The sequence below is a fragment of the Notamacropus eugenii genome, chromosome 6, assembly GCF_028372415.1.
Source record: "Notamacropus eugenii isolate mMacEug1 chromosome 6, mMacEug1.pri_v2, whole genome shotgun sequence".
Taxonomy (NCBI): Eukaryota; Metazoa; Chordata; class Mammalia; order Diprotodontia; family Macropodidae; genus Notamacropus; species Notamacropus eugenii.
Window position 1 is genome coordinate 105,463,539 of NC_092877.1, and position 144,179 is coordinate 105,607,717.

Consider the following 144,179-nt stretch of genomic DNA (forward strand, 5'->3'; position numbering starts at 1 on the left):
ACACTAAGCCCTGGGAATGCAAAACACAAAAATTTGTCTGCCTTTGAGGAGCCTACTTTCTACTGGTAGAAAACATTATGAATACATATAAGTCCATACAAAATGCATACAAAAGTAAATATAATATATTGGAGGGAATTGTTTAAGTACTTCCACAAGGGTGATCACAAAAGGCCCCATGTAAGAGGTGGCCCTGGAGCTGTACTTTGAAGGAAGCTAACTAGGTATGTCAGGACGCAGAACGGACGAGAGGAGAGTTATGAGGGGCAGAGGGGACAAAGTCACAGGCCTCTGTAAAGGGACAGCAATTTGGACTGGAATATGGGGCAAATAATTTGAAATCTGGATGGAAACAGATTTTGAAGGGCTTTAAATGCCAAGCAGAAGACTACAATTTATTCTACTGGCAATGGGAAGCTACTAAAGGCGTGGTGGCGAAATGGTCACATTTGTACTTTAGAGATATCAATTTGGAATCTCTGTGAAACATACATTGAAAACTAGAGAGACTGGGTGCAAGGAGACCCCACTGGGAGGCTATTCAAATCATCCAGGTTAGAAGTGATGAGGTCCTGAACTTTGAGAAGGGTTGTCTCAGTGGTGAGCTGTGGAACATAGGAGAGATATCATGGAATCAGTCCTTCAAGAACAGGGAAAATTTTCACTCTATCTTCAGACAACATCAAGAAGAAAAGTGGAGGGAGAGAAATGCCAGAAGATAATTCAAAGCTAATGTTAAGAATGCTACATATGAAAATTCTGAATTTCCCTACTGGTAGGGGAGTGGCTGGATAAATAATGGTGTATGTGTCAAGGAATATTATTGCACTATAAGATGGCAAAAGATGGATTCTAAGAAACTTGAAAAAAGTCTCATATGAACTGATGAAGAGCTCAGGGAACAGAACCAGGAGAACCCATGACAAAAATACAGTGGCATAAAACAAAACAACTTTGAAAGCCTTAAAGATTCTATTCAATGCAATAAACCAATCCGTATTCCAGAAGACTGAATAAGGAGCATTCTCAATTCTGTAGAATCAGACATACGTATTCAGACAAGATCACAGTGTGAATTTGTTTTGTTTGGCAAGACTTATCTCTTGTAAGAGATGGGTATGATTTAGGGTAGGAGAGTGAATGAGTAGTGAGAGAGATATAACAAAGGAAAAAAAGGAGTGTCAATGAAACATTTTTAAACTCACAAAAGAGAACAGAAAGAAGATCAGGGGGCGACAAAGACAAGTAAAGAACTGATGGTACAATCATGTTCCTTTTAATCTAATTTAAAATACAAGCTGCACATAAATTCATGATTTCATACAATCTTGTTTTGTTCTTCTTTATGTGAAAATGTTATTTTTTTGGAAGTTGATAATAGCAAAAAAATCCTGGAAAGAATACTGAATTTGGAGTCAAAAGAAAACTGGCACTTGCTACCTGTGTGACCATGGATGTTGGTCAGCTAATCTTTTGAGTCTCAGTCTCCTCATCTCTAAAATGGGGATAAAACCATATGTGTGACATATGTGATGGACTTTACCTATTTTAAAACACTATATAAATGTCAGTAAATATACGTAACTCACACACAACACTTTAAAGTTTACAAAGTCCTTTACATATATGAGGCAGTGGTATCCCTAAAATCTTAGTGCAGTTTAAAAATTTTTAGCTACGCTAATACTTCTGGGACACACTACACTATCCTAGTCAAGCCTTAGAATGACTGTAAAATACAGAGGTAGTATTATTATAAAAATATTATATTAAATATAGTTTTATTTATTCAAATCGATAATATTATGTAATATTATTAATTAGTACAATGGTCATATAATATTAATTAATAATTATAATAACACTGCTCCAGGGAGTATTATTCTCATTTTGCTGATGAGGAAACAGAGGCTCCGAAAGATTAAATGACTTACCAATAGCCAGCTACCTGTGAATAACAGGTGGGATGTGAAACCAGGTCTTTCTGACTCCATGTCTAGAACTCAGTCCCCTGTTTCACACTCCCTCTCTACTTCATGAAAAAGTTTGGATAATAACAAAATCATAAAAAAGACCAACAGTTATATACGAAAATACAGACAAAAATGTAACAATAAAGAATGCATCAGATAATAAATATAAAAAGGCTAAAAATAAAGAATTCATAGAACAAATAAAAAAAATCTCCAAAATCTAACCAAAGAGATAAAAGATTAGTGTTTGAAAAACCAGAGAAAAGTAAAAACTGATTTAAAACAGACTTAATAAAGTTAGAAATACTGATTAGCAATTTGGTGAAGAACAAATTTAGAGATATAACTCATACTTCACATTGCATGAAATTGCAACTAGATTATAGACCTAAACATTCAAAAATCTATCAGAAATGAAAGGAAAATGAAATATTTATGGCAACTATGGAGGAGAGATAAAATTTTATCTGCTAAATAAAGTTAATTATTGGGAATAAGCTAGACATATTCAGTTACATTTAAATTAAGTATTTTACGCAGAAAATAATATAATAAAAAGAAAAAACAAAATTTTTGAAGCAAATATAATATAAATATTTAATAACTGAAATTATAAGGAATTGATAGACGTGTTCATGGGCAAAATCCAATCCCTAATGGGTGAAGGATATTAAAAATTTACAAAAGAAGAAATGTGAATTATAAATACTAACTCAAAATACCAAATCTCACCAAGTTAAGAAATTCAGATTCAAACAACTTTGAGGTATCACCTCAACATGTAAAATGACAAAACACAGTGCAGATAGGACTGTGAGAAGGTATACTCTTACATTTCTGATGTCATTGCAAAGTTTGAAAATCTTTTTTGAACAATATCTAGAAGTATATTTTAAAAAGTAACAAATAGCCATGTCCTCCGACCCAACAATTATTGGAAATACATAGAGATAATATTATTGAAGAAGAATAACGTTTATGTTTAAAGATATTTTGATCAGCATGATTTGTAATAACTATAATAAAAATAACAATAGCTTTTATATAGGGCTTAAAGTTTGCAAAGTTTTTTAACTTATTATCTTGTTTGATCCTCACAGCAAACCCTGGGAGGCAAGTACTGTTATTATCTTCATATTATAGATGAGGACACCAAGGCAGACAGAGGCAAAATGACTTGTCCAGGGTCATACCAGCTCATAAATGTCTGAAGCAGGATTTGAACTCAGGTGTTCTTAACTCCAAGTGCCACCTAGCTGTTCCATCATTTATTATTGCGTACTTGTGCCCACAAGTCTTATATGATAGCAGAATAATAAGGTTGTGGCTACAGTAATGGAGATGAGGGACCATAAGGATGTGTCCTCTGCAAATCTGTGAAACAAATGGAATTTGTTGTCAGAATGCTCTACTTCCTTTTTCAGTACCTCTCCAATTAGCAGGGACCCATTGCCTTTATGCCTTCCTTTTTAAAGGCAATTAGGTGGCTCAGAAGATAGTGTTGGACCTGGAGATAGAAAGACCTAAGTTCCAATCTGCCCTCAGATACTTCCTAGCTGTGTGACACTGGGCAAGTCACTTAAACTATCTGACTCAGTTTCTTCAGCTGTAAAATGATGATGATAGTACCGATCTCCCAGAGCTGTTGTAAGGAAAAAAGGAGATATTTGTGAAGTGCTTTGTAAAACTTAAAGTGCTACATAAATGCCACATATTATTATTTCTCCAGTCAGGTAGAAAAAGAATCCAAACAAATGATTCACACTACAGTCAAAGATCTAATATAATAGGCTATATATTATATCAATATGATTAATATATTAATTTAATATATTCAGGTGAAGTGGCACTTTAAAAGAGAAAGGAGAACCAGTACTTAATAAACAGTGATAAATTGTTTTTTTTTAAAGGCAAAGAGTTGCTAATGGTGGAATTTTAAGTTTTAATTAAGAAAAAAAGAAACCACTCCATGAAAATTCATCTTGTCACAATAGAGATAAAACAAAAATTTTTACTTAGAACTAGAGAGTAAATGAATTGAAAGTTTTATTAGGTGGTTCTTTGGAATATTGATTCAGTAAGGAGGATGAGGGTGCATTTTAGTAGTAGTCCTTCAGTTACACTTTATGCTCCGCCAATAACACTCACGTTATTGCGTAAAGCACTTACACTATGCTTTCCACAACCTACACTGTCTGGTTGGCCTCCTTCCTGACCTTTTCCAGCACATAACCCATAAGATGATAATGGATGGAGGAGAGAAGGCAGTCTTTCTTAACATTTAGTTTACGTTTTTCTTTGCCTAGGAACTGAGTAGTAAGGAGCTGAAACCCCCACATAAGTAATATTTCAAGAAAACTCCCTTGATGAGTTCAATTCACTAGGGTCCTAACGAACTACATTTTAGGGTACTGAAAGTATGGGCACATGTTACTGTTGAACCACCATCAGGATCTTGGAAAGATAGTGGAGAACCAGAGCTGCTGAAGGAAAGACTGAAGAAAGCTGCTGAAGAAAAAGACCTTTTTCTGACTTCAGAAAAAGGAAGGGAATAATTTTGTTTTGTTTTAAATAGGACATGTAAGCTTAAATTCCCTACTAGAAAAGTTCAAAACTGGGTCATAGATTTAGAGCTAGAAAGAATCTAAGGTTATCTAGTATAACATCCTCATTTTACAGATGAAGCTGAGTCCAAAAGAAGTTAGGTCATTCATGTGAAGTCACAGAAGTAGTAAATGACAGAGATGGAATTCAGACCCAGGTCCTCTGATTCTAATTCCAATGCACCATCTTGTATCTCAATATTATATCCAATCACTGTCCAACCAGTTGTGAAATCTTGTCTATTCTATCTTCATAATATTCTTCATATCCATCTCCTCTCAGCTCATGGAGCCATCACCCTACTTAGGCTTTCATCAGTTATCACATGAACTATCTAAAAAGGCTTCTAAATCGTCTCTCTTCAGGTTGTGTCCCTTTTTCAATCAATCCAGTCTTCACGTTGCTGCCGAAGTGGTATTTCTGAAGTGCAAGTCTGAGCATGTCATTACCCTGCTTAATAAATTCCAGTGACTTCTTAGTACCTCTAGGATCAAATCTAAACTTGTAATTGGCATATAAAACACTTTGACAACCTGGTTCCAACCTGCTCTTCCTGCCTTACTGCTCTACCTCATGCCTTCTACAATTCTGTCAAGTTGACATTCTTGTTGTCCTTCTTTGCATATAACACTGTCTTCTCTCTCAGGTTCACCCCTGAGTCTTGGGATGTTTCCACATCCTCCCCATCAGCCTTCTCACCCTGGAGATGTCTCTGCACCTGAACCCTCTCCCTGATTATTAAGTTTATGGCCAGAACCACCCTTCAGGATGTGTCTAGGTCATCCATGACTTACTTGCAAGTGAATATGATTTAAGTGAGGGAGGGCTATGCAAAGTCACCAGCCTCACTTTCTGATGACTGGAGATGGCCCTGGATACAGTAGAAAACATTGGCCTTTTTAAGCTAAGATCTTTCTCAGGCCTCAGTTTCACTGAGGCAATGCCCACTCAGTGATTAAGGGTAGGTAAGAAATAGAGCAAAGAATGGCCTGTTCTACCTAATCAAAAAAAAAAAAATCAATCTGGGAGGAGAATACCCTTGGATTTACTAGTCAAAATAGAAACAGTTGCTATTTACATTCACTCTGAGCCATCCAGGCCCAAACAATGACCAGGTAGGAGTTGGGTGGGGTCTAAAGCATGGTCCTTAAGAAATCTAACCCATAAACCACAAGATAGCTTCAAGGTATAAATTTAAGGTTTCAGCAATTAAAATTTACATTACCCTTTATGGACAGAGGGAGAGGTGAGGTGAGGTAAGGAGAGGAGGAGGGAAGAGAGGAGGAGAGGATAAGAGGAAAGAGGAGAAATTAAAAGGAAGATGGAAAGAAGGAGCTGAGTTCTACAACTGGAACTGGCCAGTTGGGTCCCCACTGGGGCAGCTCTTACTACTCACAGGTTGTTGTTTGTCCTTCATCTCAAAGAGGACCATGACATCTGGAAGGTGGGTAGGGTTTTAAGAATGCAGAAACTTAGGGAAGGATGAAACGTAACAAACCCACCGTTCTGGTGATGAGGGCCAAGGCAATCACTGTTACAATTGATTTATCAAATGGGGTAATGAATGTGAAGTGCTTTGCAAACCTTTGGTTTAAATAGAGACAAATGTGCCTACTAAGAAAGTGCATTAGGGATACTTCTACATCTCTCCCAACAGAATGTACGCTTCTTGGGGAAAAGGTCTGTGTCATTTTTGTCATTGTGTCCCCAACACAAGCATTAATAAATGTTTGTTGATTGATTGGTTGATGGATATTCTTATTATAGCTGTCCCCCTTATTTTCCATATCTCTCAATGTGTTAAGATCAAGTACATACAGACTAAGGCCATTCTTAAGTACTTCTGTCTGCTCATTATAGCAATATTTTGATGTGAATTAATCAACAAGCTATATGTCAGGCATTGTGCTGAGAGCTGGAGAAACAAACACGAAAACAAAATAAACCCTATACTCAAGGTGTTTATATGCTCATAAAGAAGACAATAGATGTACATAAAGGTATACACCAAGTACATGCACAATACACACATGGTAACCTTGAGGGGAGAGGCATCAGCAGTTGGGGGACTAGGAAAAGACTTCCTGAAGAGGTGATTGAGATAAAAGGCCAAGCATTCAAAGAATCATAAATTCACAGAGAGAGCATTCTAGTCATGAAGGACAGCCAGCCAATGCTTCTCTAGTAATGTTCTTTATCTGGGTCACTGGAGTAGTCAGGTTTGTGTATTGGAAAAATATCACTGTGGCATCTATGTGGTGATTAGGGCCTGAACCAGGGAGGTGGCTATATAAGGGACAGATAGAACAGAGGGTGTTAAGGTAGAATTGACAGTTATTGACAAGTGATTGAATATGTATGGTGAGGGAGAGTAAGGTGCCCTTGGTTCAGAAGACAAAAGTATTCTGAATAATAACATTGAATCTGATACATTTTTAAGCAGACCAATAAACTTTATTTTATACAAAATCATATAAAACCTCAGTAATCTCCCAAATGAGTCTCCCACACTGTACATTCCCACACTGTAAAAATAGCTAGGTAAAATAACCAAAAAAATGTGGTTATGATTGGTTAAAAGAAAGTTAAATTATGCCTTTTGAAATTAGTATCAATGTTGCCCAAAGTTTGTAATATTAAAAATTAGAAGAGAATCAGATTGAATTCTTTTTATAGATACAGCAATTATTTTTTTAAGGACTACCTGGAAATCAATTCCATTAGAAGTCCATTTCAAAGGATTCTTGGGGAATAATTTTACTTACATTTCAGTGTATCTCACAATCCAACATTTTTATTTATTCCTTACACAATTTTGAATTCAGTTCTTGGTACATGATTTTAGGATTCCTGTTTGAATTATTTTCTCTGACCTAGAAATTTTGGTGCTTGGCAAGCACATTTCTTAGGTGCACTAAAACTAGGTTTACTCTTCAATGACATTCTATGAATTTTTATAGCTTGACATTTTACTCTCTGGGTCTTATATTTAGATAATTTTGATTTTTTGATACATAAATATTCAAGGTGTTTAATTTTACCAGTTTTTATCATGGTGATTCACACATGCTTGATGCTTAATAAATGTTTAATGGATTGACTGTTCATGCTTTTCTGGGATGTCAAAGACACTTAGGTTCTCTCCTTGAACCTTAATTTCCATGTCATTTGTTTTTTTTATTATAGAATTCTCAAGCATTTTTCTGATACTGCAATGTTCTGAAAATTATCAATATTAAAATTTTATATTACTTACTATTTTAGGTTTTTTTCAAGGTTTTCCAGTTTTTTAATCTTCTTAAAAGAGATATGGAAGTTATCGTTGAAAAATGAAAATAAGTTAAATTTTTAAAAAAAGAAAAAAAGAATGAAAATTTCTGGGGGGTGGAGTCAAGATGTTTGAGTGAGAAGAAACATTTTTGTCCAGCTCTCCCAACATCTCTCCTCCACAATAACAGAAAATGTACCAGACCAAATTCTGACTGGGAAAGTCAAGATAAAGTCACTCAAAAGTGAGTCATCTTTCCAAGCCAGAGCACCACATGAAGACAAAAGAAGAAGTCTGTAGACACTGAAGTGGGCTGGTCAGGAATTTAGCATGGTGGCAGCAGTAGCAGTGGTGGGACCAGGAACATTCCAGTGCCCAGGGACAGAAAGGGAACCAAGATAAAGAACCAGATTATGAAGCACTATGACAGAAAGAGATCCTACAGAACCCGAAACTAGTGTTGGTGGGGGCAGAAGCAGGTATCATCTGGCAGCTCTGTCACCCACTGCATAATTGAAGGTCACAGATTCAGGGAGGAGTGGTAGCTTAGTACTGAGCTTAAACAAATTCCAGAATCTTAGCTATGTGACTCAGAGCTCAGGAACAGTGATGTCTCAGTATTGACCTTTAGCCCAGAACATCAACTTGCAATGGAAAAACCAGGGCAGGAGACCAACATCAAAGTGGAGTTAGCAGTTCAGTCACTCTGAATTGTAGAATCTCCCAGTGGCTAACAGTGACTGAGTCCAGAAATGGTTTACTGCAATTAAAATATACACAAGGCAACAGAACCAAACTTGGGGCAGGATTCAGACCAGGAGGGCAGTGAACAGATTTCTCCCTCCATCATATCATTTTATAAGCACTGAAAACTTGAAAGCCCCCGGACTGATCTATGAAAGCAGCAGCTCACGTCAGATGTTCCCCATAGAAGTGAGTAGAATCCCACACTAACATAAATTCTAAAATCAAGAAGCAGAGTAGAATAAGCAAAAAAAAAAAAAAATTAAAAACCAACAAAAAATCAACCACTACTATAGTGATAGGAAAGCTTAAGACACAAACACAGAAGACAATGACTTGAAAACATCTACAAGCAATGCCTCAAAGGGAAAAGAAAAGGAGTCTAGTTAGAGAACACCCAGGAGTGGTTCTGTTATGTCTGAAGATTTTAAGAGAAGAATGGAGAGGGAAAGCGAAATATGCTGAGCTGGGGGTGGGGCAGAGAGAGCATATGGAAAGGAAAGGAAGTTTAGGGGAAATTATCTCACATAATCAGGGTGAGCAAGGAAACATTTCTACAAATGAGAAGTGGGAAGGAGGGAGGGAGTTGCTGGCATTTTAAACCTCACCCTCACCTGAACTGCTCAAAGAAGTGAAGAATAAACATACACATATCTGGGTACAAAAATTCATTTTGCTGAACAGGGAAATAGGAAGGAAAGGGGAGAAAGGACAAGGAAAAATTAGAGGACAGATTAAGGGAGGGATTAATCCTAAGTAAAACTCTAAGGATGTACAAAGATATTTACAGCTAATTTAGAGGAGGAAAAGAATGACAATCTGAGGAGGTGTCCTTAAAATGGGGAATGGTGGAACAAGTTATGGTATGTACAAATGTGTTGTAATATGATTGTGCTGTAAGAAATGATTAAGGGAATGGTTTCAGAGAAATCTGGAAAGATTTATATGAACTGATGCAGTGAACAGAAACAGAACAATTCACACAATGACAGCAATATGGTAAAGGCAAACAATTCTGAAAGAATTAGTGACTTTGATCAGCATAATGACCAGCCACAATTCTAAAGACCTAATGATGAGACAGGCTACCTGCCTCCTGACAGAAGCAAAGGACTCAGAGTGCAGAGACATTTTTTTAAGACATGGCCAATGCATAATTTTTTTTACTTGACTACACATGTTTATAATTAGGTTTTTCTTTTATTCTCAGTTGGAGGAGGATTAGACAGATAAAAACCTGATTTTTGCCAATTAAAAAAATATATAACCTTAAAAAGTAAAATGAGGAGTTAGTTGGGGGGGACAAGTGTGTACCTGGTTAAATTTAGTTCAAAGATTGTCAGTAGATATGTGGTTCAAAATATAGCTTTTTTTTAAGAACAGAAGACTAAATGGGCTGCATTCATGTGATGATTTCATCAAAAATCATCTCCTGCAGACACTAGCATGTGGCAATCCCTAAACATTTTACTCTAGCTTGTCACCATCATCAGCACTCATACTATATGGCCAATCTGCTGCCATTTTCACATTTCTTGATGCTGGCCTTTCACTTTTTGTAAATAACAGTAGTAAGTATATGTATATGGACACATAGGAAAAATGCATCTAACTAAAATTTCTTGTGAACACTAAGTCACAAGAGAGCATAGCACAAACACATAAAAATTAATGTTGGATTGCTTTAAAAAAAAATAGAACAATGTTCAAATGGGGTGGGGAAAGCAGGTAGTTCCAGAATTTATATATAAAAACAAAAAGTCATGAATTAAACTTATTTTTAAAAAATGATGTGGCTGAACAATGGAACTATTTACCTGGACGAAGTAGGGAAATAAATTGCTATTTACAGCATTCCTTGAAGAACCATACCAAATTCTTGGAAAGGCAGTATACTGTAGCACAAACAGTGCTGGGCTCTGTGTCAGGAGTGCCCTGGCTTTGAACCTATATTCTGAATTTTTAAATTGGAGAAGTAGTTTCTTCCTCTCAGTAGAAGTAAAGACTATAGCTGTGAATTGTAGTATACAAGGTCAGATGGGCTCAACTCTAAGAGTTGCTGTTGTAGTGGCTGAATGGGGTTAGGGGAAGGTTTAAATTAGTGTGAAAACAAAAAATAGTGTGATGACAACTCACAAGGTTGTTTCTAGAAGTGACTAATTTTGTGAAGTGCAAATCTCAAAGTGTTGTACAAATGTGAAGAGAATGGACAGAAAAGGAAAAAGAGTCCTTATCTTTTCACAAATCTTCCAGAAAATATTATCCAATCATGAGAGATTTCCTCTAGGTTTTAAACATTTTGTAGATAGCAAAGTACTTGAATTGTATCTATTTTTTTTTAAACTCCCACTACATTAATGCTTTACCACCTTTTCGGATATTTCCTTGATAGTATCTTTTACTCTGCATCTTGTGCATTGTCACTAGTACTACACACTACAATCTAAATACATATATCATACATGTTTCCGCTACCATTACACAGAATTTTAAATCTTTGAAGATTATGGTATTCCTTGGCTCACAGCCATCTCTCAACATCAGGAGAATATTTTATATTTAAAAATAGGCATGTAGATAAAGGAGTAGCTTGGAATTTTTTAAAGTGCTGCATAATTTTCCAAAGGTAATCCAACCCCACTTTTCTATTTGATTCTGGGCCCAAATAGTCAATGAGACATTGTCTATTTATAAATACAAAAATAAAAATAGTCATCATGACTGAATTCTCTATTGATGATGTAAAAAGAAAAACATATTTTTTTTGTATTTTTTTTATTATTAAATTTATTTATTTAACTTTTAACATTCATTTTCACAAAATTTTGGGTTACAAGTTTTCTCCCCTTTTATCCCCTCCCCCCCAAACACCAAGCATTCTAATTGCCCCTATGATCAATCTGCTCTCTCTTCTATCATCCCTCTCTGCCCTTGTCTCCATCTTCTCTTTTGTCCTGTAGGGGCAGATAGCTTTCTATACCCCTTTACCTGTTTTTCTTATTTCCTAGTGGCAAGAACATTACTCGACAGTTGATCCTAACACTTTGAGTTCCAACTTCTCTTCCTCCCTCCCTCCCCACCCCTTCCCTTTGGAAGGCAAGCAATTCAATATAGGCCATATCTGTGTAGTTTTGCAAATGACTTCCATAATAGTTGTGTTGTATAGGACTAACTATATTTCCCTCCATCCTATCCTGTCCCCCATTACTTCTATTCTCTTTTGATCCTATCCCTCCCCATGAGTGTCGACCTCGAATTGCACTCTCCTCCTCATGCCCTCCCTTCTATCATCCCCCCCACCCTGCTTGTCCCCTTATCCCCCACTTTCCTGTATTGTGAGATAGGTTTTCCTACCAAAATGAGTGTGCACTTTATTCTTTTCTTTAGTGGAATGTGATGAGAGTAGACTTCATGTTTTTCTCTCACCTCCCCTCTTTATCCCTCCACTAATGAGTCTTTTGATTGCCTCTTTTATGAGAGATAATTTGCCCCATTCAATTTCTCCCTTTCTCTTCCCAATATATTTCTCTCTCACTGCTTGATTTCATTTTGTTTTAAAGATATGATCCCATCCTATTCAATTCACTCTGTGCACTCTGTCTCTATGTATGTGAGCGTGTGTGCATGTGTAATCCCACCCAGTACCCAGATACTGAAATGTTTCAAGAGTTACAAATATTGTCTTTCCATGTAGGAATGTAAACAGTTCAGCTTTAGTAAGTCCCTTATGACTTCACTTTGCTGTTCACCTTTTCATGGTTCTCTTCATTCTTGTGTTTGAAAGTCAAATTTTCTTTTCAGCTCTGGTCTTTTCATCAAGAATACTTGAAAATCCTCTATTTCATTGAAAGACCATTTTTTCCCCTGAAGTATTATAGTCAGTTTTGCTGGGTAGGTGATTCTTGGTTTTAGTCCTAGTTCCTTTGACTTCTGGAATATCCTATTCCATTCCCTTCGATCCCTTAATGTAGAGGCTGCTAGATCTTGTGTTATCCTGATTGTATTTCCACAATACTTGAATTGTTTCTTTCTAGCTGCCTGCAGTATTTTCTCCTTGACCTGGGAACTCTGGAATTTGGCCACAATGTTCCTAGGAGTTTCTCTTTTTGGATCTCTTTCATGCGGTGTTCTGTGGATTCCTTGAATATTTATTTTGCCCTCTGGTTCTAGAATCTCAGGGCAGTTTTCCTTGATAATTTCATGAAAGATGATGTCTAGGCTCTTCTTTTGATCATGGCTTTCAGGTAGTCCCATAATTTTTAAATTGTCTCTCCTGGATCTATTTTCCAGGTCTGTTGTTTTTCCAATGAGATATTTCACATTATCTTCCATTTTTCCATGCTTCTCTCTTTGTTCTGTGATTTCTTGGTTTTGCATAAAGTCATTAGCCTCCATCTGTGCCATTCTAATTTTGAAAGAACTATTTTCTTCAGTGAGCTTTTGAATCTCCTTTTCCATTTGGCTAATTCTGCTTTTGAAAGCATTCTTCTCCTCATTGGCTTTTTGAACCTCTTTTGCCAATTGAGTTAGGCTAGTTTTCAAGGTGTTAATTTCTTCAACATTTTTTTGGGTCTCCCTTAGCAGGGAGCTGATCTGCTGTTCATGCTTTGACTTCATGTCTCTCATTTCTCTTCCCAGCTTTTCCTCCACCTCTCTAACTTGATTTTCAAAATTCTTTTTGAGCTCTTCCATGGCCTGAGCCCATTGGGTGGGCTGGGACACAGAAGCCTTGATTTCTGTGTCTTTGCCTGATGGTAAGCATTGTTCTTCCTCATCAGAAAGGAAGGGAGGAAATGCCTGTTCGCCAAGAAAGTAACCTTCTATAGTCTTATTTCTTTTCCCTTTTCTGGGCATTTTCCCAGCCAGTGACTTGACCTCTGAATATTTACCTCACACCCACCTCACCTCCTGATCCTCCCAGCCCGTGTTTGTGGTCTGAGATTCAAATGCTGCTTCCAGCCTCAGGGCTTTTGGCGGGGGCAGGGCTGCTATTCAGTATGAGATTATGTTCTGGTGCTGAGGTCGGGGCAGGGCCACCTCTCAGGCTCAGTTCCCTCAGGGGGTTTATGCACAGACCTTCCGCAATGGATTCAGGCTCCCGCCCGCTTGGGGAGCCCCTGTCTGCAGCTGCCTCTCAGCTTCTACCTCCCGGGGGGGGCCTGAATTATGGGGGCACCCCACTCCCCTCTCGACCCGCCAAAGAGACTCTCTCACCCACCCCTGTCACCTGTGGGTGGAGGGACTTGTGCGGCCGCTGGAGATCCCATCCCTGAAGCCTGCTCGGATCTGTTTCTCTCGGTGCCGCAGCCGTGGCCGCAGCAGGTCTGGGCTGGGCTTTGTGTCTGCAGCGCGACGGACCTTTTGCGAGAGGTTTGCAGATCCCTCTGTGGGTGGAGGGACCCGCGTGGCCGCTGGAGATCCTGTCTGTGAAGCCTGCTCGGATCTTTTCCTCTCGGTGCCGCGGCCGCGGCAGGGCTGCACTCAGCTCCCAGTCCCGGCGCCCAGTCTGCAGCGTGAAGGACCCCCCCGCGAGAGGTTTGCAGGTCTCTCTGGAACAGAAATCTCCCTCGCACCAATGTTCCGTGGCCTCTGGGTGCGGAATTCGCCGTGAGTTACTTCCCTGTAGCCATTCTATGGGTTGTGGGTTCAGAGCTATGTGTATGTGCGTCTTTCTGCTCCGCCATCTTGGCTCCGCCCCCAGAAAAACATATTTTTAAAAAAAGATTGTATTTTCTTCTTTCAATAAGCTAAATTTTAAAGAGTATGGGGATAGAATGCCTTATGTACATCTAGAGCCTTGATATAATGAAACTTCTATAAAAAAAGCAAAAAAACAAGAGAAATTACACTGTAACAAAACAATGTGCTCTTAAGAGTTCCTAAGGAAATTGTGATTATATAAAAAAAAAATTAAAAGTTATTGCTAACAGAAGAAATTCAATCATTCTCCAATCATACATGTTCTTTAGGAGGCAAATATCTTCAACTTAATGGACAAAGATGTAAAACAGAGATAAACAAAAAGCCAACTTTTAAAGTCAATTTTCTGGATTAAAATTTATCTTGAGTAGTTTTCTCATTTATAATGAAAGATTTTTTGTTGTTGTTCAACCATTTTAAAACTAAGAATTAAAACTGGGACAAGCAAAAATGCCTGTTTCAAGTGGTGAACCTTGAAATTCCTACTATGAGTAGGAAATAAAAGATTTTGAATTTGTCTTTTGTACTGAGAAGTGATGTCTAAGATAATTCCGTGTCAACAGATTAGTGCTTGTTGAAATAGTAAATGTCCTCCCACTTGTATAGCATTAGATACTTTATTTCTGTAGGATTGGGTGTAAATCTTGAGTAAATGTGTTTAGCACAGTCTTAAGTCAAAATCTGTAAGCCTTAAGCTACCTTCTATTGAAAAGAAGGTAAAAGAATTTACTTATCAAAACAAACACAGAAATAAGGTCCAGGTCCTCGATTCTACATGTTATTTTAAGACGGAGGAATTGGTCCCCTTGGCCCTCTCAAATGCATTCTTGACTTACAAAAGCAGTTCATTAGAGGAATTTGTATTGCTGCTTATACTAGTGGCATCATTTCTACTTTTGCACAATCCCTTCTGTTACAAGATATTACATAAAAGCTCCTGATCAAAAGGTTTGCCTGTCATTAACACAGTTTCTAGAAGTAATATGTTAAGCATGGATGTAAACTAACTTCCTGTTTTCCAAGAGCCTAATGGTGTCTTTGAAGCATTAATTCACATTACATGGGAATGCATTACTTTACTTTCAAACAGTATTTTACTCAATTGTGGCATGAAGCCCAAATGCCATTAGTTGTGATGCCAATGACTAGGAACTGGGGGGTTTGCCTGCCATTTCAGAGGCACCAGCTTGCCAATCACCTTCAACAGACAGCCCAAGCCCAATAAGAAGCCCACTTCTCCTAGAATACACAACACTTGGCCCTCATTTCCATTCATTACAACAGTCACTATTACCCTAATCTTTTATTTTATCATGGCTACAACCTATAGAAAACAACACACTCCAAAATTCAGTGTGCGCCTTCATAGTGCTTTCTAATTGGTGCTTGGAAAAGAGAATATATGTGAAATTAGTGACATAATGGAGTAAATAGTCACATGACCTCATTTATCCTAATCTCTCCAAATAATCCTCAGAGTCAAGGACTTCAACTATGCACTGCCACTCAGATTATCACAATTACCCATTTCTGTTCTGGAGGGCCCCAAAATGAGAATGACAAATCAATGGAGAATAAGCTTCCTGTATGACTGAGCAATGAATTTCAAGGCACATCTCATTATTAAAAAAAATTTAATCATGTTTTATATAAGACAGTATTAGGTAACATTTACATATGTAGATTATTCAGAGATAATGAAGATCAGTTCTGCAGGATTTCTTGTTACTAATTTGTCAGCACTTGAAAATTTAAAGAAATCTAATGCAAAAAGATGAAAGCAATGAAGCCAATACTTGCAGAATTTATCTCACATTACAAAAGTATTCTGAAAAATACAAACTGACACCATTAAAAAATCAAAGTTTATATTTGTGAATCTTCATATTTTAAAATGCTAATGAAATGGAATTTTTCTTCAGGTCAAAACTCATGAGCATTTATCTTTAGACTGCATCTGATCAAAGGAGTCTTTAAAAACTTGCACTATCATAGCTTTCTTTTCCTCACCATTTCCTAATCCTCCCTCTACCAATTCTCTTAACTATTTCCACAAAAGACATAAAAGACATAAAGTTCAACCAAAGATTATGCATTTTGACATCACAAATGACAGCAAAGCAAAAAAAAATTTTATGTTAGAAACCTCAGCACATCCCATGCATTTTTAGTATAAAAATGAGCTCTTAGGGCTATTCAGCATGTACAGAATGTGTTTAATCTAATGTGAAGTTAGCTACTAAGCAGTCTAGCCAGCCCCAAGAATGTTTAACTCAAGGTCTGGTAGGCTGCCAGCCATTCTAAATGTTTTCACATTGGTTTAATAAGCACTCCCAGGAAAGCTGAGGGCATGGGTGCGCAGTAATTAAAAGACTGTCATAAGAATTTGAACTGGATGAGTTGGGGGGGTGGGGGTGTATGTGTTGAAATTTCATCTCTCAAGGTTTTTTGTCCTACAGAATTTTATTTTAAATACACTAAGCATATGAAGTTTCCCATTATTAAGCCAATTTGCCTGTTTTTAATATAATGAAAATTTTGCCAAAAAGAAGGCATAGGACCTTTCCTCAACACCTGAGCTTTATTTGAGAAATCAGATCTAGCTTCCAGTCTTTGTTCTACTACAAATGAGCTGTATGAGATTGTGCTAGTAAGTCATCCTCTCTGGACTGCAATACTTTTATTTGTAAAAATTGGGGGACTAAACTAAATCTCTTTCAATTGATTTTTTTCTTAACAAATAATTCTTTTTTAGAACTAATGTTGACAATGGAGAGGTACCCTGTACTGACAAAAGAAAAATGGGATTTTCCCCCCTTAGTTCTTTCCTGTTACAGTAAAATTATTCAAATGACTCAGTAATGTGGATGTTTCTTTCAGTAACACAGACTACAAAATCATCAGTGCCCACCATCCACATCTGTCCATAAGTTCACCACGGAGGGGTCTACTCCTCCTCTGGAGGCCTTTCTTCTGACAGCACATGGATGGCAGTAGAGCACATGAACTGTCCAACAGTTATCTCTTACTCTCACCATGCAATTACAATAATTAATAGCAATGTTGGTTATTAATGATGCACTATTGATGTGTTGATGATAGCTACACATTAAAAAAAACTTTCCAAAGTACTTTCACAAAGACAATCCTTATTCTAAAACAATAAATGGAAGAATACATGATGGACATAGATCAGCTTCTAATTCTGTCACTGGTTCTAAGAAAAAACGGTATTAAGATGCTGGAGATTTAGAACTGACATTCCAGTTGAACTCAAACTTGGGTGATTCAGGAAAATTCTTCTATGTTTTTGGGCTTTCTGGGCATGAAAGAACTTGCCCACTCATTTTTTCCTTAACAAGAAGTAAATACCAACCCAAATCAACAAGTATTTATTAAGAGGCTAAGTGCCAAACACTAGGCTAAGTGCTGGGAATTCAAAGACAAGAAGTTTAAAAAACAAGCAAAAACCCTTGCCTTCAAAGGCTGTGCAACCTAACAGATGGAGAAAACATGTATATGTATACAGAAAGATAAAAAAAATAAAACAAAAAAAACCAGACGAGATAATGAGAGGGGAAATGCTCTAGCAGTTGGGTTTGGGAAAGCTTCGCAGAGAACGGTAGTTCTCAAACACTTTTGGTTCATGGCATAGTTTTATTCTTTACCCTGAGGAATTGAGATACAACATGGGTAAGGAGGGAGACTCCCAAGTACTCATCAACCAAAACCTGAGGCACCCTTGGAGTTTTACTTGTGTATAAGGTGACCCTCCAGCTGATCTTGATGGAAGCTAGGGATTCTAAAAACCAGGTCAGGACAGAGCACATTCTAGGTATGAAAGGTATCCAGTGCAAAGGTATAGGTGGGAGACAAAATGTCACATTTGAAGAACTCTAAGAAAGACAGTTTAGCTGGATAGTAGTATGGCCAGAGGAATAACATATAAAGCTAAGTATTTAGAAAGTGACTAGGATGTGATGGACATTAAATGCCAGAGTTGTTTATTAGGCAATGTGCTCACATATTTCAAATGTTTACATAATCTTAATTCCTTACTTCATTTGTCAATTTGTTGTGCAGCTACTCTGTATAATATGTATAATGGCAATGAGCTAAGTGGACACATGATTCCTTCTTATTCTGAAAAAGGCTGAAGCTTGATAATCTTCCTTCAGAGACCACATATTCACATAAATAAAAAGAGATGGGCAAAGTAGTTACTTTATTCTGAAACACCTCTTCATGATGTGATGCTTTATTCACAGATATTCCATGGGTTCTCTCTATCAATATTACTCATCATCCAGACAAAAGTCCAATGCTTGCATCTGTCATTTCAGCATAACTACAACTGTGGGTTGGTGGAAAAATACACTGCTTTAAAGACACTCTTTTCTTAGTTGATGGTAATTTCTCTAGTGTTATCAGATACACATCTGTCAAAACCTAAAAAGAAAACAGATTAGAGATCAAATTTTTTCATTTCATACTCTATTCTCCTTAATATACAAGCACAGCAAACACCATTTGAACCATGGTCTCACATTACCTTAATAAACAGTAAGCTTTAAGTTCCAGTCCCACTCAAGTGAATTCCAACTTGGAAGAAATGTTCATATATTTTTTTCCTCACTAACTTAATGCCTAGGAATATTATGGGAAAATGGGGTAAACATAGGTAAAAGAGTAAAGTTTTAAAATAAAAATTTCCATAATTTTTAATTTCACTCTTCAATGAAGCTGAAATTCATTCACTGAAAGTGTTTCTGAAAACAGAACCATGTTTGTCAAGCAATAACAAAACTGGTCATGAGCTTAGGAGAATACACCAAGACCTTTACTGTCTAAAGAGCTGGATTCTCACCACTGGAAATACAACACTTGATTGACTACAATCTCTGTATTTTCTTGTTGCTTTTACAATTTCTAAAACTTTAGATGCAAAACCTTAGTTTAAAAAAATCTTTTGAAAAGATACTGTTGATAGAAGAAACCAAGATCTTCCTTTCCCCTATCACGCTTTCCATAAATTACATTACTTTACATTACTTCCCAATGACATCAGAATGCCTCTGCAGAATATATTTCTTGTTCAGCTTAACATTACACTTATGGTTTAAATTTGCAATTATTTTGCTGAATCAATTTTCTACCTAATTTTCACTTTTCAAGTTTTTATCATACAACTTGACACATATGCAGCTGTATTTTTTTTGTAAAAAGTTGACTTTCCATATTGTATTTAATTCTGAATTTCCTTTAAACTTTGTTTTTTTAGCAACTATTTTCCTCAAAGAATGTGTCAAGTCTATGCAACTTTAAAAAAAAGCAACACCCCCTAAATCTTAGTGACATCAGGGCATAACATAATAGAGTATGTGAGGTCATGTCCCCCTGGGATGTGGTCAAGTCATCCTTGAATGGAAGCTCCTGAAGGAGTAAGAACATGAAGTACTCAGCTCTTCTAACCCTACGTAAGCTCTTCAGCACAGCCCTTAGTAACAGCAAGCAAGTCACCTGATAAGTTATACAAATTCCTTCTTAGGCTCTGGGCCCACTAACAATATTGATCTAAATATTCTGAGGCCGTCAGAAAAAAGTGCTGCTAGCTAAAATCGTGTACACTTCCAGTTGTCCTGCCCACAAAGGAGACCAGGAATCTAAAGCCCTATGGCCTGTCCTGATCCATCATCCTTGAGGTTCCCCTTAAAATAGCTGGAGATCACCTGGTATCCAAAATGTGATCTTAGCCATGCTCTGGGTGAAGTAAGCCAAAGAGCTTGGTAAGTGGTAACAACCATTTCTTCTTGCTTCAGGAGTTTCTCGCTTTGTAATGGCCTATGTTAGTCAATGAGGTAATCTATGGAGTGCCAAGCAAGGCTACAGAAAGTGGGTGGTCTTTCAAGTGGGAGGTGCTCGCTCTCCCTCTGCCTCTGGCTTGAGCCAGTTCCTGCAGCTGGACCGAAGGCAGCCACAGACTGCACTCGGCACATTTCTTCATTTCTCACTTGAGTGCCCTTCTTTAGTTCCCTTTCAACTGCCCACTTTATATCGGCTTCATTACACCACCGCTCCATTTGTGATGTAAATTGGGAAACTCGGGGAAGTTTTTCTTTTGGCCTTGTCTAAGGAAGAATACCAAGAGGTATTCAAAACGTATTAACACAAATCAATGGCACCAATAAAAGCAAAATCTCCTTAGCAACATAATCTTGATTGCAAAAGGAGAACTGAGAGCATTTAGCAGAACAGTGGCCCACATGGAATACGCATTTGTCTGGAAGAATCCTGTACAAAGCCTAAAAGAGAGATTTTGAAAAAATCCAAAATTAACTCACAGGGAACAGTTACTCTTTTTTTCAAAAGTACACAATTGGCTACATTAAATCTTTCGTGTGCTTTTCTGCTCAGCAACATTGTATCATACCACTTTGCAAACTGAAATTATAAGACCCTGCATGCTTCACAGGAGCTTCTAGGAGGGTTGGGTTTTTTTTTTGTTTTGTTTTTGTTTAAGATTTCTTTAGTAAAGAGTAATCAAGTTTCAAGAAATATGCACCTCACATACAATATATAAAACGTTAGAAGGTTGCTTGGGCTATATCACCTAATAGGTACCAAAATCACTAGATATATTTTAGGGCTAGATCTAAGGATGTTAGCTATTCAACATTGACAATAGTGATACTGATAATAGTGATCCTGATACAAACACAAAAAAGTCACAGTAATCTAGGAATTATATGTATTTCCTCCACTAAGTAAGAGTATTTGAATGACTTGTCCAAATGGCTGTATCACTTCATAACTGAGGTAGAATTCAAGTAATGCTATTAACAGCAAACATTCAAAAGAAAAGCATTTCTACCAACTATGTAAAAGATTAATTCTGAGTGAAATGATTCATAATTATTTTATTAGTTGTAATACATACAATTAAGCTCTCCTTTTTAAAAGTTTGAAGTTTTTCAATCCCAGAGTAGTTAAGGATAACAAAAAAAATCCTATCTGAATTCTCTCTTTGTGTGTACACACACACACACACACACGCTTATTTACATATCTAAAAATGCTAAAAATTTATTTCTGCCTTCTAAATTCAATGTTACACTTTAAATACAAGAACTGAAAAACTAGGACAACAATTTACCTTTTAAAATGGTAGACACTGTAAAAAGGTTTCTGGAGAAAAAGATTACAGTAATGAAATCAGGTTTTATATCTAAATCTTTTCCCAATCATGAGAAATTTATTAAAGACAAGTGTATTTTTCTTTAAAGGACAAATAAAAAAATCTAAGCTTTAATCCAAACACCTAAGTATGTACTAATAAAGCTAACTTATTGGTCTGGAAAATTTATTCCTGGTCATTGTATAAAGAAAAGACAAATATACATTTATACATTATGAAACGCTCTTTATTTAATCCAGTTAAATAAACTGCTAGTTTGGTCAATTTCCTTTAAGTAATTGCTCCCTTAGTCCCAAGCTTCCTCCCTCATCTCCACTCAAACTGATTTAAAAGGATTTTATGCAATACTATGGATCTATAGAGACAAATTGGCAATGAATCCACCAGTCCACATTTTAGATTTGTGTTGAATAATAATCTTAGTTGCACAAATCATCTAAAAAAAATCACCTTGTGTTTAAATTAAGGTGTGTTAATTTGTTTACTAGAAAAATTCAGCAAGCGAAAACTTAATATAATGAATATTTTGACTATTTTTTTAATCAGGACAATTATTTTCCTGTACACGTGAGTCAATTAAAATATAGACTTATCCTTAAACATATCTTTCCACAGCCACATTACCAAGCTAAGTCCTTATCTACCTCTTCATCATCCCTAGATCCAACATTGCCAAAGCATTATACAACTTAAGAGGAAAATGTTTTTATTTTATATGATTCCTAATTTCTTAATAATGAAAGAAAAGCAAAAATATCTGTCATGGAAATGAACAGAATATCAACTACTAAATTTAAAACATTTGCTCAAAATTTTATTTATTTTGAATACAAAATATTACTTGACTTACCTGATTTTATATTCTTTGATGGCCACATGGAATAGAGATCTAGCATTTCATTTTTTAATTTCTCATGGATCATCAGTAGTTTCTGAACAATGAAGTACTGTGTTTGCCAACTACCCCCAAAGTTTTATTTGTATATATGTGCAAATTCCTGAAACCCATTGCCTAGTCATCACTGTAGAGCTAACTTAAGTTCAAATTTAACAAGACAAATGAAAACATGCTTTATTTGACACACTAACCATAAACATCTCAAAGAGTAACTTAGTAGACAAAATCCCTATTTTAGATTGAATTTTTAAAATTTCTCTTGTGATACATATAAGATTATATTAATCTGTCTACAGCCATTGACCATGGCATAGCCTTCAACTTTTGTGAGTTAGAACCCATATATAAGAATGTAATTATTTCCCCTGTCTGGCAATTATCATGAGTGCCTTGTTTCCACTGTCACTATTGCCAAATTTTACAATGCTTAATTCTGAAAGAATTTAATGTCATTTACTTCACGCAAGGTCAAAAAAAGGAGAAACTTTAAAGGAAATTTAATGCCTACAGTTAACAAAAAACCAACAACCCCAAACTGTAAAAAGTTCATGAAGATGCCATAGGATAGCTGAGATTGCCTGATTAAATGGGATGTTACTAAGGAATAGGAAAGTCTTAATTCTGAAGCATAAATTTCCATGAAAAAGTATAAAAACGTCTCACACCTTCATGTCAAACTTTGTATCTGGACAAACATGTTTGAAACAATAAAGCTATGGTAAAAAATTGAATGGGGGCAGCAATATTTTAAAAAAAAAATTTTGGGGAAAAGGCAGTTTTTCAATAAATTGAAATTCAACAAATGGCAACAGAGAAAAGCATTTCGGTAGACTGCACCAGTGTCTATTGAAAACTAATCTGAATTTTTTGTTTCTAGGCAAGAGATGTATCTTATTTTCTATAAGCATAGCCTCTTGTCCCCTACTTAATCATTCAGTATTTGCCTAAGAAATACTGTACTCAAAAAAACAATAACAATAACTCACACTTAGTGTTTTAGGGAAAAATAAATTTCCTCACAGCAATCCTCTGAGGTAAATAGTGCAAGATAAGGAAAGTGGAGTTTGAGAGATTAAGTGATTTGCTAGTAGTTAGAACACTAATAAGTGTTAGAGCAAGGACTCAAACACGTTCTATTTTCTTTAAAAAAGAGAAGAAAGCTATCTACTCTAAATTTCAAAGCAATTTATTTTTAAGTAGATGTAACATGACACAAAGGAATCTTGTATCATAAGTCAAAGAATGTTAAGGATAAGAGACCTTGGAGAGATCAGAAGGCCCAACCCCTTCATTTTATTGAAGAAACTGAGACCCTGAGCTTAAATGACTTGCTTACACACTTCTAAGTTCAATTTTCTATTCAGCTATGCTTATGCAGGGCGACTACATCTGTGTATGTAAAGGACTTTTCTTCAAGTATTATACATAATGATTTCCTATAACAGAATAATATTCCAGCCACATACAGCAAGTATACGCAATTCTGAAAATGCAGATGTAAACTTAAAACCTTTAACTACTAGAGAATCCACTGAGGTCCGTGCTGACAAGGCAAAAATGTCAACTACTACTACTCAAACATTACTCTTAGACATCAATTAGGTTAGATTCATGTAGAATTTTAACAAATAGCTATAAAATACTGCTTCATACAATACTATGAGGTAGATAGTCAAATCCAGTTGTGCAGATGAAGAAACTAGCTGAGACCAAGTAACCTGGTCTCACAGAAAATTAGCAGAAGAAACATGTCAACTCCTGAATTCCAGTGTGTGGTTAGCCTAAATAATTTTGAGGTGATTTTCTATTCTGTAGAATCTATCTACTCTTCTATGATCAAGAAATTTTGAAACTTCTGACTGATAATTTTCTAACCTAAACCACATAACACCTTTCTATGTTCCAGAAAGAGGATATAATAGTAACTCTTAATACTTCCAGAGAGAGGGTTGAACCACCTCACATTTCACTGCAGGATGCATGTCTGAAAAATATGCAGCTTCATAGGCATTAAGTATATGGGAAGTTGGGAAACAGAAACAATAATAAAGAATTTGTAATCTCAAATAATCTTCATAAATATATCAAGACTCAAAACATAAAAATTAAAACCTTTAACAAAATACTGAGTTGCTAGCAGATGGGAGAAAAGCACCTAAAAGGAAGTGGTTCTGATGTGTGATAGGGGGAAAAATGATCTATTCTAGAACTTTAGCTAGGACCTGTCCTGGATTCAGCCTCTCCTCCTAAAGTCTCCTGAGACAGCACCTGTGCCTCTTATCATGAAACAGGGCAAAAGACTGGAGCACCACAGTTCTAGTTTGTCCATTTTCTTTTCTTTTGTTCCCCATGGAAGGACTTTTTTTTTATGTTTTCTTGATAAGAACAAATGTATTGTTCAAGAAAACAGCTTCTAGGGGGAATATAAAATAATTAAAAGGTTGCAGAACAGCTTGGGGGTCAGAGGGTGGCAGTAATCTTAGAAAGGAAGAGAACACTAGGTTCTATTTATGTACAAAATAATGACTGAGTACATGCTTTGAACAGGGTGCTAGGCATGAGGGCTTAGAAAGCTAATCTTAGAGCTACAGTTGGTGGCAACAGAGATGAGGCCAGAGTGATATCCTCTCATTAATACAAATAAATAAGCAAGTCATTTGGGCTAATAAGCTTCTCTTCTAAAACTGCAAATATCCCCAGAAAAAGCTGAACTTATCAGTGATTCTCTCTATACCCCCTGCAATAATCAGACTGTTTAATATGCAGTTAAGAAGCAGGAAACTGTGAGTTTTGCTTTAAGAAAACAGGAAAGGAAGAAGAGATAATTTGTGTACTTCAAGGAAAGGAAAGGCAGGCTTAAAGGAGGTAGGTTGTCTCATACTAAAGAGTATGGGAGGTCTAGATATCCAGTGATAGAGAAGGAAAGGCTGCCAGGAGAGAAAAAGGGTACAGAAATGAAGGTGGGAGGGGCACCAAAAACAAACTTTGCAATTCTGCCTTAAGGTCATCAAGATATAATGGGATTGACCAGTTATATTTACAGAAACAATCTGAAAAACTCTACAAATTACACTATTAACAAAACCTTTAGTATCATCTAGGACTTCCTGAACTACAGTTTTTCAGTTATATGGTTAGCTAATGAAAAAAAGGAAGCCTCTGGTTATTACGTACTGGCTTTGAGGGTATCACTATTTTACAATATAAACTTAAGTTTTGTCTAAAAGAATAATAGCAGTCAGTACTAGATTTCCTAAAGTACCAACACATTAATGCAATGACCATTTTCTACATAGGCAAAGTAACTTAAGAGTATAATTTGGGGGTTAGGAAGAGGAACTGACATTTGTCTTATAAGTTAATCATATCACCTCAGACTGGCTTTGGTTTTTACTAATAAGTGAATCATAACTTGCATAGCTGAGTTTGACATAATTTTACCAACACAACAGCCAAGTCATTGGAATAACAAACCATACTGTAACATGGTTCTATTCCACATTTAAACACCACCAAATGTGTCTTTCTATACAAGAATGGTGAATTATTTCCAAAACCACAAATGATATGCAAATGATTCACTAAGCTTATGTAAAAATCTACACATTCATTGAGGTTTTTACAAATACCTCACATTGTCAGCATAAAAATAATAATATGGCTCAAAACTGATGGGGGCTATAGAATAATCGTCATTTTAAGTATTTCCTTCAGAGCGACCTATACCTAAAGGCATCTTTGACATTTGCAATTTCCAGGAACATGGCCACTCAAATTGATAGTCTGCAAAAAAAGAGTAACCCAGTTACACTGGGGGACACTAATGAAAACCAAAGCACGAAAACCTAACTGCTCAAGGCATAATTGGCTCATGGTAGTGCCGGCATATTAAGCATTCATGGTTCTTTTCCAGATACACATTGAAAGTCTAAGAGTGCACATTCCCAGAGAATCTCTTTAAGCAAATGACACACTTCTCCATTTAATTAAAAAAAGAATTAGAAAGGACACTATACTCAACATTACCAAGTAAGTTTCCTACTCTCTTGACATTAAAAATGTCGATTCTATTAAAAATATATTTTTAAAATACCTACATCTTTCTGAGGCCTGATTAAAAGAAAGATTAAAGGTAGAAAGAAAAATATGTATCTTTCCATAACCTGGTTCAGCTCTTTTTAACTAAGAAAGCCAGGGAGACACATCTATACATGCAAGATAAAGCACCACATTTAGAGATAAGAGCATTCTATTGCATCATCTAACTATAAAACCAGCCTACCTTTCCTCTGGTTTTACATCCTGAAGCAAGATAAAATATTCTCTACACATTCTTTTACACTAAACCCAATAAGGAATATTACAGTGTTGTTTTGAATAGCATAACATTTTAATTGCACTATTCAAAGGGCAGCAGAACATACCCTAGATACAAGCTAAGTGAGGTGAAACATATGATTGGACTCTGCAACTTGAGCTCTTCAGAAGAAAGGGAATCATTCTTTTAAAATTGTCACTATTATTTTGGGCACCAAAGGTAAACAATTCTCAGGAAAAAAAATGATAAGCTATTCAGTTCCTGATGTCAAATATAAGATGATATCCAACCATTTCAGAGAATACAGTACTATGGAGAAATACACTGAACACTTAAAAAATACAGATGTATAAATTAACGAAACTGGTATTTAAAAGATTTAATACAAGGAGGAGGGTATTTTGTAGTGGTACCAATTCTTAATACAAAGTATTAATCAGAGTATATATTTTTCAAAATTATTCACATTATTGCTCGATACCACAGCTGTATGGAACAAGTTCTTAACATACATTAAAATTTGTATAATTCCAGGCTTATAAAAAGAACAAAAACTTACATATATACCATTGAAAATTAAAAAAATTTAAATGCATGAAGGTATGTACAACCAAAAGAAAAAAATGATATAATGAATATAACTGGACTGACTTGAGAAAAGGTCACATCCCCATGAAAAAAAAGAATTCTTAAAACAATTGTGCAGAAAATTAAGTTGCTCTAATGGATCAAAATTTTTAAAAGAACCACCCCATACACAAAAAACTGTTATCTTCTCCATACCTTAAGTTCTCACTATTGTCTTACATACCCTATTTTGAATATCCTTTGGAGATTAGGTAATGGCATGTATTTGTCTTCATTACTGAATTTTTCAAGACTTTTAAACATTATCCAATCTAGAACTGCAAAAAGGATGTCATGGAAAATGTGTTCCTTAGACAAATACTTAATAAAAATTAATATTTCTGCACCTTGGTATTGATGATTTGGTAAACAATAAAAAGTAACCCAAGTAAGGCCATCATTAAAGATATAACCTTGAATAAAGATATATGTAGGTTGTGATGCTACTATGTTTTCTGTGATCCTGAGCTCTAGTAACCATTAGATGCATGCATACCTTTAATCAATTCTCCTATTCTAGACAAATAATTCAATGTTTGTTTTAACAACATTGAAGGTAGAATATTTTCAGAACTATTTGATATGATTTATCCATGAATGAACACAGATATTCCTACTCAGAATAGGGGTAAGGATTGGGAGCTGGACTTGGGGAATGGGGATTTAAGTCCCAAAAAGACTAACACGGAAAATTCACTATTTCAAAAGGGATAGCTTGATTAAATTAAGAAGTAAAGAATACAAAATAAAGTATGTCCACTGGGAATGATACACAAAGAATCAGAGAAAGTACATTTATGTTAAAGGAATTTACAATGAAGGGATCATGAAACTTGGGTTAAAAAATAAAAAAAGCCTGGTCACTTTTAGGCTATGTTCAAATGTATTTTTTTGATAATACAAAAAAGTAATCTTTGAAAATCAGAATACATTAACAGAAAAAGCACAATAACTTAATTGTTTAACATCTGTATGAAATAACTGTTGCAAAGTCTGACAAAAATGCACACTTAGAACATGCGGTTATTTAAAAAAAACCACCACAAGATTCTGTAGAACCAATGCTATGTCACCACCAGGAGAGCACCAAGCAAGGCACCATTGGAAAGACAACATACTTGGAGAAGTCTCTATAAATAAAGCAAATGCTAATCTGGTCGAAAAATCGGTGTCTTTGGTAAAAATTCTATGAGGATGACCTGTTAAAAAAAAAAAAAGACAAAGTTAAGTAAATCTGAAAGTAACAAAATGTTAGCACTTTTCTATCATTTGAAAAGAATGCTAAGAATACAATCATAAACACTCCTATCACCACTACTTGGTGTTCAAAGTCTTTCCATGGGAAATTCTAATGATTTAGAAATACTACCATAAAAAAATTATCCTTATTAATTTTCTATCCCTATCAAGCAAAATTATCCTTATTAATTTTCTCTCTATCTATACCAAGTAGGGCTTATCTCAGTTTTGCAATTTATAAACTGTAGGGACAAAGAGGCAAGTGGCTAAACTAAGGTATAAGGGAATGGCCCAGTAAGGTATTCTTTTCTGATGCTAATTCCACTTCTGGTCAAGTATCCCTACTAGGTTCCTAAATAACGTACCCGCTACTTTCACTCAGTATTTTTGATCAAGACATGAATAATTAATTCCCTTTTTCCCTAATTTCAATCAAGACCTAAGGCTAGAATTTAGAAAATGTTGGCTAGTAGTGGGAAGACAGTAAACTAAAGCACAGAAACAAGTATTCAGAGTGCAGATTTCTAATCCCCAATGCCTCACCAAAGATCAGCATGGCTGGCACAAACTATAAAACATCAAGTCCTAGTTCCTTTGACTTCACGTAAATCCTATTTAAAGTTGATAATCTGATTCTCAAACTTCAAGCCAGGTCTACTGCAATTCTTCAATTCTATCCAAAGTCAGTTTCCCGATTCTGTATTCAGTGAACAGATCCTGTAAGCCTTGGGCTAAGCTGCACTTCCACTCTGTAACTACATTGGTCCTTTCAGGTTTTGTCTTCTTGCTACTCAGTGGAATGAGCAAAGAGTTTCTCTATCTCTTCACCCAATACTCCCTTCCTGCTTTCAGTTACCTTGCACAGAATTTACACGTACCTCCTTTGTCTCTCTACTGTAGGTTTTGTATGACTCCAAATCTTTGAAAGTTGTATCCCTACTCCAATCCATTTCTTCTAACTTATTTGATGTGATTGCAGCACATTCATTAGACGGTTAGTTGCTAAGGCTGGTTCTATCTTTTGGTCAAAGTATGTTTTTCTATCTATTTATTACTTAGCTGGCTATCCAAAAGTTTGCTTTTATTATCAATTATGTAATCTTAACGGAAGACACCATCTTACTGAAGAGCCCATTTACATCACTCAGATCCCTCAGATGGCCAAATTCAAATTCTATGCATTTCCGGAGGAAGCTAGGTGGCACAGTGGACAGAATGCTAGGCCTAGAATCAGGAAGCCCTGAGTTCAAATCTTGACTAAGCAAATTATTTAACCAGTTTGCCTCAGTCTCCACAACTGTAAAACGGAGATAATAACAGTACTTCTTTTGCAGGGTTGTTTATGAGGACCAAATGAAAGATTTGTCAAACACATTTAGCACAGTACCTGGCACATAGTAGACATTACAGAAATGCTTATTCTCTTCCTCCTTCCTTTTTCCTGTTCAAAATCTACTGCTTCTCTTTTAGAGCTCCTCACTAAATACCTGTATCCCATATGAAAGGTATCTCCATGTTCTCAATTAATTTTTAGGACATAAATAGTTGCTAGGTGCTGTGTTCAATAAATTATTAATTCTTTCCTGCCTCATATTAACAGCTCCACAATGCTTTTTCACTTGCTCTTTAATGAATGACCACTTAAGAGGCCTGAGGAAAGAGCCTAAACAAATTACTGTTTTACCATAGCAAAAAGACTTTACATAAATTTAAACCAAGTAAAGGCTATTCCTTCACACAGAGTAATTCATAAAATAAATGACAAAGCCAAGACCAGAATCCAGAACTCCTAACTTTTAAATAGAGCATACTGGATCCAACAAACTAAGACGTTTGCTATGAACTTTTTGTTTTCACCTTTGAACAATTATGATCCTAAGACAGTCAGAAGAAGAAAGAGTTGAGGAAACAGTAATGCAGAAAAAGAACTAGCAAGCCCCAGATGATAAAGATGGAATATAATTTAAGGGCTTGTGAATAGAAAGCACAAGGCTCACAAATAATTCCTAAGATTTAAATCTATGTAAATTTAGAATTCTTCACATTTTATCTCAGAATTTTAATAATAGTGATTCAAATAATATAATATTACCTCCTTCTCAAAGAGAAACAATATAGTAGAAAGACAGACCAAAAGTCTCTAGGGGATCCAGGTGCAGACCTACCACTTACTAGATGTATTACCATAGGCACTCAAACACATATGAAAGGAGACCATGAGAAAAAAAGAGGGTGCTGTTTCTTTAAGATGATCTTTTAGTTATAAAAATTAAAGTTCAACATCTCTATTCTCAAATATTAGAGATACTACATTTACTATGTGTTTTTCCAGATGGAAAATTCTATGGCATGTGTACAGCTCCTAGTAGACTGAATTCCACAAGGGTATCATGCCTTACATCAGGCAATTAAATTAAGCAATTCATCAAGGATCTGTGATTTCCTTAGTCAACAAAAATTTCAAACCAACTATAATGTAGTAGGTAAGTCTTAGAGAGCTGCATGAAGCTCAGAGAAGCAAATCAGGTTGCCCATGGTCACAGAGCTAATAAATATCAGAGGTACAATTTGAAACCAGCTCATCTTGACTCTGCAAGTCTAGCACTAAGGCTATTTCATTATATTGTCTCTAATTTGACAAATATATCAGGGCATTGCACCAGGTGCTGGGTTGACAAGCAAAAACAGAACTATTTAGTCTTTACTTAACAAACACTTGTAGAGTTAAATGGCAAAGCAGAATGCTAAAACATAAACTGTTTAGATCCAATGTTTGCTGTACCATACACATTACTACATTTAGGATTATGTACTAGTATCAAACATAAAGCCAGTTCTGGTCTTATTCTTAGGCATTACTAATTTTTTGAGAAAACATTTTATAACTATGGTTTCATTCCTTTATATTTATACCATGCAGTTATTATGCTCCAAAGATCTGTTATCTCACCTATGTATTTTCTTTTTCTACTAGCAAAGATTGTAAGGCCTTTATGAATGAGGAGATGGCTTAATGAATTGCTATGATCCCATCCCCTCCACTCAATTAAGCAGTATCTGGTACCAAACCTCAAACGATGAGCTTCTCCTGAAGTAAATGGGGCTATTCTCACACAACAGACATATAGAGGCAATATTCAAAATATTTCAAAATAGCACGAGCACCATGACAAATCATTCTTTACTGGCAAATTTTTGAAAACTCAGACTCATATTTATGCCACAATGGTACCAGAGTTGCAATTAAACTCCACTGATAAAGCACTGCCATTTCAAGATGGAATATAAGGCTAAATTAGGTTTTCCCTAGCATGCCTCTAATATGTAAAATATGACTAAAGTCCTTTCTTCTAACTGAAAGTATTGTTCAAAATTACCAAAAATTTGTCCTTAAGAGGAATACTTAGCAAAAAGCATCTATTAACTAAAGAGAAAGCAATATCTTCTTAATAGAGCACTTCATAGAAAAACATAACAGAATATCTGAGATTATACCCTTCCCTTCCAACTTCTTAAAAATATACATAAAGACCTGTCAGTGAAAAAAGCAAAAATTACTTAAATTTTTAAGTTTAATCTTCTCATACATAATTGACATGTTACAAAGTAAAAGCCAATTTTACTAGTTAACCTCAAATATCAGAAGTGATTGTTAAAGAAAACTAATTAAACTAATTAAAAAAATTTTGATAATAAACTGAGAATGTTTTCTAAGACTACTGCAAAAAAAAGATAACTATATGGTTTAACAAAATGATGTCATAAAAAGAAGCACTGTCAATGATAAATATATTCATTAAATAGGTGAATTTCATACATATAAACCCTGAAAAGATTAAACAGTATTGGCTTAGACTTCTGTTTTCTCCAAAGCAAATTCAAGAATGAAAAGAAAATCAAAGCTCGAATTTTCAGGGTAGTGAGTGAAGTCTCTGGTTTGTCAATATATTAAATATTTCTATATCCCCAAAGCAACACTCTCTAACCTACATTCAAACTGTCCTCCTGACAAAAAAAAAATTAAAAATTACCTAGAGAAAGTATTGTATGGTTTAAAAAACATATCTATATAAGACCAGCGTTTTCACAGGTCAAGCTCAAAACAACTTATTCAGATGTGCTTTTTTTATGGTTATAGAGAAGTATCATGTGTCTTTCTCATCATCATAAATTAACATGTTTGATATAATAGATAATGATACGAAAAATCTACATTATTCGGTTCACTGAATAGAGCTATTCTGTGAAAAAAAGAAGCATTTTAAAAAAGGTCTTTTATGTTTCAGGCTAGAAATAGGACTTGATAGTATGAAAATGGAAGAAAGGGGAAACGCTAACAGAGAAAAGACGATTTTAGGATAATTTCCAACTATTTAAACACTGCTTTAATCAATCTTTTTATAAGCTATCTATGATGGCTGCATTGTTTCAAAGAATAGACAAAATATCATGTAATAAAAGACCATAGATATGTTAGAAGTACTATGCCAGGTACTTCATGAAGGTTAGTCTTTATTTTCAGTAATTAACCCTTTAATGGACCTTTCACTTCTATCCATAAACCTACATATAAAGCACCCCAAATTTCCTTCTTGTCCATAGATTTTTTCAGAAGGACCAAAAAAATTCAAACAAATCAAGTCATCAACGGGCAAGTTAAATTCCATACTAAATTATTCTAAAAACTTATATAGTTGCTAGATTATATACTATTTAAAGAATAAACACAGGAGACCAATCTTTTGCTTACTTTTAAGATGAACTTTAAAAGTAATGTTCTAGGAACTCAGTGAAAGATACTTTGAAGACTGCTGAGGTATGGGCAGTTAAAATCTATAAAGGCTAAAGGTTTCTTAAGCTCCAGCAGCTTGGCTGAAAGGTCTTCTTCCATACTTAGAGACTTGATTAGCATTATATAAAAAAGCCATATCTGACTTGCTGCGTAACCAAAGTTGTGGTTATTCTTTATACAGCATCTAAAATTTCACACTCCATCAACACACGCTCAGGCTATTTTATTTTGGCAATTAATTTATTATTTTTCAGAACACAGTGAAGCCTTGTTTTCAAGTCATTCATAACTTTATAAATCAGTCTTGCACATGAAACCATGCATCTGTGAACCGTAGAAAATCCTTGCACTCAGGAGATTAAGCTCCTGACACCTTTGCTGATTAATAATCATGAAAAGAATAAGATCAGAAGCAAAATAAATGATCATTTAATAGAGAAACTCACAAAACAGCCCTTTAACTTACATATTCCATCATGTTATTCGTTTCACATTTCCTTTTGCTCAGTCTCCAGTGCAAGCACAACTAGACAAGAACGAGAGTAAAGGAAGAAAAATGAGCTCTATTTTATTGCAGCACAGAGAGTAACCCATTTGTCCACCTTTCATATTTTTAGTTCAACAAAAGCATCTGTTTCCATACTGTGCAATTCAGACCCCAACAGTACGAAGCTGCTCCCTGCGGCACTCACCTTGTGGTATAACCTATTGTTTTCCCATTCTAATAACTTCTCAATCGATCTTCGTGTCTGGAAGACAAATGAGAAAAAACTTTACTCTTGACTGGTTTTAGAAAAACTTTCTTTTGCAGCTGCTTTTTGTGTGAAAAGGGGAGAGGTATAGGACAGTGACTAAGTACAGGGTGGTCTATAACACTATCAAAACTGCCCCTTGTGATAAACAGTAACAAAAAGAACCCTCTCTATTAAAAAGCTAGGCTTTTTATTTTAGCAAGAAATGTCGTGTTTTTTTACTACTTCAAACTTAATGGCATCTGAATATAAAATATAACACAAGAATGATTAACATTAACAATGTTATCTACCAAATAATATTTTAATATATCGCTTTCAACGTCAATTTTAAATATGTAAATGACAAAATAATAATATATTAATATTTAATAGTCCTGTTTAATTATCAGTTTAAAACTAGCCATTAGTGAAAATTAGTAATAATGTCATAAAAATCAGTAACTATATCACATACTTAAATTGAATTTTGTCTAGTAAAGGTTTAAACTTGACTTAGACAAGATAACCTGCCAAGATTTTGTTTTTAAAGGGGAGGGGAGAGAGATCTGTTGGTAAGGTAACTTCTTTTGAAAATTCTATTTTTATTTTCATACCCAAAGTTCAAACTCAGGACTCAAAATATATTCTTTGGAAACTCTTCATTCAGTTTCATAAAAACAGTTTAGACATTTACTTGACATTTATGCAACAGATACCGTGTAGCCCTAAGTGTGACCTGCTTAGGAGTATGAATAAAAGAGAGGATAATTCATGATGCCAGGTGTTAAGATGAGCCTGACACAGCTGCAGGTGCAAAAGGACAGAGAACTGCAGCAAGAATCAACTGCAACTTAAGTGCAGCTGCAGCTTTTTTACAAGGCAAGAGGAAAAAAGCATCTTGCAGTTAATACTCCAAAACAACTGAGATGCTATAAAAATATTCATAAATATAAAGATGTCAAGCAAAGGCGATTTATAAAGTAAAAATTGTTAGTCAAAGTGTTTTTAATTTCTAACATTTTACAATCCACAGTTAATATTTACTTAAAGTACCTAATGCCAATCTGGATGCCATACCAAACTTTTCATTTTAAATGTGTTTAAGACTGCACTATAGTCACATGAATGCCAATTATAATTCATCATTATCTATGAATTGCCACTATTGGCATAAGTTCCCTTAAATTATGCCATAAGAGCAGAAACTCAAGTAACTTTCTAGGTAGCAGTGTGTCAATGACTAATTTATTGCATTACTTTTTTTTTTTTTAACATAGTCTTTTGGGCAAGAATTTTAAAAAAAACAGTGCCCTGTTAACAATGATCAGCAGACCTCACTTGTTTCTTTGTAAAGATAGCCTTTTAGAGACTGCTCTCCTTTTAAATGAAAATAGGGCAGCAGTTATGGTCACACTTTTTGTTAATTTAGTTGCCAGTCAGCTCCAAATCAAAAGAAAATAAGGCTGCAGAGTGTAATTAACATTCAGTTCAGTCGTTTTGTCCCTTGTCTAGCCCCCAAGCTTTGTTAAAATTGCCATCTGAATGCTGAAGGCTGTAGGGAAATCGATTTGATTCTAATCGCACCATGAAAAGAACATGATCTAACTGCTTTCAGCCCTCCGTAAATCTGTACTAGGTCTTTAGCACAATGCAACTTCCAATTTAAAAAGCACTGAATGTCTCGTCAATGACTTTGTGAAGAAAAAAGAACAAGGAGCAGACATAAAAATTCCAATAGTTGTTTAAGCATTAAAGTTCATTTGCATCACAGCGAACCTGAAAAGGGCTGACCTCTCAAACCGCCTCTCAGGTCTATGAAGTTGTAGCCTTGACAAGCTCACATTGACAGAGCTCATTGACTCTGAAAGGCTACTCTATCAATGGTGAAAAATGGCAATAGGTTCTACTCTGAGCAGGCATCTGCCTGCCCACCCGCTGCTAAACCAATGGCAAAACTGATTCAAAACCTGAATCTACCTTGTAATCTTCCTTTCTAGGACCTTTTAATAATAGATTAAGATTACTATACAATTTGAGATTTTAATTTTACTGGTGGTTTGAAAAAAGAGAGGGGAGACGAGATGAATGAAAAGAAAATCAGGCTCTCCAAAGCTGCCCTTTTATACCAAATTTTTAAGAATAAGGCTCTAAAGCACTAAAACAAATTAATATGCTATGAATATTGAGTATTAAATGAAAAAATACAGCATTCACTATACATGTATTCACATAAATCTTATGTTTGCCTCATAATAGGCCTTTAATTAGTCTTATGAATCCATAAGGATTTCTGATACTTTTAGCATTTACTGTAAATGTAAAATTTCCCTATAGTTCATAATGATTATATAACACAATCTGCAAACTTCAACTAATTTACATAGGAATTATCTCTACTTATTTTGTTCCTAAATAAAACTTCAATAATACATTTACTACTGTGAATATACTTTGGAAGGCTTAAGCCTTCTAAATCATACATTCTGCTGGTCTTTGCCAAAAATCTGAATAAAAATTTGAAAGCAACACATTTCTGCAAACTTCACAGTCTGGAGTAAAAACTATGAAATAAGACAGCAGCATCCAAACCTCTACAGCAAGACTTTTCCCTACTTGACAGGTGAAAAAAAAGCACTTGCACGTGCAGCTTAATTAATCACTGCACTTGACATCTCAGTGATTTACAGTGAGGAGCAGGTGAGGACGTATGAAACCAGAAAAGAATCCTTGATTTGAGTGGAGCATTTCTAGCACACTGATGACAAGCATATAGATACTAGTAGTATTTAAAAAAAAAAAACAAAACCAATCCTGTGAGATAAATTATTTGTTAGTTACAACAAAAGCTCAAATTAAAAGAAAAAAGGCTTTAGAACATTTATTAATACTCTAAAATTATTTTGGTTCACAAAATCAAAATACAGTTTTAAGAACAAATACAATGCCAATTTAGCAGACACTGGAAAAATATACCATTCTATCACACCCACGACAGCTGTATTTAATTAGATGCCTTTAATCACTGTAAGAAAGCAGATTATAATTGCATTCAAGAAAAAATTATGTGTTTATGTCCATGGGTTTGTCATATACTTAATCTAATAAAATGTATTGCAATACTGCCAAACTCTGAGGCTTTTGTATCACCAAATAAATGTAGTTATAGAAATTTTTCCTTGGTTTTTGTTTACAATTCATCCCTTTTCCCTTACCCCCCCCCCCCAAAGAACTTAAACCAAAAGAAAATACATCTGAAAAAATTTGTTTAGAGTCTGTCAATGACAATGAAACCTTAACCACTAGTGAAACATTGGTCTTTTGTGTTCTAGTCCAGTGGATTTCTAAAAATGTCATTTTAATTTTTTTTAAAAGAAGTGAATTTAGTGCTTAAGAAAAGCACCAGATTGATAGTCCTGGGAACTAAAATCCTCTATTTAACTGAAAGAACAGCGGAAAAGGCAGTGCAAGCTTCAGTGTAAGCTTCCCCACCGTGCTCCACCAGTCTAGTGCCTTAATCCTTTTCTGTGCTCACACCCGAGGGGTGAGAGGACAGGTTAGCAATTTTTAGCATTGAATCTCTAGCCATTCTGCTTAGATGACCAAGAAGAGAGTTAATTTTATCATGGGTTCTTGCCCTTTACAAAATGGACCAAGACCACCAACTCACTACATAAAGCCCAAATAACCTTCCAATGGTAGTAACATTATGCTTGAAAACATAGCATGAACTGATATTCTTAGAAGCAGAAGCTTTGCTACCTGAATAGCCTACCTCAAGCACATAAAGACCTATTTTACTTTTTTAATACACTTTTTGTTCACTCTACCTCCTTCCTAATCTTTTTTTTTACTAATCAGTAAACTAAATTACTCAATAATAAGGATTAAGACAGAGGCAACCAGTATGTATAACTAAAATCCACAAGATAAAATGATCTTTAGCCAGCATCTGAATCTATTAAAGCTAACACTACTAACAAATCTAGATTATAGGGTGGGAATTTTAGCTTCTTAATTTTCTTCATTTTAACTTCTTTCTCACTTTTTAGTATGTTGAGGAACAGAAACCAGAAGATGAGATACTTGGGGAAGGCCACATAGTCCATAAATCAGGTAATCAGATCATAAATAACCAGGAATTAAAACTATAAATGGAATTCCTTTCATATATTTTAATAAATGTCCTTATTTCTGATTTTTCCCAGAGTAGATTATTTCCTAGGAATAAACTTATATGACATTATTCTGACTGGTATTATATACTGATAAACAAATAGTAAAAATAATCTTGCCAGTTTTTAACCCAAACTGCCATAATATACTTTAGTTAATGGCTTACTAATAATATTGCCCTATCAAACTTCCTTAACATTGACTTACCTAATATTGTCTTCTCAGAGGATCAACTGATGACCTTAACCAGGGTATGCTTACAAACCATGTCTTTTAGAAAGGACTTGCCCAGGGTCACCAAAGTAATAAGCATCTGAAGTCTTATTTGAACTCAGGTCCCAAAATCTCCCTGCCAACCAAGTAAGTAGGGTTTCTGCAGAAACTGCTCTGGGTTTCATCTTGGGGGAAGAGTTTGTTTTTCTGTGTTTCTAGCTAGCTAATACACAAATATTAAGCAAGGTCTGGTTTTGGGGGTTTTTTGGTTGTTATTGTAAATGAAGTTTCTTTTTTATTGCTAATAAATGAGAATGTAATGGCTTTATGAATTAATTTTGTATCTTACAACCCTCCTGAACTTGTCTCATTCACACATCTTGCTAATTGCACCTTATTTTTTTTACAAGTGCCTTTTCTTAACTTTTAAATTTAATCTCAAATACACTGAAAATATGCATCAAGATTCCTTAACCATTTATTCTCATATTTTTAATTCTGATATTAGTGATACATCTTTTATGAATTTAACTGTCAAATTGTTTGAAATATAAAAATTGAGAACTGCAACCTCTCATTTGTTCTCAATTAATCTATTACTTTCGTCAAAATAAAACTGTAAGGTAAATATTACATATCACTATTCCCATTTTGTAGATGTAATAATGGGATGCAGAGAATTAATTTATTTTCCCAGGACCACACACTTAATAACTATAAAAACTGAAAGCTGAACCCAGTCTTTTATCACCATGTCATGCTGCCTCTCAATGTGAAATAAAAAATTTTCTACTTTTAAAAAAACATTAATTACCATACTTCCCCTAAAGTTTAATGGGGAAAAAAAAGCATCTACTGAAATTTTATCAGACTTAGAAGTTTTGCCTTTAGGGTAGCAAGCTCCTTTCCCCCTCTCCTTTTTTGAATTCTCATCTGATTTTTCTGACTTTTTTCCCTCTTCTTCCTCTTAAAAAAACAAAACTATTTATTATGAGATGATTCTCTGGGAGGGGGAGAGGGAGCTGTCAGAAGGGGAGGTACTTGGAGTGGCAATAGCCAATGTAAAAGGGGGAAGCAGCAAGCAAAGAAGATATTTAGAGACCAGGAGGCTTGGGTTCCAATCCAACCTGATACTTGCCAGCTGTGTAACCTTGTAAAAGTCACATAACCCCCTTCAGCCTCATATTCACTCATCCCCACATCTGATCAGCTACATAATCTATCAGTTCCACCATAACATTTTTAGTGTCTATTTCCTTCTCTACTTATATGCTGGGCCCTTATCACCTAAGGTTTCTGACTGTAGTGTCCAATTCATCTTCCATACAGCTTCCAATCTGATATTCCTAAAATACAGGTCTGGTCATAACACTTTCCCCATTCCTAAAGAATCCAACATAAACTTCTCTGGCGTTTAAGATCCTTCACAATCAAGCTTCAGCCTTCCTTTCCAGACTGATTACATATTTCTCCCCTCTCACAAATTCTATACCTAAGGCAAACAGCCCTACTTGCTGCTCCTCATACCTGACGTTGTCTCCCACTTCTGAGCCTTTGTACAGGCTGTCCCCCACACCTGGAATGATGGTTCTTTTTATATTAACCTCTTGAAATCCCTAGAACTCAGTTCAAAGAACACTTCCTTCAAAAGGTCTTCCTCATTTTGTAATTCCCAGGCCTTCTTCCCCCTACCCTTCAGTGTTTTGTTTTGGCTTTTTGTCTGTAACCTATTTTTATCCATCTTTGAAAATGTCATATCCCTCCAGTAGAATATAAGTTCCTTCAGGGGAGAGACTATCTCCAGATTTTGTATCCCCAGAGCCTAGTATAATGAATGACGCAGGCCAGGTAATTTATAAGTACTCACTGATATTGAATCCTTTACTGGATCTTGTGAGGTTTAAATGAGATAAAGAGTGTAAAGCATTTTGTAGTCAATGCAAAGGGCTAAAAGACAACCTGTGGAAAGGAAGGAATGAAGAAATAAAGAAAGGAGGGAGGCAATCTCTAGGCAAACTGTGATGTGGACATCATGGAGTACTGTTATGCCACAAGAAATTATGAATGAGAAAATTATAGGAGCATGGGAGAGACTCACCTGGACAAAGTAAAATATTTCCCTCATCTTAAGACAGGTAAACCACAAAAGTTTAACGTTACATATGCTACCAGACGTCATTTTGCCCATCAATTTAATTTAACTTTTTCTTTGTTACCAGGTAGGGTTCAATTGCAGAGGGTAGGTGGGTAAAGAAGGTAATTTTGTGGGAAATGGCTATGCTGTTGTATCAAGAACCATACTGTATCCAAAAAATGGAAAAAGGAGAATATATAGCAACTGAACAAGAAACAATGAGGAATCCTAACTTTTGAAAAAAAGTAACAAGTGAGTTTTACTGAAGGGAAGTGAAATAATGCATTTATGGAAAAATAATTCAAACATATTTACAAAATCAGAGATTACTCTCTGAAGAATATTCTTATAAGATGTATAGCTTTGCCTAGAAACAAAAGAGATCTTATTGTTGCAAAAAAATTGGCACTTTCATACGTGGAATACTACCTTCGATTTTGGTCATATCCCAAAAAGGACATTCAAGAGCTAAAGATGGTCCACCCAGAAGAAAAAAAAAAAGGAACTGAATTGGTCAGGGGAATGCCATAAAAGAAATTAAATTAGAACTCAAAAAAAAAAAGATAAAAGGCTGAGAGAAGGGATATGATCAAATCCTACAGACTCATAAAGGGGGTAAGATAACCATGTATTTTATATACTATTCCAAAAAACTGAAATTAATGGCAATTTAAAGATAAAAGGAAAAACTATTTCAAGTAAATGGCAAACAAAAGACTCAAGAAATGATGCAGGCTAAAAATATAAATAAAAACAATAAGGGTTAGGGGTAATAGTAAAATTCCCATATGACAATGGCAACCTATAGAAGAGAACCAAAAAGCAAAGGTGGAGTGGAGTGAACAATGGCCTCTCAGTAAAGCTCAAGTAGATGCTCTATGATCTATGCACTTTAAAGGAGAATGTAAAGTACCCTAACTCAGAACCTTCTTGCTTTATTTTAAAATACTTCTGATATGCATATTTATCTTGTTTCTCAGCCCACAGATTATCAGAAATTAGATGTAAATTAGACAGAAGAGAGGGCGCTACAGGCTGGCATACTAAAGTAGCAACAAATGATAGCTGATACCAAGGAAAGAAATGTAAAATTATAAAACAAGAAACAAAAACACAAAGAGTATAGCAACACTCTTAGGACCATTCAGTCTAGTGATACATAGTTCTATATTCTTCAATCACCTCTGAAGGAGAAGTATATAATACCTGGCATTCATAATAATTACTTCGAGTCAATAAAAAATATTTACATTCTGCTCAGTATATGGCATTTAAAGAATATGTCAAATAAATATTTTTATAATGACTACCATCAAAAGTGTAAACTAAGCCAATATAATAAACTAATAAAACAAAGTTGCTATGTAAAATTTTTGTACCCAAATTGACCTTTTTGATCAGCAAAAATCTGACCTCTTTCTCACTTCTGCCCCCCTCCCCCATGGAGAACAAATGAAAAATAAAACTTGTTACAAACATGCATAGTCAAAGCAAAACAAATTTAGCACTGGCCATGACAAAAAAATAAAAAACAAAAACTCCCAACACCAAAACTGTGTGTATACATATGTAATATGCATGAACACATCTATGTATGTATTTACACATATTTACATGTGTTTCTCATTCTGCATTCAGAAGGTGAATAACATGTTTCGTCACAGGTCCATGGAATTGTGGCTGGTCCTTGAGCTATTCAAACTTTTTAAGCCTTTCAAAATTGTTTATATTTACAATATTGTTGTCACCGTATATAATCTATTCTGCTGGTTCTCCTTACTTCACTTGGTATCAGTTCATACAAGTCCTTCCAAATTTCTCTGAAACCATCCCTTTCATCATTTCTTATAGCACAACAGTACTCCATCATATTCCTATACCGTAATTTGTTCCCCCATTCACCAACTGACCTTGTTTCCAACTCTTTCCCACCTCAAAAGAGCTGTAGTTTTGTACATCCTTAGAGGCTGTTTTGCTAAAAACTAATCCTTTTCTTAATCTACCTCCTCTCAAATTCCCCCTTCTTCCTTCTTTCCTTTATTTGCCTGACACACATGTCTGTACCAGCTGTGTCATTTCTGTACCTGTGTGTATCCTTTCTTCCTTTGATCAACTGAGTGAAGCTTGAAGTGTCAGCTGCTTCCCAATCCCTTCCTCCTTGACTTTATACCTTGATTTTACACGCAAATTTTTAAAATATAATTTTCTCTAACCATTCTTCTTTTTCTCTTCCTCCTCCCAGTGTATTTATTCCTCTTCCCTTCCCTTTTCATTTTTCTCTTAAGATCATCAAGATGTAATAGAACCGCCACTCCCAGGAGTTCTAACTAGAATCCCTCTATGACTACCGATAGAGATAGCTTCAGAGGGGACAAATGGGTCATCTTCCCATGTACCTTTTCAATCCCTTAGCATTTATTCATTTGTCTTTCTCTTAACTCTGATTTGAGCTTCAAAGTTTCTGTACAGATCTGGTCTTTTCATCAGAAATGCTTGGAAATCCTCTTACTTTATTAAAGGTCTATTTTCCCCCTGTATGATTAAATTCTGGATTCCTGGGTAACTTATGGGTTATAGCTATATCCTTTGCGTTCTGAAATGTCATATTCTAAGCTCTCTGCTTCTTAATAGTGTGGTAGCTGCTAAATCATGTAATTATACAGACTAGCTCCTTAGTGTCTGAATTCTTCCTTTCTGAGTGCTTGTAGAATTCTCTTTTGCCCTGGAGGCTCTGATTTTAAGCAACAATATTTCTGGGAGTTTTCATTTTGGAGTATCTTTCAAGAGGTAACCAGTGGATATTTTCTATTTCCATTTTGTTCTCCGGTTCTAAGAGATCTAGGCAGCTTTTTTCATTTTTTAACACTTATACTTTTATTTTCAGTTCCAAATTCTCTCCCTTACTTGTCTCTCTCCTTCCACTGAGAAGGCAAACAATGTGATACCCATTATACATGCAAAGTCACATAAAACATATTTCCATATTAGTGGTGCTACAAAAATAAATAAAAACGAGAAAAATAAATATCTGCACTCAAGAATTCATCAATTCTTTCCTATACATGGATAGCATTTTTCATCATATTGCTGTTATTCAATCACTATGGTCACATCTACTCTTTTATGACCCCATTTGGGGTTTTCTTGGCAGAGATACTGGAAAGGTTAACCATATCCTTCTAAGTCTTTCACAGCTGATTATCATTACAATATTACTGTTACTGTGTACAATTCTATTTTTACTCTGCATCCATTCACATACATCTTGTCAGATTTTTCTGAAACGATCCCCTTGATCATTTCTTATGGCACAATAGTATTCCATCACAATCACATATACCACAACTTGTTCAGCAATCCACCAACTGATAAGCATCTCTGGGCACTCTTCTTTAAAGACTTCTTGAAATAAATGTCTAGCCTCCTTTTTTTTACTTTCAGTTATGGTTTTCAAGTAGCCCAATGATTCTTAAATTTTTTTCTCCTCCATCTGTTTTCCAGGTCAATATATTTTCCCATGAGATGCCTCACATTTATTTCCTTCCTTTTTGTGTAAATCTTTTGATTTGTTTTAATATTTCTTTATCTCATAGAGTTACTGGCTTCTATTTGGTCCATTCTAATTTTCAGAGGGTCTGATGCTTTGGCAAGTTTTTGTCCCCCTTGTGCAAGGATGTTAATCCCTTTTCCAATTTTTCCTCATTCCTTTTCCAATTCTTTCCTCTAGTGATCTCATTTCTACATACATATATACTTATGTGTGCATGTGTATTTTTTTTAAAGTCTTCTGTCATCTCGTCCAGGAATTTTAGGTGCACTTGTGCCCAAGCTATGTTTTTGAGGATTTGCTGTTAGATGTTTTGGAGTCATTCTCTTCTGGGTTTCTGTCTTCAATGTCCATGTCACAATTACTTTTTACGATGAAATTCTTTTTTTTGTTTGCTCATTCTTCCAGCTTACTTCTTAACTTTGAACTTGATCTTGGGGCCAAGATTTGCATGCTTATGGAGGAAATGTCTAGGCTGGTCTGACTGCTGCTTTCTTGACTGTTATGTCATTCCAGGATCTCAAGGACAAGTTGGGCTGGGGACCTGTAAGCTTTCAGTGCTCCCAATGTAGTCTAGAATCCTGGTAAAGACTCATCATTGGCTCCCAGATCTTAACAATTCAAATTCCTGACCTGGACTTAGGTCTGAGCAATAGTAGATTGTTTCTTGAACTCAGCTCCTATTAGGAGTTAGGAAGCTATACTCCCATTGGTCTGAGATTCCCACCCTGGTTACTCCTCCATAGAATTCAGATAGGATTAGAAGCTGTAATTCAGATGCTGCTCTGCCTCTGGGGTCTGAACCACACAGCTGCTGCTTGTTTCTGAACTTACTACTTGCTCAGTACACAGTCTAGGGCTCATGACTGCTCGTCACTCTGGACAGCTACACAGGTCCCTGGGTTTGTTATCTAGAATTGAATAGTGACAAAGCCACCAGTAGGCACTTATTCCTGTACCCTGCAGGAGGTCACAGTGCTCTGTTATGGGTCTGGGATATTGTCATGTTCTTGAACACAGTCCCTGTGACACATTTCTGACTGGATCCCAACTCTAGTCTCTGCAAACCATTCTGTCTCCCTATGACAACTTGGGTCAGACAAATGACTCATTGTGATTTTTCCTTTGTTTCCCAGATGAAGATTTGCTCTGGTGAATTGTATGTATGTATGTATGTATGTATGTATGTGTGTATGTATGTATGTGTGTGTGTGTGTGTGTGTGTGTGTGTGTGTGTGTAAGGGAAGAAAGCTCACTACTTCTTCCTATTATTCCACTATATTGGCTCTACCCTGCTTCATATAAATTAATAAATAACAGATTCAAAATAGAAAACTAGGTATGATTTGTGGATCCATTACTAACTTTTTGATCTCTATATAATGCACATTTTCATCACTTTTGTTTCCAAAGGCCTATGCTCCATAAGGCTATTTATGATCCCACTTAACTAGGTCACCAACTGACTTGTACTTACCTCAAGGACAAAGACTATGTATCATCTTATTCTTGACATGATAATTTGTTTAAATAAATGTTTGTTTACCATGATAATACTTATATCCACAACCAATCAGATATGACAAGGAGCAATTTAGCTAGTTAAGCCAGTGACTTCCATTCCCACAAGCATTCTCCGACTTTCCCACAGAGTCTAAGATTTCTACTACCAAGGCTAGGCAAATTTCAGATGTGAGGCTTTTGAGGATTTCAGAGGTAGTTTTGGTCTTTTTCCTCTAATTAAAGAAACAAAGGATACTAACTCACTATAAAGTCTAGAATCATATTTATTGTTCAGTGTATCTTTAATTTTTTAAAGTCACTTTTCAAAGCACCAGCAAACAAGTATTTCACATATGTGATGAATAAAATGGCTTCTGAAATAGTAAAGACATTATAAAAGAATCAAGAAATTTCAATGTTCTTAAGGGAAGTAAAACCTTTATTTTATGTATCAATCCAAGAGAGCAATGGCAAAAAATTAATACTATGCTGGAACACTTTCCACATCAAGTATTTATAAAAGTTTAAAAAAATAAAACTAAAAAGTGACCAACCTGGACAAAGAAATTAAAAATAATGCTTCACTGATCAAAGAAATAATAGGATTCAGAGATGAAAAATACCTGAGAGATTACTTAATCCAACTTTAGGGTTCTCTTTCCCTACCTTTTGTTTCTACCAAGACAAGAAATTATACCACAGTACTGCTTTCAAATTTACAAAGTAACACATCATAAATTATTCCTACAAAATCTGAAGCCTTAATGTAGGGAATTTTCATACATCCAGATCTAACCCAGGTTGTGTCACTAACAAGCCGTGTCACCTTGGGGGAGTCACAACCTCTCTGTGCCTTCGTTTCCTCATCTATCCAGCTCTAAAATTCCCTAAGTTCATATGATAAATAATAGCACCTATTGTACAAGTGTGATACTGTATTCTAACTTTCTCAAGCACTGTACATATGACAGAAGTAACCTAAATTATAAGATTTCTACTCTAGATCCAGGATATACTAGAGACAGAAGTATTCCTACAGTCTGAGAAAAGTTGGGGGAACTCAATAGAAAGGAGAATCTGGACTTGGAAAGGGGCTATGAAGTTCTTCAAAGTTCATAAATTTCTGAAAAAAAATAATCTTGTCTTCTCCTATGCCAAAAGCTTTTAAACTTTCCTATTTATATTATAAGACAATGGACAAATTAGAATCCCTTTTGCCAAGCTTCCTATTCTAAGAAAATTAAAATAAAAATCAACTCATTGGGGAGGACTTGAGTTCAAATTCAGCCTCAGATACTTGACACTACCTATGTGACCTTGAGTAAGTCACTTAACCTCGACTGCCTCACCTCCCCCCTCCAAAAAAAAAATCCACTCATATTTAAGCATCCATGACCTCATATACATGGATACTCCCCCTCTGATGGTTCATATTATGAACATGTGAAGACTTTAAGTTCCTTGAAAGAAGAGACTTATCTTTTGCCTTTCTTTGTATCCCCAGAACTTAGCATAATGGATGACACGTAAGAGACACTTACTAAATGCTAGATGACTGACATTATGCTTTGTCTCTTGTGATTCTTGTACATAGCCACTTATCTCCCAAAGAGAAAGCATGCAGCATGCTGGAGGCTTCCTCAGGGTTTCAGCTTCTCCTGGGTAATAATGAATCACTTAGTCTATCACTCATCTGTCATCTCTCTTGCACCATGTGAATAGCCAACCTACTTTTCCAATGTCATATTTCCTTTATAGATTTTATACCATTTCTCACAGTTATCACTGATACTATGCTACAGCCAATTTATACCCACTGTGTATCTCTCCATCTCCCTTTGAGTCACTGCAAGTTTTGATTCTTAAGAGACTGTGGTGTTCCAAGATTCACAACTATCTAGCATCATCAGAACAACACTGGGATTAAAAAGATGAATATTCATGGGCAGGGATAGCCTGAAATCATTGAAAGAGCTGTACAACTTTCCAAATATACTCTAGTTCAATCTCTTCCATTTTCAATTCAGGGACAAATTTACTATCCATCTGCTGATTGTCCAAGATCCACTTATTGATGGACTATTTCACTGCACTACCCATCCAAATCCACGTCACAGCAGAGGCAGAGGCAACAGGCATCTTTCATCTACTTGTATGGATGTCACTGAGGAAGTCATATGGTATTCTGAGGTTTTATGTCTGAAGCTCAGAATTATACAAAAACCAGGACTATTTGGAATAGCTCACGATCTCTAGTGATATACTGCCTTCCATGACAGCATCAAATACCTTAGTAGAGACTTCTAGAGTACTGTATTCAGTTTTTGGCGCTACATGTAAGTAAAAATGTTAATAACCTTAAGAGTGCCCCGAAAAAGGCAACAAGAATGGTGAAGAACCTTGATATCATGTTATATGAGTACTGGCTGGAAGAGTAAGAGTGTTTGGCCTAGAGCAGAAAAGAATTAGGAAGAGTATTATATCTGTTCAAAAGTTTTCAAATACTCTTCAAATATCTGAAGGGCTGTCATACAGATGAGGAAATATATTTGTTCTATTTGGCTTCCAAAGACAAAACTAGGAGTTATTGAGTATAAATTACAAAGAGGTAAATTTATGTTTGATATCAAGAAAACCTCATATCAATTAATGCCATTCAAAATGGAACAGGAAGGAAGAAGGCAGTGGGTTCCCCAAACTGAAGAGTTTCATGTAAAGATTAGATGACTATTTCTGGGGCATAACATAGATGAAGTATCCTTTTTACAGGCACCAGCTGCATTAAATGGCCTCTGAAGTTTCTTCTGTATTTGAAATTCTATCATTCTGCAATTCTGTATCTCCTATTTTGTGCTATGCTTGACACTGGTAATCTGAAGATCTTTAAGCAAAATGATCTCTGCAGTTATAATTATGTAAGATCTTTTAAATAAATTTATTGTAAAATCAATAACCATTAACAAAAATTAAATACATAAGGAATAAAATTTTATATAAATTTCTTAGCATTTAATAAGATATAACCAGATTAGCTAAACAAGAAAAAAAGTAGTTTTGTTTCATACCCCTTTTCAGATATGTCTCAAATACTGCTACCTTTGGCCTTCATTTTCTTCCTTTAGAAATAAGCAGTTGTCAATATTTATGTAGGTCTAATTCTGTTGAATTAACTTTGCATGATTTTGTATAAGTATTATGCTTACTCCAGCAGCACATACATTTAAAACAGGAACAATAAAGAGAAAATTAACATATTCTCTATGAAAAATGACACACTGTGTATGTCTTTCCATATTTCTTTTACATATATCACTTTTGTGGCATCATAGAATACCAAATTTATTCACCCGTTCACTAACTGATGGATCTGTATTCGCTTCTAATATTTTGCTAACATGGTTATAGCAGCTATTAAAATTTTTGTGGGGACAGATTGCCTTTTTCCTTTTAATGATATTTTTAGGATGAAGTTTAAGCAATGAAATCATTGGTACCCAAATGATATACTCGGTTTTGTGCTTCATGTATTATCATACTTCTGTACCAGCTTGTGGTTCCAACAATGTATTCAAATGTCTGTTTTCCTATCGCTCTGACAACACTGAATTTTATCATTTTTTAAAACCATTTTCCCCATTCTAGTGGGCCTAAGACAACATTTTGATTTGCATTTTTTGTTTGTTAGAAAATATAGAATTTTTTTCACATAGATATTAATAGTTTATAGTTAAATACTGTTCATGTCCTTTGACCACTTCCCCAAAAGGGAGCATCTGTGATTAGCCTTATGTCAGATCCCTATGTAATTAAAGTTCTGGATATCAGTCCTTGATCTGATATATTCACAGCAAATATTTTCTTCCAATTTGTCTCCTCTTATAACTTTAGCAATAATGCTTTTATTTTCGTATAATTAAATTTTATCTAAAATAATTTCTACTTCCTTGATGAATATGTTCCTCCTATCCAACTGAGAAAATAAACAAGTCTTTCTTCCTTTTTAAAATATAAGATTATTGATACAGTCATTTTAGTGCGCTGAACAGTGAAGTATACAGCTCAAGACATTTATTCTTCTTTGCCACATAGCTATCCAATTTTCTGAGAAGTGTTTAATGAATACTGATTATATTCTCTAGTGTTTCCAAGTGTAAGGTTAGAATCTTGAATGATCTCAATAAATTCATGAAAGATACCTTACTGAAGAGATCTCAGTGTTCCTTTGCTCTACTCAATTTTTCTTTTAAATCAACAAAACAATATACACAACACTATTTCAGTCAATCATATGACTGTGAAGACATGGTTTGTAGTAGAGAAATATCTTTAGAAGCCTTCACATTTTATTCTCATATTTTCATTAAGAACATCCTTGGTACATATGTGGATAATTTTCATGAAGATTTTGGATTTAAGTGGACTGTATTCTACAGATACACATGCTGCCTTGACTTTGGAGGCTTTCATCAGGTTCTCTGTAGAATCTATGTTCTTAATTCTCTGCAATAAATGCTGGCACATGTATTGGAATTATCTTCATGGTGTGCTAATTATGTTCATCATAAGTACTGAAAAATAAAATGATCAAGTATCCCAAGAAATTATATGTCAGATCTAGAGGTACATGATGAAACCAACTACACAAAATCTTTTATTTGTTTCTCTAAGAACTTTTGAGGCATTCTTCTAATATTATTTATCATGAGAATGTAGATACTAATATGGTTTAGTTTTTCTAGTAGTGTATCAAAATCATTAGTCAATGGACCAAGATCTTACATTTAGAATAGAAAGAGTTAAGCGTTTACAGAACATTTTAAAACTGTTTCTTAGCAACCTTTTCAGTCATTCCGCTAGCATCAATCACTGAGGAAGCAGAATCAGCTGCAATGAAGGCTATTATGTATTTTTTTTTGTGCCATGTATTGACATGGTCAAAGAATTCATCATCTAACACCTGATATACTAGTGATTATCTTTCTCTGTATTTCTGGTCAGAAAATAGGTACAAAAACAATTCATGATGAAATAAAATACATGGACCAAATAAGCTTTCATTCTATTTCACTGTAATAGAAGTCCATGTATACATATCTTACATGACTACCAAGAGCAACTTGTATGTATTTAGTCTGTGATAAAGAGCTAAATATGTATTTCCATTATGCAGTTTTAAACTACTAGGATTGTAATTATTTAACTTTGCTTTTATTCATTATTCCTAAAACCACTCTTCACTCAATGACTACCAGTTATTGAAGCATAAGAAACTGAACAAGACATGCTTTCCTGTTTGCAAATACATAAATATATAATCCAACTTACTCTTTTACTGAGACAAATAACTGGCCACATACTGCAACCTAACGTACAGCAGCAACAAAGGCAACCACAAAGTAGCCAACGGACATTAACTGGAAGGTTCTTCTTAAGACAACTGTTAACTCTGTTGATGCTGGCTTTAAATTCTTCAGGCGCTACCTAAAGAAATTTTTAAAAAATTACTAAATCATTAAAGTATAAAATATTTCGTACAATCATTAAAATTCAAATAACAAAAGTTTTTTTGGTAAGAAAACCTTTAGTTGAAAGGCTGAAAATATTATTAAATAATTCCAACACTTACTTTTCCAGTTAATGATGAAGGGAATTCTGATTCAAATTTGTTGCTCAGTCCAAATCTATGAAAATAAAAAAATAAGAATAAAGTCATTGCATGATACTATTGTGCCAAAAAGATAATAAATTGCTCTCCACTTAATACTGCTTTACATTTTGCAAAATGACATATATGTATGTAAAAAAAATTAATTTATCCTCACAATAATATTATGATGTAACCATTACAGATATTATTTTTCCCATTTAACAAATGAGGAAACTGGGGCTGAAAAAGGTTAAATGATTTGCCCATGGTCACAGAGCTAGTTAAAAAAACACACGCACACGCACACGCGCACACACACACAGATTAACAATGAAAGCTTAAATATGATACAGAAACATTTCATTAAATACTACTCAAAGTATAACAAGTCATTATGTCAGCAGTTGCAATAATAACTATTATAAAACAAAAACTGGCTATATCAAGAATTCTTAACCTTTTCATGTCATGGACCCCCTTGGGCAGTCTGGTGAAGCCTATGGACACCTTTTCAGAATGTTTTAAGTACATAAAATACACAGAATTACAAATGAAACCAATTTTATTGAAATGTAATTATCAAAATATTTTTAAAAAACAAATTCATAGACCCACTGAAGAAATATATTTATGGACCCATTTGGGGTCCACAGACCTAAGGTTAAGAATCCCTGGGCTAGATTGTTCATTGGATGGGAATACATTAAAGAATACTTCTTCATTCGCATATGCTTTACCTTAAAAAAATGACTTCAAACATTTTATATGATTGCTGAGCAACCTCTTCAAAAGAAAAAGTAAAAATAAAGGAGAACTAGGAAATTAGAAGACAGAAGGAGAGAGGTCAGGAAAATGAGTAAGGGAAAACACAAAGAGGTGGAGAAGAAATACCAAAAACTGCCTCAGAAGCCAAGAAGTAAAAGAGGTAGCTGGATACCTCTTCTGAAGTTTTATCAGAAACAGGATGTTTAGGTATTAAAATACTGACGGGATTTTATCATTCTGAAAATGAGGTTCCAAATACCAAGGGATAAATCATTTGGCTTCATCTATTCTTGAGTTCCTACCAGCCAAAGAGACTATGGCTTTACCAAAGGATCCTTTATCAACAAGGATATGTTATTATTTTCTGCTATTGAACTGCCATCATATAAGATGGTACAGAGGGAAAATTGAAGAAAGGAAATACATCTGTTATGAAATCAAATATTATATAATTATAATAAGGAAAAAGTTTGTCCCTGGAGAATAGTAAATGCATTTGCTCCTGTCTCTGGAGGGCTAAGGGTATAGAACATTACATATACTGTCAGACTCTGTTGATGTGTTTGTTGATTTTTTTTTTTAAATGCTTTGTTAGAAGGTTGGAGGGATATATTTGGAAATGAAAGTAATATAAAAACAAAAGAGGTCGATAAAATCCTTTATCATTTGACATCTGGGAACATCTCTTTAAATGTTTACTAAACATTACTAAAAAGTAAAACAAAACATCATCTCAATCAAAATTGGTAATTGAAATAATTTTCAAAGTATGGCAAATGTCCCAAAGAGATTAAATTTAACCTAATATCCATACTTAATACTTAATTTTGTGTTCCCTGAAGCTCTTTAGTAATGGGCTTCTGCATTCTAAGTGAACATATATTGACAACAGATAATAAAAACCATTATATGAGTCTGTTAGTGACTGGAAAAATCAAAATAAGAGGTGTTATGTAGCTTTAAAAAAAAGCAAATTATGCAAGCTTGCATCTTCCTTTTAAAACATTTAAAAGCAATTTTACAAATTCATGTAATAGACTTAAAAAAAATCTCCCAGGGAACATAGCATTTACCTGGCTAACTGCTTAAAAGCTTAACTTCAGTTACATAACAGATTTCTGAAATAGGTATGATGTCTCCCGCACAATGCACAAAGATGACATGCAGAGAAGAACCCTATAGTAAGCAACTTTGAGGAGAAAAAAATAATAAAACATTGTAAAAGACATTTAGAATTTATATAGCTCCAGTACTCTATAACGAACAGGGCACTGGCTTGAGAATCCCAAGACCTGGATTTGAATCCTAACTTGCCCATTAACTCATCTGTAACCTTGGGTAAACAATTCATCTCTAGCTTTACAAGTGCTCTGTAACAATTCCTTACTAATCAATTTTTCAACATGGTAGGTCACTATCAGTATCCAGTTTGACAGAAAACAAAATGGTCAGATACAGGGCCAGCTGGGATCAGCAGTGGAATAGAAAGGTACTTCCTTAGGGGGATTGATAAGCTCCTTGAAGGCAAGGTCTATGACTTACACTTCCTTATAATCTATATAATATCCATCATAGTGCCTGGGATAAAATAGCACTTAAATCAGTCTTTACTTTTAAATTTCAAAAATAAAATCCCCTCATAACAAAGTAGTCTAGGGCCTGAAATTCTCATTCTATTCCCAGAATGCCATAATTGAAATATGCCTTAGACTACCCCTCTAGGAAGACAATACAGAATAATCACATTAAATTAGCTGACACCTTGGAAGTTCAAAGATGTCCTAAGAATATTAGCTATATGACAAATTACAACTGAGGGGGATCACAAAAGTACAAGGAAGAGCAGGGGTGGGGAAATCTGGCAATGAGGTTCTGGCAGGAGGAGAAGGGAAAGCACTAACATAAGGCAGGAATGTTGAAAGTAAGCTTTACTTACTTCACTATTTTGCCTATCGCTGACCCTGGTCATAGAAAATCTGTGACAGTGGTGAAAGAAAAAGTCAATAATGGAGATGTATGTATTATAGGCCATGTATCAAATCTGGGTGTTCCCTCCAAAGGCAAAGTCCTGAACAAGAAGAAAGCAAACTAAATTGAGAAGGATTCATTGAACAAAATAATTAACATTTAATTAGTCATAACAAGAATACGCTTTCACTTTATATAATAGTTTTTTCCTAAAAAATATATTTACAATGAATTTTCACAAGTTTAATTAATATTAAAGGTTTATATTAACAGTTTCAATATATAGAGAGGTTATTCCTACCAAGCGTGAGGGTGGGATATACAGTATGGCTCAGTATACTAACAAAATACTAATAAAATTAATTGCTGCTCATTTCCAGCAGCAAATAATATTCTTTCCTAGGTCTGCTTACAAATAAAAACAAAGCTTCCAGTCCAAGTTTTCACCTTTTCCTGGGTTTAAAGTTAAGAATGACTTTAGTCAATCTGAGAACTTAATTACAGACTATAACAGTAGTAGAAGTACAAATACATGTATGGTGTATATACATGGTACATGTATAAACATACATAAAGAGAGTGTGAATACTGGACTAGAATCAGGAAATCATACACTGGCTCTAACACTTAGTGGCCAGTGATCTCAGACAAGTCATTTAATCTCACTAGGTCTCAACATTCCCATCTAAAAGCTGAGAGAACTACCTTAATTTTTAATCTATGTATATACATACATTCACTTGTCATGAAAAGCATCTATCCCATCTAACAAAGTAATTAGACTGTAATCATCATATAACCTAGGAGGATTCAAAACAGAGTTTCTATAAGTATTGCTGTGGATTTGTCTAGAGATAGCAAATTACTAATAAGACCAAGGTCACAGGCTTGAACCCCACACAGACCTGTCAAACAAGAAACATTTATCAAGCATCTGTTATGTCACAGGCACTAGGCACACACACACAGAAAAACCAAACAGTCCCTGTCCAAAGGAGCTCACATTCTTTCAAAGGAGATAATATATTCTCATGTAAATGCAAAATAATTGGGGGATGGTAGGGAGGGGCAGAGATGGGGGTGGGACTAAAGGAGGGGTGGATCCAGTAAGGAAGTATGTGGTAACCTTGAGTTTTGAAGAGAACTACAGACAATAAAAAGCAGAGAGAAGAAAGAAGTGCATCCCAGGCATGGAGTACAGCCTCTATAACAATACAGAGAACTAAGATGGAATGTCATTGAGGAGTAAGACTGGACCACAGAGTCCATGAAGGGGAATAATAAGCCTACAAAGGAAAGATGGAAATACTGTAAAAGGGCTTTAAATGCCAAACAGGGGAGCTTGTATTTTACGCTAGAGACAGTCAACAGAGAGCTACTGGAGCTTTTCAAGCAGGGATGCATCATGGTCATGTATGTCCTTTAGGAATATCACTTTGGAATGTATGTTCTATCCAGAGCAAGGTTTCATCCTTTATTTAACCCTGACCTGTTTTGAAAAATATACCAGGCAAGAATAAGTACATATAGCTTGGAGTAGGTGTTCATACTACTGAAAAAGAAGTCAAAGCACTTCAAATTGCTGGTGGTCATCGGTGACATTTTTATATAGAAAGAAAAATATTTAATTTCTTATTCTACAAGGATGAGGATTTAGAAATTACTTTGTGCCCACAGATATTATGAAAACATTCTAAAGGAAAGCAGAAAGCTGGGAAACAATCTTCACAGCAAGTATCTCTAATAAAGGCCTTATCTCTCAAATATATTCAGAAGTGAGTCAAACTTAAAAGAATACAAGTCATTCCCTAACAGACAAATGATCAAAGGATAAGAACAGGCAGTTTTCAGATGAAGAAATCAAAGCTACCTGTAGGCATATGAAGAGGTGCTCTAAATAACTTTTAATTAGGGAAATGCAAATTAAAACAACTCTGAGATAACACCTCACATTTATTAGATTGGCTAATATGACAAAAAAAGGAAAATGATCAATATTAGAGAAAATGTGAGAAAATTGGGATACTGAAGCACTGTTGGTGGAGTTATGAAATGATCCAGCCACTCTGGATAGCAATTTGGAACTATCCCCAAAGTGCAATATACCCTGTTATCCAGCAATACCACTACTAGGTCTATATCCCAAAGAGATCCTAATAAAGGGAAAAGGACCTATATGTGCAAAAAATATTTATAGCAGCCCTTTTCACTGAAAACTGAGGGGATGCCCATCAACTTGGGAATGGCTGAAGAAGTTGTGGTATATGAATGTAATAGAATACCACTGTGCAATAAGAAATGACAAACAGGAAGATTTCAGAAGAACCTGGAAAAACTTGTACAAACTGTTATAAAGTGAAATGAGCAGAACTAGAAAAACACCATACACAGTATCAGTGTGTTATGTGATGTGTTATGTGATGATCAACTATGAATGACTCCGCTCTTCTCAGCAACACAATGATTCAAGACAAGTACAAAGGACGCATGAATGTATATGTATAGCCTATATCAGATTGCAAGCTCTGTTGGGGGTGAGGATGGAAGTGAAGAAAAGAAAATTTAGAACCCAAAATCTTATGGAAGTGAATGTTAAAAAGTAAAATTAAGTAATTAATTAATTAGAGGAAAATTTGAAAAACTAAAAAACCAAAGGACTCATGAAGGAAAATGCTATTCACATTCAGATTATAAAATGAAGGACTCTGAGGCAGATCAAAGCATATTTTTTTACTTTATTCTTTCTCATGGTTTTTTCTTTTTGATCTGTTTCTTCTTCACAACTATGACGAATATGGAAATGTTTTTAATATGATAGCATATATATAAACTATCAAACTGCCTACCATTTTCAGAAGAAGAGAGAGGAGGGAAGGAGAAAAACTTGGAACTCAAAATCTTGTAAAACTGAATGCTAAAAATTTTCTTGACATGAAACTAGGGAAAAAATAAAATACTATTAAACTTAAAAATATATATTCTAAAGTATGCTAAAATTATTTAGTAAAAATCTAGCTATACTACTGAAATATGATTAAAAGTGACTTTAATTCTTTTGGGAGGGGGAGGCTCCAGACAAATCTTAAGGAGTTGCCCGAGGCACTGGGAGGTTATGTGACTTGCCCAAGTTAACACTGCTAGTATGTATCAGAGGCAAAACTTGAACCCAGGTTTTCCTGACTCCAAAGCTGACCCTGTATCTCCTGAACCACACTGCCTCTCTAGGATGCTGTACTAGGCAAAAAGTTAAAGTGATCTTTTACTAAGCTCCTTGGGTGGCAAATCTTTTTTAAAAATTCATATTCAAAATTTAACACTGAATATAAATACAAAATACTGAATTTGATTAGTGACTCTTTAAAATAATCTCACAAAATACATATAACATTGTCAAAGTCGCTCTAAGTGCCCAATGGAATTCTTTGTTTCTTTTTTCTCATTTACTTTTCCATCACTTTCTTACAGTTCTGTTTTTGCTTTACTACATTTCATGTCTTTCCAGATTTCTATTCTTCATACTTTTCAGTCTTAATTGAATTAAGGTATTCTGTTACATTAATATACCACAATTCATTTAATCATTTCCATTTTGTTGAACAATTAGGCTGTTTGAAGTTTTCTGTAATTATATACAATAATGTTATAAAAATTTTTTCAAATGGATAGTTCTTTTTTTAAAAATATTTTTAAGGTATATGCCCAACAAAAAAATTACTGGGCTAATGGATATGTTTTTCTAGCTCTGACTCTGGACTGCCCATTGCTCTCCAAAAAGGCTTTACAGAGAGGTCTGCAATTCTACCAGTCATGAACAAATACACCTGTTTCTCTACAATCCTAACAATATAGAATTTCCTTGATTTTTAATTGTTATTGCCAATTTGATGAGTATGAGATAGTACCTAAAAGTTGTTTAAATGTGCATCTCTTGATTATTTTTTCACATTATTATTAACAATGTATTTCTTCCTCTGAAAATTACCTTATATAATTTGACCTTTAATCATTTGTGAACTGCAAGTTGCTGCTGTGACTTAAAATTTCTAATATATTTCATGTGACATTTTGATCTGTCACATTTGCCACCAATTTTTTCCCCAAACTATTTAGAATCTTATTTTTATATTCCCATCAACTAGCACAATGCCTTGCACATAGAAAATGTTTAATCAGTTTTTCAAATAGATGCTTTTGACAGGTTTAGAAAACAGACTATTACAATTTATAAACTACTTAAAAAAGAAATCTCTCTCCATACCCTCAGAAGCTCGCATGGGTTTAACTAAAATCTCTATGAAGATGATTCCCAGATCTATAGATCCAGCTCTCCAATCTCTACCCCAAGTTTAAGTCCTGAATCACCAATTAATTGCCTTTGATTGACACTGGCCTCTTTGCTGCACTGAATAAGACACTCCCATCTTTCAGCTCCAGGAATTTTCTCTGCTTATTCCCCTAAGCCTGCAACACTCTCCCTCCTTATTTCTACCTTACCACCCTGCCTTCCTTTAAAGTCCCAACTAAAATTCCATCTTCTACAGAAAATTTTTTCCAAATTCCTTTTAATTCTAGTGTGTTCCCTCTGTTAATCAAGTCCCATTTATCCTGTTTATAGCTTGTGCATATTTGTTGTCTCCCCCATTATGAGCTCCTTGAGGGCTTAAGGACTGTCTTTTGTTGCTTGTGTCCCCAGCACTTAGTACAGTGCCTAGCCCTAGCACATAGTATGCCCTTAATAAACGTTTACTAATTTGCCTGTTAAGATATTTCAAACTGGATGTCCCTAGGGACATTTTCAACTCAACATGCCCTATATAGAACTCATTTTCTTTCCCCTAAACCTTTTGCTCTTCCAAGCTACTCTATTTATGTCAAAGGCATCAACATCCTTCCAGTGTCTCTGGTTCAAAATCTTGGTATCATCCTCCACTCATCAAATCTACATATATAATCAGCTGTTAAAATCTTTCCATTTTTACTTTCATGTATCTCTTATATCTAACACTTTCTCTCTACTCACACAGCTACCCAAGTTCCCTCCTGGCTTAAGAGTGATTATCAATAGTAACTGTTGCTGTTTCCCTCCCAGCCTGATGTAGTTATTTTTCTTTGCCTCATTAAAGGGGTCATGCCCAACTACTCCTTAAACAGGCCTATTCACTGAATAGGCATTGCCTCACCCTAAGTGAGTACCTGCAAAGAACTTGGCCTAAAGGGGCCAAGGTCTTCTGTTGCATCCTGGGCCACCTCCAGTCATCCTGATGAATATCTGGTCACTGGATCCAGATGGCTCTGGAGGAGAAGTGAGGCTGGTGACCTGCACAGCCCTCCCTCATTCAAAACAAAGTCAAGTGCAAGTCATGTCGTTATTTTTCTGATGGCATGGTCTTCTTTGGCAACAAGGGATGAACACAACCACCACCACCACCACCACAACAGCCTATACTATACAAGGCTACTAGTATAATCTACCTTGAACCCAAATCTGACCATAAAATTCCCCCACTCATTCAATTCTGGTGGCTTCCAATTACTTCAAGGATCAACTCCTATGTTTATGTTAAAATTGTTTTCTTAAATATATTTAAGATACATATTTAAATAATCTTCTGAAAGTACTTATGTTTTGCACTGTCTTTAAGGGTAAAAACTCATGAGAAACAGTTTGTTCAATGAGACTGAAAAGATAGGCTGAGGCCAGGTTGTATAGGGCTTTTATAAACTACTCAACAACAGGAGGGAGGGGAAAGACATAAAATAAAGAACATTCACAGTAACAAGAAATAAAAGCTAATTTGGCATAGAGCAAGGAAATGATCCCCCAAAAGAAACAAGAATTTAAAAAGCACACCACACAGGCAGAGTGTCCTAAATACTTCCAAAGTCCCTTGAGGGCATCACTATATTATAGTATAATATTATTTATAATCATGGTCATAGATCTAGAGCTGCTAGGTGGCAGAACATCTTACTCATGAGGAAATTCAGGCTACCATGCTGCCCAAGGTATCAAAAAGCAGGGAATCTGAACCTATGATTTCAAATGTACTGCCATTTTGTAACGTGCATGTTGCCTCCTGATGATTGGAAATCTTCAAGACAAGGTTAAATATAACATGTTCAGCATATTCTTTACGATAACAGGAAAACTGTATACTGTTATTTACAAAGAATCCCATAAAAATAGTTGACAAAATTTTTGTCACGTCTGCAAAATAATCATGTTTGGACTAGAATATCTCTTAGATCTCTTTCAGATTTAAAATTTTACAACTATTATAAACTTCTAAGTTCAATTTATCTGGAAAACTAACCTACATGGAACATCTATTCCCAATGATGTCAAGTTAATGAGGCATTAATGTACTAGGCTACAACAACATAAGAACTGGATAAAAAGAGCTGCCAAAAATTTTATAAATAAATTATGAGAAAAATGATGACAAAGTCAACTCAGAAAACATTTTACATTAGGAAAACATTAGGAAGATTGGTATTTCACAAAAGAAGCAAACGCTATCTATATCTGTTACATTTACACTTATACTTCACTAAAAATTAAGTTTCTCAGATTTTACAAAAAAACCACCTATTTCATCTCATATTCAAAGCCTATGTACTTGACTTGCTAGAAATATGAATTACAGTCTTATTAGCCTAGAATTCCAGAAAAAAAAAACCTAAAATTAAACAGCCTATTTTAAAACAATATACTCTATTAGTTACTTATTAATTACAAGTATAATTTACTTTTTAATTTTTAATTATTTCATTTCACATAGCTATTCACATGGAATTTTTAAAGCCTTGTCAACTTCACTTCTCTTATCGGGCATAAATCCAATAATACTGCAATATTTGAATTACAAATACCATAAGGCATTAAAAAATTCAAATACAGTAAAGCCTTTCTTCACAAGTTCCCATTTACATAAAACCTACTCACACATTCAAATTTTGAAGCCCTAACGATAATAGTCTACTGAGAAAGGCCTAAGATCATTATATTTTAATGTTATTTGGCCTAAGAAAAACTATATGAAAAACAAAATTCAAATTTGTCTGCTTTCAATTACATTTTATTATTAAAATATACAATGGTTTAATCTTCTAATGTGATTTTATATTGCAAAATTCTTAGGCTTTAATGTAGGTAGAAAAGATGAAAGTAGCATCTCCAGCCCCTGGCTTTGCAAGACCACACTATATTTCCAATTTCCAAAGGTATATAAAATACAATTTATCAGAAGTCTTGAAACAAAACTAAACTTAATTAACTTCTTAAAGCTAAATATGCAATTCTGGGAGGGAAGGGAGGAAAAACTAAATACGAATATTATGAATGAAACCAAACAAATAAGGAATAACTCGTTAGGGAGAACAGGTTTCAACTCTCAAGGACAAGACATTCCATCAGAGTTATCTTTGAATATGGGACCTTTCAGGGGAATGTCAAAAACTTCTGTAAAGTCATAGGTATTCTGGTCAGTTTCTTGTACCTCTGTGCAGCAAAAGTCATGTCCACTGGACCCAAAGTAGCTACCAAAATTTTCAAGTCAAAATTGTTATTTCTACACTTGTCACTGTACACGGAGGGTCCTTCAAATTCAATTATGAAAATTCCTTTTGGAGAATGAAGGATTATTGATGAAGATTTGGAGTGATTTTTAAAAATAATCATACTTAATCAAGCAGGGAAAAAAGAAAGCAGATAGATATAAAGAGGGTATTTGAGCACAAAACTCAGCAAAAATGGTGTTCAGATACGTAACTGGGGTTAGATTAGGAGCCAAAGACCATGTGAGCCTTCAATTTGATTCTGATTTTGAAGGATGGATAAAAAGATACAGACTGAGTAAGAGGAAGACCAAAGAGCAAATTGAGCACAGCCCTTACCACAATCTACCAAAAAAGCACTAGATTTGGAGAAGGCCAGGGTTCAAATTCCAACTACACCACTTACTATGTGAACCTGAGAAAGTCATTTGACTTCCCTGGGCCTCAAGTTCTTGTCCATTTCTCAAACTACAATCCTCTGATTGAAGAATCTGCTTGAGGGTATGAACCAATCTTTGTATCTTCTCCTGAACACCTGTCACAGTGTACTGCATGTACCAGGTCCTTAACAAAAAGTCTGCTTACATCTATTTTGATGAGAATAAAGTTTCATTATACAAAACTCAAGTAACCAGTGACTTCAGAGGACTGAAAGTGAAGTATGACTATGACCACTGCTACAGAATAAAGCTTAAACTTTCAAGTATAATCAATATATCGATTTGCTTTGCTTGATTATAATTATTTATTACAAGGGAGGGTCCCACAGGGAGAGGGTAAGGAAGGGCTAGTCATGCAAAAAGAAATCGTCAATGAGACTTTTAAAAAAGAAAGAAAAAGTACATTAATCCGTCCTCCCAACAACCTTCCAAAGTAAATAATTATCTTTTATAGAACAATAATGCTAGAATAAATCTGGAAAACTTTCTGGTCAATCTCCACAAATCTAAAGACTATCCTCAGACCCCAGAAAAGAAATGTATGTCTTTTAGGTAACTGGAGTGACACAGGCACGAGATCACTCTGCATGCATTTTAAAATGACATTTTTGCTATCCCCTCTGTGCTTTTCCTCAGAACACATTTTCAATGACTGTTCTACTCTGGAGCTGTCCACTTTATTGATCCAACTGAGATACATTTCTGATGTCAAAAGAAAATATATTAATCAGAAAATTGTCAAGTACACTGATGAGGAAAGAACAAAAAGTGAATCTGATTGGCTGTCAGTCATAAAGAGGTTTTATTAAAACCACAGTATATTTTGTTTACCTAACACTAGATATTTTATAATATGATTTCCCACACACCAGCTTAACCTTCAAACCAACCTGGACCTTTTGTAACAAAAAGGGAAAATGAGAATATTGCTTATAATGTCAAATGTAGTCACCATGTTTGGTTTTGTTTTATTAGCATTCTTTTTTATAAGGGAAGACACATGGCAGGATGGAAATCATAATACAGAATGAAATGGATTACTTTTAAAAAATAAAAAGGCAACCTACTGCCCATTTTCACCATTATTCAATAATGTCTGTAAGTTCTAAACATGATTTACAAATAAAAATAAAATGGCCCTATATTTACTTTAAATTAGACATGGAACAGGCATGGTATAGTGGGGAAAGAAAGTATTAAGATTTACACTAATAATTAAAGAAATGCAAATTAAAACAACTCTAACTTTATATTGAATACCTATCAGACTGGCAAAACTGACATAAAAAAAGCAAAGAACAAATGCTGGAGGGGCTATGGGAAAACAGATATGACAATATGCACTATTGATAGAGCTATGAACTGGTACAGTCATTCTGAAAAGTAGTTTGAACTATGCTCCAAAAGTAACTAAACTGCACATACCCTTTAATCCAGCAATACCCCTACTAAGTCTATACTCCAAAGAGATAAAGAGCAAAAAGACGCAAGGATACAAAAATACTTATAATAGCTTTTTTTATAGTGACAAAGAATGGGAAACTGAGAAGGGTATCCATCAAATGGAGACGGTCTAAAGAAGCTATGGTATATAAATGTGATAGAATATTATTGTGCAGTACTCAGCAGTGTGTGGCTCATAGTAGGTACTCAATAAATGTTTATAGTATTGTATTGTATTGAAAGAAATGATAAAGGGGATGATTTCAAGAGAAACCTGGGAAGATTTGTAGGAACTGATGCAGAATGAAATAAGAAGAACCAGAATAACAATTTACATACAAACAATATTTTAAAACAAACAAAACTTAAGAACTCTTGATCAACGTAATTCCAGGCCTCATGATGAAACATACTACCCATATCCTAACAGAAGTGATGGATTTAGAGTACATATTAAGCCATATGCATGTGTATCTGGATATCGCCAATGGGGGAATTTGTTTTGCTCAAGTACAAATATTTGTTACAAGAGTTTTATTTTTCTTTTTGGAGGTGGGAGGTGGAGTGGGAGAGAGAAGACAGATTCTGGAAGAAAGTTTTATGCAATTAGTTTCTTTTTAAAAAAGAAAGAAAAGTATTGGATTTTGAGTCAGAAGACCTAGAGTTCAAATTGTAATACCTGTATGAAAAATCACTTAACCTCTTTGATATTCAATTTACTGATCTGCAAAATAGAGCTAAATTACATGATACCTATGGTCCCTTTTACCTTTTAATGATTTATGAATAAGATAACTCTAATGCAATGAAATTAGAGTAAACATATTTAATAAAATACTGCTAAAAATATCCATGAAGTACATTATAGATCTTCATATCTCATTACTCATCCATGTAAAAAAATAGTTGGTCAATGGCAATGGTCTACATAGCCACTTAGTAAAAACAGTAAGTTTTTTCATTCTATCGCAAGTCTTATTTCTATCTGAAGTTAAGAAAATTAAATGTCATCAGTCATAACACTGGGAGAAGGCCCTCTCTAAGTGCGTTTCTCCTACCTTTAGACAGAAGTAACATCTCTGTTAAGTCTCTATCATATTAAAATTTCCATCTAGAGAACACATTCTCTGTGTATTCATCCAATCTTTAGCCAACTCATGAAATACTGAGCAAATACCTATTACATATATGGTTCTTTTCTTGGTCCCAGCGACAAAGACAATCCAGAGATTTTGACAAGTTTACAAGACACTGAGTAATACAACAAATATAGATAAATAAACACAAAATAATTTGAGGAGGAAGACAGTACTAACATATAAGGGGCAAAAGGAATCAGGAAGACCTTTTCAATGGAGGTGACACAAACCTGAGTCTTGAGGGAACTAAATACTTCAAAAACTCAATTTAAGTTGTCAACTATCTTCTAGACATAACAAGCTAACACTTGGCTATGATAATGTTAGTCAGTTATTTTACACTTGGAAATAGTAATTCTACTTCTTAAGTACTATTCTCTTTAATCAAGTTTCCTCAAAGCAGAAAAAAAGATAACCCAAAGGAGAACCACCAAAAGAATTCTGGCGGATCCAATGGACATACATTTCCAATCTGGAACTACTTTGCTACTTTTTGGTAAAATAAACTTCCTCTTTTGAACAAATGCTCTGTCCCTCCCTTGCTGGCCCCTTCCAAGTAGTTAATATCTAATCAATATTTATCACCTATTTTGTCCTGCACTGTGTTCTCAACCTAACAGTTCCCCCAACATATCTTCCTTTTCTTTCAAACAAATTAGCCTCTTCCCTCTCAGTAACAAGAGAAACTATTCTACTACCAGTAAGTCTCAAGGAAATTCTTAATGCAGGAGAAACAGAGTAGACTCTAGGTACAAAAAAGTTGGGGAGCCATTATTCTGATCAATTATATCTACCTACTTCACAAGACTATTGTGAGAAATGATATAAAGTGAAAAAAATCACATGTAAGCTACATGACAGTCTGGGAAAAGCTAAAAGATCTGAAGTTCATAACCTTTTAAAAAAAATTACTAGGGTAATTTTAGTTGTCAAGAAGTTGCAATATTAAAGATATGCTGTGATGTGATAGTATTCATTACATATATAATTTGCTATGTTTATTACTTTGGCTGGTGTGCTAGGTAGTTTATTAACAATTAATTGTAGAAAAACATATATTGTAATAGTGCTCCAGGCATGGGGTGTGACAGTTCCCATCCAAGCCCTATACTCTGTAAACTAATAGGTGCCAAAGAAGCCAGAGTATTACATAAGCACATCCAAACAACTAGATAGCCTGCTGATTTATTGAGAAATACTGATTTTTCCTATTAATGACATATCCGAAATCTATTTGGCTAAAAGTAAAAGTCAGCACCCCGTTCACTAGATTACAAAAACTAATAAAAATTGTTTAAAAGTACATTAATCACTAACAGGCACTCATGTAAAAAGCAACTTACAGAGCTAATAAAGATGGCACCTGAATTTCTGATCTGAGAGGACAAGTACTTATATTCATTAACTAAGGGCCTACTGTATGCACTGCGCTTCGTAACGAAACGAATAAAAATACTGTTGCCAGCTGTACGTAACTGTACTTTTCAGAGAAACATTACGAAACTTCCTGCTTCCGGACAGCTCATTATTTGGTTCAAGTATCCACATTCCTTGATTAGTCACAACCTAGAAGACAGGCTTTTTTTTCCCTTAGTGTAGCCTAACGCCTAGATAGACGTTCAACGTTGTTGGCTGGGATTTCATTAAACCTTACAAAGTGAGATTCAAGTATCTCTCAAGAGGAATGGATGGGAGGAGGGAGCCACAGGTACGTATTCTGGAGAATGACAGCAATTTTAACGGTGCTGCATTCCACGTTCGGGTTGATTTTCTTAATTATTTGGAGGCACTCGTGATCTTGTCAGATTTTTAAGCAGCATGCTAATAAAAATCCCGAGCAAGGATTTTAGGATCTGGGGAGGTTTTTCCGAAGAGGAACCTTAGCATACTTCAAGGAACCTAGGCACACCCCTGCGGCCTCGGCTTCCATGAGGGTCTTTACGTCCATTTGCACCCGGCCTGAGCCCCGGGTCAGCGGCACACAAGGAAGACAAGCCAAGGTTAAGGGGAAGAGAGGCCCAGGGGGAGGAAGCGGGGGCAGAGAGGGCCGCTGGCCTCCACACTGGGGTGGAGGGAGCAGGGAGGGGTACGTCAGGAGAAGCCCTCCAAGAGACCGCGGGGCCTGCGGAAAGGGAGAGGAAGGAGAGGGGAGGGAAGGGAGAGACAGACTGAGAGACAGAGACAGAGACCACACGTCCCTGCTCTTCCTGGTCGCCGGCCCAGGCCACAAGGCCCCGGATGGGCGTCGCGGGGAGGGGGCCCCGCCGCTGCCCGCCACCTCCCCGTCCTCTCCCGCACCCTCCTCCGGGCCTTACACGGTGACGTGACCGGAGCCGCGAACCACTACGGGGTCGGGCGAGTACTTCAGCAGCTGCTCCTCCAGGGCCCGCTCCTCGTCCTCCTCCTCCTCGTAGATCTCGTCGAAATCCGCCATGCTGAGGCCTCGCAGGCCCTCCCCCCTCCCCGCCCCGGCCCGAGAGGGGCTGGAGGCCCGGGGCTGGGGCGAGAGAACGGCGGAAGGGTGAGAGGAAAAGTCGCAGCCGCCGGCGCTCGGGGAGGGCCGCTCAGCTCGTTCCGCTCCGTCCCCGGTTCTCCTGGGGGACTACAGGAGGGCAGACGGAGCCCCGGCCGTCACAGCCGCCGCCATTACCGTCGAGCCGTAAAAACACACAATGTCAACATCCGCTCCGCGGCCCACACCTCCACCGGCGCCGCAGCCGCAGCAACTAAGGCAACCACAGCAACAGCGGAGCCACCCGCAGCGGGAGCCGCGGCCTAAGGCATCGCGAGATTTGGCGGACTGGCCGACCCGGGGGACGAGCGAGCGGGGCCGCGTGCGCGTGCGCGTGCGCGCACGCGCGCGCGCGCCGCTCCTCCCGTTCTCGCTCTCCACGTCATCCTTCCCTTTCCTCGGGCGGGCGGCCGGCTCGTTCCTTCTCTCGGGATTCCACCCTCTCTCCTGCTTCCAAGAAGCCCGAACGACTCCTTGGACTCTGCCCTCCTGAGGGGAAGGAGGAGGAAGCGAGCAAAAGGGTGCACCTTGACTTTAGACGTTGGAGGGCGGGGCGGGGAGCCCCCTGGGTCCCCCAAAGCCAGGAGCGAGCAGAAGAACCCGGGGCTGCGTGCGCATCCCGGGGCTCGGATTGCGGGGCTCGTTCCTGATCCTGACGCCGACCGCTGACGTCTCGGACCAAGAGACCTCGTCTACACCGCCGGCTCTCCCATTGGGACAGTCCTGGAAGGTGCCTCCTTGGCAGACGCGGAGGTTCCCCTGGAGGCCCGAGCAGCCTCGCCACGTGCGAGGAGGCGAAGGGCCCCGCAGAGTTTCCCCGCCTCACTTATCCCCACCCATCTGCTGGAGCATCCTCACGTTTGAAGGGTCCACCCCACTCTCCCTTGCCCAGTAGCTCCGCCAAGGAAAAGTGCAAGGTCTAAGTGCAGTTTTAAACTTCCAGAGCTTAACACCGTGTATGAACTCTCCTGACCCATCACTGGTAAAGGTCCAAAAAAAAAAAAATTAACTTTTCAGGAGAAGAGAGTGCAGGACCCGAATCAGGAAGACCTAGTGTCACAAACTGCTTCAGATAATTTACTAGCTGTGTGACTAGCTAGGCAAGCCACTTAACCTGAATGGACCTCAGTTTCTTCAGATGCAAAAAGAAGATGTTGGATTCACTGACTTCCAAGTTCCCCTCTAGTTCTCAATTTATTTTTTTATTTTTTTTTTCAGTTCTCAATTTATGATCCAATAATTCCTTTTTCCCCAAAGCTTCTCTTTCTGACTTCCCTGTTTCTATCCTGTGGCACCACCTTTGATTAATTCTTAGCCATGCTACAAACTCAACTGCCTTTGATTGCTTCCTCTTTTTCCCCTTCTACATTCAATCAGTTGCCAAGTCTTGTGAATTATATATCCATTATATGTATGAAACCATTTATTATGTACCTACTATGTGCCAGGAGATACAAAAAGGAGGCAAAAGATAGTCTATAATGGGGGAGACAACCTGCAAACAACTGTATGGAGAGCAAGTTATATACAGAATCAAGAGGAGATAATAGAAGGAAGGCACTGGGATTAAGAAGTGTTGGCAAAACCTTATAGAGGGTGAGATTTTAGTTGGGACTTCAAAGAAACCAGGGAGGTCAATAGTCAGAATGGAGAAGGGAAAGCATTCCAAGCACTGGGAACAGTCAGAGAAAATGCTCAGATTTGAGAGATGGAGTGTTTTGTTTTTCCAACAGCCAAGAGGTTAGTGTCACTGAATCAGAGTGTATGACAGGGAGCAAAGTGTAAGAAGACTAGAAAGCTAGGGGAAGGCTAGGTTTTAAAGACTTTGAAGGCCTAACGGAGTACTTTGTATTTAATCCAGGAGACAATAGGAAGCCACTGAAGTTTGTTGAGTAGGGGGTGAATATAATGGAACTTTGTGCTTTAGGAAAATCACTTTAGAAGCTGAATAGTGGATGGACTGGAAATGGGAAGAGACTTAGGGTGGACAGAACCACTAAAAAGATATTGGCAGTAATCTAGGTGTGAGTTGATGAGGGTCTGAACTAGATTGGTGGCAGTGTCAAAGAAGAGAGCGTATTTGAGAGATGTTGCAAAGGAGACATAAACAAGCCTTGGCAATAGTTTGGATATTCGGGGTGAGATAGTGAGGGATGAAGGAGGACTCCTAGGTTGTGAGCCTGAGGGACTGGGAGGACGGTGTTGCCTTCTACAGCAATAGGAGAAGGTAGAGAAGAGAGATATGGGGGGTGGGGAATAAGAAGTTCCATTTTGAGTTTAAGATGTCTATTGGACATCCAGTTTGAGATGTCTGAAAGGCAGTTGGAGGTTCAAGACTAGAGGTTAGCAGGGTATTGGCATAGGATTGGTAGATTTGAGAATCATCAGCACAGAGATGATAATGAAATCCATGGGAGCTGATGAGATCACCAGGTGAATGAAATGGCATTAAAGGGAGAAGAGCAGAGAGCCCTGGACAGAACCCTGAGGGACACCTAAGGTTAGAGGGTGTGATCTAGAAGATCAGCAAAGGAGAAGGAGTAATCAGATAGATAGGAGAAGAAGCAGGAGAGAGAAGGGTGTCCCAAAAACCTAGAGAGAACAGATTTGAAGAGAGAGATTGGCAGTATTAAAGGCTACGGAGAGGTCAAGGAGAATGAAGAGTAAGAAAAGGACATTGGATTTAGCGATTAAGAGACTTGGCAACTTCTGAGAGAGCAGTTTTGGTGGAACAACTTGGCAGGAAGTCAGATTGTAAGAGTTTGAGGACCTCTTTTAGATGACCTTTTTGAGGAGTTCAGCTACAAAGAGCAGAAAAGATATGTAGGATGATAGCAGGGAGGGAAGGCTGCATTGAGGGTTTTTTCAAGAAAGAGAAGACATAGGTATATTTGTAAGCAGTAGGAAATGAGCCAATAGAGAGGGAGAGATTGAAAGTAAGTTTTCTTAAGCAGTTTCTCTCATCTCCAGTCTTTTCCAACTCTCTGACAGTCATGATCCTCAGAGCTAAAAGGAACCTCAAAGCATTATCTAGTTCAACCCATACCTGAAGAGATGTCTTCTTCAGCATTCCCAACAAATGGTCACATTCATCTCTGCTCAAATACCTCCAGTGATGGAGTACTCCCTAATTTCCAAGGGAGCTAATTATACTTTGAGATGTTGGGAAGTTTTCCCTTATCAAACCTGTCTCTTTACAACTTCTACCCACTGGTTCTATTTATAACCTCTAGAGTCTTTCAAAATCATTCATCCCTTTGCTGCCAAGTTAATCTTCCTTATACACATATCTCACAATATTCCTTTGCTCAAAACCCTTCAATTGAAGCTAAGGAATGTGCTTTGGAAATCTTGTGTAAGTGTGTGTAATTATTTCCCAATAAAGTCCAAACTTCTTATCTTTAAATTCAGGGATATAACCTGGTGCCTCCTTACCTTCCCAGCTTTATGCTGAGCTATTTTCCACATGTACTCTACATATGAGCTCATATGTAAATCAAATGCTTCCTCCTCCATGAGGCTTTTCCTGATTCTCCTGCTCCTCCACATGGTCACAATGATCTTTTCTATCTTAGACCTCAAATGATACATTTGTACCTTTCTAACTGGTTCATCCAGTTCAACAAACATTTATTTAATGTCCATTCATTCAACCAATATTTATTGCGTACTTACTGTGTAACAGAATACTGTGCTTGCTAAGCTATGTGAGAGATAGAAAGTTTAGTTAAGACACTGTCCCTGTTCCTATAGAGTTCATAACCTGTGAGACAGATCAGGAACAAACACAGATAACTGTAATATACAATGTTATATCATTAGTACATTAGAGAGTTGTGAAACAACGTGTTTTGTGGCGTCCTAGGAGAATTGATGTACCAACACAGATGAAGGAAAATTTGAGGGAAGAAGCACTTGAGTTGGGCTTTAAAGGAGGAATAGAAATTCAACAGACCTAGAGGAGAGGGGAATGACATTCCAGGCATAGGAAAAGCCTGAATAAAGGGGCTGAAGCTGAACACCATGCAGATTTGAGGGGGATGTGCGTTGTCCAGTCTGAAATGAATATAGAGTTCACTGAGGGAGTACTATGAGAAGACTGGAAATATTGGGTGAGGTCAGACAGGCAAAGGAGTGGAAATTCTAATGAATATGGCTATTGAATGGATGCTGATAAATGCCTGAATTAAGGAGGTGGCAATGGAAAGAGAAAGGAGGGGATGGATATGGAATATATGAAGGTAGGAGAGAGGACTCAGTAACATCCTGAATATCTTAGGTGAAGAGAAAGGAAACGTCAAAGATAACTCCATGGTACTCAGAACAGAGTACTGTGCCCAGTCCTGGTACATAAAAATGAAAAAGAAACTCTAATCTGCAATATAATTATTTAAACATGTGTTGCATTTCCTTCATCCAAATAGACTGTAAGCTGTTTGAAGAAGGGATCTTAACTAGTTTAGCCTTGTTACTTCTCTCTATCAAAGCAGGACAGTGCTTTGCAGTTAATAAATTGTTCAGTTGAATTGGATTTAGATAATCCAATCCTTTTATTGTGACTGTAACATGGTAGGCAATCCCGGTTTTAATACTGTAGGGAGTTAGTACAGGACCCCAGCCATTAAGAATAAGAAGTGTTCTATAAGTCACTTATCCTTCCTTCTCCCTGGAATGTAAAATGCCATCCCATTCCTTTTCCCCTTGTAGGGCAAGGAGCTAGCAGTTACCCAGGGGAGATGGTGAGGAGAAAGACAAGAAGTACCTAGTATGTTCTCATGCTAAAGAATTACTTTTCTTGTAGAAATAATATTATAAACAATATTACATTGCAAATCTATCAAATTATGCCAGGACAACCACAAATATTGTGTTTAACCCATTATGTTGAACTATAAGAAGAACTTACCATTTCAGCTATATTATGGATAAATGAAAATTTAAATGGGCAGAGCTAAAAACCTGACTACCATTTGTAGGTCTCTATCTTCAAGGAATTTATAATCAAGTGGGATGGGGATATTACATTCTACAATAACTAGAATACAGGTAACAAAATGAGTTCTCCAGGAGAACCAGTCCCTAATTCATACCCCTCTACCAAGGAATGACTTCCAACATTACTACCAAGTGCCTGGTTCGGAGAGGCATTACCTTCTTTGACTTCATATATTCTAGCTTTCAATCCACATTTATAGCCTACAAAATTAGAATTGTAGAATATCAAATTTCATCTGATTTCTCTCAACAAATCTCTGGCTAAATAGAGAGGTAGTAGCAGAAACAAAGATGTTGGAAATGCCATTATCATAATTATCATCATCATCATCATAGCTAGCATTTGGTTATGTAAGGTTTGTGAAGTGTTTTACAATTATCTCATTTTATGTAAGTCATCTGAAACCATCATGTTTCTCTTTTAAAAAAATCATATCTCACTTTGCAGCAAAATTTGCAAGCAGTAAGTACTGAGTAGTTTCACTATGGAATTCCCTTGTAGTCTTTTCACCCCCTCCAAGCATCTAGTGCCTCTTAAGAGCATCTCAGTGGCTGTGTCTATCTGTGAGTTTGTGGCAGATGTGTCTGCAACCCTGGACTACAAGACTGAGGAAGCACATCCTGTGGAAGCATTCTTTGTGTTCTGCATGGATAAAGATTCTGCTGTTTATAGCTTCCAGGCTCTGGTGGATGTGAAGAGTATAGTTGCAGAAATACAAGAGAATCAGCAGGCCCAGGAGAATTATAAGAATGCCATCTCCCAAGGTCAGCAAGCCTTCCTTCTGGAGCAGGATAGCAGCTCTGGTGACATCTTCAGCTACAATCTAGGAAATCTGCCCCCTGACCAGAAGACTGTTGTCACTCTGAGCTATGTTTAGGAACTGTCCCTGGAGGCAGATGTGGCTGTTCAATTTGTCCTGTCAACCATATTGAATCTACACTATCTCCTGACAGAGTCAGCTGAGGCTGACGTCACCTTTCAAATCCCTTGGGTTCCTGACAAGGAGCTGTCCTACATATTTAGTGTCAGTGCCAATATCTACTCTCCCAATGGCATTAAAAAGATCCAGTCCAACTGTCCTCTGAGTCCTCTGCAGTACTTGGAAGATGACAAGATGGTTACCCAGGTTTCCTTGGCTTAAGGGCATCAGTTTGATCGAGATGTTGAGATTTTGGTTTACTGCAGGAAAGTGAACACACCCAGTGACTCTGTGGAACTGACCCAGGCTGATGCCAAACCAAGTTCCCAGATGGGAGATCCAGCTGTGATGGTGAATTTCTACCCTAGCATCCCCGAGTCTTGAGAAGAATGCACTGGTAAATATATCTTCCTCATGGACTGCTCAGGGAGTATGTCCTCTGAAATGAATGGCAAAGAAGGTGCCCAGTTGCGCATAGATAGTACCAAGGAAACTGATTCTACTGCTGAAGAGTTTGCCCCTTGGCTGTTTTTGGATTTGGATCATCCTTTGAGTCATTCTTTCCAGAGAGTGTGGAGTATACACAGCAGTCCTTGGAGAAAGCTAAGCAGAGAGTAAAAGCTCTAGAAGCTAACCTGGGAGGGACTGAAATCTTAGAGCCACTGAAGGACATTTATAGTAAGTCCTGCAGACCAGATCACCCTTGGCAGCTCTTTGTCTTCACAGATGGAGAAGTTTGTGATACATGAATGAACTTTGCTGAAGTTCAATGCCATAACTAGAATCATAGGTGTTTCTTTTTTGGAATTGGAGAAGGGGCTTCCACCAGCCTTATTAAAGACATTGATTGGGCAGCTGAGGGCACTGCAGAATTCATCACAGGCAGAGATAGAATGCAGCCCAAGTCCCTCTGGTCCCTAATGAGGGCCCTGCACTAGTTGTACAGGGTGTCTCCCTGATCTGGACTCTGTCCCCTGGGCTGGAGGCTACCTTGCTCTCTTCAGCTCCTACGTCATCTTCTGGGATCAGAGGTTAATTGTCTATGCCCAGCTGAAAGGGACAAAAGCATCTAAAGAGGCAGCAGGTGAGGTATGTCTTCACTACACACTCGAAGATGATGACTTCAGAAACACAGTACTATTCTCCCTGGATCCCAAAGCAGATGACAAATTTACCATTCACCACCTGGCTACCAAGTCCTTGATCCAGACCCTTGTTGGAAACTTACAGGATGCTGCCAAAGAGAAGAGTGTGGATGTTAGCCTTCAGTCAGAAGTTGTCTTTTCTCATGCTGCTCACATTGCCATCAATAAGAAGCTCACTCAGCCCATTTAGGGGCCTCTAACTTGGAGGGATAGTCCATTGGCTTTTATATCATGGTCTCAGGTTTGCAACATTGTGTAGGAAGTACAAGTGGTTCAGTATCTCCTCCTCCCTTTTTATGTTCATGTGTTGCATCTCCGATATCTAACACCTTAGGAGCATGTGATGATGAATGTGAACTTGATGACTGGAATGATAGCTGTCTTTGTGACTCAAATTCTTCCATAATGATATGTGCCAGAGACTCATCCCCTCCAGAGTCTCTACTTGTGCAGCTGATTTCCCTCCTCCAAAAGGCAGATGGTTCCTGGGAACTGGATGAAGCGCCAACCTCAGTTCTGGGTATGAATGTTCAGAGTGTGTTGGCTGCATTGCCTGACCAGGGTAAAGATGTCCCAAGATGGGCCACTATTTTGGCTGTGCTGTGGATGCATAGTTCTAGTTGGGATCAGAGAGAAGAATGGGAACTCCTGGAAAGAAAGGCTGTGGCATCGATCCAGGCTTGATCTGATTCCTCCATGAATGAATGCATCAAAGCTGCCAATGCTGTCCTGAAATCATCTGTGGATCCTGCTGTCTGTAAGAATAGAAATAGAAGTGTTTATCTTTGGCTGCTGCTTCTTATCCTCTATGCTGCTAAAACCTGTTGATGTGGCTTCCTTCCTGATTATACACAATCCCCATAGTGAATGGTCAATCAGATTCCATTTGGTTCAATTCCAGTGTTTATCAAGGGCCCTCCTATGTGTTGGGCATGTGGTAGGAGGTAATGCTATGAAGGCAAAGGAGATAGTCTTCTCACAAGCAATTTGCATTTTGCTGAGGAAAGCAGCAATTACACAAATTAGCAAATTTGAAAATATGTACAAAATAAATAAAAATAATTTTATGGAGGAAGGAGTCAAAGAAGGATGAAGAAAGAACACTTTCAGTTGCACAAACGCTTTTATACTAGATCATTCTTTGTGGTTACCAGAGCATCTGTCACTGCATAAAATCCAGGAAGTTCAGGGCTGAGGAAAGCAGATATTACTCTAGCCTTTTCTCTCCCCCACTTTAGACTATCTCAAGGCATATTAAAGAAAGAATGGTTTCCCGTTTTATAAATGAGTAAACAGAGGGAGGGAGGTGCCTACTTTGAAGAGTCTTTTTGTCCATGTGCGGTTAGGGATCTTACTTTTGAGAAGAGAGTTAAAATTTAGATGAAGGTAGAACATGCATCTACCATGACATATGTTACCGTGTAATAGAACTAGAATTATTTGTATTACATGACTTGAAAAAAATTCTTATAACACTTTATCTTGCACACTAACAAGATAAAGCTGGAAGCAGGTAAGAACCCCAAACAAAGGGAACTAGAGGAAGAAGGCAGACATTAGGTTTAACCTAACTCTGTGCCTAGGGGATGCACTTGGGAAGAGATATCTAAACTGCATCGGACCAGTCTGATTCTGTGTGACCTTTATGTCCTCTACTTGTACAAGCACTGGTGAGCTCTCCCTGCCACCTATGGCAGCTCTTGGAGACACAGAGACTAATCTGTGCTCATGGAGGTAGAATTCTATGACTATGGACTGTGGACCCTGAACTTTGATGCCCTGTTGTCTGTTCAGCAACAATAGTAGTAGAAATATCTAGGTTAGAAATAAACATCTCCCTCTCTCATGAGATGAAGGGAAAAGCCTTCTGTGCATGTTATAATCTTATGTCCTCACTTGCTTTGTTATGGATACTTAACCTTTTCAGAAACCTGGTATTTGCTGCAAATATTCTACTACCAAGAATAAAAGGACTTGCCTATTTAAAAAAAAAATCACATATCAAGTACTGGACCATATCCACAATGCATCATATTTGCAATCTATCCTTACATTTACAAAATCCCTGGAGAAAATCCTGGTTTCCCATAGTTATCTATGAAGATACCCTGAATGTCACAAACATTTTAAATGTAGGTCTTCAGATACAAAGATTACTGAATTCTCTTAAAAGTCTTCTTTAAAACTTAACACTTCAATAAAGAGGAACCCAGACCTTTTCCCATGATATAGGCTAATCTTCCTTGCCCCTTTTCACCTAAGAATTCCTATCCATCCCTTGAAGCAATACAATACAATAAATATTTATTGTCTACTATGTGCTAGGCATTCTGCTAAGTGCTAGGGATACAAATAAGAAAAAGACAAGTTTCTGTCCTTAAGGAGTTTACAATCTAGTGGGGTAAGATCACATACAAAAGAAAGCTAAAAAAGCAAGGGGAAGGGGAAAAGTGCAGCTCGTGGAAAATAATGAGTTGTCTGGGCAAACTCGGGTGCCAGCTCCTTCGTATCTTCCCATCTTTAATCACTTTCTCCCCAAGGACTTATCATAGCATTTTTTCTATGCCTGGATATGTGTATTTGGGTCTTGCCCCAATAGTGAAAATGAAAACTATATAAAGGCAGGGAGAGTGTCTTATGGAAACATAGTAAAGGCTTAGTAAATCATGAAATTTGAGAACTGGAAAAGACATCAGTAGTCATCTAATTCAACCCTCACCTAAAAGAAATTTTTGTTATAACACATTCAACAAGTGATACTCCCAGTTTTTCCCTAAAACCCTCAGGGAAAGGGAACCCACTGCTTCCTGAGAGCCCCCTCCACTTTGAGGTATCTTTAATTGTTAAGAAGGTTTTCCTTACCAAGTCTAAATTTGCTTCTTTGCAACTTCTGCTTCTTTCTCCTATTTCTTGCACTCTAGGATTAAAAACAACAGCAAAAACCCATGAACCCTCTTCCACATGATAGCCTTTCACGTACTTACAGGTAGTTGCAATATATCCTCTGAGTACTCTCATTCATAGGTTTGGTACCCAGAAGGTGGTTATTACTCCCAAGTTCTTGGTATCCAATAGTTCATGTGCCTTCACTGGTGCTCTTGCCTTTAATAGTCAGCCAGTAGACATAAAGCAAGGACATTTTACTTAGATGGGATAGTAAGAGTACTAAATATAAAACATTCCCTCCCTCCCACAATAAATCCAGGATGTAAGCACATGCTCCTATAATAAATATAGACAGTGTCTGTGGGAAGAATGGCATATACTTTGAAAAAATGGAAGTAAGGCACACATGTAGGAAACAAATGTGGCCAAGTCAACTCACACTTCCAGTACTAGGAGACCCAATATAATTTCTCTTAACATGAAATCCTCCTCACATCCCCAGTGTGGTTTGCCATGAATTGTTTGTCCTCCCTTGAGTTCACAGTTGACTATCTTCCTCTTGTCAGGAGTCATATTCCTTGGAGCTGCTCCCATCCTCAAATGACTACCTCTCCCTATTCATCTAGCTGGCTGTCCAGAGAGATTATGTTTCTTCTTCTTCTACTTTGTCTATAACTCTCTCTTCCTGACAAACTCTTGAATTACTATATAGAATGTCTCTTACTGGGCAAATAGCTCTACTGCTAAATGTCTTTGCCATTAAAGGGTGGAGAATATCCTCTTAATCCCCCAGCTGGCTTAGACAAAAGGGGTCTTCTCCCTATAAGTGTTCCTGTCTTAAAACTCATTTAGTGAGCTTTAGTCTTTTCGGGGACCATCAGGGACATGACAAATTATTACCTGGCTAATATCCTTTCTAATTCAATGAAAGACAAATGTTCAGACTTCATAAAAAGATAGCTGCACGTTCGTTAAATACCACTTAAACATCTTATCATCTGCCCTTTTCTTTAGTTACATGGAGGAGGGGGGTAAAGGGGAGAAGACGGGAGGAATCAGCTAGTCAAAAACCAACTCCTCGTCCCCTAGCACCTGTTTTGTTGCTGTTATCCAATGATTCCAGTGGTTTCTACCTCTTCGAGATCCCATTTGGGGTTTTCTTGGCAAAGATACTGGAGTGCCATTTTCATCTCCAGCTCGTTTTATGGATGGGGAACTGAAGCAGAGTTAAGTGACTTGTCTGGGGTCAAACAGCTAGTTAGCATCTGAGGCCAGATTTGAACTCAAGAATATAAGTCTTACTGACTCCAGGCCCAGCATTCTATCCACTGTGATACCTAGCTGGTGCACATAAATGCTTTTATTTCCTACCTCCAGCCTTCCCTTCTCCAGGCTAACCATCCCACATTCCTTCAACTAATTCTCACATGGAATAAACTTGAGGTCTTTCACCATCCTGGTTCCCTCTTCAGGGTACTCTTACTTATAAGCTTCTTTTCTAAAATATAATACCTAAAACTGATCCCTATATCCCAGATGTGACTTTATCAGAGTAGGATACAGTAGAACTATCTCCTCCTTATTTTTATTCTTAATGAATTCCAAGACAGTAGCTACCATATCACACTATTGACTCATACTGAGCTTAAATTCTCAGATTTTTGTCAGGTTTATGGCTATCTAACAATGTCTTTCTTATTTGATGCTTAATAAGTTAACTTCTTGGATCCAGGGATAAGCCTTTATGTTTATCCCTGTTAGATTTTATTTTATGCAATTCACCTTGATATTCTAGTCAGTAAAGATCTTTTTTAGATTCTGACTCTGCCATTCAGTATAGTAGCCATCAATCCTTCTTACTTATTTGCTGTTGTCATCATAAATAATAGATATTAAATTCAAAGAGGCAAAAGGAAAAATGACCAGATTTTTTTAAGGGCAGAGAAATTGCATTATTTTATACTTTTTATAACTTGGTTGTCCTTTAAGTTGCATCAAAATAGGTAAGACAACTTCATGGGATTTTCCACAGTGTCATGCTTACCTAGCCACATGATAGATTTTAAAAAAATATATACTGTACTTTTCCTTTATGTTCTGAAGGGCACAATCAATGTTAAGTATAAGGGGGATTAATCATAGTTCTTCCCTGACTGATTTTATGAATCCTCCATTTGCACTTTGGGCAGTTCAAGACCTTGGGATACATATGCTACTAAATATGGGGGAGAGAAAACTTACCTTCTAACCCCTCGTAGAATTTAGCCTGGTGTTAGTAGGTTCCTAAGCCACCAAGAATATCATTATTTGTACTTCAAGTATGGCACAAGAAGAGTTTAAGTAGTTCTACCTTCTTTCTGCCATTGTTATTGACCATTATTATTGATTATCAGTGGTCCTAGACAGTCCTTCATTTTCCTCTGTCTCCCAGTATAGCTTGAGAAGCCATTTTGCTTGTGGTTAGCAGTTCATCACCAGGCTCAACTCAAAGTCTTTTTCATTCTCATTTCTGCATCTTGAAAGGGTCTGGGCTTCTATGAATGTCCCAGATTAGACAGAACTTAAGGGTGACTTTTTGGGAGTCCCCTACCCACTATCTGCAACCCCAAGATCCTCTAAGTCGGGGTGGGAACCTGCAGGCTCAAGGCCACTTTTGGCTCTCTAGGTCCTCAAATGTGATCCTTTGACTGAATCTAAACTTCACAGAACAAATTGAATTTATTCTTTATTCTATGAATAGAGAGCTACATGTGACCTTGAGGCTGCAGGTTCCTCACCCCTACATAAACATGAACTTTAGGCACTTTTCCATTGGCACAAAGGTGGAAAGTGCTTAAGGCTGTGCGAATTCTGCTTCACAACCTAGAAGAGCTTTGTAGGGAAGATGAGGCTATCCAACTATTGCACCCAGACTTTCTGGCCAGAGAGGCAATAATATATAATGGAAGAGCACCAAACTTGAAGTCAGGAGAGACTTGAGTTTCAGTCTCAGCTCTGAAATTAATTGAATAGCCTTGGTCAAATCAGTTTCCTCATCTATAAAATGAGTATAACAATGTTTTCAATATATACCTCACAAAGTTGTAAGGAACGCACATTTATAAACTTCAAAGAATCATATAAATATGTCCTTATTAATATGATTCTGACCTTAAGTAGTAATAGCACATAGGTTCCAGCTTAGATGTCCAACATGGGAGCTCAAGTTCCTCCTGTTTTCCTTTGCCTTATGCTCCCTTTTCTGTTTCCACTGTTCAGCCAGAAATCCCTCGCTGATGCTGTACCAGAAATAAGATTCCCATTTCTTACTGACACACCCTCATTTAATCTGTCTCTCCATACTGTATGTCAATGTCTTGTCACTGAGATGCTTGCCCACAAGAATATATGTGGGAATAGGTAAGCAACAATACCAGGAAATAATGATCATTCTCTCATTTTGTTCTTCATAATTGCAGAGCACTGAAATGACGTCGTGATGTTGGGGGTCAATGTGCAGTATGTCTGACTGTGGCAGATCAAGCCAATATGAACTCAGAAGCCTCCACTAGAGACTGAGCACAAATAGTCCATATGAGTATTTGGGAAGGAGATGTCTCTAAATTTGTTTCCTTTGCAATTCTAGTTCAAATCTAGCTAGTGCAGTTCTGCTTTGCTCATAGAACATAGCAACTTCTTTGATGCAGACACACCATGTGAGGCAGTCTTGTGCCAGTGTTTCCCATGCCTCACAACTGATACCAAAGTTCTTCAGAGAGACCCTAAGAGTGTCTTTGTATTGCCTTTTTGACCTCTCTGTGAGCACTTGAATTATTTCTCCATAAAATAGTGTTTTAGGCAAAGATACATTTGGCATTCGAATAGCGTGACCGTCCATCAGAGTTGTGCTCTGCAGCAGGGTTTGAATGCTTGGCAGTTGAGCTCCAGACAGGACCTCAGTGCCTGGTACCTTATCTTGCCAAGTGGTCTTCAGAATCTTCCTAAGACAATTCAAATGGAAGCAACTTAATTTTCTGGCATAGTACTGGTAGACTGACTGGATTTCATAGGCATACAACAATGAGGCCAGCACAACAGCTCTGTAGACCTTCAGTTTGGTAGGCAGCCCTAATACCTCTTTTCTCCTACACTTTCAGAGCCTCCAAACCCTGAGCTAGCTATGTTGATGCATGCATCAACCTCATCATCTATGTATATATTACTGGAAAATATACTCCCAAAGTAGGTGAACTTATCCACAGCATTCAAAATTTCTCCATTTGCTGTAACCAATGTATCCAAGTATGAATGGTGTGGGACTGGCTAAGTGGTGCCTGAAAGATACCAGCACTAAGTTCTATAGTTACCCCTTGACTTTTATCTGTGGCAGCAGATAAAGGAAGGTTCCCCTGGTTCCAGAAAGGGAAGAAGGTCTACAAAAATTTAGGATAGTAGCAAGAAAAATCTGGGCCTAAAACTGAATCTGAAGTCCCTGGCTGCTTCTTCAGCTTTGTGTTTCTTTCCCTAAGCATAGAGGACTGAACAGCTATCCTGAGATGGACCTTTCTAGTTCTAGAAGTTACCTTTCCAACTCACTGAATGATCCATTGTATCACAAGCAACTTTCCATAGTGAGCTACTTTTGAGTATAGCAAAAAATTATTTTGTATGTTTTCTCCAGTGTTAGGTCACTCCTGATAATAAGTTAGGTTATTAGGGTGATGTATGGATTTTCCAAGCCATTGCATAACATGTATATTGTGTTGCTGAGATGATAACTAATACCAACCTATTATGTATGTGGTAGGAGCAATATCCTTGACACCTAAGCTAGTTTTTCCATGAAAAGACAATGAAGCCATCCTTGAGACTTGATTAATTCAAAGGACTAAGGCCCAAACCACTGACTAGCTTCCTGGTCACCTGAGGCATAAAAAGCCCTGCTCATGGAGGACACTACTGGGGCAAACATGGAGATGCAGGTAGCTGAAGCTAAGTGAATTAATGCCATATCTTTGCTGTATCACTTTTCTATGCTGTTGTTAAGTAAACTTTTTTGTTAATTGTTATACAGTCTAGACCTCTCTCTCTCTCTCTCTCTCTCTCTCTCTCTCTCTCTCTCTCTCTCTCTGTTTCTCTCTCTCTGTATCTCTCCTCCAAGCCTGAACCCCCAGACTAGCCTAGACCAGGTCTGGACCAGAAAAATAGTTCATGAACCATTTGAGGCACTGGGGGTAAAAAAACAGAAATGAAACAGCCCCTTTTCTCAAGGAGCTTGCATTCAACTGGTAGAAATAACATGCATGTAAAAAAGTATATACAAGATCCATAGAAAGTTGAAACAAGATAACCTTGGATGGTATAGTCCTAGCAACTGAAGGGACCAGGAGAGGCCTCCTGAACAAGGTGGTACTTGATCTTATTCTTAAAGGAAACCAGCGACTCTTAACAGAGAGAGGTAAAAAGAGAGAGTATTCCAGGTATGGGGACATCCAGTGCAAAGACAAGGAGATGGGAGATGAAGCATCTTGTGTGAGAAGCAGCAATTAGGGCAGAATGTCTAGACCACAGAGTGTGTAGAGAAGAGTGATGTACAAGGAAACTGGAGAGGTAAAAGACCAGGTAAAGATTCCAAAAAGAGCTTATATTTTATCCTAGAGGTAGTAGGGAGCCATTGCAGTTTATTAAGAATGGAGGGTGATTTAGTCAGAATTTGCTGTAGGAAAATCATATTGGGAGTTATGTGGATGATGGGGTGGAGTGGGGAGAGACTAGAAACAGGGAGACCAATTGGAATATTATTGCAGTAATCTGGGTTAAAGATTATTAGGACTTGAACTATAGTGGTAGTTCTTAAATGGCAAGAAGGAGGCATCTCAGAGATACTGTGGGGAAAAACAAACTACAAGATTTAACTATTAACTTGATACATTGGATCAGTGAGAGTAAGAAGTTGAGGATGACCCTGGCTTTTTGAAGTTGGGTTACTGGAAGGATGGTGGTACTCTTGATAGTGAGAAGGAACTTTAGAAAAGGATTGAGTCTGGGGAGATGGATAATGAATTCTCTTTTGTCTACGTCAAACTTTGAATGACTTGTAATCAGAATCTCTAGTTCTAAATATCTAATAATCGGTGATATAGGACTAGAGGTTAGGAAAAGGCTTAAGTCTGGATATGTAAATTTGGACATCATCTGGAGAGATAATAATTGAATTTATGGGAGTTGATAAGATCAACAAATGAGAGAGTACAGTGATAAAAGGGCCAAGACAGAGCCTTGGAATCCATCCATAGTTAGTAGGCATAACATGGATCATTAACCAGCAAAGGAAACTGAGAAGGAGCAATCAGACAGGCAGACAGAGAGAGCCAAGGGAGAGGAGTGTCATAGAAGCTCAGAGGAGAAAGTATACAGGAGGAGAGCACTTGCCAGCAATGTCACATGCTTTGGAGAGGTCAAGAAGTGTGTGGACTGAAAAAAAGATATGGAAAATAGGAGATACTGGTAACTTTTTAGAGAAGTTTCAGTTGAAAGCTAAACTAACACCATCAGAGAGTGAAAAGTATTGAGGAAAATATTGCCATTTTTTGATAGCTGTACAATCTCATTGATATGGACAATTCTTCCCGTGGTTCAAATTTCAACCCATCTGAATATATGTTCATTCTGTGTTCCTGTCCTGCCAGATGACTTCCAAAGGAGTTACACATGGTATGCAGCTACAGGCTTCTCTCCAAGTATCTCAGTATTATGCAGGTGCTAATGCAGCATTCAGAACATTCATCAGTTATCTCTCATTTCATTTACATGCACAGTTTACCTATCCTTCTGATCATAAATCAGTTTGATAATATCACTCATAGTTAATGCTTGTGCATGACTCTCATTTGGCAATATGCTTTGGTTTACTCAGGCCCAAGTCTTATCTTTTCATTGCCTTTTGGGGGTCCACAATTTTGATTTTCTGTAGACTGTGTTATTTAATGATTCTTGATCACATCACTAGAAGAATGTTGATGTTAAAAATTTGAGGTCACTATAAGCACAGTACAATTTTTTAAATGCAATCTAGCCCATTCTCTTCTTTCTGTTTGATTCTGGGCCCAGTTATTGGCCATATGCATTGTCTGTCAAAAAATATGAATTGACAGACTAGTTCTTTCAAATCTCCTCCAATTACACATAGGGACAATAGGCTTTAATGTTTGCAATTAGTTTTTCTTGAGTGGATAGGTAGACTAGAATCTTGTCTTTTAAGGAGCTCTGCAGTATTCTAGCAATCAATGTGTGCTTGTCCTTCATTGCCAAAGAAGACCATGCCATCAGAGAAATGATGACATGACTTGTGCTTGACTTTGCTTTTGAGTGAGGGAGGGTTGTGCAGGTCACTAGCCTCACTTCTCCTCCAGAGCCATCCGAATTTAGTAACCAGATATTCATCAGGATGACTGGAGATGACCCAGGATGAGGCAATTGGGGTTAAGTGACTTGCCCAAGGTCACACAGCTAGTGAGTGTCAAGTATCTGAGGTGAGATTTGAACTCAGGTCCTCCTGACTCCTGCACTGGTGCTCTATCCACTGCGCCAACTAGCTGCCCCAACAATCAATGTAATGTCATCCACCAACAGGAGCATTTCATCATTGTGTTAGAAATCCTTTCTGACTAGGGAAAACACTTTTTCAAGAATATGACTTATTCCTTGCTTGATATTAATAATGAAAAACAGTCAAAGTTACTTCTATTTCCATTTTTCAAGGAATCTTGTTTAATGATTTTAACACGTGCATGGGAAACACCATTTTAGAGGAGAACAGTATTTTGCTCTACTGAATCAAAATTTTTTATAGTCAATAAGCAGTATACACTGTGGGATCTTGGTTTTTTTTGCACCTTTCAGTCATTTGTATGACTATAAAGATGTGATTTGTTATAGAATATCATTTAGGAATGTCTGTTTTTATCAAGGTTACATCCTATATGTGATTCCATTATACTCATAAAAGTTTTGTAGAAATGGGAAAGAAGACGTATGAGTGAATCATTATTAATATTTCTTAATTGCTTTATTTTTGGCATCTTGGTGTTGCTAAAGTAGATAGAGTATTGGGCTTGGTCCAGGAAGACTTGAGTTCAAATCGAGCCTCAGATACTTACTAGCTGTGAGATCCTGGGTAAATCAATTAACCTCTGTTTGCCTCAGTTTCTTTAATTGTAAAGTGGAGATAATAACAGCATCGACTTCATAGGATTATTGTGAGGATTACTTGTAAAGCACATAGCACAGTGCAGGTCCATAGTTGGCACTAAGTGCTTGTTCTCCCTCTCCCAAATAGCACTGTGATATTTTTCCAAAGTATTCTATGTTTTTCTTTCAACTATCTTGAAGGTTAACTAACACTCTCAAAATCATCAGTTGAAGCACATATCTCCAAAGTATATACTTGGTCTGGTCTAACTACTCTTCCCATCTTGTTTTCTTTAATGCAGTTTCTGCTTCCTTATGTAGCACATTTGAGAACTGTGATGCTAAAAATAAGCACAAGGACCTTGGGAGTAGCAGCACCCACCCTGCCCCCTATCCCAGACCGCCAGTTCTGCTTCTAGCCCAGCCCTCATGGTCATTCTCCAGGGAGCAACTCCTGAGGAGAAGGGGCCAACTGGCAAACACCTGTCACCCACAAAGCAAGCAGGCCAACCTGGCTGTAGCATCAAGGTACCCTGAGGGAAAGAGAAGAGGTACCATATCCCCTCTGACCCCAACACAGCCCCCAGGACCCTGAACCCAAAGCCTTGGAAAAAGCAGTGGTTATAGCCCAGCCCCTGTGAAGATGACGCAGCCTGGTGACTCCTTCTACAGGTATGGCAGTCACAACAACTAAAAACCCAGAAAAGAAAGTTCTTGCCACCAAAGTCCTCAGCAGCATCAAATGGTTAAACATCAGAATTTGATATGATTTTGTCCATGGAATGGCATTAAAGAAGAGGCATTAGCATCTGCTCTTCTGCTATACCTTAAGGACTGTGAGTCCTTTCTATCTGACTTCCCTTCTTCTGTGTTGTCTTCTCCTTCTAGAAGGTTAGCGCCTTGAGAGCAGGACAGTCTGACTTGTCACTACTCCTGGCACTTCGCCCACTGCTTTGTACTTTGCTAAGTAAGCCCTTACTAAATGTCTTCTCATTCATTTGTTCATCAGAGCACAAATTAATTACATCACTGTCGCTGATGGAGAAAGCCATTTGTAATCAAAATTTGACAGATCATTTCCATTTTTCATCTGTCTGTTGTCCTCTTTCCAGTTTTCTTCTTAAATGTGCTTGGGGTAGTAGAGCTTCATCAGGTCTCTTAGCAAGCTCATCCTTAAATGTCCTTGTGATAATAAAGCTTAACTGGGTCTCTTAATAAGCTTTCTGCAAACTTGCTTTCCCCTCTGCTATCCTCTCTGTTTTTAAAGCAATAGTGCCCATTATCTTCCCCTCCCACTATCCTCCTCTGTAAGGTTTTACAAGCAAGCTTGCAATCTAAATAAGTCCTGCCTTTGGCTGCCACAACTCTCCAACTGGCAAGGACAACGAGGTTTTGCTGGCTGAAGTACTTTCTATACTCTTGTAGCCTCATTGTGAAGAATGATTTACATGAGCAAAACTTCCTTGTAAAGAGCTCTTCCTAGCTTACTTAAATAGGTCAGATTGGAGCTGTTTTAAGTGCAAGATGCATCTTCTTACTTCTATTCTCACTTTTATCTTGGTATTAATTTTGATCTCTGTTCCAACAAGTTAAAAAACAGATTTAGACAACTGTTTCTGAAATAACTCCCACATTGGTGATTATTTCCCACCTACCATAATATAGTAAATTTGATTTTCTTTAATATTATTCACAATAACCAATGTAAAGGCAGTATTCATGATATAAAGGTAGGAAGCTTCAAGGTAGTCTAAAAACCTTTGACTTCTTCATATTTTAAACGTCAGTCATGTTGTCCAATATATTTTTCATGTTCCCCTATATCCACCTTTGCTTTTGCCCTGTAAAACCTGGGAGCCATCCTTCCATTTAGTTGCAACTTCCTTATCTAACAATACCAATCACTCCTGGGTCTTGGGGAGCCAGGGTGCTCACCTTTTCCCTAATCATGAAGGGGCCCTTCTCAGTTCTAAACCTATGTTGTTAGACTGGATTCCAAACCCGGAGAAACTTGTCTTCAAAAGACACTAGTCAAGCTCTTTCGTCTTATTATTTCTTGCTCTTTACACCCCCATCCTGAAACCCTAGGGGAAATTACCTAAAGCTTAGGTTGGGCAAGTATCCAAGGTCTCCCCCAAAATAAGCAGCAGTTTGTACTCAATACACAATGTAGATCAGGTAGAGGACAGCGATTTTATATCCTTTTCACAAAAGAAATGCTTAACACATTTGAGACCTACAGGCACACACTCACAGAAGAAACAAAGTAGTAGCAGGAGATAATTGCTCTGAAAGGCTGAGACTTAAGCATCAGAATGTGGAGGAATCTGCAGAACTACTGAATAGGCATTTGACACTTTCCTCTGCCTCTATACCATCCAAACCGCTTCCTCCAGGTTTTTGTCCTTCAGAAAGCCAGGTCATTGATTAGACTCATCCTCCTCAGGGTCACCATCTTTGATGCAGAGACTACTCCTTCCAGTCAGTGAAAATATCAATATGACTCCATTCCTCCAGTAGTACACTGACACTTGTTGGACAAGATCATACAATTATAGTAAGAATAGTTAAATTAACATATAAAGATACTCTAAAAACTGATGTACTTCATGTCTTCTTCCTCTTTTTCTGACACTGTCACAATCATTGCAGTAACAAAAGCTAATGCACAGTACTGAGGACCATTTTGTATTTCTCATCATTTCATGGTTTGCCGTGGTGAAAGACCTTGTGCCTGATCTACTGAGGATGAGCTTTTACATATTTATTTAAGCTAGTCTTTGGAAAGTAGACCAAATCTGTTACCAGTACTTTGCACAAAGTCTTGCTGGCCTAGTTAAAAATGAAATAAAAATAAAAAACCTCCCAGAGAGCATTCCAATAACATAATATAGTAAGGGTGACCCAATGGATAAGTACCAGCCCTGGAGTCAGGAGAACCTGTGTTCAAATTCAGCCTCACACAGTTACTAGCTGTGTGACCCTGGGCAAGTCACTTAACCTTGATTGCTTCCAAAAGCTCAAAGCAAAACCAATAACATATCATTTAAGAACCCAAAATCACTTCCAAACTAAGATCATAGGATCATATATCTAGAGGTGAAAAGGACCTGAGTGGTAATCTAGTGCAACGCCCTCACTTCATGGCTGATAAACCACTGGAGAAGAACTCTGGAGAATCGAGAAAAATTGAACCCTCAAATTACCTTATGGTAAAGAACTTGCTGTACTCATGGTTTGCTTTTCTTTTTCACTTTTGTTTGGTTATTTTGGAAAATGTTCAAAAGAAGAGATATGAGAGGATAAAGTGTATTAATCCAGGACAGTAAAGAAAAAATTGATAGTATGGAAGTGAAGATATAAGCAGGAAAAGTAAAAAAAAAATTAAAAATAGGAAATGTAGGAAAAGAATATATTTCTACCCCAATTTCTAAATAATCTTCACAAGTTGAGCTGTTTCCCTTAATACCCAACTAAGGACACGAAGTGATTTGACACTGAGAATATGATCAAGAAGTTTTGTTTTGTTTTGTTTTAAATTTCATCAAGGGGAAAGAGAGTTAGACTGGAAATAGCAGACCTTGAGTGACCATTTCCTTATATGACTTTTTCAGATTTCTCATATGTGATATTAAGAAAATATTAATTGTCAACTGACTTCACAAAATGTACTAGCATACAATATTATGTTCTGAAGTTCCTGGAAGAGCAAGATAAATAAACTGTTATTCCTTTTCTTGGTCTGTTCTTCTACCCCTCTTGCTATTCCAAGTAATAGACTACAGCAATGGGAGAGCTGAAAGAGCAGTAATCCATTCAGAACCTACATTGTTGCTGGGCAACTTCAGAATTCAATGGCTAACGTGGCCAGAGCAGCCAGCTTGACTTTTTCGTTTTTTGGTATTCAAATAGACAGCTCACATGATCTTTGAGAGGTTCGTTGAGGTAGCAGTACATGCATCATTGCAGGCATGGATTGTTCATTCTGCTGATGTGTGAGTACAAAGCAAACAACCTGGGAAAGAGTTCTGCACAAGGGGATGCTTCCTCAGAAAATAAATTATGCACTTGAAAACCTGCTTGCTGTTACTGCAGCAAATGCTGCTGCTGCCACCGCTATAGCCGAGAAACTACAACAGGAAGTTGAAACTGTTTCCAGCCTGTTTGTTGAGATGCCAACGATTCCAATTTGCTGCTTCTTCAGGGCAATGACTCATTCTTCCATGACACCACCTGTAAACTATGAATCTGTGAGCTGACTCGTGACATTTCAAGTATGTCACATGTGAAGTTAGCTAATCGTGCTCATTAGTCTCAAACAATAGCCACATCACCAATCCAAGCTTGTGTGGCTTAGTAGAAAGAGAACTCTGTTTGGAGTTAGAAGGTTCATATCTGGGCTTGGCTATGCATACAATGCATATGACCTTAGAAAAGTCACTTAATCTCTCTCAACCTGTTTCTTCATCAGGAAAATTATCTTCTAAGGTCTATTTCAGCTTTTAATTCTGTGATTCATGATGAAAATATTCCCAAAGACAAATACCATTCAAATTAGACTACATGCTTTGTCATCCAAATATTTTTTTTCTACTTTGGACTGCCTGGTTTTGAGAAGATTTAGGAGTGATGTAATGTGGAGGCACATATACAATGTGTAATTGGTATGTAATTTGATGTAATTTGTAAAAATGGACACACTGATTTTAGAACACAGGACTAGAGTATTCTAAGATCTTCCAAGATTGATTGATACATAACTACCTATCTGTGAACCCTGTTCATTTCTGCCAAAGAGAAATTAATAGAATCTTTTCCCCAAGTCTATTCAATAGTCAGTGCTCAGCACAGACTTTATGTTTTGATTCACTGAAGAAATTTCATATACTCTAGGTAAAGGGGTAGACTGAGTTATTGTAAGTCAGATCCTGCTATAATGAAGATCAGTGCATCCAGACAAAATTTCTAAGCCAATAGTTTATTTATTTCTACAGTATATGAAAAGACAAACAGCAAAACAATTTTTCTCAGCAGTTACAGTTCACTCTAATAGGATTTGAGCTAGAAATGCATGCCAAAGAAGTGGAGGAATATCGGAGAATAAATCAGTTTATTCAATGAGAATTTCCCTTTCACATTGCATATATATAGACAGGCACAAGCTGATACCCTGCTTGAAGTGCAAATAATTTAATTCAAACTGGGAAATGTGGTATATTGGAAATACCACTAGATATAGAGTCAGAAATTGTTGTTCAATTGTGCTTGACTCTTCCTGACTCCATTTGGGGTTTTCTTAGCAAAGATACTGAAGTGGTTTGCCATTTCCTTCTACAGCTCATTTTACAGATGAGGAAACTGAGGCAAACAGGATTAAGTGACTTGTCCGGGGTCATAGCTAAGTATCTGAGGCTGAATTTGAACTAAGAAAAATGAGTCTTCTTGGTTTCAGGCCCAACAGTCTATGGACTTCACCACCTAGTCTCCCCATAAAGTCAGAAGGCCTGAGTTCAAATCTTGGCTTTGTTATTTGCTACCTGAGTAACTGTGGACAAATCACTAAATTTTTTCTGGGCTTCATTGTCCTTGTCTGTAAAATCAGGGGCTTGGAGAAAATGCTCTCTAAGTTGCTGTCTAGCTCTTAATCTATGGTCCTATACTCTTATTTTTGCCTTCAATTTATGTATCATTCTCATCTTGATAAATTGCTTTCAGAAGGCAGCAAGGTAGTAGATTTAATACTAGACCTGGATGTAGGAAGACCTAAGTTCAAATCCTGCCTCTGACACTTAATAACTGTGTGACTACAGGAAAATCACTTGATTACTCCAAGTCTTAGTTTCCTCATAGGTAAAATGAGGATTAGAATACCCATTGTGCTTATTCAACTCCCAGGCTATTGGGAGACTCAGATTATATACTGCATAAAGCACGTTGCAAATTTCAAAATAATTCATAAATGTCAGTTATTATTTTCTTCTAATTTTAATGACTTTCCCTTTCTCCTAAATAGATGCCTGATTGTATCTGTGCAACATTACAAAATTAGCTATTATGTAGTCATATGGGATTGAGGAAGGGGAGGAGGGAGTTATAATAACAGCTGGTTTCCACATAATTAAATTAATTATCTGCACAAATGATCAAAAAAACAGTTAAAATGTCCAAAAATACTAAATCTACTGAATCTGGATCTGGCATTTTTCAAAAGTATAAGTACAGGTTTCATCTCAGCTTCCTTCAACTACATTTCCCCCAAAATAAAAATTTCTCTTGACCAGATAAAATATTCTAAAAAGTAAGTAAAAATCTAAGAAATACTTCATTGGGTCAACCAATGATCCATCCAGCATAGTTTTCTTCCTCTGACAATGGCATCAAGAAGTGGTTTGTGTCAGGACCTAGTTATCCACTCAAAAGGATGAAGACACCCCTAGTTTCACTCGATAAGTTGCTGTGAATAAATCACTGATACATTTATTTAATCCCTTCCAGACCTTATGTATGCTTTCAGATAGTACCACATAATGAGTTCCACAACTTTACTTTTTCCTGCATAGAGCAGCAACTTCTTAGGAACACCTTCTGTGTCATAGAATCAGAACACAGAATGAAGAAGACTGTTTTCTCTTGTATTATGTTTTGTTTTGATTTTTCTCATAGTTTCTCCCATTCATTTTAATTCTTCTATGCAACATGACTAATGTGAAAATGTATTTAATAAGAATGTATATGCGTAGAGCCCATATAAGATTGCATGCTCTCTTGGGAAGGGAGAGGGGAAGGAGGGGGAGGAAATTTAAAACTTATGGAAGTGATTGTAGAAAACTGAAAATAAATTAATAAATTTTTTATAAAAAGAACATTTTCTGTATATAGTAGAAAAGCAGCTTGGTCTGATGAAAAGACCCCTGGACTAGGAAGCAGAAGACTTACCATCCCACAAGTTCTGTGATATAAACAAGTCATTTAATCACTGAGCTTCAGTTTACTCATCTATAAAATAGGGATAACAATACTTGCCCTTCAATAACTCCCTAGTGCTTTCATTGGTGTGAGCATTCTCTCCTTCAATCCATAACCCCTCTATGACTAAGTAAAAAGATGGAGAGTTGCTAAGAATGAAAAATTCATTACTCCTTAACTAACCCAGTTATAATTTTATTGGAGATAGGCAACAAATATATGGGGCCTCATAGCTCAAAGCTCTTCCAGCTTGGTTGGATCTTTCAAAATGTATGCTCTCCTGGAATAGTCTTCCAGAATGCAGATTCTTCACCACACTGCAATTAGTATCAGAAAGATTTTAGAAAATAATCATACTGCCTACATACAACAGCTTGCTTTTAATTTAACTCCAGTCATCTCCAGATATGTCATTATCCTTATAACTGCCTTGAGTACAAACATTATTATCTCCATTTTATAGATGAGAAAACTGGGGCACGGAGTGTAAATTGTCTAAAGGTCCCAGGTGGCAAGTAAGTGGTAGAACACAAGTATTCTGGTTACAAGTCCAGTGCTCTTTCTACCTTAGCAGTGTATGCTATAGAACATGTAAAATGCTTTGGATCAAAAAGCAAGTTTGAACAGTATTGTATAATGAAAAAGAACACTGAACTGGGAATCAGATAACCTGGGTTCTAGGCTTTGTTCCATTATTTTTAAATTCCAGCATTAAAAGCCATAAAATATATTGACAAGATACTTTACCCATCTTGCCTTATCTATAAAAAGTCAAGCTTGGACTCTCTTATGGTCCCTTCAGATTCTGAAATTCTATTGTTCTAGTAATATTTTTACGTAATTTATATTGCAAGTAGCCAAACTGGCCTACCATCTGGTCCTATCAATTTGATGGGTCATCTCCTGTCTCTGTGCCTTTGCAGAGGTTGTCCCCATACCTCCATGCCTAGAATGCCCTCCCTTGTCAGCTTCCTTCCTCTTAGAATCTCAAGGTTCAGCTTAGGTGCCACCTACCAAGGGAATTTTCACCTCATTGGGACTTGCTTCTTTCTTCTGAAATTAGAGATGAAAACTGGACTTGTGATGTCACTGCTATGAGGAACTTCCAGGTGAGGAAACTCCTAACAATAAGGGTTAGCCCTTTCTCCACGATTTTGTCTTAGCACTGAAAGGTCTAGTGATTTACTCAGGATTGCACAACCAGAATACATCAGTCAGGACATAACCCCGGGTCTTCCTGGCTTCAGTGTGTCTACTATGGCACGCTGCCTCTTTGTGCATATTGCATGCCCCTAGGAAAAACAAAACTTCTATGGGGAAGGAATTATTTTGGTTTTGTCTTCATAACTCCAGCACCAAGGTCAGTGGGTAACGGATGATTAACAAATGCTCATTGAATTGAATTATGCCATTAAAGGATCAAGTCTATACTTAACTCCTCTACGCAATTAACTATTCAAGAAAATTACATCACTATTCCTCTCAGTTGTAGTCTTTTCCACTGGAAACTTTTGTTTTGTTTTCATTGGGGGAGAGGGAGGCCTATCTTCACTCAGGAGCTTTTCCACTCCTTTGATCATCTTAGTTGTCATTTTCTGAACTGTCTCCATCTCTGTTATGATTTCCTTAAAGTAAGGCAACAGAAACTATAGACAGTACTGAGAAAAGTATTAAGAACAAGCAAACTATAGAATTTGTTCCTACCATAGAGAAATTTACATGCTACCCATAAGAACACAGGAAATTTCCAACACGGTCAGTCCAAACACAACCTCAATACAATATTTTTTTCTTTAGCACATGCACTAAGAGACACCTTGTGGAATATGTACTATAAATTTAAGGATGTGCCTCAGACATTTGAAAAAATATTTATGAACCCATACCCTTGAACTTAGAACAGAAATAGCTGGTAGCACCTAAATATGTATGGTAGCCACTGTGTGAGTGTGTGTGTGACAAGGGTGATTCAAATCACTGGAGTAACCAAAGCCAGGTGAAATTAGTCTGGAAAGATTTAGTTTTTAATCAGAATTATGAAAGTATGAATGAGCAAGGTTTCATAGAGAACAGGAGAAAGAGCTCCTCTTATATGACAAAGATGATTTTAATTACCAAATTAGGGAGAGACAAAGTAGAGGGAAAAGGGTTCTACAGATCAAGTTTTCTAATTAATGTTGGTGTAAAAATTTTAAGCTTTTTGAGGAGACTACAGCAAAATAGCTGGAAAATAATTCACCATGACCAAGGTGTAATTATACCAAGAATGAAATCTAGTGTATCAATATTAGGAAAATAATTAGGATAATCAACCACATAAATAATAATGAAATCCACATGGTTATTTCAATAGCTGGGAAAAAACTTTGAGAAAATACTAATCTCATTTATGTTTTAAGAAAGCATATAGACATGTAAGGGCACTTCTTTAATATAATGGAAAGTATATATCTAAAACTAAGAGCTAGTATTATTTGAAAAGGGAAAATACTAAAGGCTTTCCCATTACATGGTTGAATAAACAGATTTCCCCCTTTCCCCACAACTATTCCACATATTTCTAAAAATGCTAGCTATAACAATGTGACAAGAAAACAAAACTGAAAGTATAAATATTGGCAAATATTTGGCAAAAGACTAAAATATTGGCAAAAGACTAAAGCACTCCTATTTGCTGACATATATGCAAAGACAGGCATAGAACACTTTAGAAAATCAGTGAAAATGGATTGAAATTATTAATAATTTTAGTAAGATAAAAGAATACAAAATAAATCCAAAAAAATCATCAGTTATTAAATATAGTGCTAACAAAAAGCAGAAAGAAATGATAATCAATGCACTTCTTTCTACTGAGGGGTAGGGAGAACTGGCACTATTGGGGGAAAAGGCATTAATAAAATATTAGTTTTTTAAAAGTCAATTAAATAGATATGAAAACATGTTACTAAGGCATTTCTTAACAGTTTTATACATAAAATCAAATTGTGGAAGAAACTGTAAGAGACATCTAATTCTACCACCCCCTTATGTTATAAATGAGGAAACCGAAGCCCACTGAGGTAAAGTGATTTGTCTGTTACTACCAAAAGGACAAAATACCAACAACAGACACTCATGAAACTCACATCCCTTAAAAGCATAAAGTTCTGTGACAGGTGGTAGGAGTATAAATAAAAAGAAAAAAAGACATAGTCCTTGCCATCAAGGAGCTTACCATCTACAAAAGAAGCTATTATATGTACACCAAGAAATTTGATACAAAGTAGATTTCCAAGTCAAATGGTGCAACAAAATTTCAGGAGGGAAAGAAACCTTTCAGCTAGGAAGATCAAGTAATCCAAGACATCGAAGATTTCAATAGACAGTCTTGGGTAGGGGACTTATTGCAGGAATGTCTTCTACAAAGGGATGGAGGTGGGCAAAAACCAAATGACCTTAGATACTTTGTCTGAAATGAGATCTCCATGAAGGGGGATTGTGGGAAATATGGCTGGATGGTTAGATTGTCTCTAGATCATGAAGGTCCTTAAAAATAATGAGTTCGTATTTCATCCCACAGGCAACTAGAAGAAATGGAAGGTTTTTGAGCCAAGAAGTGTATGGTCACACTTTTGCATTAGGTTCATAGCTATAGTGATGGAAGGGACATTCTAATCCAACCCCTTCATTTTTCAGTTGAGTAAACTGAGGTTTTGGGAGGTTATGTGAGTTGCCCAAGTAAGTGTTAAGGGTAAGATTAAAACCCAGGTCCTTGGACAACAGAGTTAGTGCTCTTTCTGCTGTAACATACTGATTATTTTGGTAGCTGTGTAAAGGATATCTAGGAGATGGGAAAGACTGAAGGCAGTGAAATCTGGAGGTGACAAAGACCTGAACTGGGCAGAGGAGGTAGTGATGTGGAGGAGAAGAAATCAAGAGCTTTTGAAGAGACAACTTTAAAAAATACCAGCTGGTGATATGAGGACCATAGAATAGATCAAATACAGATGAGGCACACAACTCTAAAATGATAGCATAGATTGCTATTACTACTTAAGTATGTGCTTCTCAATATTAATTTTCATATTTTGTCCTTTCAACAAGAGGTATAATTAGAGTACTTGAAGGAATTCAACTGTTTAATTTTTTAATGTTTTATTGGGTTTTTATATATTACTGTCACTTCCCAAAATATCTAATAGAATCCTCCCTTATAACAAAGAAAAACAGTTAAGTGAAAACAAACTGACATTGTATGCAGCATCCCATACTCACAGTCCATACTTCTCTAGTGAAAAGAGGGAAGAATTGAATGTTTCATCAAAGGGTTTCTAGAATCAAGATTGATCATTAGCCAATCAATAAATAAACATTTATTAAGTGCCTACTATGTGCCAGGCTCTGTGCTAAGTACTGGGGATATACAAATAAGCAAAAGACAGTCCCTCTCCTCAAGATGCTTACTGGGTAGGAGATGAATAAATACATATTTGAATTTTTAAAATTCAAAGCAATTTTATTGTATTTTCAGATCTGAATTCTCTCCCTCTCACCCCTATCTCATAGAATGAGAAAACAAAAGAAATAAAGTGTTTTACAAATATGTATAGTCAAGTCCTCTGGAATTATTGTTGGTCATTGTGTTGATCAGAGTTGCTAAATCTTTCAAAGTTGTCTTTGCAATATTGTTTTTTAAAATATTTTATTTTCCTCAGTTACATGTAAAGACAATTTTTAACATTCATTTTTTATTGGAATTCCAAATTTTCTCTCTCCCTCCTTTTCTCCCTCTCCCCCCAGACATTAAGCAATTTGATATGCATATTACCATATAATATTGTTGTCACTGAATAGATTATTTTTCTGATTCTTCTGCCTTCACTTTGCATCTATTTATACAAGTCTTCTTTAGGTTTCTCAGAAACTGTCCCCTATACCATTTCCTACTGCACAATAGTATTCCATTGTGTACATATGCCATTATTTGTTCATCCATTCCCCAATTTTGAGTTCTTTGCCATAGTAAATAGAGTTGCTATAAATGTCTTTGTACATATGGACACTTTGTCAAGGAATATATTTGAGAGGGGTGGAGCCAAGATGGCGGAGTAGAAAGACACACATACACATAGCTCCGAACCCACAACCCATAGAACATCTGTAAAAAGGAACTCACGGTGAATTCTGGAGCAGCAGAGGCCACAGAACAGTGGAGTGAAGGAGATTTCTGTTCCAGAGGGACCTGCAAACCTCTCGCAAAAGGTCCTTCGCGCCATGGACTGGGCGCCATGGATTGGGCGCCGAGCACAGCCCTGCCGCGGCCGCGGCACCAAGAGGAGCAGATCCCAGCGGGCTTTTGGGATGGAATCTCAAGTGGCCATGTGGGTCCCTCCACCCACAGGTGACGGGGGTCGGTGAGAGGGTCTCTTTGGCGGGTCGAGCGGGGAGTGGAGGCGGGAGTGCCCTCGGGAGGCAACAGCGGAGGCGGGAGCAGACCGGGGTTCCCCAAGCAGGCAGGAGCTCGGATCCATTGTTGAAACTCTCTGCATAAATCCCCTGAGGGAACTGAGCCCGTGAGGCGGCCCTGCCCTGACCTGAGCACCTAAACTTAATCTCACACTGAATAGCAGCCCTGTCCCCACCCCAAGCCCTGAGGGTGGGAAGCAGCATTTGAATCTCAGACCCTAAGCGCTGGCTGGGAGGATCAGGAGGCAAAGTGGGTGTGAAGAGAATACTCAGAAGTTAAGTCACTGGCTGGGAAAATGCCCAGAAAAGGGAAAAAAACCAAGACTATAGAGGGTTACTTTCTTGGTGAACAGGTTTCTCCTCCCCTCCTTTCTGATGAGGAAGAGCAGTGCTCACCATCAGGGAAGGACACAGAAGTCAGGACTTCTGTATCCCAGCCCACTAAATGGGATCAGACCTGGGAAAAGCTCAAAAAGAGCTCAGAAAATTTTGAAAATTATGTTAGAGAGGTGGAGGAAAAACTGGGAAGAGCAATGAAAGACTTGCAAGCAAAGTATGAACAGCAGGTCAGCACCCTGCTAAAGGAGACCCAAAAAAATGCTGAAGAAAATAACACCCTGAAAAATAGGCTAACTCAATTGGCAAAGGAGGTTCAAGAAGCCAATGAGGAGAAGAATGCTTTCAAAAGCAGAATTAGCCAAATGGAAAAGAAGATTCAAAAGCTCACTGAAGAAAATAGTTTTTTCAAAATGAGAATGAAACAGATGGAGACTAATGACTTTATGAGAAACCAAGAAATCTCAAAACAAAACCAAAAGAATGAAAAAATGGAAGAGAATGTGAAATATCTCATTGGAAAAACAACTGACCTGGAAAATAGATCCAGGAGAGACAATTTAAAAATTATGGGACTACCTGAAAGCCATGATCAAAAAAAAGAGCCTAGACATCATCTTTCATGAAATTATCAAGGAAAACTGCCCTGAGATTCTAGAACCAGAGGGCAAAATAAATATTGAAAGAATCCACTGATCACCACCTGAAAAAGACCCAAAAAGAGAAACTCCTAGGAACATTGTGGCCAAATTCCAGAGTTCCCAGGTCAAGGAGAAAATACTGCAAGCAGCTAGAAAGAAACAATTCAAGTATTGTGGAAATACAATCAGGATAACACAAGATCTAGCAGCTTCTAGATTAAGGGATCAAAGGGCATGGAGTAGGATATTCCAGAAGTCAAAGGAACTAGGACTAAAACCAAGAATCACCTACCCAGCAAAACTGAGTATAATACTTCAGGGGAAAAATTGGTCTTTCAATGAAATAGAGGACTTTCAAGCATTCTTGATGAAAAGACCAGAGCTGAAAAGAAAATTTGACTTTCAAACACAAGAATGAAGAGAAGCATGAAAAGGTGAACAGCAAAGAGAAGTCATAAGGGACTTTACTAAAGTTGAACTGTTTACATTCCTACATGGAAAGACAATATTTGTAACTCTTGAAACTTTTCAGTATCTGGGACTGGGTGGGATTACACACACACACATGCACACACACACGCACACACACATAGAGACAGAATGCACAGAGTGAATTGAAGAGGATGGGATCATATCTTAAAAAAATGAAATCAAGCAGTGAGAGAGAAATATATTGGGAGGAGAAAGGGAGAAATGGAATGGGGCAAATTCTCATAAAAGAGGCAAGCAAAAGACTTATTAGTGGAGGGATAAAGAGGGGAGTTGAGAGAAAAACATGAAGTTTACTCTCATCACATTCCACTAAAGGAAGGAATAAAATGCACAGTCATTTTGGTATGAAAACCTATCTTACAATACAGGAAAGTGGGGGATAAGGGGATAAGCAGGATGGGGGGGATGATGGAAGGGAGGGCATGGGGAGGAGGGAGCAATTTGAGGTCGACACTCAAGGGAGGGACAGGATCAAAAGAGAATAGAAGTAATGGGGGACAGGAGAGGATGGAGGGAAATATAGTTAGTCTTATACAACACAACTATTATGGAAGTCATTTGCAAAACTACACAGATTTGGCCTATATTGAATTGCTTGCCTTCCAAAGGGAAGGGGTGGGGAGGGAGGGAAGTAAAGAAGTTGGAACTCAAAGTGTTAGGAACAACTGTCGAGTAATGTTCTTGCCACTAGGAAATAAGAAATAGAGGTGAAGGGGTATAGAAAGTTATCTGGCCCTACAGGACAAAAGAGAAGATGGAGACAAGGGCAGAGAGGGATGATAGAAGAGAGAGCAGATTGGTCATAGGGGCAATTAGAATGCTTGGTGTTTGGGGGGGAGGGGACAAAAGGGGAGAAAATTTGGAACCCAAAATTTTGTTAAAATGACTGTTAAAAGTTAAATTAATTAATTAATTGAAAAAAAAGGAATATATTTGAAAACAGAAGTCATGCAAAACCAAAATATATCTATGAAAATAGGATAAAACTAACAAATTAAAAAAGATCATAATCTTCTAGAAGTCCAAGACTATTTTGTTTTTGTCTTTGCATAGTTACCAGCTCAATCAATCAGTCAACCAATAAACATTTATTAACCATCTATGTGCCAAGCACTGTGCTAAGCTCTGGGGATACAAAAAGAGTCTAAATATCCTCTGCGCCCTCAAGGAGCTCACAATCTAATGGGTGAGACAACAGGCAAATAAATATATACAAACAAGTTACACACACATACACACACAATAAATGGGAAAGTATTAACAGAGGGAAGGCACTGGAATTTAGAGGGATTAGGAAAGTCTTCCACAAAAGATGGGGTTTTAGTTGGAATTTTTAAAAAGCCAAGGAAATCAGGAGGCAGAAATGAGGAGAGAGGACTGTCCCTGGCATGGGGGACAGTCAGAAAAATTGTGAGAGACAGAGAGAAAGAGAGAGACAGACAGACAGAGACAGAGACAGAGAGACAGAGAAAGAGAGAGAGGAGTCAAGGGTGGCTCCTAGATTTCAAGCCTGAGGAACTGGTGGAGTAGTTTTGCCCTGTACTGCAATAAGGAAGGGGAGGGGGTGGCAAGAGGAGCAATTTAGGGGAAAAGTAATGAATTCTGTTTTGAAGATGTTTCGTCTAAGGTGTCTACTGAAGATCTAGTTTGAGATGTCTGAAAAGCAGTGCAGAGATGCAAGACTGAAGGTCTGCAGAGAGCCTGGAGCAGGAAGGGCAGATCTAAGAACCATCAGCATGAAGAAGATAATGAAATCAGTGAGAGCTGACATGAACCCCAAAGAAGCAGAAGGGACAGAAGAGGGCCCTGGACAGAACCTGTCTAGCAGATGGTTAGAGATTCATCAATGCTTGCTGAATTGAATTCAGTGTAATGGAGTATATCACCATTGGTCCAACCACTCCTAACAGAGAGGCTCTTGCTATCCTCCCAGTTCTCTGGTACCACAAATGCGATGCTACAAATATTTGGGTATATATATAGCATACTTCCCTTTGTCTTTTACTTCCTTGGGGTATATGCTCAGTATCAGAATGGCTGGTTAAAAGAACGCAACCTTTTAAAAAGTAATCTTTCCATTTAAGACAAGCTAAGGATCATCAATCTAAAACCAGAAAGACCTTCAGAGTCCATGTAGTGCAACATCCTAATTTTGCAGATGATGAACTGAGACCCAAAAATTTTGAATGATTTATCTAAGGTCACACATATCAAAAGTTTCAGAAGTAGAATTTGGACCTTATCTTCAGATTCTAGAATCATTAGTCTACCTCCTATACTGTTTCCCTAATGAATATTATTTTTGTAACTATAGACAAGTCAGAAAAGAATTCTAATAAAGGAATTATTAGAACTGTAACCACAAGGACAAATCTTTCAGTAGGTTTACTCACATAATATTTAGGGGAGGGGGGTCATCAGGATCTGTGACTGTAAGGAACTCCTGGGGTAGAAACTTAATTCATTCTACCAACACAGATCAGACTCTAATTTATAATTTTAAGCTTGAAGAGAGCTGGTTTCTCAAAGTCTATCAAGAACCCTGGAAGCTAGCTGCTAGAAACTTTCTGTGGTGGGTTTCACTTGGCTCTACAGTCAGGAACCAGGAGATCTTGGTTTAATTTTTAAATCACTGGCTGGCACTTAGGAAGAGTGTATATGAGTTACCTGTGTCTCTTCTTGTTGTCCAAGTCACTAACACGTAGTAAAAAGAAAAATGGCATGACTGAAACATGATTGGATCCACCTCCAGAGAAAGAACTGATGGTGTCTGAATGCAGATAGAAGCATCCTATTTTTACTTTATTTTTTTCCATGTGGTTTTTTTGGTCTGTGTTTTCTTTCACAACATAATTAATATGACCATATGTTTTGCATGACTGCATATGTATAACCTACATCAAATTGCCTGGCTTCTCAATGAGGGGGAAGGGAAGGGTTCCAAGCAAGTTGTTTCCAGACAAGTTCAGGCAAGACTGACCCAAATGATCAACCTTTCTAAAATAAGATGCTGAAAATTGAATGTGTCCAAATGCTGAAAGGGTGATCCCAAAGATATAACCAAATTCATAACATTTTAAAACTTTGAGGGAGACCTTAGATCATTTTGTCCAGTGACCCTTTATTATACAGATGAAGAAACTGAGGCCCAGGGAGGTAAGGTGAATTGATTACTGTCATGCCGATGGTAAGTCCAATCATGTTTCAGTCATGTTCCACTCTACATAAACCAATTTAGGATTTTCTTGGCAAAGATATTGGAGTGGTTTGTCATTTCCTTCTCCAGCTCAATTCACAGGTGAGGAAACTGAGGCAAATAGAATTAAATAACTTCCCCAAGGTCACACAGCTAGTAAGTGTTTGAGGCCAGATTTGAACTCAGGAAGATGAGTGTCTCTGACTGCAGGTCTGGCACTCAATCCACTCTGAGACCTAGCCGCCTCTATCAAGGAGAGTACCTTCAGTAAAATGCAACTTAATGCAACTTTATTGTTGCCCTCGTCACAGGAATGCACAATTAAGTATTTTGGAACTTCATCTTTTGAAAGGTTGTAAGCTCAGAGGTTATTTGTTTCTCTTCCCATGAAATCAGTCAGGATGAAATTGCTTCCAATGGCTCAGATTCCCAAGGGAAGGCATGGGGGTGGAAAGGGTGGGACATAGACAAAGCCCCTGAGGAGCAGAAAAGAATTTTAAAAAATTGAGGGAAGAGAAGAATCATGAAATTAAGAGCTCTAAGGGGATTTAGAAATCATATAATTGAGTTCACTTATTTTACAGATGAGGAAACTGAGGTCCTTAGAAGTTAAGTGACTTGTAATTCAAACATTTATTAGGAACTTTTATTTGCGATATGCTGACTGACTAGGCACTAGAGCAGATACCAGAATAAACTTGGAGTCTCTGCCCTCAAAAAGCACAGAGTCTAGTAACTTAATACAAGAAATCTGCAGCAAAGCTGGAACTAAAGAATCTGATGTCCTGACTTCCATTCTATTATTCTTTCAAAGGCTATTTGTGAAAAAGAAATCTATCACAGTGAGCCACAAAGCAGTTCTCCTGGTAAAAGGATGCATGATATTAAGTTCCACTGACATGCTGTGTACTTGAAATTCACTGGCTTTTATTTCCACTGGTCGACCATAACTGCCATAGACCGCCCCCCCCCCCAAAAAAAACCAGTGTTGGGCAAGGATTTGGGGAACAGATGCCCCAGGAATGCTAGGTGTTCTGGGATCTGAAATTTAAGCTAGTCAGATTTCAGTGTAATTCAGTGTAATTAATATGTTTTCAAATATAAAGTGGCAGATGCCATTTTTAAAGGCTACACTATACTCCTACACTATATATAGTATACACTATATACACTATATACGTACTATTTACACTATACTACACTATACACTATACTGTATGGTTTACATAAAAATCTTCTGCTGCCAAAAGGCCTTGTTGATCAAAAATGTGAGTGTTTCCTCTGTGTTAACATTTCTTCTTCTTTTGTTTCATCATTTTATTGTTAGTTTGTGCCTCAATGCCTTATCTAGGATGCAGTATCTCCAGCACTAAGCACAATACCTAGCAGATAGCAAGTGCTAAATAAATGTTTGTTAATTTGACTACGTGGGCTTTCCCTCCACTTCTTGTGAAAACCTTTCTTTAGCAGTCTTAGAAAATTGCTGTGGTCATACAATTCATCACTCTATGGCCAATCTTGTAAGGAGCTTCTCTGAACTTATCCAGGCTGGTAGTATGACAACAGTCACAGAACCAGTGTCCAGCTCACATCTGAAACCATTCAAGTTTTCGAGGATCTGCCAGAACTTGCACTCTATACACCAGTGGACCTCTGAGACCTGCCTCCATGCCACCATTAAGCCTCAGAATAGTCTACACTCATAACTAGATACTATTGTTGATGTAGTCCCTGACAACTTGGGTTGGAGAAAGTGGTCAGTTGGATGATTATCTGAATAATTCAGTTTTCACAGAACTCTTGCCCTCCAAGAAAAGTCATAAGGCTTGTTTTCTTTAAAAATATACAGGTTCAGTAAAAATTCAGTTTTGCTGAATGATTCAGATATTCGGCAGGTTAAAACACAAATTTACCCTATAGATGAAACTAGTTTATTTTATATTTGTCTCTTCATTCACAATCTCACAGAACCCAAATGGCATATGGTGAGCATGTGTAGTATCTCATGTGTATGTATATGTTTATGTGCAGTAGTATCTCATGAATTAAAAGTTCTCTAGCTGGCTTGGGGTAAAAGATTTCATTCCTCTACATCCTTGGTATTTTTAGTACAGCCTGTTGAGGGCTATAATAAAAGAGAACTAAGCATATACATTATTCACTTTTTGCTTTTGCAACATTTTATTTTCAGGGAGAGGAGATAGGTGATAGGGAAAAAAGGTTGAATACAGAAGCGATGCAGGGAGATCTGCTACAACTCTTAATATTATGAAAAACCTTTTGGGGAACTAAAAGCCTTTCCCCAGTTTGCTGATGCTTCTGCCACGCTGAATTTAACCCTTGTCATCTCTTGTGTTTTTCCCCCTTTTCCTCCCACCCCCTTTCCTGCCTGCCCAGAGTCCATCTTCTGCGAGAGTCAAATAGAATTCTTCACTTGAGCACGCATGGGGTTAGCACAATTGAGAATTCTAGCTCCTCAAAAAGGCTGTCCATTCCCCGAGCAAATAGGGGGAGAAGAGAAATCATTTGGTTGTTGTTGTTTCCACAGCCTAACCCCGTTTCTTTAGGTGAATAGCCTCGTTCAGCCTTCCATTAAAAGTGACCATATTCGGGCAGCTGAAGGTAATAGCCGCAGCAGACTGAATTCCCACTCAACAAGTGCAAGGATGTGGAAGCTGAGCGAAAACTCCCCTTTTTTATTCGGGTCCACAGCTTTTCATAGAGGTCTTTTTTTTTAATTGCTAGTCTCTGCTGTAATGAGATTCTTTTAAATCCCCAAAGCTCGTTTTAATGTTACATCCTTATCTTTGGGGAACCGAGTTTTCCACCCTTGCTACATATCCTGTTCACAATAAAATCTCAGGACTCTGAAAAGAGAACTATTGCCCCATTTCTGATGAATGCGCCGCTTAGTTCATATAATGCGAAGGGGCTTTTGATGTGCTACAATGCGAGTTACGCCCAAAGATTGTCTCTTTGGACAGATCTACAACGCTTGGCTTCATGTTTGAAAGTTAAATGGACAGCAGTGATGTTGAAACTCCCACGCTTCAGCCACTGCAGACACTTGGGACATTTTCCTGCTCGTTTCCATAAGTGAAAGGGGGAGGGGGGACGGAGAGGGAGTGATGCAGGGCTAAGAGGAAGGGGAAAGGGAGGAGACGTGGGAGGGAAGGCCGAAGGGGAGGAGGAGAAGGGGGGAGGGGGGAGAGAATGCCCTGCCTCCAATCCACAATCGAGAAAAAAAGGGGATCCCTTTTTCTCTACCACCCCTCCCCTCTCATTTTTGGGGGGCAGGCTAAAAATAAGAGTATTTTCTCCTTAGCTCCTGTCTCCCCATAGGTAGCTGGTTAACTCAAGCCCCTGAAATTGTTGCTCCTCCATAAAATCAAAATTTATGATTATTCAAATGTTGGGGACTGTGAAAAGAGAGGAAGAAAGAGAGAAAATTAATATTGCAGCTGTTCTTCTGATTAATGAGAGATAATTGCTCATGAAAAGTCACCCCTGTGGCATTTTGTTGTCTCCTGGATCTTTGTTCTTTTCCACTATTATTGAGGACTTTCTTGAAGACTAAGCGGTTCTTTTCAATTTTTGGTATTCAGAAAGTGTTGCCTGGTTACAGATAATGGAGAAATCTCGGGCTATATTGGGTAAGATGTGCCACAGACAGCAATATCACAATGCCACTTGGAGAAAAGGATGGATACAAGTTAACGATGCGCTTTCAATAAAACATTCATAGACTTGTTCACGCTTTTATAATGACCTCATTAATGGGAACTGGGGGCAAGTAAGTCCTGTCTCCTGTTGGTGTTCAGCTAACAAAACCCAGCTTTGAGATCATTCATCGCTTTGGAAACTAATATGAAATCAATGTTAGATGAGCAAATCCTTGCAAGAATACCGCTACGACACCAGGATTGGAGAGTCTGCTCTCTCCACCGTCAACTTTGGACCAGTTTCAAGGTGGTGACACCCCGAAACTGGAAGAATCCGAGGGGAGCGTGAGATGGGGGTGGGGGGGAAGGCGAGGCAGGAATGTGTTGAAACAACAGCGGCTGTCTCACAGCCCATCCATAGAAGCTAGGATGCAGAACTGGTTTAGGCGAATTGGTTGGGAAACAAGGAACCTAAAGTTTGGTGGATGGATCACTGGAGGTGGATTGTAGGGGTAGCTGGGGAAAACTCTAAGGAGTGAAGGGAAATAGAGAAAGAAAAAAGCGGTACATTGGTAGTGGACACAGAAAGAAATGAAAAAGGAAGGGAAGAAAGGAAGGAACGAAAAGGAAAGAGGAAAGGAAGGAAGAGGAGGGAGGAAAGATGAAAGAGAGAAGAAAGGGAGGAAGGAAGGAAAGAAAGAAGCAAGGAAAGAAGGAAGGCAAAGAAAAAGTTCATAACTGATGGAGAAATGGAGGAAAAAACAAACAACCAAACATCTGGAGGAAAGAAGATCTACTGTTCATTTTAAATTGCTCTGATTTTTAAAAAGTGATTATAGGGGTGAGGTGTTCAGGGTTAGAGGGACAATTTCGTTACATTCTCATTTGTTACACTGTCTTGAACTAAAGGAAGACAAAGCAATACTCTGTCACCCTGAGCAGAATGAAGGGAATCAAAGGATTTTTCCCTTAAAAGGACTAATTTTCTCCTTGAATTATGAAAGTAATGGCTAGGTAACAGCCTGTGCTCTGTACCCAACTGCTTAATACCTTCTAAATCCTTCCACGTGGCTCGACTAGTCGTAGCAATTAGAGCTCATTATAGGCTCATAAGAGCTCTCATTTTGGGGATTACTTAATGGACAATGAAATTTTATCGGACAGAATTATTGAGAAATAAAATTGTGAAGAGGATGAGGGGGCTATGGGCACACGCCTACAGTCAACCCGCATGACTTGGAAGGACCAAAGCTCCCAGCTAACTGCTAGTCCCTTTCAGTATGTGGTTTTAGGTGATACTCTGGGTTTATTATAATAATTCCGTATTGAAATAACTGATGTGAGTTCTTCCTCTACCTGACTCACCCCACCCCACTCCCAGCTCCTCTTAAAGGGCTATTTTTTCGAAGCAAAAGTCTGAGATTCCTAGGAAACTGTGGTTTGTTGCTCAAGCTAGGCACCAAGTCTATACAGTTCCAGTCTGCAACTTGGTTTCGATAGAACTGCAATTGTTTAATCAGAGATTAGCCAGGAGGCAGGAGGAGAGACAGAAGGGATGGTAGAATGCATACGGAATGGAAGGACTTCAGAGATCATGTAGTCTAACCCCCCCATCTTTACAAATGAGGAAACAGGCCAGAGAGAGATGACTTGTACATAAATCATTCATTCCTTCAAACTTCAGAGTTCTACAGGCAGTCATTAGCTTCTACTGAATCCCAACTCCTATAGAGATTGTTGGTAATGTTGCTTGCCCTTCCTTCTGGAAGAGGACCATGATATCAGGGTGGTGATGCCACGATGTGCAGGTGAACTGGATTTAAGTGACAGAGAACTGTGCAAAGTCACCAGCCTTACTTTCCTAGAGAGAAACCCTGATCTTTGTCCTCTAGGGAGTTAGAACTTAGCAGCTTGTCAAAAGCCACAGAGCCAGCCAATGGAGAAGGAGGAAGAAGACACAAACTGAGACAAAGAGACAACTTGTGTTCCTGGATAGTTTTTGTTATTGTTTGTTTATTTTTACCAGGGAAATGTTGCTCAAGGGGACAAGCTTTCTAGATGTCAGACCAAGAAGTTGTCATTCATTGGCTTTTATTTTCTCTGGGGCATGAAACTGCTTACCTACCTTGGGTAACTTGGGGTTTGAGGGGTAGGGAATAAACATTTATAGAGGGCCTACTATGTGCCAGACATTGTGCTAAGTTCTTTTTACAAATATTATCTCATTTGATTCTCACAACAACCCTTTGACATAGGTGCTATTATGATCTCCATTTTATAATTGAGGAAACTGAGACAAAGAGAAGCTAAGTAACTTGCCCTGGATCACACAGTTAATGTGTCTGAGGCAGGATTTGAACTCAAACAGTGACTCTGGGCCCAGAGTATTGGGCCAAAACGTGGAAAGCAGAAGGCTGAGAATTTTAATTGAGTCTCAGGAATCAGACATATAGCCCAATTAGATTCCTAGTCTTTTAGCAAAATTAGCATTTTCAAAAATATAAAATTGCAAATGACTTTTTAAATGCAACAAACTTACTGGCCTATGAGTTAAGAATATTTCTTAGACTACACTTCAAGAGGATCTTTCCCTAAAGCAAAATCTTGAATTTCTCCACACAAGTCAAATTGATCTAAGTAGAATAATAGAAAGTCTTGGCTGAGAGGGACCTTGGAAGTCACCTAATCAATCCAATCCTCAGCTGACAACCTAAGGTATCAATATCCTATAACTATAATTTCTATGCAAGAAGCAAGATTGGAACTAGGCAAGAAAAGAAACAATTGAATCAGTTATTATGGAAAATTCAGGCCTGAAAATAATTTCTACTGTAGTCTAAAATATTCATTGAGGCACAAATGTTATAATTATTTGCATAATTGCTTATTCCTCAGTTTCACTTTGCTGGTATCCTCTTGGCCTAGGATGAAGCCGAACATATTTTGCAAAGGTTCCTATTCCAAGTCTCTTGGTAAAAAGCAGTTAAAGTTGAGGCTGACCCGCCTTAAGCCCTAAAACTCCCTAATTGTTGTCACAAGATGTTGGATTAGCACATTTCTGGAATAGCTGTCTGTTTACACTCCAGAGACCCACCGTCCACTAACCACTTTCTAATTGAATTCTAATCACATTCAAATAGCTCAATAACCAGCCTCAGCTGCAATTCATAAAACTTTAATTGCCATCCATAAATCCTGACTCCCTGAGTGCAGAGTGTCCCTACAACCCAATTACACCTCGCTTGTGGGGGGCGGGGGGAGAAGGGGAGAAAAGAGTAGAGCAAAGGAAGTAGGGAGGCAAAGGAGGAAGAGAAAAGGAAAATGGGAAGTAGGAAGAAAAGAGGGACAGAAGAGAGAAGGGGAGAGCAAGCAATGGAGGGTGAAGTCAGATAGAGGTAAAGAACTGAAAAATGATCCATAAGCCTGGCTTGTGTCACTTGCATGGGGACCATACTCAACCTAGGTCAGTTACTTCTAGCTCTCTACACCCTGTTTCTCCAAACCCTTCTGGTGAACTCAGATCGGAACTTAGCCCTCCAAGGCAAAAATATTTTTGGCTGCGTTTAAATTCAGCTCTTGCCTTGGTGCACAGAAATGGATTATAAAAAATTTCAAACATACAAGTGAGAAATTCGTCAATTTTTACCCATTTGGCTTCTCAAGGGCAAGAACAGCCCCTTGAAAAGTGTAGTACTAACTTAGAGGCAGGAGTGACAAGGGTTGAAGATGGCCCTTTTCTCTCCCCTGGGGGCATAAGCTGCCCTCACCTGCTTTACTTAGGCCAAACATATTGTGTAATTAAACATAATTTTTGTTATAAAACTGATAGATAAAAGATAACCAAATGGATCATATCACACAGTCCTCAGAAGTTTACTACCCGTAAGTCTCCCAAAGCCTCAACGCTTTCTTTTCACCTCTGGTTTCTATCTAAGGAAGAGCGAAGAGGAAAGGAAAGACTCTCGTTTGCTTTACCAGTTATTCATCCTTCCAGAAAATGGTCTGAGGGTGGTCAGAGACAGTGAGAATGAGAAGAAAAAAAGATCTGGTTCAGCACCTCAGCTTTATTAAGCATTTAAGGTGGGTAAGGACCTAAATGAACTAGAGAGACCGATTCATTCCCTCCTCTATCCTTCTCCAGAAGTGGGTACGATGCTGTCAGTCCCGCCTGCAGACCGGAGTTGGTTCCAAGGCCTTCATCCTAATACCTGGTGAACAGGTGTTTCGGAATGTGAAAGAGGGTTTTTGGCATCCAATGGAAAAGTCGTCCCATTTAATTGGCCCATGAGAGTCTGACTACTTTTAAGTTTACATCGGGAAGAACTCATTGACAATTTGCCAGTATCCTACTTAATTTGGGGATTGAGAAAAAGAGGCAAGAGGAAAGGTAAGAAGTGTTACTCTGAGGCTAAAATAATTTTGTCTTGAGTTGTTAGTACAATAAGGCAGAGAAGCATTATTATTAGAACCGATCCTAGAGCCAAAAGATTAATGCTGTGATGTAGGTCTAAGGAACGACCAGTGCTGGGAGAATTGGAGTGGGCCGAAACTGAGTTCTCTTGAATCCCATAACCTGCAGCTTCCAGCTCTTTGCTGCTCCGAGGAGCAAAGGAGGTATTTAGTGCATCTCCCTCAGGGCAAGTGCAACGCCGAAGGGAGACCCTTGTCCTTATGATTCAAATGAAAATCCTCTCGATTTCCACCTAGCCTGAATCCCTCCTACTGAGCTATGTGGCCAGAAACTGGGTGTAAAGTAAAGTGTTCTGATGGGCTTCCTGCCCAGTCAGGGGGCAGGGAGCTAGTGCCCAGGGTTTCTCTGGAAAGGAGGAAAGAAGGGGAGGAGAAGGGCTAGAATCACCGCGAAATTAACAAAACATACACTTTAAGAAGTTCCCCCTCCCCCTCTTTTTTATTCTCTCCACCTCCCCCGCCTATTGCCTCCACCCCACTGCAGTTCACCCCCTCCCGTGCTCGCCCCCTCCTCGTTTTTGTTGTGAGTTGAGCAGCCTATCCCGAGGGTGGGGAGATTCTGAGGAGCCGGAGCAGTGCGGTACTCTCTGGCATCACGTGCTGGGTTGGGGCATATAAAACCCCAGAGCAGGGGAGCCCGGGCGGGGGAGGTTAGGACCAGCCCTCTCCGGGGACCCCTTTGTTCGCTTCTCAGACTTAAGCACCTCTGCGTTCCTTCGGGGCTTCAGTGACAGCGTCCTCGCCTAGCCAAGGAAAACAAGGGAGCGTCGGAGGTGGAAGGGCAGGGAGGGGTGAAGAAAAGAAGAGGGATAGTGGGGGAAAGCTGCCTTTTACTCTCAGTTTAATCGGATTCCGTCCCCTTCGCGACATGTCGCGATCCTTCTATGTCGACTCTCTGATCATCAAGGACTCCTCGAGGCCTGCGCCCCCCCTACCTGAGCACCAACACGGCCCCGATTTCCTCATCCCTCTGGGCATGCCTTCGCCCCTGGTCATGTCAGTTTCGGGGCCCGGCTGCCAGTCGCGCAAGAGCGGCACTTTCTGCGTATGTCCACTCTGCGTCACCTCCCACCTGCACTCCGCGCGGACTGGCGGCGGCGCAGGCAGCGGCGGGGGAGGAGGAGGAGGCGGCGGCGGCGGCGGGGGCAACGGGGCAGGCAGCGGGGCTATTCCCTTGCTCAAGAGCCAGTTTTCCCCTGGCCCCGGGGACGGGCAGTTCTGCCCCCGGATGAGCCATGCCCATCATCACCACCACCAGCCGCAGCACCACCATCACCATCAACCCCAACAGCCTGGCTCGGCGGCGGCGGCTGCAGCAGCGGCGGCGGCTGCAGCGGCAGCGGCTGCTGCCCTGGGACACCCCCAGCACCACGCACCTGTCTGTGCCGCCACCACCTACAATGTGACCGACCCCCGAAGGTTCCATTGCCTCACCATGGGTAGGATGAAAACTTCGCTAGGTCTCTGTTTTCCTGGGAATCCGGCCAAACTTTTCATCTGGGGGGTGGGATGGAAGTGGTCCCAGTTGTGGGGATGGATAAGGGAAAGTCCTTTAAGTTCGATTTGGTGATTGACCCAAGAAGGTCTTGGGACAAGGTCAGAGACAGCAGCAAGGATGTTGCTGGACCAATCTTTTTTTTTTTTTCCTTTTTAATCTCGTAACACCCCTACACACACACACACACACACACACACACACACACACACACACACACACACACACACACACACACACACACACATCAAGTCCCCAGATCTGGAGTAGCTTAGCTTACCTGGTTACTCAGTACTCGGGGAGAGAGAAACTGTGGGTCAGTGTCCTAAGGTGCAGCTCCGAAAGGTAGACGACAGTGTTGATCGGTTCTAGATGAAGTTAGATGTATGCATTTGTATACTACTGTGAATGTGCGTGCATCTGTCCGTATTCTTGGTTGTGGATGGCATCAGTTTTGATTGAACGGCTGTGATGCCTGTGGCATGGGAAAGACAATTATTTTTTCTCTGGGACTTTCAGTGATGAGGCAGCGGGAGGCTCTTGAATATCTCAGATTACTAACCCTCAGAGGCGTATGCAATCCCAGAAGAGTTTTTAAAATTTTTGAATCCAAGGGAAAATGAGACTCGTGTTGAATTGTCAGTCAGCCTCTGAGAGGGTAGAGGTTGATTCAGTCTGAGGACGGTAACTTTTTTCTTCAAGACTGTGCGTAGGGGAGGGTTGTACGAGCATGTGCATGTCTGCGTGTCTGGGGATATTTCTGTCCGTTGCTTACCTATACTTCTTACGGATTTGTCTGCTTCCTCACACAGGTGGCTCTGATACTAGCCAAATTCAAAACGGCAAGAGGATGAGGACGGCTTTCACAAGCACCCAGCTCCTGGAACTAGAAAGGGAATTCTCCTCAAATATGTATCTTTCTCGGCTCCGCAGAATCGAGATCGCCACGTATCTCAACCTTTCGGAGAAGCAGGTGAAAATATGGTTCCAGAACCGTCGAGTGAAACACAAGAAAGAGGGCAAAGGTTCGCAGAGGAACAGTCACGGGGGCTGCAAGTGCGTCAGTAGCCAAGTTCACTACCCGCGCTCTGAGGACGAAGAGTCCTTATCCCCTTCCTCCGCCAACGAAGACAAGGAGATCTCCCCATTATGAGCTCCCCCTCCTCACCGGGACAAGCTTCTAAGGTCTCTCGGTCTTTCCCCTCTTTCCCCAACCCCTCAGCTCACTTCTCCCATGAGACCTCCGGCGAGCATACCTGGCAGGTCCAAAGGAATTATGAACACTTTGCAGAGGTCAGCGAAAAAAACGGTGAACTCGGGCAGAGAAAAGTCTTCTCCAGGGTTCTGCACCTGCTGCTGCTGCAACTGCGCCAAGAGGAGCACACCGGCCAACTCCTCACATCGTCTCTCAGCACCAGGCTTAGCTCATTTCAGTTTTTATCTGTTTGATTTGTGTTCACTCGCAGTCATAGATTTTTTAAAAAGTGTAACTGATTTAGAAGTCAACTAAAAATCTTGTATAACACAAAAAAACAGGTTTTTGTTGGGTGGGTCTTTTTTTTTATTTTAACATTGTATTGGGATTTTCCAAAAACGTGTCATTTACCTTCCTGTTTTTCAATATCTCGTATGGCTGAACCCCATTTTTTGTTTATTTTATTGTACTTTTTTTTACACGTTTTGAAGTTGGAATTAACTTAGAAAATTATACCTTGTAGTTCTGCTTTCTGAAAATTGTCTGTAAAGAGTGACAAATCCAGTCCTTGAGAATCCCTTTGTATGTGAATAGCTTTTATATAAATTTATATTTATATTTATTTAAATAAAGGAGGTATTAAAGCCTTTTAATTGTTTTGGAGTGTTCTCTCTCCCTCTCCCCACCTCCATCTCCCCTAATTGTGTTTGAATCACAGTTCTGAAACTGATGCAGATAGAAACAGCGTCTGAACTCAGCCCTTGAGAAGGGGGGTGGAGGTAAACCCAGACCCTGCATTATGGGTCTCACAGTTGGAGGGGTTTTGATGCTCTAGGTTTTTAATGTGCCGCAGAGACTGATGAAACTAACCACAGAAACACCTTCAGTCATTATTCAGTGATGGAGAATGATTACGGGTGGCAGCCTTATCCTCCCCCATCTCAAATCTAACTTCCTCGCAATTAACACTGAGAATGTCTTTTACAACTAATCCCCCTAAAGCTTTTGGTTTTCTTCAGCTTAGAGAAGTGAAGTGCCTGGGCTGCTAAATTTACCCCCTCTCTTTTCTGCTTTCTCTGCATCTCCTCAGAATCAAAATTTCCTGTAATCCAACTATGTAAAAAAACTTCTCACAGAAGAAAGCAACAACCCATCGAATTGTAGATGCCACTCCTTATTCCTTCAAAAAAAAACCCCACTACTCATTGATAAAATATGTTTGTAGGACTTCCAGTTCCCTATAAAAGTGGGAAATAGGCCTGCAGCCCTTCATATTAGACACTAAAGAATCAAAATGAGTCCAATGACTCAACTACATACATAATTTTTATTAAGCACCAATTGTATGAAGAACTTTTCCAATGAAGTACCAAGTTTAAATAAGACATAGTCTTATTTAAGTCCCTGAACTCAGAGTTCATCATTTAGTAGACTCTCTTTCCTCTTTAAAATGAACCTAACTTTTTCTCTTTCCTTAACTCCATCTACCTCCAGGTATGGTGCAATAGGAGAGGACTTATGGATGGTCCCAGCCTTCAAAATCCTAACTCCTATTTCTGTTTTCCATGGTCAATCCGAGCTATGAGATTCAAGAAATAGAAGAGACTTTTTCCCTTGACTTAAGTACAGCCTACTGTATTGCTGGTTTTCATTGAGCCCATGACTCTCCATTCTGAATACTTTTAAAAAATACATATACATACACACACACACATACACATATATATGTACATATGTCACCTGGGGGGATTCATTGGAAAGATCTTTCTTTTAAACTCACACAGAGTTCTGATTTTTCTTATAACGAAGGCCTTTCTTAGTCTCCCATTATTAGCCATTCCACTTGACCAAAGTTAAGCCTGTCCATCAGTAGGAGAGATTAGTCTATTTTCTCTCCTTACCCCTTCACTTGTTTTTTGTTTGTTTGTTTGTTTTTTAGCAGCAGACAAGTCAGACTCAGCATGTTGGAAGAAAAAGAATTGTCAGAAAGGAAAATGCTGAGTAACTGAGTGGGAGCTTTATGAGCCTCTGCCAGAGGTCAGGAAGCTGGATTTGGATAGAGAAGTCCTGGAAGTGATGAGAATGAGTTGGCTAGCTGCTGACCTGATGTTCCATTCATACACATATGGGGTGTAATTTTGTTGATGGAAAGGAAAGGGTAATCTACTAGAATCGGTGAAGCCCTTAAAATCCTAAGTAGAAAGAGCAAGGCCAGAGTAAGGGGATGACTGGAATAAGTTACCTGGAGTTTTACAGAGAATGAATTCTGATCTGATCAATTTTTGTGTGTAGCCAGAGTCAGTCTTGCTCCTGGCTAAAACTGAGAAGAATCATAGCTGGAAACCCCTGGAGCAGTAACCCAGGAGGATAAATACCCTGTCTCTTCTCCACCCCTCCCAAATACCTGAAGAAGTCCACCTCATTCTTCTGTCCCACCACCACCCCATACTATCTGTCCTCCCACCTCTTGCCAGTCTTCAGTGCCCAGAAATTGAGGCCATTTCTCTGGCTTCACAAAAGATCACTTCAGATTAAGTAAAAAATCTGTCTTCTGGAGTCCAAGAATAGTTGAAGAAGCAAGAAAGTTGCTTAGTAGAGGGAACTGGCAGGAGCCATATTCACATCTAAGAAAATCCCCAGAAATGTTCCTTGCTTCTCATTCTCTTTCTTCCCTCCCAGCAATCCCCCAGAAGCCATACTGCTTGGTATGGTCCTGGTGGAGTTTAGGGTGGAGAACTAGCTAGCAGCTGCCACAAGGGCAGTGGTAGAGTTGCAAAGGTTCCAGCTCCAGGCTCTGCAACAGGGAGTCTGTCTTGTTGCTTCAAATAAAAATCCAGAAACAGATTTTCCTTTTTTCCAAACCCAAACTTCAGAGACTTTCTCTCCCCACCTTTATGGGGGGTGGGGAGAGGAGAGAGGGAGTGACACCGAGTGTTTAGGGAGAATTTCCCTGAGTATAAGATGCTCCAGGAATGGATGATCTTCCTGGAGGTGGGGGGGGGGGGGGGGGGAACAAAACTAGATGAGAATATCTAAAGCAGGAGGCAATTGTTTTCCCTGGAGTCTTCCTGAAGGAAGAAAGCCTCCTTCAAGAGGATTCTTCTAACCACTTTAATTCATTTAACATCCAACAAGCATATAGTTAGCACCAGGCAGTTTTCCAAGGTGAACAAAAAACAAAAAGCAAACCTCTCCTGCCTTCAGAGAGCTCTCTCATTCTGAGGTGAGATGGGAGGCAGAAGGAGAAGGCTTATAGCAACATAAATCTCAAGGGAATCTCAGAAGTCATCTAATTCAACCTTTTCATTTTACAGATGGAAACTGAGGCCCAGAGATAGTGAGTGATTTTCCAGTGCCATGCAGGTTATAAATAGCAAAGCAAGACTTTAAACTCAGGTCCAAAACTCTTTCATTGTACTACACTGCCTCTCCTATATAGCTATGCGTATAACTATATACCAAATATACATAAAATAAATACAAGTAAGAAAAGTCTTCACAGGAGATATAGAACCTTCTTATAGGGCTTTTAGACACGCACAGTCGCTGAAGAATTGGAGTAGTTCTCTTATGCTAGAGGAGGTTATTGACATTCATGTCATCCTCCTCCAGACCACTCTCCCTCCCCCCCCCCCCCAAAATAAATAAAAGAAGGAAGGAAAGAAAAGAAAAAATTGTGAACTAGTTGGGGATCTTTGGAAGTCATGAATCAGAAAGAAGGTTGGGCTGTTAGACTACTGGACAATGAATTTTCTATGGGAGTTCATCTTTCAGTTTGAATATAAGCTGAAAATATTCTGTCTCTTCGTTCTGCCAAATAAGGAAGGGAAAGTAGAATTGCATTTAGGTTAAGGTCTTCTGGGACTCCCACCCAATGCCACTTAATATTTATTTAATGGGCAGAAGTTAATTCAGACTCTGTGTTTCTCTTGGTAACAGTCACCCCAATTGAAATCCTACTAGAAAGAATCAGAATGAAGTGATTAATTCACAAAGAGGCATTGTGGTATAGCACTGGAGATGGAGACAGCAAAACTTAAGTTCAAATTTTTCCTCAGTTACTATGTGGTGCTGGGCAAATCACTTAAAGCTTTCTGGGCCTCAGTTTACTCATTGGTAAAATGGACTCCAGATCACAAGGTTTTCTTCTAGCTTGAGTTCTATAATCCTGTTATTACTTCCTGTCTCAAAAGAGTGGGAAGTTGCTAAGTACCATCAGTTCTAAGATTACTACCTCTTAAAAAGAAAAAAATCTGAAAAACCATAGGATTCAAAGTGTCTCTAATTTATAGAAAGCCAGGAAGAAAGACCAGGCAAGTGTAGTATTTCCATTTAGGGAAAAATTATTTTCCACTTCAGAGATAGATGAAGAATCAGTCCCTAGATTTAGAGAACACTTCCTTTCTCAGGAAATTAATCTCTAAAAGGAGACTGTGGTAGTGGCAGTGGAGGTGATAATTGGGGGAGGGAGAATGGGATTCCCTTCTTTCACAAAGTAACCCTCCAGAGCAGCTGGTCTGGCTTAAATTCACTCCCTCAACAGCAGATGCTGAGGTTGAAGTAAAGGGAAAGCCCTTGAGAGATAACAGGAGGGGAAGAGTTCCTGGCCTCTGCCCATTGACCCCAGACATCTAGAGGACAGGAACCAAAGCAGAAGCCTTTCCCTCCTCTCCCTCCCACCCAGAGACTGACACAAGCTCAAGGCAAAGGCCCTGACACCAATCATTACTCCAGTAAAAGCAACACAGCTGGAAACCTGCTAAGGGCAAGGGACCCAAGAATCGTCTTTCCTTCTTTTATGGGATGTTTCTCTAAGGGCACCACTCAGCGCCAAGTAGAGAAGGTTACACCCTCTGTGGCACAAATTGGACCAGAGAGTGAAGGAAATGCTTATGTGGTAGATCCACTCTGGAGTTCTTCTGAAGTTTGGAGAAATAGTGCTGTGACTGGGGGCTGTCTCTTCTCAAGTATGCCTTTCATGGATCTTTCTGCCTCCTTTTCCCACAATGGATGTTGGTAAGGACAGAAAGCTGTAGCGTGAGAATATTTTCCAAGCCAAAAGTGAGACAACAGAAAGTTAGAACGCCAGACATCACAGAACCAGGGTTCTGAAACTGGTTTTGCTAGCTCTATTCCCTACTGCCCTAGGACCCTAGACTAGGCATGTAACTTTCCCTGGATTGCACTCAGTTTCCCTATCTATAAATTATGAAAGTTAAACTAGCCCATTTTTGAAGTTCTTTTCCATGTTAAATCTTATTATCTCATCACTCCCCCTGCTTTCTGAAGGCCCTGCTGTTAACAATAAGATGTCATTCACTGATGGAATGTATAGATTGGGAAGATGTGTTGTGTGTTCGTCCGTTGCCGAAGAAGACCATACCATCAGAGAAATAATGACATGACTTGCACTTGACTTTTGTTTTTGAGTGAGGGAGGGCTATGCAGGTCACCAGCCTCACTTCTCCTTCAGAGTCATCTGAATCCAGTAACCGGATATTCATCAGGATGACTGGAGATGACCCAGGATGAGGCAATTGGGGTTAAGTGACTTGCCCAAGGTCACACAGCTAGTGAGTGTCAAGTGTCTGAGGTGAGATTTGAACTCAGGGCCTCCTGACTCCTGCACTGGTGCTCTATCCACTGCACCCCCTAACTGCCCCTAGATTGGGAAGGAGAACAGTGATGAAAGGATGCTGAAATAGAAGTCTAAAGACTAACATTCAAATTCTCTCTCTGCTACTTTGTAATCATCTGTGGCGTTTTGGGCAAGTCCTTCTGCCTCCATGAGCTATAGTTGTTTCAGCTGCATTTAAAATGAGAGATGGAATAGATGACTTCTTAGATATCTTGTGGCTCTAAAATTGTGATTGTTACAATCAAATGTTCCAGGCAGAAAGAAAGATTTCTACATTCCAATCCCTACAAAAAAAAAAAAGTCAGGCGATTTGGAAACAAATAGATGCTTGCTCTGCAAATGTTGTTCTTTGAGGTGAAGAAAACTTGGGTTCTTGGGCTCTTCTGGTCCAATTTTCCTTTTTCAGTGGGTTCAGCTCACCTTCCTTCCTCCTTCAGAGCTTTTGTTGTTGTTGGCAGTTAGTTAGTTGGTTCAGTTTTGTGGAAAATTATCAGAGTTGGGAAAGATGTAAGGCCCTGGAACAAGGTGGGTGAAGCAGGGATAGAAGAGAGAATTTGGGAGCAACCCCCCAAAACAAAGGCCAGTCTTCAAAGGGGTAAGGAATAATGCCATTGAGAGTGCCTCCCTTTTCAGAGGTAATAGAACTTGAAGGGGTTCTAAACACAGTGGAAAGCTGTCCCAGGGCTGAATGCATATGGCTCACACATCGAAACAATTGTTCCTATTTTCATTATTCTCGACGGATCTTTGAATATACCTGTTAAGGTGACAGACCCGTTAAAAGGGAGCACTTTTCTTGCAATTAAATGGTGCATTTACTAAGCTTCTATTAACATAATTTAATATAAAACTATTTTATAAATCTTTAGGCTCACATTACTGAAAAAAAAATTTGAGCTCATTTTTAAAAAAAGGGGGCCCATTTCTTTGATCTGAGTAGAATGGAAGAGAGAATAAAAAAACAACAAAAACCAGAAACCCGAGGATGTACAATCTGGGCGAAAATGTAAAAAATAGAGGGCTTCCCGCCCTCCCCCGCCCCCAAGCGGTGGGGTGCGCCGCTGATTCTATGGAAAAGAAAGAGAGAAACTACAGGAACTCCTCTCCCCAGAGTGAACTTGCTATGAAGCTTCAGGAATTTAGGGGGTAAGAGGTTCACTGAACTTGGAGAAGGGAAGCTTAACGCAGGGCTTTCCAGAAGCAAACTAGCTGAGATTGCTGAACAGATAACCAGAGATAGAGGATAGCTTCCCTTTGCTTGTAGAATTTCTTTCTCGAGGTGGGTTTCTTTTGTTAGTGTTGTGGACAAGAGAATCAAGAATTACAGGAAGTTAGAACTCAAAGGGACTTTGGAGAGCCTGCTAGATATCTCCCCTGCTGCACGCTTCCAAAATACATTTCTTGTGGAGGGATGCACTTATGACAGTAGGTGTGAATTGGAGGAGGTGGGAAGAGCTATATAGACCTCCTGAGCCTTATGTACTGAATATATACTGAATATTCTGTGGATCAAATTTATTGTCCGCTACATTTTCCTTTGGAAAGTATTAACATAAAATTATCAGCACAGATCTTCCCCGCCCTCCCCCTCCCCAGCCGCCTCTGCCCCAACCACGGAGGAAAGAAAAGAGAATTTTTCATTCTTGCTACTTAAGATATTATTTTGCCCTTACATATGATCCCATTTATTTTCCAATGCCAAACCCTGCATTTTTCACTTCCTTAGTAAGCCTTACTCACTATCCACCATCCAGGAAAGACTCAGGGCTATTGCAAGTGTATCCAAATAGATCGGAAGTGTATGCTGTGTGCTTAGGAAAGTAACTAGTTTCAGATTAATGAAGCAGTGACAATTTCAATCTGCTTAAAGGAGGAGGTTGGCACTGCCCAGGCCTGAGCGTGGGGAGCTCGCCAGGCTGTGCTTTATATTGTCCGCTTTTCTGAAGAGCAGACAAAGATGGATAGAGAGACATTGAAAAGCAGGGGGCGTATTTCAAACAGCCCCATAAAGAGGCCTGTCACTTTAAGACAAGAACCATAGTGCTTTGATGACTTTGTATTAGCCTCACCGTTTCAAATAAGTGACTCAAGTCCCGAGGGAGAGGGAGGGAAACGTGGGGAGAAAAAGGGAGGGAAGAGAAGAAGGGGGAGAGGAAGGGAGGGCGGGTTTTTTTGGGGGGGAGAGGGAGTGGAGAGAGACAGAGAAAGAGAGAGAAACAGAGAGAGAGAGACAAAGAGAGACAGAGAGACAGAGACAGAGAGAGAGATTCAGGCAAATTTTAGTAGTAACAGCGCGGCTAGTTCTGAGGTTAGCTGCTTTGCTACTCAAGGACAATGGAGCGGGGATGTGAGCGGATGCGCTCAGCGCAGATCGCTGCCCTGGAAGGTAGATCTACAGCTACAGAGAAAGTAGCCATGAGGGGAGTCCCGCAAAGATGTGAAAGAACCTTGGATTTCTTGGCAGCTGCAAATGCTAATGCCTGAAAATGCAGTGTGAACTAGGTTGGGCCCTGAAGTTTTTTGAGCTTCAGCCTCCCAGTTCAGACTAGTGGAGTGTGTGTGTGTATGTGTGTGTGCAAGTGTGAAGAAAAAAAGAAATCAATGAATATTGAAAATATATGTAAAAATAGAAGGGGCGGAGGGACGGTAAAGGCATTCCATTAGAGTTCACCTTCACAAAGCCTAATTGAAATTGCTCGGGTCCAGCAGAAACTAACCACCTTCCCCTTTTTTCTCTTTAATTAATTACTTAATTAATTAGTTGCCATGATTATTACTCATTTGCATAGCATTTTGTTTCTTTGAAATTCATGGCAAGGGGTGCTGAGATTCCCAGAGGCTAACATGTGTTTTTAGGACTTAGTTTAGACTAGACACTTTGGGGGGGAAGGTTTTGGGGGGAGGGGTTCTTCCATAATCCCACTCAGCCCTGCTTTCCTCTTTGAGTTGCTTGCCTTTGCCTCTTCTTGTGCATTTGCTCAATTACCCCCCAACTTTTAGCTTTTCTCCTCCCAATACCCTCCGGCGCTGGAACAACTGGGGGGGGGGGGCGGTGCTGTGAGGGTGAGGGAGGGAGGGAAGGGGGATGTTGGAAGTGCTGGGCTCTAGGAGGATCCTCGGAAATTCCCTTGAGCTCGCGGACCCCAAACCAGGGAGACCTGGAGATTTCCAGCTGTAGGGGCTGGAAAATGGGGGGAGGAGGGGAAGAACAGTGTCTCCACTTCGTTGGCTAGAGCTACAATTATTGACTGGTTAGATTTTTCTTTCCTCCCAGAGAAGTTTTTTTTTTAAGCTTTTGGACCCCCAACTGGTTCCGCCCATAGTCTTTGAAGGTCTGGCTAAAGGGCTCTGTGGCGTTTGAGAGAGAACCGTTTAGTCACTGTTTCATTAGGCACTATTTGAACCTTGCAACATGTGGTAATTTCTGGGGCAAGCTGAAAAGGGGGGATTATGTAGGAGGGACACAAGGAAATTAGCGAACGGTTAATTTAACTCCTTTTCTGGTAGACTTTTCGATACATTCCTAATTGACTGAGGGGGCAGGTGAAGCTCCCGCCCCATGCAGGCTCATTCACGGTGGGAATAAATGGCTCTTTTTCAACTCACACTGCTCACAATATATCATCAGGGAAAAGACATGCAATGAATATGTTGATTTTTTTTTTATTAATGGAATTACACCCTGCCATGCAGGTGTGAGGGTAAAATCCTATACTGCAATGAAATAAGATTAACAATGAAATGAGAATTTTATTACCTTTATATGTCACATAGACCTGGATTTAAACTGTCAAAACAAGAAACAAGAAAAGATATTCTGAAGGCAGTGATGCCAATCAAACACGGGAAGTAGCAGCTTCGTATCCAAATAATAATTAGCTTGCGATTACCCGAGGATCCCCGAGACATTGAACGGTGTAGACCATTTAGACCCTAGACAGGAGATAGGATGGACCAGGGAACTGCAGGTTCGTCCTCCTGCCCCGGCCAGCTAGCGGGTTCTACGGTCTGGCTGGCGGCTGTTCAAACACGTGGGCGGAGCCAGAGCCCTAAAACACCTCCCAAGGTCGCTATTTCAAGGGGGCAGGGAATAGGAAATGGCCGGAGGCCGGAGAGAGGTCAGCCGGAAGGGCCTAAGTGTAGACTTGAAGGTCCAGAGACTTATAGGCTTGTTCTAAATCACCAGCCCGTGGGTACGCTGGGATCCCAGCCCTAGCCGTGACCTGGAGAGGGGAGGTAGGGAATGGGTAGAATGGGGCGGGTGGTGGTGGTGGTAGAGAGGAAAAGGGGGTAGGCGCGGGGAGCCGCTATTCTCAGATGCCACCTTGTGTTATATTGGGGGGGAGGGGGAGGAAATAAAGATGGGGCCTCCGTGGTTTCTACTCCGCTACCTGGGTCTGGCAGGCGAAGAGGTGCTCTATGCAAATGGCTCGCTATTAGCCAAGAAATAAATACTCTGAATCTTCAAACGGCCCTTTGTAACCTTCTATAGAAAATCGAGGTATTCTGCATGACAAAGCACAATTAAGCTTTCTATTCAGGAGTTCTGCAGCTGGTAGCCCATTGGGAAAGTGGGAGGAAACTCGAATATATTAATAGTGGGGCAAAAGTTTTTGTGTGTCCTTTTTTTTTTCTGTGGCGGGGAAGAGGGGAGGGAAGGAGGAGGGCGGGTGGGTGGACTGGGAAGAGAAGGGAATCTCCGCCTTGGATCCCTGCCACCTGAACAATCTTGCCTCTTCCCGCATTAAAAGCCACGCTTGTCATGGATCAAGGGCTTTTTGAATGGTCCAGGCGACCCTCTCGCTACGCCGAGCAGGGGGCGTGGAGGGCTTCTTGGATGGTGCCAGCCCTGGAGCGGGGGTGGGTGACACGTGTCCCCATCCGTTTCCTCCTCTCCGCTTCTGAATGCTATGGCCAGAGGCCCGGTCAGCACACAGCACGCCCCTGCCCTCCTTTGTAGATACCCTCTGCAGGATCAACTGTCCCAGAGGAAAAAGGCCTGCAGCCTCTCCATTGCCTGGGGTAAGCGTGGTGAAGCTGAAAAAGGTCCCCAGGTCAGCAACCTGAGGAAGAAGAGGCGTTTTGCACGTGTGATCATTGTGGTGGGACTTGGAGATGAAGCCACTGGAGAAAAGAAAGGAGAGATTTTCATTCCACCCTTATTCTCCCCTTTTCATCGATCCTCAGTCCATTAAATTATCTTTAATTCTCCAGCAGTTATTTAGTGATCCCCAAAATTGTGTTCCCCACTCATTATTTTGTTTTTACTTCATATATATTTTGTATTTATCTATTTTACCCAGTAGAAAGCAATCTCTTTGAAGGCAGACACAGTTCTCTTTCTTTTTTCTTCCTTCTTTCTATCCTTCCTTTCTTCCTTCCTTCTTTCCTTTCTTCCTTTCTTTTTTTCTTTCTCCCTCCCCCCCCCAAGGACCTTATATAGTGCTTGGCAAAGTGCAGGTTTTTAATAAAGGATTGTAGGACTGAATTAAATTCTCTCCCATTTATCTAACAGGACCCACAAACATTTTTTCCTCAACTTCTTCCTGTTCTGCTGACAAACTAACCAGATCAGTAAAGGGTCCATAGCACTTGCTGTTCTGTACCATGTATTTCTTTCTGTCTATAGAAATGCAGACTCTTAAATTTTGAAAGAGACCTTAAAGATCAACTAATTCAGCCTTCCACTCCATGCAGGAATTCCTTCTGTGGCTCCTCAAGAAATGATTCCCATATTGTTTAGCCTCTTCAGAATATTTCCACTGATTGAGGGGGCTCAACAGAATGAGGAGTTAAAATTGTTAGCTCTGGTTATCGAGAAATTCCTTCATATATTGTACCTAAATATCTCTCTCTCTGTGTGTCTCTCTCTCTGTCTCTCTCTCTCTGTCTCTGTCTCTGTCTCTCTCTGTCTCTGTCTCTCTCACACAAATAATTCATCAGACCTAGTTCTTTTGAGTAGCTAAAAAAAGTTTTGCCCATCCAAACTTGTAAATGGAGACCAGGCCTGCCATTAATCTGCTCTATCAATTTCCTTATCTGGGAAGTGGAGTGATTGCATTAGTTGACCTCTTAAGTTTTCTTTTCTTTTCCTTTTTCATCACTAGAACTGTGATTCTAAATTCCCTAAGATTAAATAGCTCTCTTTTCTTCACTTGCTCTTCATAGGAAATGATTTCCTGAGCCCTTACATTCCCATTCTCCTGTAGAAGGGCTCTAGTTTTCCAGGGTCCTTCTTAAAATATGGTGCCCAGAATTGGACGAATACATTAGATGTGGTTTGATTGTAGATGAATGCGATACCTGTGATCTATTTTAAAGCAGTTGATTATATTGTGGGCTCATGTTATCTTATGGTCCAAGTGAAGTCTTCCTGTTCCTTGTGTTTAGTTGGTTTTTTTCAGTCATGTTCTACTCTGCAACCCCATTTGGGATTTTCTTGATAAAGATACTATAGTGGTTTGCAAAAAGGGTTAAGTGACTTGCCCAGGGTCTTACAGTTGTAAGTGTCTGAGGCCAGATTTGAACTCACAAAGACTTCCTGACTCCAGGTCTGGTACTCTATCCATTTCTTCACTTAGCTGCCCTCTTTCTGTTTCTTACTTGTGCCATTATTTAATTTGAGGGTAACTGAAAGGCCTCAAACCTATCAGTGAGTTAGGGGAATGCCTACCCCAAATGTATGAAGACTTTCCCTGGCAGAATGGGCAAAGGAGAACAAATTTTATCAGCCACAATTGGTTGAAGCAGGCACTGTGGAGTACTTGGAGCTTAATCAGATATCAAAAATGCCAAGATCATCCACTACATCCCAGGCCATCACCATTCATCCTGACTTTTTTCTTGCCACTGGACTTTGATGACTCAGGAAGAGAGTGAAACTGACAACTTCTAGAAACTCTGCCTCACTTAAATCCACTTTACCCCATGATGTCATTGGTCCTCGTTGAAAACCAAGGACAGATAACATTTCAATTTAAATTTTAAGCTTTACATTTATCCTCCATTCTGATAGTTTTGATTCCATCTTCAAGTATTTTTAAAATTCTGATTCTGTCATTTATCATATTGATTATCCTATCTAGCTTTTATATTGACAGGAAAAAATTCTTTATTCAAACCGACACTGACAAAAAAAAAAAGAGAAAAACCTGAATATATTAAATTCAGCATTTGAGCACTGAAGACAAAACAGTCTCTCAAGCCCACATGCCAGTATCAAAACTTTGTGGAAATACAGCGCCAACAGATTCTTCCATTTGGAATTCTGAGGTCCTGTCCTGACTACATGTTCTTATGTGTGTTAATGTTTTTAAATGACTTAGTATGCTATATCCACTTCTTTCATAACTTCAGTGAACTAATTTCTTCTAGCACTGAATGGGTCAATAGACGAATAAACAAAATAGACCTCCCTTTAATTATTACTTCCACTTGTCCTACCATCAATAAGTAGTATTCTAACAGGTTCATTCTCACTTCTAACAGGTTCATTCAAACTATTCCCCACCCCAGTGCTTCCTTCATCTTTAGTATGTTCATCCACCACTCTAAGTTGAGTCTCTTATTTACCTCTGCCAACTCCACCTAAATTCTTACCCACCCCTACATACTGAAACCCTTACCTCTTCCTTCCTGATTATTCCCTTCTGTTGTATCAGATGGAAACTTCATTTTATTACAAAGCAAATTTCTTCTGGTTCTAAATGTATTTCTTAACTTCTTCCAATACAATCATAAAAACTAACTCTTCCTAGAAGTGCCCAATTCTTGGGGGATAAGGGTTGACTTCCTAAAAAGGATAAGGTTCCTTACTACCATTTCCAGACTTTGAAGCGATCGTTCTCTCCTGGCTTTTCCTCAAAATCTTTGCCAACAAAAGTGGACATGATGAAATGGCTAGGGTCCTCAATCTGAACTTGAACTGCTGGGATTCTAGGAGAGAAGTTGGGATATTCTAATAAGAATTCACAGGATTCTCCAAAATAAATCAAAATATACTTGGTTACTTGTTGACTTTAAGGCCAAGATAGTTACAGGTCACAGTGGTGGAAATGTGTTAGAAATTATTGTGAAAATGTTATTAGAAATATTAAACAATGTGTATAGAAATTACCTTGACCAAAATATTGGCATTTATTAAACACTTTCAGCTAAATGGTGCCATAGATAGAGCTCTGGGCCTGGAGTCAGGAAGACCTGAGCTCAAATCCATCTTCAGACACTTTCTGTGTAACCCTAGGTAAGACCCTCAGCCTCTGTTTGCCTCAGTTTCCTCATCCATAAAATAATAATAATAATAATAGCTCCTATCTCCCAGGATTGTTTTGAGGATCAAATGAGATAATAACTGTAAAATGCTTAATACAGTGCCTGGAACATGGTGAGCACTACATCAACGTTAGCCAGTAGTTACTATATGCCTGACATTGTACACTGGAGTTATAAGAAAAAACAAAGAGCAGTCACTACTCTCAAGGATCTCATAGTCTATGTGAGAACAACAGAGAAGCCAGTGTCACTAAATAAAAAAGTACATGGAGGGGACTAAGATACATACACACACACACACACACACACACACACACACACACAAACTAGAAAGTTAGAAGGGGGCTTTAAAAGGCAAAGAGAAGATTTTATGTTTGAATCTATAGAAAACATATAGCCACTAGATTTTATCGAATGGAGGGGAACTATGGTCTTTAGGAAAATCAGTTTGCCAGCTAAGTGGAGCATGAATAGGAATGAGGAGAGATTTGAGGCGGGGACACCAACTAGAAAGCTATTACTCAAATCAATTCTCCAAAGCCATTTGTTAAATTTTCAATGTAAGCATTTATACATCAGAAATTGTCAAGCTATACAAACCAGGATGTTATTTATTGTGTTGTTGATTGTCTAGACTTAAGAAAGTGATGGAGAAAATATTAATGATGCAGATTTAATGAAAAGTGTATCTTGCATATTCCCCCCTCCCCCAAGAGCTAATTGTTAAACATTTACCAGCAAAACTCTGCATGTGTAAGAGATTTTATAAACCTTGGCAACAGACTGCATATGGGATATGGGAGAGAGAGAATAAGAAGTTAAGAATAAATTGGGAGCCTGAGTGACTGGGATGATAGTGGTGCCCTTTCTAGTAATAGGGAAATTAGGAAAAGGAGATGGATTGGGGTGGAGGTAGGGAAATAGATATGTTCTATTTTGGACTTCTTGAGTTTAAGATGTCTACACTCACTCTGAGATGTCTGCAATTCAAAATTGGAGGTCAGGACAGAAGTTAAGGCTGGATAAATAGATCTGAAAATCATATGTTTAGAGATGATAATTGAATCCATGGGAGCTGATGAGATGATCAAGTGAAACAGTATATACACTTCCAGGGTTTTGCAAATTAAGCCCCTAAATGCAGCTTGTTTTTATGTGGTCACTTAGCTGGTCAGATTTGGCCCTTGGGGCATAGTTTGCTGATCCCTGTTAGAGGTGGATCAGTAGAAGGCTTAGAACAGAGCCTTGGGGGACACCCATGGTTTGCTTCATGATCTAGATGAAGATCCACCAAAAGCAAGAAATGCAAGAGTCTTTAAGGCACATAGACTGGTACTCCTTTGTTTATATGACATGAGTAACTCAAGAAGAGAGATGGGGGTAGAAAATCGAATAGACGTGAAAGGTACTGGACATTATATGAAACTAAATCTATTACAGCTTCATAGAAATATAATGACTGCCAATGAGCCAGATCTTTTGAAAAAAAAAATGGGAAAAGACAAAGGCTAGATTGTTATACTGTTATTCAGTTGTTTCAGGCATGTCTGACTCTTCTATGTCATGTCCAAATATAAGAAATGGCCCTTATTGATAACAAAGTCCTCTCTCTATGCTACTGTTTCCAGATGCTATTATTTTTATTGCATCAACCTTAGAATACCATAGGGTCTCTTCAGTGAGATCTGTAGTATCCAAAAATGATGATCTGATTAACAGTCTATGTAATGGATCACAGAATGCCTTTTATCCTGATTGTTAGATGGCATTGATTGGGCAGACTATTGACTTAGTTCATCAGTGCATATATTTTCAAGACATTTCAATTGGGTAGTAAATCAGGCCCAGACCTGAATCAAAGGAAAGAAGGCTGGATTGCAGTTGGCAAATCATTTAGTACTTTGAATGAGGCCAGGATGCTCTCTAACACACACACACACACACACACACACACACACACACACACACACACACACACACACACACACACACCCCAATCTTTTTTCTTTTTTTTTAACAGAAATAGTCCTTTCGTGGTACTATGTAGTTCAACATCACAGATCACCACAATTTCTGAAGTATTGCAAATGACCCAAAGGTCAATGGAGAAATGAATTGTGGACATAAGCACGGGTACATATATCACAAAGGAAACGTGTGACTTGAAAAAGAGGTTGCCCAGCCATGTACTGAGAGAAAAGAGTAAGAGACTGATAACTTGAGTGATCCATTGGTACTCATGAAATGGTATGTGTGTGTGAGTGTATGTTGTTTTAAAAATATTTTATGTGGATGGTTTTGTTTTTACACCACTTTTTTTCTTTCTTTTTTAGCAAGGCAGTCTGGGTTAAGTGACAAGGTCACACAGCTAACAAATATCCAGCATCTGAGATGAGATTTGAACTCAGCTACTCCAGGGTCGGTACTCTGTCCACTTCATCACCTAGCTGTTCCTATCACTATTATTTCCAAATATATCCTCCCCAAAGAGCCATCCCCTGAAAAAGAAAGAAAGAAAAGTGGACTAGAAACAGTTCAACAAAAGTGACCAATGCATCAACCATTTTTGGCAGCACATTTCATACCTGTACTCTTCCACCTCTGCTAAGAAGGGAGAGTAAAATATTTTCTAAACCTTTCTCCAGGACTAATCTTTGTCATATAATTTCAGTACTCAGTTCACTTTTTTGTTCTTTAGATCCATATTGCTTTCCTGGTTCTTCTACTTAATCCTTAAGCTTTTCATAGAAGTCTTCCTATGCATCTCTGAAGTTTTCATATTTGTCATTACTTTAATATTTCATGATATTTTTGTTCAACACCCATGAAATATTAAAAGACTCAAAGGAAAGCCTAGAGGCAGTATATTGTATAGCTCCTTTTGGAATGACTTATAGGAGGATACCAAAAGAAATAGACCAGATGGAAAGGTGTATGTAGGTTATAATCTGCATGCTTAGATGGAATGCCTACATTGATAAGATCATGAATCCATTGAATTCTTAAAATCTATGACTTCAGCATTGTTTTTATTCCTCTCTAGTTTTACAATTTCAGAATTAATGTTGATGACACATCTGACTTGACATTATAGTTCTTCACCCTCTTTGACTCTGTTCATCACTGGATGTGCACACTTTGGAGTTAGTTTTATTGTTAACTATTTTGGGGGGAGAGGAGAGGCAATCAGGTAAAGTGACTTCTCTAGGGTCACATAGGTAATAAGTGTCACCTATCTGAGTCCAGATTTGAACTCATGTCCTCCTGACTCCAAGGGTGGTGCTCTATCTACTGTGCTATCTAGCTGCCCCTATTAATTCTTAACTGATTTGTTAAAAATTATAAACCAGATCAGCTAGGTGGCACAGTAAATAGAGCACCACCTTTGAGCTCAAATCTGGTCAGATATTTACTAGCTGTGTGAACCTAGGCAAGTCACTTAACATCAATTGCCTCCAAAAAAATAAGAAAAAAAGTTATAAGCTAGACAAAAGCTATCATTAATATACAAAGAATAGAAAAGAGGATTGCATATGACAATACGAAGTTCTCATATATATAGCTTTTCAGCATATCTTAAATTTAAGACAATAGTAACAAACTTCCACTTTTCTGTATTTACTTTCGAACTTTTCTTCTGTGTATTTTTTAAAAAAATGTTTCATTAATGTTTCCTTCTTTCTTTTCTTCTTCTTTTTTTTTTTTTTGCAGAACTATTGAACCTAGTTGTCACAAGGCAATGCTTACTTTCTAAAATATCTGACTCAATGGTCCCAACTTCTGATTACCTCTTTACTAATTTTCTTTCCCACACCCTTATCATGCTCACCAAATTTGTTCTTTGTCCTTCCTGGGATCTCAACTGTTCAACCCCTCTCACCTTATTCAAGCTTTGAATTCCTTCTGGGCTGCAATGGATACAACTTTTCTAGAAACGATGGTCTTGCTCTTGTCAACTACTTCAATGATTTCCTCTCAAAACCATTGAAGTATGGAAAATCGGCAGACCTGGGCTATTACAGAGCCATGCTGTCTGATTTCAACTTGGCCTCCGCTGCTGCTTGTCATCCCTTTTATTTCCCTCTCATTATCTCTCTAACACACTCCTCACAGTGATTAGTCCAGGTCTCCTCTGAGTGCAAAGCACTGTTTTAGCAGCTGGGGAAGATACAAAGATTAGATTAGACATGGTCCTTGACTTCAAGGATATAACAGTCTAGAAAGGGGATAAGGGAACATCACACATGGTTGTGTTAGAGACAAAACAAAGTATTGTGTGAGATCTGAGATGGAAGGTCCTTACCAACTGGAGGGATCTGTGAAGGCTTTCAGAAGTAAGCAACGTTTGAAATTGTCTCTAAAGGATGAACAGGACATGAGCAAGTGAAAATGGTAGAGGAAGGAACCACAGAGATAGGAAATAGTCTGAACAAAATTGTGGAATTATGAGTTCAGAAGACAGAAAGTTATCTAGTTTAGCTGGAGTCTAGGCTGCATTGAGGGGAGTTAAATAAAAAGATAGATAGATAGATGATAGATAGATAGATAGATAGATAGATAGATAGATAGATAGATAGATAGATAGATAGGCAGGTAGATAGAAAGATAGATAATTGAAAAGCACTCACATAGTGCCTTAAGATTTATAAAGCTTTACAAAAAATTATCTCATTTGATCCTTCTAACAACCCTATGTAGTTGGTGCCCTTATTATTCCCATTTTACAGACAAGGAAACTGAGACAAACATTAAATGGCTTGCCTGGAGGTCACACATCTAGTCAATGTTTGAGGTGGAATTTGAACTCTGGTCTTCCATACTCTAGGTTCAGCACTGTATCCACTTCACCACCTAACTGCCTCAATGGGAAACATAAAAAAAAGACTGACAAGCAAACCAAATTAAATACACTTTCTCAAAGAGCCTTTCTAGGACTTGAGTGCAATGATCATGTGCCCCATGGATTAAATTAAATCCCCCATTCCTTCAATTGCTCCTCCTAAGATAAGGTTCCTAGTCTCCTTGCTATGTTGGTTGCTTTCCTGGGGATGCTCTTCTACTTGTCCTTAAAATGTGGTATCCAGAACAGAACACAACATCCCAAATGTGGTCTAATCATGGCCAACTGGAGCAAAACTATGCAATTCTTCCTTGTGCAGAGAGTGTGTTATTAGGAGATTAGTTATGATAAACTAAGATCATATTAGCTTTTCTTCTCTTTTGGACTCACATTGAACTTGGAGTAGAATAAAATCCCCAGGTCTTTTCCATGTGAACCATCCACACTGTTCACATCCTAGATTTGTCAGTTCTACTATAAGGCTTGTTTCAAAATTTTGTCTCATTGCAACTGACATATTGGGGAACATTTTGAGGATATCACAAATTTCACTTTGCTTCTTCCAGATTTCTTTTGAGAATGCAGAAAATTGCAACACTTCACAAAAACTCACAAGCTACAACTCTTCCAAATTCTCACTTCTACAAGCAAACTTAAGATCTTCCTTGTCAAAATAAAGGGCCATATTTATTGTATATATTCTGCTTCAATAGGAGCTGAGGGTAGAGGAAGTCTAACCACTGTTTGTTATAGTATTGCGTTATCTCTTAGCCATTTGACACATATAAACTGTGCCACCATTTTTATCGGGTTCCTATTTTTTTATACATCAACTGATGAAGTTTTTGAGCATTTTGCTACTAATCCCATAAATGCTGTGGTTTTTATTTCATGCTTTTTTGAGAACACATATGTCTTGATATAGCAGAACCGCTTCTGTTTTGTTTTGTTTTTTAAACCAGGTAGGTTTTTACATTTATTTGTATTCAATTTTCATATTGATAGCTGTAGTCCATTTTTCTAATTCACTGAGATCTTTCAGATCATAGTTCTGTCAATCCAACGTATTAGTTATATGTCTCAACTTCGTGCCATATCCAAATTTGATAATTACATTATATATGCTTTCACTAAGGCATTGATAAAATGGTCAACATAACAGAGCCCTGTAGTGTTCTACAATAGACTTTCTTTCAAATGATTTTGACCCATTGATCACCACTTTAAGTTTATATCATCTGTGGGCATATTGTGTAAGACTGTCAAATGCCCAACTGAAATCCACTCATACTATGTCTTTTTTAGTCTAGTAGCTCAGCCTGAAAAGAAAATGAGGTTCACCTAGGTTATTTATTCTTTATGTACACATACTGTCTAGTAGTAATCATCCTCTCCCTTTCTTAGTGCTAACAATCTACTCTTTTTAGGACACCTTCTAAAGTATTTCCAGGAATAAAGGTCAAACTTGGTGGCCATCAATTTTAAGAAACCATTTTCTTCCCCTTAAAAAAAATCAGGACATTTGAATTTGTCACAGTATGGCAATTTTCACATTGTCTACAGTTTCTCTAAAATCACTGACAGCAGTCTGGCAATTGCACTAACAAATTTCTTCACACTCCTGCTTCCCTCTTCAGTATGTTTAAAAAAAAGTCCAAGTTGGTTATGAATTTCTTATGTAACCACTTGGACCTCCATGGCTTCATCATTGGAATACTTTGTTTTTCTCATAAGTGCACTCTTGAAAGCAGTATCACTCTTGAGATGGCATTCCCTGTAGAATCTCGGGCCATGAACTCTCATTTTTCTTCTCCACATTCTTCCTAAATCTAGGGATTTCATTGAGCCATACCCAGTGTTTCTCTTTTTTTTTATTGTTGTTTAGTTGTTTTTCAGCCATGTCTGCCTTTTTATGAACCCATTTGCGGTTTTCTTAGCACAAGCCATTTCCTTCTCCTGATCATTTTACAGATGAGGAAACTGAGGCAAATTGAGTTAAGTGACTTGCCCAGGGACCTAAAGCTAATAAGTGTCCAAGGCTGGAATGGAAGTCAGGAAGATATATCTTCCTGACTTCAGGCCCAGCACTCTATTCACTTCAACATCTAACTGTCCCTAGTTTCTCCTCCAGCCTAGCTTAAATTCTAATATTATATGCTCACCTATTATGATCTCAACCATAATTTCTCTCATCTTTTCCCCTTCTTGTATTATCCTTCTCCCCAGTAGTTTCATGGATTTTCACACGAGATATCTTTTTGATATGTGTCATCTCCTATTAATCCCAAAGTAATACAAAGAATGAGAAATATTGTCATCAAACTGGTGAGAGTTCAGGACACTTGGTGACCTGACAATGTAAACACATATGGTTTCAGTATGTTTATATAAAAGTGGAGGTTACATTGTGTGTATATACATATGCATATGTGGAGAAAGACTGAAAGAGACAGATAAGAGAATCTCAAAAGTTTATTCATCCCAACTGCACATTCATCTTTTGAACATTCTTTCTTTTAGGAATCATGGAACTCCATATCTCTGAAGAATCAAAATTATTGGCAATCCAAAGGGACATAGAAGAAAGATATATGGTGGGAACAAGAAGGCTGCAGTGTATCACCAATGATGAGCTGTAAACATGAAGTGATATAAAAGATAAAAATCTTCTAGACTGGAAAAGATAATATCCAGGAGAGGAATGACAGGAGAGGAAGGTGGGTCAGTCGTATACTGAGAAATATTACGTATGGACACCCCAATTATCCTAGCATACTTATGATATTCTTGACTTTTTGTGTCATGGATTCCTTTGGCAATCTATGAAGCCTATGGACTCCTTCTCAGAATGATGTTTTTAAATATGTACATAGAATTACAAAAAAATCAACTATATTGAGATAGAATTATAAAAATATTTTAAGGAATGTTCATGGTTCCCGGTTTGAGAACCCCTAAACTAATGGAAGTCCCCCAGCACAGGGCTTCTTAAATTTTTTCTACTTATGACCCCTTTTCACCCAAGAAATTTTTATCAGCTCTGGGTATATAGGTATATAAAATATGTATACAAATCAAATACTTACTGATGATAAATCGTAAGAAAATTTATTTTAGAACAATTCTTTGGTGTACATTTAATTTTACCATTTATTAAAGATGAAAGCAAATTTGCATGCTAATGAGATGCATGTGCTTGTTTATTTTTACATAAAAATTAAATCTTGGCAGAATATTTAATGCTGCAGGATGGAGAACAACTTCAACATTTTTCAGAGTTGATCAATATTTTGATTTTATGATTGTCAATGCTGAGAACACTGCTTTGCATAAATATGTAATACAAAATGGCAGAAGTATGTTTAGGGCCATTTCAGAAATTGTTGGAAATACTATCCTAATCATAAGCCAAAATTCACTGAATGATTTTGTACATACAGTAAAAACATTGCAATTCATAACATATAATAATCTCAAATCTGAGCGAGGTGTTTCTGCCAGTGTTTGTTGGTGTTGTGTGGCGTGATGGCATGTGCAGTGAAAAGTATTCAGAACCAAAGCTGCAGTGAAGTTATGGGATGCAACACAGGCAAGTGCTGCCAGAAACACCTTGGATTCATTACATGTTTGATTTCAAAATAATTTTTAGTTACTGCACATTCAGAAACATTTTACTGTTGCCAAATTTTTTGCAGCCCCCACATTCACACAACCCCATATGGGGTTGAGACCCACACTTTAAGAAGTGCTGCCTAGCATGCAGAGTGGGAACCACTATGGAAATATACCGACAAAAGTGAAATAGGATGGATGAGATGCAATCTGACTCATTGAAGAGAGTATTCTCATCAAGAAGTCACAGATCCATTGAAGCATTAAGGAAACAAGGAAATATTTGCTAATGATCAGAGCTGTTTGAAAGAGAAATGGGTTGCCATGTTCAACGATTGGTAAATTTCTTATAATTGTGGGCCCTCAAGGGGAGGCTGCCTGACCACTTTTCAGGGATGTTATAAAGGAAATTCTTGCCAAGGGGGAAGCTGGCTTTGTTAAATCCTGAGGTCTCTTCCAACTCATATTCTATGACCTTTAAGATCTCCTCAAGACTTTATGTTTCTAAGCAAAATAAGAGCCTATGGAAGATCTGTGGAAAACATTCTCAACTTAAGAGAAAAACTAGTTTTAAGCACTTTGAAAATATCCAGCTACATACAAAAAAAACCCCTTCATATTTCCCTTTCTTTCCAATTTGATGGGTGGAACTATGAAATTGTTTTCTCTTAGCACAAAGTTTCCTGCTGCTTAGGAAATTTTGTTATAATATGTATATTCAGTTTTAACACCTACAGTTTCATAGTACACCTCTAGTTTTCAGTGCAAAACACTAAAAATGTCAAAAGACTACTAATAGGCTAAAATATATTAGTGATGACTTCAGGACACATTCTTCAGCAGATCAACTTTCAAACATGAACTTCATGATGTATGATATTGATAAATTTCATTTCTGAAAATAAAGATTCATTACTTCAGTCTTCAAGAATCATGCTCTCCATATGGTAATGCTGGTTGGACCTCAGCCAAGCCTAGTTAGTAGAATGCTGGACTTGCAATCAGTAAGATCTTGGTTTGAATCCTATGTCAGACACTTACTAGCTGTGTAACCCTGCATAATCCCTCATCCCCTTTCCTTTCTTTCCTTTGCATTTGCTTTCATAGATCACCTGATTTTGGTATAACAACATTCCTACCCTCAATTTTCCAACCCAGTTCTGCAAGGGTTTAGTGTGTGTGTGTGTGTATGTGTGTGTATTCTTATAGGAAGAAGAGTTGAAGGTTCTGTTTAGTCATGGACTCCCATGTTCCTTTGCCACCCTACATCTCTGAAATTTGGACTAGGTGGCTGACACTTCTCTAAACATGCTTGGGAAAATAAGGACTTTTTCTTCTGGTGCGCATTTTATCATTTTGCAAATCATTCTGCAGATGAAGTTTTGGAGGTATATATGTATGTGTATGTTTCATTAAAGAAGAAATCCTTCTCTGATAAAGTCACTGAAACTTTCTCAGCCTCAACTTCCACATCTATAAAATGGAGACAATATTTAAAACATTTATTTCAAAAGACTGGAAGACTCAATTGAGATACTGTATGTAAAATACATCACAAACCTTGAAGTCAGTTATTCTAATCAATATTAACACTAGTAACACTAGTTATAACTGATGAGAATGGTTTTGTTCAACACTTTCATGAAATTTGGAATCAATTGGCAACAAAAGCTTAATAATTGAAAAACAAGAATGAAGGATGCCTCCTTTTCTTCTGCTCCCCATAAATTCTTGGGGCTGTTTGGACAACATTTATACCTATTCTTGGAATAATATAAACAAAATATTCAAAGTAAGAAAGAAAAAACTTTAGTAAGCAGGGTGGTCCCTAAGCTCAAATGATAAGTAAGGTTTGTTTTTGGTACCTTCCCATGTCTAATACTTCCTCTTGCTCTTGAATTTGGGAAATTCAAACTAAAAAGAATCCTAGTTAAGATGTTAGCTGCTGAAGGGGGCTACCCCTGCAAACATGGATATCTGCATTTCAATAGAGAATTCATGAAGAATGAAATACCTTCTAGATTCAAAGATCATATCTCTTCTGTTGGAATTCCTGGCACTACAAGTCTGGTGAAAGAGATGTGTGGGGAGGGAGGAGCTCCTGGCTTCCCTAAAATTGTGCCAGAAAGGTAACTTGCTTCTCTGCATGCACCTAAGGTTCTTCCTGTAATTAAGAGATATGAAGGTGTTTATGAAAGAACTCTGATTTGCTAAGACTGGGAGTGGGGATGGAATGGGTAGAGTGGGGGCGTGTGTGGGTAGGGGAGGATGTCTGGAGGTCCCAGAGCTGCAGATACTGTTCAGCTTCCACCAATGGAAATGATATTCATGTTTAAGCCCTTTCCCTATCACCATTTAGCCCCTCTTGGCTTTACTTAACTATAAGCATAGACAAGGGAACCTAGGGGAAGGGGCGAGCAGGGGAGATGAGAGATGGCTGTGGAAAGGTCCTATGCATTTGCAAGCAAAATCAGCCAAAGTAGGGACAGGTAGGTGGCAGAGTGGATAGGGCACTGGTCCTGAAGTCAGGAGGACCTGAGTTCAAATCCAGCCTCAGACACTTACTAGCCTCGAGACTCTGGGCAAGTCACTTAACCCCGGATTTGTCGCTGAAAAAAACCCAAAATCATCTGAAGTGTACTCGACAGAGAACCCGAATGATTGGGTGTAAATATGGTGAAAAATATAAAAGGAAAAGGAAATAACGGATATCTATATAAGGAAGCCAAAGTTAAACTTTCGAAGAACATGAGTTAAACTTTTGAAGAACATGAGGATATAGAGGGGTATTCAAAGGTTAGATAGCATAAGTGTATGTAGAGAACTAATTAGACAATGATGGTGGGGAGTGAGTCAATAGTTCCCAAGGAACACACAAATTAAGATTGATGTTTGGAACTCCAATTTCCATATCTTCCATTGTTTCTCTGTTCCCACAATTTTGATTCCACCTTTCTACTTCTTTTTATTCAATCAAGGAAGACAGCAACTTTAATGAGTTGTGATTTTTTCCCGTTAGGAAGACCTGTCAATATTTCACAGGGAAGCACAGAAAGAGTTCTATTAAGATGTTTTAATCACTTCTGAAAATCATAAGACAGGTTCTTTTTTAAGAAGATGCTTTTCTCTCCTCATGAATTCCTGTCTTATCTGATTTGCCTTTTGTAATTGCTACAAGATTGAGTAGACTCAGACAATGTACAGTGAGTTAGTTTCATGCATTTGGCAGTACAGCCCATCGGACTATAGTCAGAGCTGTCAAATTGCAATTAAGTCATCAAAAAAAATTTTTTAAGCTTATCTAGCTAGAATATAAACAAGTGGTCACTAACATCAAATTATTTGTGATGAAGGAACTCTTACACATTTCTTTAGCTAACACTAATCCCTTTAAAAAAGTAGGAAAAATAATCTAATGTGTTTCATAGTTGAACCTGTTTTTTGTCTAATGAATAAAGGGGGGGAGGGAGAGAAGGCCATTGGTTTTCATCTTGTTGATTCATGACTTCATTTGTGAATGCAATAGTATATATAGCATCTCCACACTCATTTATATGGACCCTATTATATTGACTTCATATCTATTAACAATTCTCATTCTCCTCTCATCTATTCATGGATAGATATGCACATAAAGAGAAGTTTTCTACTAAATATAGGACAATTCCTTTATTTACAGTGAGAATTATCTTGTCAGGATCTTTTCTTATTCCCACCTCCACACTCTCCACCCCCGTTGGGTGAAACCACTTACTTGCTTCCACCTAGTGAATAGAGAACAGTGCATTTGGAGTCAGGTGAAACAAGATGGGATCCTGCCTCAAACATTTGCTAGGTCTCTGACCCTGAACAAGTTATTTAGGCACTCTTGGCCTCCATTTCCTCATTAGTAAACTGGATTGTGGGGCAGCTAGGTGGCATATGGGATAGAGTGCTAGGCCTGGAGTTAGGAAGGCCTGGAGTTAGGAAGGCCTGAGTTCAAATCCAGGCTCAGACAGTAACTGTGTGACCCTGGGTACGCCATTTAACTCTCCTCAGTTTCCTCGGAATGACAAACCACTCCAGTATCTTTGCCAAGCTGGGAAGTTAGTATTTTCCTTTGGGGGTTCGCTTATGAGAAGGCTCTTCTGATTACCTGGTTGAGACTCTGAGTGGCCATGTGTTCAGACTCCCTGGCTGCTCCGATAGAAAGGCTCTCTTGATCCAGGGGTGTATGTAAATTGCATAGCAATATTGCTCTGATTCAGGCAGTAGAGCCTTGTCTGTTGATTTTGATAAAGATAAAAAGGTTGTTTGTTGAATAGATGGGAGACTTTGTAACTTTGAGAATGTAAAAGATAAAAAGGTGTGTCAGGAAGCATTTGTTTGAACTGATGGTTGTCCTTGTTGTGTTCGTCTTTCATTTTTGAAGAAGACCATGACATCAGAGAAATGATGACATGACTTGCACTTGACTTTGTTTTGAGGGAGGGAGGGCTGTGCAAGGTCATCAGCCTCACTTTCTCCTTCTGAGCCATCTGGGTCCAGTGACCTGATTAAAGTGATTGTTGACCCCTCAGAAATTGCCTTTCCTTTTATAAATGCAGATTTAAGAACCTATGATAGTAGGTCCCCCCACCTCCTGTGTACATTGGGGTGCTTAAAATGGGACACATTTAACAGAAGCTAGTAGGAATATATTTGCCAATTGTCCTGCAAATTGAATCACGAAAGAATGATGGGGAGAGAAGACTGCTTATATATCTCTCCTAAGCTAGATATCCAAGAGAGTGAATATCAATGAAGGGAAAATGACAGTTGAGAAACCTACAAGTTCCCAGGTAATAAAACTTCAGAAAGGAACAAATAGTAAAATCTTTGGCCTGAATTTCTGGGCATAAATGTAAAAAAAAAAAAACAAACAACTAAGGAAAAAGTAAAAGGAATTGAGTGATAGCAGTCCTAATTCAAAAAGGCAAATCTGACCACATACATATCACTGAGGCCTGATGGGATGAAATCCATGACTGTGACATGGCTTTGGAGGGGAATATCTTATTCAAAAGAAAAGAATAAGTAAAAAGAGAATAGCACTGGATATAAGAAAATATATTTCTGGGAGCAAATCCAGGAATCAGAGGGGAGAATGGTTGTGGAGAATATTTGGGATCGATGGAAGGAGATCAATGGAAGGAGAAATAGAAGTGATCTAATCTTTGGAGTATACTTGGCTAGGAAAAGGAACTAACTGAGGAGTCTGGAAAAGAAAACAAAAACTGGACACTGAGGCATATATAGTAGTGATGGGAGAATTCAATATCTAGGAGCTCCCTCTCTGCCAAAAGAAAACAGAGTAGCCAGTAACTTCTTAACCTGCCTTCACAATAATTTATTCATTTTTTTTATGAGGGGGTTAAGTGATTTGCCCAAGGTCACACAACGAGTATCAAATATTTGAGGTCAGATTTGAACTCAAGTCCTCCCGACTCCAGGACCAATGTTGTATCCACTGTGCCACCTGGCTGCCCCACAGTAATCTACTCTTTGAAAGGTGAAGGAACTAAAAAAAAAATAAATTTTATTCTGAAACTGATCCTCAAGACCTGGGAAGAACAGGTGTGTGGGGTGGAAAAGAAGTATAGGGGAAAATGGCCACTCCTTTCAAGAGCTTATAATAGAGGAAGAGAAGACATACCAGTATAGTTTTATGTACATAATAGATTTGGGGAAAGCAGATTTCAAAGGGTGCAGAATAAGGAGAGGCAAGATCCCATGGATGAAAATTCTACAAGAGAAATTCCAAAATCACAAAGGAAAACAATTCCAATGAGAAGAAAGAATAAGACTGGTCTGAAGGGAGCAATATGGAAGCATAAAGAGCTAATGAATCAACTTGAAAAAAGAAATATACAGAAAATGGAATCAAGGGCAGGTAACAAATCAAGTCAACCTAACAAGCATTTATTAAGGGTTTACTTTGTGCCAGGCATTGTGCTAAGGGCTGAAGATACAAAGAAAAGGAAAAAAAAAGGCCTTGCTTTCAAGGAGTTCACAATCTAATGGGAAGATGGTGTGAGAACAATGACATTCAAACAAGATATGGATAGAATAAATTGAAGATAATCTCAGAAAGAAGGCACTAACATTAAGGGGACTGGGGAAGGCTTCCTATAGAAGGTAGGATTTTAACTGAGATTTAAAGCCCAGGAAAACCAGAAAATAGAGACAAAGAGGGAGACAATTCTAGCCATAAGGTATAACCAGTGAAAATGCAAGGATTTGGGGCAGAGGACTGAGTAATGGATTGAGCTTTGGGACTGAAATCAGGAAGATCTGAGTTCAAAGCCAGCCTTAAATACTTACTAGCTGTGTGACTCTGGACAAGTCCTCAAGTTTAAAATGGGGATAATAATAGTACCTATCTCCCAGCATTGTTGTGAGAACTAAATGAGATAGTTGTGAAAGTGATTCGTACAGCACCTTCAACGTAATAAGTGCTATATAAATGTTAGGTATTATTATTATTAATATTATTATTATTGGCAGCTAGGTAGTGCAGTACTGTCTAGACAGAGTACTGGCCCTGGAATCAAGAAGACCTGATTTCAAATCCAGTCTCAAGTACTTGTTAGCTATGTGACCCTGACACTTAAACCATTTGCCTCAGTTTTCTCCTGAAAGATGATGTCTAGGCTCTTTTTTTGATCATGGCTTTCAGGTAGTCCCATAATTTTTAAATTATCTCTCCTGGATCTATTTTCCAGGTCAGTTGTTTTTATGGTGAGATATCTCACATTATCTTCCATTTTTTTCATTCTTTTGGTTTTGTTTTGTAATTTCTTGGTTTCTCATAAAGTCATTAACTTCCATCTGTTCCATTTTAATTTTTAAAGAACTATTTTCTTCAGAGAACTTTTGAACTTCCTTTTCCATTTGGCTAATTCTGCTTTTTAAAGCATTCTTCTCCTCATTGTTTTTTGGACCTCTTATACCAATTGAGTTAGCCTACTTTTAAAGGTGTTATTTTCTTCAGCATTTTTTTGGGTCTCCTTTAGCAAGCTGTTGATTTACTTTTCATGCTTTTCTTGCATTGCTCTCACTTCTCTTCCCAATTTTTCCTCCACTTTTCTTACTTGATTTTCAAAATCCTTTTTGAGCTCTTCCATGGCCTGAGACCATTGCATATTTATTTTGGATGTCTGAGTTGCAGAAGCCTTGACTTTTATGTCTTTCCCTGATGGTAAGCATTGTTCTTCCTCATCTGAAAGGATGGGAGAAAATACCTGATCACCAAGAAAGTAACCTTCTATAGTCCTATTTTTTTCCCTTTTTTGGGCATTTTCCCAACCAGTTACTTGACTTTGGGGTCCTTTGTCAAGAGGAGGGTATACTCTAGGGACCTGTAAGATCTCAGTTCCTCCAAGGTGACACAATCAAACCTGCACACTGATCTGGGAGCAACCAGAAACTTTTGTGCCCAGAATCTTCGAGTAGTAGAATTTCCTCTCCACAATTACCTTGCCAGCACTCAGGGCTGAGGTTCAGATCAGCTGCTTAATTCCCCCAGGGGATTTAAGCTGAGTACTTCAACAATGGGCCCTGGCTGCTGCTGCTCCAGCCTCTGCCACCACCGCCTGGGGCCAGAGCTGAAAAAGCCCTCTCACTGACCTTTGGTGCCTGTGGGTTGAGGGATCTGAGAATCTCTGCTGTTGCTGGGGATTCTGCCCCTGAGGGCCGCTCCAGTCCTGCTTTTCCTGGTGCCACATCACCCAGTGTGACAGACTTTTCCAGTTGGCCTTCCAGGTCACCCTGGGCTGGAAATCTCCTTCATTCCATCATTCTGCGACTTCTGCTGCTCTAGAATTTGTTGAGAGTCATTCTTTACAGGTATTTTATGGGCTGTGCCTCGATTTTCTCATCTGTCAAATGAGCTAGAAAAGGAAGTGGCAAACCACTCCAGTATCTTTGCCAAGAAGATCCCAAAGTGGGGTCCCAAAAAGTAGAACACAACTAAACAACAACGATAACAACAACAACTATTCTTAGAGTGTAAAATTCATGAAAGAGAGGAGTATGAAATAAGTCAAACAAACAAATACTAGTTGAATACCTACTGTGTGTAAAGCATTATATTAAAGACCAGGGACAGGGACAAAGACATGTGAGATGCATGAAATAAAAAATCTAAGGCATGTTTTATGCTTTTGTCAAAATCAAGTAGGAAAAGACTGATGGAATACTTAATGTATTCTCTTTTTCAAGGAAAAACAATTAATGTATGCATTATAGGATTAACTTACTTCTCAAAAATGAAAAGGTCTCCAGATGAAATGTGTTGAACAAGAGGGGCAAAGCCACAAAGCAAATTGGTGTCTTAGAAAAAAATGGTTTTGGAATCAAAGGACCTAAGGATGAATCCTGACTTAGCTATTTTTGATCAACATGGCGGCACTCAAGAAATTTTCTCCTTTGGGTCTTTGATGATTTCCAGGTTGTCTTCTTACTCTAATTTCTTTGACTCAATAACCAAGACCAAGGGAAAGGAACGCAGTTAGAAATATGGACAGAAGGAGAATTTGTCTGCAGAAAGGTCTCTGGGGTTGAAAGGCAGCATAGCAAAGTGGAAAGAATGCTGGATTTGGACTCCAACCCTCTTAGGACCTGTATGACTTTGGGAAAGTCACGGGACT

General features: G+C 38.2%; 2 protein-coding genes and 2 pseudogenes across 2 annotated transcripts; 3 read left to right on the top strand and 1 right to left on the bottom strand.

Moving 5' to 3' along the window:
- Positions 1 to 26,750: 26,750 nt before the first annotated feature.
- Positions 26,751 to 68,550, bottom strand: CHIC2 (cysteine rich hydrophobic domain 2). Its single transcript, XM_072620786.1, has 6 exons — positions 66,937 to 68,550; positions 51,289 to 51,343; positions 50,988 to 51,143; positions 34,051 to 34,107; positions 33,825 to 33,884; positions 26,751 to 28,526 (listed from the first exon to the last, which is right to left on the bottom strand). The coding sequence occupies exons 1-6, from the start codon at positions 67,053 to 67,055 to the stop codon at positions 28,476 to 28,478; spliced, it is 498 nt and encodes a 165-aa protein (XP_072476887.1). The 5' UTR covers positions 67,056 to 68,550; the 3' UTR covers positions 26,751 to 28,475.
- A 4,063-nt stretch (positions 68,551 to 72,613) lies between these two features.
- LOC140511618 (von Willebrand factor A domain-containing protein 5A pseudogene) lies at positions 72,614 to 88,984 on the top strand (annotated as a pseudogene).
- Positions 74,425 to 88,984, top strand: LOC140511619 (von Willebrand factor A domain-containing protein 5A-like; annotated as a pseudogene).
- A 22,343-nt stretch (positions 88,985 to 111,327) lies between these two features.
- GSX2 (GS homeobox 2) lies at positions 111,328 to 113,796 on the top strand. The gene is made up of 2 exons (XM_072619275.1): positions 111,328 to 111,898; positions 112,767 to 113,796. Exons 1-2 carry the CDS (start codon positions 111,328 to 111,330, stop codon positions 113,105 to 113,107), a joined length of 912 nt encoding a protein of 303 aa, XP_072475376.1. The 3' UTR covers positions 113,108 to 113,796.
- The last annotated feature ends 30,383 nt before the right edge of the window (positions 113,797 to 144,179 follow it).

What these genes read in the sequence shown, in the direction of transcription:
- GSX2 (XM_072619275.1), top strand. Translation starts at nt 111,328, where the DNA reads ATGTCGCGATCCTTCTATGTCGACTCTCTGATCATCAAGGACTCCTCG. An exon ending in GTTCCATTGCCTCACCATGG is followed by an intron (nt 111,899 to 112,766) that starts GTAGGATGAAAA and finishes TTCCTCACACAG; the next exon opens with GTGGCTCTGATACTAGCCAA.
- CHIC2 (XM_072620786.1), bottom strand. Translation starts at nt 67,055, where the DNA reads ATGGCGGATTTCGACGAGATCTACGAGGAGGAGGAGGACGAGGAGCGG. An exon ending in GGCTCCGGTCACGTCACCGT is followed by an intron (nt 51,344 to 66,936) that starts GTAAGGCCCGGA and finishes TTATTTTCATAG; the next exon opens with ATTTGGACTGAGCAACAAAT. An exon ending in TTATTTGTCTCAGTAAAAGA is followed by an intron (nt 34,108 to 50,987) that starts GTAAGTTGGATT and finishes TTTGTCTTCCAG; the next exon opens with ACACGAAGATCGATTGAGAA.